The sequence below is a fragment of the Muntiacus reevesi genome, chromosome 18 (genome assembly GCF_963930625.1).
Source record: "Muntiacus reevesi chromosome 18, mMunRee1.1, whole genome shotgun sequence".
In the NCBI taxonomy this organism is placed as follows: domain Eukaryota; kingdom Metazoa; phylum Chordata; class Mammalia; order Artiodactyla; family Cervidae; genus Muntiacus; species Muntiacus reevesi.
The window spans coordinates 30,029,773-30,173,951 of NC_089266.1; the positions used below are offsets into that span (position 1 = coordinate 30,029,773).

General features: G+C 44.8%; 1 protein-coding gene across 1 annotated transcript; it reads right to left on the reverse strand.

Moving 5' to 3' along the window:
• Nucleotides 1–7,410: 7,410 nt before the first annotated feature.
• Nucleotides 7,411–115,937, reverse strand: COX10 (cytochrome c oxidase assembly factor heme A:farnesyltransferase COX10). Its single transcript, XM_065910183.1, has 7 exons — nt 115,784–115,937; nt 110,919–111,052; nt 108,856–109,177; nt 92,722–92,846; nt 34,916–34,986; nt 21,169–21,401; nt 7,411–9,257 (listed from the first exon to the last, which is right to left on the reverse strand). The coding sequence occupies exons 1-7, from the start codon at nt 115,824–115,826 to the stop codon at nt 8,854–8,856; spliced, it is 1,332 nt and encodes a 443-aa protein (XP_065766255.1). The 5' UTR covers nt 115,827–115,937; the 3' UTR covers nt 7,411–8,853.
• Between the last annotated feature and the right edge of the window lie 28,242 nt (nt 115,938–144,179).

The following is a 144,179-nucleotide window of genomic DNA, read 5'->3' on the forward strand; positions in this document are numbered from 1 at the left end:
TCCCCTTTGCCCACCCCCTTCTTAGCAGGTTCCTCAAAACTTCATGATGGGCGGGAACAGTTGTGTCCTGTACATGGGCTGATGGACGTGAACCGGGCTGATCGGATCAGGAATAAGCCCAAACCCTAAGTCAGGCTAATCGGGGCCAGCATCTCAGTGTCAAGACTTCCTTTCTCTCTAGTCTTGAACAAGAAGCTGTCACTAGTCACCCAGCCGCCCACCGCAGAGGGGAGAACAGTTACCAGGGCTTCTGGTTTCTTCTCGAGATGTGGCAGGCAGAAGGCAGGGAGGTTTGCTTTGTCCACCGTGGCGCCCCCAGCACCTGGCCCAAGGTATGCAGTAGACAGATACTTGTGAATAAAGGAATGAATGAGTGTCCAGGGGGTGTCTGCTTCTTAAGGGGAAAGAGCCTGCTATGAGTGGGGCCAACGACAAGTGGAGAGAACATTCTGTCACCTGGATTGAGCCGTGCCTGAAGTCAGCTGTTTCTGGATCTTTCAATTACAGGAGCTAAAGCATTACTTCTCGTAAGCCAGTTTCAGTTGAGTTTCCTGTCACTGGCAATTATGAATCTAAATTGGTACAGAAAGGTAGGTTAAAGGTTAACTAATGAGGACACACTCTGCTATGACATTAGCTGTAAATTCTTCTCCCAGTTCTGTATAGATTATCTACATCTGGATGTGAATAAATGCCAAATTCAGTTTGAGGCCTGAATGAGTCTCTGCCACGATTTAGGTAGGTTTTGGGGCAAACAGTTCCATTATTTGCAAAGTGAGCTCAAGTCCTCTGGGTGGATAGGTCACTGGATCATTCAGAATGCAGGGACTCAGCAGGTGGGGAGAAGGAGGGAAGGGAGGAGCATGGGGAAGTAATTCCTGCTCTGGAAACTTTGGGCAGAGGCTTAGGATCCTAGGCCATCCTATCATGCTTGGGGGATCAGTGAAAAGTGAGTGTTCGTTGCTAAGTCGTGTCCAACTCTTTGCGACTCCATTGACAGTAGCCCACCAGGCTCCTCTGTCCATGGAATTCTCCAGGCAAGAATACTGGAGTGGGTTGCTGTGCCCTCCTCCAGGCGTCTTCCTGACCCAGGGGTCGAACTAGGGTCTCCTGCATTGCAGGCAGATTGTTTACCATCTAAGCCACCAGGGAAGGACTGTTTCAGGGAGGCTGGATTACGTGTGGATCGGGGCTGGAGGACAGGGTGAGGTGGGGGGGGGTGGTGGTTCCCATAGAAGGTAGACCCAGCAGTCTGAGTCAACAGTGACTACAGACAGGAAGAGGACATGAACTGGGGAAGGGGGGCCTCCTCTTGGGGAGTGGCACCTCCCTGCCTCCCTGGCCTGGGAACAGCCCGGATCTTCCCTCTGCAGTCACCCTCCCCCGCCCCAAGGTGTGGACCTCTTTCTGTGCCCCGCACTCTTCTGCCCAGACCCCCCTGGGGTCTCCCCCTCCTCCATCCTCCCAACTACCTGTCACTCCAAGGCCTGAGCCTTTTTTCTAAAGCACAAGGCATCACAGTACTTTGTCCTGAGTTGGTTTCTTATCTTGAAACTGGAGGGGAGAGAGGCTGAGGGTCTTGAAGGTGCGGGGCCGGACCCTGGTTTCCTGTAGGACTTGGAATGTCTGTACAGAGGCCACCTGACCCCGTGACCGAGCAGGAGAGGGGCTCACAGCATGAGACGGAGCTTGGTGCAAACTCGGGTCTGGAAACTGACATGTCTCTTATTGCAAGGAGAAATTTTAGTGAAAACTAAGCAGCATGATGCCAAATGAGATGAATCCACAAACAAGATAAGAAAAAAAAAAGCTAATACTATGAATGAAAGACTTGGAAGATTAGCACTGAGGTCCAGTCCGCAAAGGAAATTAAGTTATTTGCATAGTATTGCCATGAATCTACATATCTTTTACTTTTTTTTAATTTAAAATTTTTTAATTTATTTAAAAAAATTTTAGCCATGCCACACAGCTTTCGGAATCTTCGTTCCCCATCCAGGGGTTGAACCCAGGCCCCTGGGCTGTGAAAATGCCGAAAACTAACCACTGGGCTGCCAGGGAATTCCCTACAGATCTTTTAAATGTATTCAGGTATTTTGATTTTTCAGTAGTCTAATTTTGTTATTCATTTCTCATTGTGTCCTTTTTAAAGTCCCTCTTTTATTTTTCTAGCAGAGTTGCCTTATGGCCAATTAGTTATTTGGCCAAAGAACCTAGAACCTGAGGACTCTAGGGCAGAATCAGGAATGGCCTGTCTGTCTACTTCCTGCTTCTGCCACAATCCCCAAGCCCACTTGGTCCAGAACTCTCCAGGGCATAAGCTCCTGGGGTCGGGGCTGAGGCTGGGTTTGCCCTTTGTCCCACACCAGGCCCAGCTCATGGCACCTGGACGGTTACTTGCTCAGTGGACGAGAAGGGAGGGCAGGCTTCTTCCCTCGAGGATGCTTTGTTTGATTTGTTTGTCTGTTTGTTGAAGCTGGGGTGGGGGGCTTGTTTGTGTTCGCCTGGCTAATGCTCTGGGAATTGTTTGTCTTGTCACCTGGCCCATCTTTAGATGTTTGGGATGGGGTTACTCTGCCAGGCACTCCTCTCTGTCCCCTTCAGAGTTTCCTGTCTCGAGCCCCGCTTCCCCCAACCCCAGCCCCGCCCTGAACAGCCTCAGCGGCTCTGTTCTGGACTTGGCTTTAGAGAGAGGGGCTGTGGGTAGAGCCAGCCATCTGCTGAAGCTTCTACCGAGACCCTGACGCACCATCTTCACCCCCCAGTCTAGCTGACCTGCTGTCTTGCACTTGGGGTCCTCCTTCTTTCGTTTTCCACTTCCTAGGCAGCACCTCCAACTCATGAGCCAGGGTGGAGGTCTCGTTTCCTTAAGCTGACCTGGATGCATGTGTTGGCTCTCACCTGCTGGAAGTGGGTGATGATGAAGGGAAAAGATGGAGCCAGACACTAGATTCTCTGCGAATGTGTCTGAAAAAGCAAAGAGAGAGAGAGAGAGAGAGAAATTGTGGCCAAGAAGCCAACTTGACTAAGAACACCTTGCTGCTAAGTCGCTGGGCCAAGACAGCCCTGAAGATACAGGAAAGAGTGAACATATACTGCACTTTGGAAAACAAAGACTGAGTAACTTAAGGAAGGAATGATAGTGACTCATCTCGGCTGGACTCTGGCCATTTTCTTCCCGAAACAGCGAGGGCTGTATCTGCCCTGGACTCAGTCCCACAGGGCCTGTACCCCACGCCCCCACCCCGTGTTGGTCCCAGTGGAGCAGAGACAAGTGTTCCTCCAGCTCCGGCCCTTCCCTAAAGCCACCCGCTGGCTCCTTTGCTCCCTAAAGAGGCACCACCCTGTGGTCGCTGCAGAGTCCCTTCCATTCCAGGTGCCGGTGGACCCAGCCATGAGAAGCTGACGGGTTTTCCTCACTGAGCTTGGGATCTGATGGTCATGGGGAGGGGAGGTGGGGAAACTGTGAGCGGACAGGTGAGTGACACCTGCCGGCTGCATGCTGACAGATGCTCCAGGAGACACCGCAGGAATGGCGCTGGGTGGGGGGTGGTCTGCAGTTAGAGAAGGCAGATCCCAGAAACAAGAGACGCTGTGGGTGGTGGCCTGGAGGCGGGGGAGGGCGTCTGGTTAGTGCAGCCCCAGACTGTCCTGTGCGGGGTGGGGGTGGGAACAGGGACTGCCCGGCAGTGGGGTGAGGGCGGTTTATAAGCCATCTTCTCTCACCTGTTCTAAATGGCTTCCCAAGTCAGTTCTGTCTTGATCCTGGGCTAACAGACTGACTACAGGGGTCTCTTGTAGCCAAGAAGGGGTTATTCACTCAAAAAGCACTTCCTTGAATAAAGAAGAAGTGTTCATAGACATAATGGAATATTACTCAGCCATTAAAGAGAATGAAATAATGCCGTTTGCAGGAACACAGACGAACCTAGAGATAATCATACTGAGGGAAATAAGTTGGACAGAGAAGGAGAAGTATCATTATGACATCTTTTATATGTGGAATCAAAAAAGAAATTATACAAATGAACTTACAAAACAGAAGGAGACTCACAGACTTAGAGAATGAGCTTACGGTTGCCAGCAGGGGGGAAGGATGGGGGAAAGGATAGTTAGGGGGTTTGGGATGGACATGTAAACTCTGCTATATTTAAAATAAAGAACCAACAGGGACCTATTATATAGCACAGGGAACTCTGCTTAATGTTATGTGGCAGCCTGGATGGGAGAGGAGTTTGGGGGAGAATGGATACATGTATATGTATGGCTGAGTCCTTTTGATATCCACCTGAAACTATCACAACATTGTTAATCAGCTATACCCCAATACAAAATAAAACATTTAAGAGAAAACAAATAATGTGCTTATAACAAGAAAAAAAAGAAAGCACTTCCTGAGCACGTAGTCTGGGCCGAGAATCACTTGAGATACTGGAGAAAGTGCTGCGCAGATGACGGCCCTGCCTCCACAGGGCTTATGCTCTACAGAGACAGATAATGAACTAGTCATGACATAAATACAGAGATGGGCACAGAGGGTCTTACAGCCATTTCAGTGAGGCTAGGGGGTGATCCAGAGGGAGGCGTGGGAGAGGAGCCCAGGAAGAGGGAAGGAGAAGCTTCCGGCATTTGAGAATTGTGGAGAAATGGGCAGGATGGTGTGTGTGGGGGGGTGGGGACGGGGGTGGCTGGGGGGGGAGATGGTTCTAAGATCCGAGCAGGGAGCAGGGCCAGATCATGGAGGGCCTCACAGGCCCTGTAGAGATTCTGCATTTTATTCATGGAGTGAAGAGAAGCCCTCGGGGGATGGAGAAGAGGGGCCGTGTTGTGATCTGCCCGGGACCTTGGCAGGATCACAATGGCTGCTACGTGGACGACTCAGTGGTGGGGACAAGGGAGAGAGAAATTACGAGGCCATGAGGGGGGCAGTGGAGGAAGTGAGGGGAGGTCAGACATGAAGAATGTTTACAGGGGGCTCAAGCTGTGGCTGGACGCTGGGCCTCCTAGATGTCCTGTAATGTGCACCAAGTGGGGACCAGCAACAGAGTGACGGAACCTGAACTAGGAAGCAGGTGTCGGAGGTTCTTTGATCCAGAACCTCTTTACCTCTTACATTTGGTTGGAAATTGTAATCTGTCCAGCATGAGGTCAATTATGCGTGGATTTTCAACAAAAAAGAAGCAAGAAGGGCCTTCCCTCATGGTTCAATGGTTAGGACTCTGCACTTCTACTGCAAAGGGGCGAGTGTTGGATCCCCGGTTGGGTAACTAAGATCCTGCAAGGAGTGAGGCCAAAAAAAAAAAAGAAGCAAAAGTATACTGCTCCCACTTAACTTTTCCTCTAGGCAGTTTATAAACTTATTTAAAATGTTTGACAGTTGATGGGAGAAGACCAAAAGCATGTGTGGCAAAGCTGAAGGCAACCGCTGGACCCTGTTTGTCTTCCACTTGCTTTGCATTTAGCTGCCTGTTGGTTGTCACCATCGATCCTACAAGACAGATGGAGAAAGTGTGCCCTTGACAGATGAGGTGCATTGTGGGGGATCGCTAGCTGGCCAATCATGGCAGAGAAAACACCAAGGCAGCGGCACTCTGACCTACTTCTTAAGTCAAGTGCATTCTCTTGGGCTCTGAGCATGTTGTTAGAAAGGTCAAGTGGGCGTTTCCCCAAACCCTTTCTCCCCTGAGTTCCTCCTGCGGGCAGTTGCAAGGGTCCTACTGAGTGTGTCCAGAAGGGGTGGGTGGGTGTCAGAGGACAGAATCTCCAGCTCTAACTAAACTCAGAGGTGTCAGTCTCCCATCACACTGGAGTCAGCAAGCAGAACAAGCTCTGCTCAGGTCCTGGCATTGCATGGGGCACATGAGTACTGTGTGTGCGTGCATGCTCAGTTATGCCTGACTCTTTGCGACCCCATGGACTGCAGCCCACCTGCTCCTCTGTCTATGGGATTTCCCAGGGAAGAATATTGGAGTGGGCTGACATTTCCTACCTCCGGGGGATTTTCCCAACCCGGGGATGGAACCTGTATCTCTTATCTCTCCTGCATTACAGGCAGATTTCTTACCACTGTGCTACCTGGGAAGCCCTGAGTCCCAAGCTATTTTCTTAGCAAAACAAACAGCAGATGAGGATGGATTGACAGAAAAATAAACTGTCAGAGGGAAATTCAACTCCATAGATCCTCAGAGCAAAGCAGTCTCCAAAAGCCTTGTATTTCTCCTCCAGCATCAGGGCCTGGGGCACTCAAAATGTATTTAAAGTGCAGTGAAGATACTTGTATTGGGCAAGACACATCCCATTTTTCTGTTTGAAAAGACAAACCAACTGTGGGAACAGGCAGCCTCACTGTGGGCCCACGGAGAGGGACCTTGGGTAAAATTAGGTTTCATTCATAATGGATACAGTATTTTCACTAAAAGGAAGCTGGTACAATTTTCCGAGTCAGAAGGAATATTGTGTTGAGTCGTGTTTTTTAAAAAGTTAAATAGGGAATTGGAACGACCCTTTTCCTTGTCATTAGTTTGCTATATTATGAATTTACCCAAGTTCAAGTGCAATCTGGTGTCGAAGCTCAGGATCCTGCTCCTGCCTGCGTGCTCCCTCTACCCTTGCAGCCCGGAGGCCTGATGGCATTACATTACGGCTGAGTGACACTCACGTCCAGACCGTGCGTCCCAGGCTGGGCTCCCGACATGGGCAGGGAAACGCTGGGGTGAGCAAACTCAGACCTTCCTGAGTTTAGCCTTGAGTCTCAGGAGACCCTCTGCATGTGGTCGTGCCGCCCCAGCATGGACGGCAGGCTTACCCAGAGACCTGCCAGGAGGATGCTCGGGTGCCCGGGTTTCATCAGTCTGGCAAGAGCTGGCGGTCAGCGGTCAGGACCAGTACCTTTGGCTCTGCAGGTGAAGCCCCAGGATGTCCAGAGGCCTGGATGAGCGAGCAGTGGTCTGGGCTCTTGGGTGCGTGAATTCCATATTCCCGTGAGGACCAGGGGACAGGGTTTGGGAAGGTGGTCCTCGGAGGGTGGCCCTAGGGAGGTGTGAGAGTGAGGAGGGCGGGGAGGTGAGGGGTTCGCGCGGAAGGTTCTCTTTCGTCCTGGGGTCTGAGCGCCAAGGGGCAGGGGCCCTGTTCGTTGTGCAGACCATGCAGCGGGAACTGTATATTCCGAGCAAGAGAACAACAGGTCAGGAGGTCAGGGAGGCCCCCAGGCCCACTTCCAGGCGATGGAAGGGATACTGGGTGACTCTGAGCAGAGAGTGGGGGGCGGGGGGCTTCCCTCAGTTACGCCGGCTGCCCCTTTCCACCCCCGCGCCTGCCGGTCCCATGGCCGCTCGTGACAGCCAGGCAAGTGTCACCCGTTCTGCCAGGAGCCGCAGACGGAGTGGAATGACGCCACACACACTGCGGCTCGCGGTGCAGGTTTATTGCAGCAGAGAGAACCCACGCGCCTTACAGATCTGCGGGCTGGGGACCGCCAGCCAGACGCGACTTTGTCAGTTCCCGCAGCGCGACCTGAACACAGCCGAGTAAGTGCAGTCGAAAATCAGATGCTAACTCCAATCGCTTTGGGCAGTTTTCAGAGACGGACATGTTGCCAAGGTTGTTTGAATGTGGCTTAAACTCCCAAATAAATTCTTCCCAGTGCAGCAGTGCCCCGGAGACAGAGTAACTAAAACATCCTGTTAAGCTTCAAGGCCTTAGGGCAAATGGGATGTCCGGTAACTGACTAATGAGGCAGACTTGGGGGGCTGGGGGAACCGCTGGTGTCAGAGGCCACCTCTGCCTGCAGAGACCTATGCACCCCCTGGGAGGGGGGGCAGAAGCATCCCCACCAGAGGTCTGGCTCTTGCTTCTGGCTCTCCAAGCCGCTGGCTGTGTGAAGGCTAATTTCTGAGTCCTGAAGATAGCAGGGTGGAAATGTGTTTTTCACCGAAGGAACAAGGAAAGCTGTGAGGGCTGGCTGACCCAGCTCAGCCCCTTCTGACTTCCCTTCTCACTGGGCCCTGGGCCCAGCTGATGCCTGCAGCAGTGGTTGAAGAAGGAGAGGTGGGTCAGAGCTGGAGGGTCTTCTGGCTTTAAGTCTAGTATGCCCCTTCTAGAAAGAACGGCTCTGACACCACCTGTGTGGTACAGTGGATGTCAAAGATGCCCTCTGTTCCCTGGAGTTTCTGAAATGCTGCTACCTAATAGGATGGGGATAAGGGCCAGTCTGAGATTCCCAGGCAACCGTTTGAATCCTCCCTGAGAAGGGCAGCAGCCAGTACTTGGCGTTATTAGCATTTGAGGGGGCATGAGGCTGAGAATGTGTGGGGCAGAGGGAGCTGGGCCCGGCTCATTCACAGAAGGGGGGCTGCGGCTGGCAGCTGCATTTACTCTGACGCAGCCTGTGAGGGACCAGAGGCCACGGAACCACAGATATCAGCGTGCGAGTGAGTACCTTGTCTGGCCTCCCCAGCCGGCAGGTGGGGAGCTCCGAGAAGCAAGGTGAACCTGCATTTCGACCTGAGGGAGAAGACGAACCAAGTGGTGGTCGGAGGAAGGCCTCTGTAACAACCCTCAAAGGAAAACAAGCAAACAAACAAAAAATACATCCTCTCCTTGTGTCAATCTACAGAGCCACCCCGATTCTCATTTGGGGAACATTTTGGATATCACCATGAAAAAAGTTGTCCAGTGGTCACTGAGCACCAAATTATTTTACAGCGTCGTTTCAAACGCAGCTATTTAGCTCCTGGTGCTTTGGAATAACCAAAATATTTCTCGCCTAACAGCAGAGTGGAAGAAAAAAAAAAAAACCCGAAAACCCTGCGCGTCTCCCTGGACGTCTTCTGCTTTTCCCAGAGTGGGCGGCTGTCAGCTCTGCGGCGCCCCCGCGCCCTCCTCCCCGACCCGCCGCTTGCAGGTGAGCATCAGCAGTAGGAGCAGCGGCAGGTGCCAGAGGCTGCAGAAGAACAGCTTCCGGGAGCTCTTCCGGTCCGCGTCCCGGTAGAACCGGAAGCCGAGGTAGGAGATGTACAGGTTGATGGGCAGGGAGATGACTGGGAAGGTCCAGGTGGTGACGTCCAGGGCAGGCGCGGCAGCGCACATGGCGAGCAGTGCCAGGCAGTGGCGCAGGGCGACGCGCCGGCACAGGGCCGGGTGGGTGACGGACATCATGCAGTAGCCGCCCCGGGAGTAGTCCTCGCGGAGACCCCAGCTCAGCGCGTTGAAGTGAGGGAACTGCCAGGAGTAGAGGATTCCTCCCAGAAGACAGGCCCCTGCATGGAGAGGTAGGCGGGGGAGACGGGGAAGAAAGACAGGCTGTCGTCAGAGGTTTACACAGGCATCCCTTCCGCACCCCCGACGGCGGCGGCCCAGCCTGAGCGTTGTGCCCCCTCCCACGGCATCCCCAGCCTCACCCAGGTCCTCTGCTCAGAGGCCGAGATGGAGATGGAGGAGACGGGCTGGGGCGCTGAATCCTCTCCTGCATCCCACGTCCTCACCACTGGGGCGGGAGGCTGGGCACCTGGGTTCCCACGGGGCTGAGCACCTGAGGCTCCTGCCCGCACCCCCCACCCCCCACGTGCCCACACCACGACAAGGAAGGACACGTTCAAGGGTAGCACTGTCCCGGTGAGAACGCTGGGCTGTGCTTTTCTGCTTCCCCCAGCTGGCCTGCGAATGAGGGGCTTGGGTGAGAGCTGGAAGGGCCCTCCTGGCAGCTCCCTACTGGGCACCACCAACAGAACCCGAGTGCCCTGGGCAGCCCGGGAGATGCGGGGGTGGGCACCACAGACGGGGCGCAGGGGTACAGGGTCCTCACCGCCGGGCAGTCACCTGCCTGTCATCTGCGGTTTTTTAGGACAGATGAACACCTGAGCATCTCTTCTCTGGAGCTGGGTCTTCCCTAAAACACCCTGGGGTGAAGGCTACCAGTTACTGAGCACCTCCTACTAACAGTCACTCTGTCACCTGACTTAATGTGACTGCAGGACTTTAGGCAGATTTTATAATACTCATGATGGCTCTCAGGTGGCTCAGAATCTGCCTGCAATGTGGGAGACCCGGGTTCAATACCTGGGTTGGGAAGATCTCCTGGAGAAGGAAATGGCAACCCACTCCAGGATTCTTGACTGGGAAGTCCCATGGACAGAAGTGCCTGGTGGACTACAGCACACAGAGTCACAAAAGTTGGACACTTGCTACTAAAATAACACATAATCCTCATGAAGCAAACAAATCAGACGATGCTAAGTTCTCTAACAAGAGGTGAAGGAGGAACTCGGCAGGAGCCTGTCTGATTTTCACCCTGGTTCCCTCACTGCACTGGGGCTGCGTCTCCCGAGGGGGCTACAGCCACTCCTGGGAAGACAGTTCAGGTTCATTCCTCCTCTCCGAACACAGGACATGTTCCCTGAGTGCCTACTAAGAGGCCAGCATGGTCTGGGCAGGCTGTCAAGTCCCCCAGTCCATTCTGACCCTATCTTAACTAGCACATATACATCTTAGTTCATGCGAACACTCTCCAATGTGAACAGTAAAAGCAGCAGTTTCTATCTGTTGAATCTACTGGCAAAGAAAGGATGGTGCCTGCCACCCACTGGCAATGACCCTGGATGCCAGAGAGGCAGCGGCCAGCAAGGACTCCAGCGAGTGGGGAGCGCACAATGCAGTGACCCTGACAGCTGCTACTCAGAGAATCAAACAGGGCGACAGGATGCATGACCTGGGAGTGGACTGCTCAGGGCAGAGATTCCCAAAGGTGACGGAGAGCCACGACCAGCTCCACTGTCCCGTACAGAGTGGCCCAGTGTGTCTGGGGCGACATGAAGGCTGCAGTCAGGCTGTGTGTGTGTGGACAGGCTGGTGAGGGTGGGGCTGGGTCACAGTGCACCTGCATCCATGGGGGGGGGGGGAATCTCGTCCAGTGCAGGGTGTGTGTGTGTGTGTGTGTGTGTGTGTGTGTGTGTGTGTGTGTGTTGTGTGTGTGTGTGTAGACAGTGTGTGTAGACAGCGTGTGTAGACAGCGTGGGGGGGGGGAATCTCGTCCAGTGCAGGGTGTGTGTGTGTGTGTGTGTGTGTGTGTGTGTGTGTGTGTGTGTGTGTGTGTGTGTTGTGTGTGTGTGTGTAGACAGTGTGTGTAGACAGCGTGTGTAGACAGCGTGTGAGGGCAGAGCCCCCAGTGCAGGGGTCACCAGGGACGGGTGACGGGGGCAGACACTGATGCCTTTCCTGCAGGCGGGGAACACGCACAGTTCTTGGTGGAGACATGGAGGTTCCCTTGGAGGCTGTCTTAAGTTTGCCCATCAGACATCTGCCCCGTGAAGATGTGGTGGCTCGTCCACAGGCCCCGTGGAGAGGAAACATATCCCGGCTCTCATGCTCCTGGCACTTCCTACGGGCAGGGTTGCCCTCACCACAGATGAGAAGGATTAATCAACTTGCCTGAGGCTCTTCTGCACCCCTGGCACCTTCTCCTACAAAGTTGTTGCCAAACAGCGAGCGACTGACACTGGTGGCAGGGTACTCTGCCTGGTGGTCGGGCTTCCCAGGGGGCACTAGTGGTAAAGAACCCGCCTGCCAATGCACGAGACATAAGAGATGTGGGTTCAATCACCGGGTCGGGAAGATCCCCTGGAGGAGGGCAGGGCAACCCACTCCGGTATTCTTGCCTGGAGAATCTCACGGACAGAGGCGCCTGGTGGGTTACAGTCCATGGCGTCGCAAAGAGTCAGACACAACTAAAGAGACTTAGCACCCAAGCGTGCCTGGTGGTCATCAGAATGTTGGCCACACTTGGGAGGAGAGGAAGGCTTGTTGGACAAGGAAGACTTGTCTGTTTATTAAGATAAGAGTGCCGGTGCCTTAAAAAAAAGTTTTGTCCTCCTACAACCACACAGACGATATTCTTCTTGACAGTGAGCACCCTCAGGGAATTAGCCAAGACAGAAGGCAAGGGTGGACCACCCAGGTACAAGTGAAGTGGAAAACAGGGCGACAGAAGGCCCGCTTCTCCCTCGTGGTCTGATGACAAACTAGAGCCGTCTCCGGATGTCGGAGGGACCAGCACGGAGGAGGCAGTGTGACTGGTTCTTGGGGCACTGGCCACTGGGAGGCTCTGAGCACAGCGCCAGCCCAAGGGGACCAGCAGGACCAACTTGTGTCCCCTGGGGACCGGCATCGCGATCATGTAGAGGTGGGGGAGGGGACAGGTCAGCCAGGGCTCAGGAGCTGTGCTGCTCTTGAAATGGCCGAGAAAGAGCCAGCGCAGCTGGGAAACCAGGCTGGAAACGGTGGAAACATTAGGCTCCCACGTGGAGTCTCGCTTGTCTTTTTCGAAACCCCTCTTTTTTCGTGTGCCAGCCGGAGTGTTCTGTTTTGCTCGATACACATTTTCAGTTATGCTTCTCCTTAAAATAACATAATTAAAAAAAAATCATTTTCCTAAGAGTAGCATGCTGCTTCCTCCGGGGGGGGGGGGGGGGAGGAAATTGGGGTAGGGGTGTTTGGCTCCTGTCACAAATGAAAAGAGCTTTAGAAATCACAGCTTAGCCTTAATGGACTGTAATCACACGTCCCCACCCCCGCACAGTTCTCCTCCACCGGCTGCAGCGGCCTCAGCTCTTATGAAAGATGTGAAACAAATGACTGTCTCCATCGAGATAAGGCCAGCGAGCACAGGAAGCCTGGAATTAGTCCGGGGGCCTTGGGGGAACCCACCTTCCTTGTGGGGGAAACATAAAGCCCTCAGTTTCCTGACTCGAAGGCCTCTGCTCACCCTCGCCCCCACAGAGCAGTCAGCTTGTATTGGGCCTGTGTTCTGTGACAACAGATATTGACTGCACACCCACTATAGGGTAGGTTTGGTCTGCCCTCAAGGCCCTCTTTCTGCTAGAGTCTGCCCAAGGACAGAGGCAACACACGAGGCACAGCCCGGGGGATGTCACCTTCAGTGCAGAGCTTGAGGACAGCTCACAGGAGCAAGACCTCAGTCGGCCCTGGGGAGGTCAGGGAGGGCTTCCTGGAAGAGGTGATATGTGACCTGAGATCTGAAGATGGTCTCTTTGAGTTTCAGTCCGTTCACACAAGCCATGTGTGTCCTTCTTTTCGATGTATGTCCTCATTTTCCTGCCTCGCTGCAGAATCTTCATATATACTGGGTTTAATCATATCCAGAAGGCAAGCCTGCTTCCTTTCTTTTAATCAAATATCTGTGGGTCAATGAATATGCAGAACACGGCAGTCTGTGATGGTTGCCGCAACTGTGCCTATGACTCTCCAGAGGATAGGTGAGGATGGACGACTCCACGATCCTGTTTGCAGCCAATTCCGGAGAAGGTCCGGGGGTCGGGGGCCTTCCTTCCTTCCCTCTGCACACACAGAGAACACGGGAGCTCACTGACTTGGTGTGTGCGGATGTGAGGAGAACTCCTAACTCCCGGCCCCTCCCCGATTAGGGGGGCACCTAGGTGAGCAAGGCCAGCCAGAGTCTTCCCAGCCACTCCTGGAAAATACTCTCAATGCCTCTCTCAGCTACCTCCACAGCACCCTGACGAGCGGAGAGCCGCACCCTGCGCTCGGGCCCGTAGCATGAGGCACTCCCGTCGTTTTGTGGGAAACCAAGTCAAGGTGATCCCCGCCGAGTTCCCGACACAGGGGAGATGAGACGCTCCAAGCCAGAGCTCCAGCTCTGTCAGAACTCTTCCAGAAACTAATCCCTTCGGAATGGACTTCAGTGGTTTCAGCTCGCTCGCTCTCTCTGCGGCCCTGTGGGCTCACATTCAGCCCTTCCCATTCCGACCCCAGCCACTCACTGCCAGCCGCTGTCCACGCAGGGCCTTGAAAAGGAGGAAGAGACGCGGCCCCAGCCTGTGCTGGGCTCGGGGTCCTTCCTCCCCGGACAATGGGCTCCCTCTCCACGCGGGCGGCCCCACCCCTTGGGAGCTTCGGGGTGATGAGCTCGTGTAAACTGGGGGCTGGCTGGGGGTGGGCGTGGCCAAGCCCGAAGCTTCATGGCCAGCGATTTCAAAGCCTTGTTTCTGAGGGTGAACACGAAGGCACCAGGGAGACCGATCAGCCTCTCCCACTTGACAAGCCTCCAGGATGCCGCAGAAGGTGCACGGCGACACAGGGAAGGTGAAAAGTCCCCTGAAAATAGGAAACGGGGTCGGGATGGCCGCCTGCCCTTGAAGGTTCTCTGGAAGGGACGGAGAGGGATGGATAGCTGAGGCAAGAAAGGGGAGATGCTCACCCTTTCCCCCCACCCCGTCATGGTCCCCGCCCGCCATCCACGAGCAGCCCCTTGAAGTTTTGTTTGAAGCGAAGTCGAAAGCAGAGGCAGCACAGAGCCCTGAGTCCCAGGAAGTCAGGGCTTCCCTCCTCCCTTCCCGGTCCCTGGGGTTTCCTCACCTGCTCCCCACGCCTCAGCTCACAATCGAAGGTCTGTCCCTTTATCACACAAACATGAATCTGTTTGCTGAACAGAACCGACTCTGTACTCCGGGCCGGGCGGCGTCCACCGAGGCCCAGCTCCTGTGATCCTGACCAGCTATGTGACCCAGGGGTGACAAGGCCGGACGCTGTGTACCCAACGCTCACCAGTTACACTGCTGACCTCTGGCTCACGGTGTGTTTCTCATCCCTTCCTGCTTAGGAGTTTGTTCTTTCGGCTTTGAAGAGAATAGAGCTCTAAGTATTGTTTGGTTTGCTAATATTCCCGTAATGTTCCCTGTTCACCCTGTCTTTAGAAATGTCATCTATCTTAATCAATCTCGTGCTCTAAGGCTAGGTATGGAAAAATCTCACATGAAAGGAGCTTACTCGTTTTCTAGTCTGATTTTGAAGCGAGGCAGCATTTTAAAGAGAATCTTCAAAAGTGTTTGGGTTAAACGGTGCCTGGTACTTATAAGCCCTCAGTAAATATCTGTGGAATGAATGAGTGAATGAATTCTGTCCTACCTTCTCACCGTGGAATGAAGGAGGTAAATAAGGTGAGACAGTATCTAACATTTTGTAGTTTACCAGCAGGGGCTAAAAATCCTCATTCTCTTTTTGTTTCTAGAACCATCCATCTGTCAAGTGTCACTTCCTGATAAGAGCTTGTTCCTGAGTCCTCATTTGTACCTGAAAGTTGGCTGACATAATTAATGTCGACCACACAACAACATCGGAATTACAGACCAAAGGCGAGTCACAAGCGTCTATGAGCCAGTCACCAGACCCATTCCATAAACTCCCAAGACCTGGGACTTACGCAGACTTAGGGAAATGACAAAACAGAATCTGAGCCTTTTTAAGACATGGCGGGGGCAATGGGAAGAGAGGTGGCTTTGGTGTGGAGGAGGAGGAGGGGAGGGAGGGCAGGGACTTTAGCCTGAAGCCCATGAGATAAATAGACAGTCTCCGGAGGTAAACACTGTCGAGAGGCTAATGCGTGTGGCTCCAGAGCCAGAGTGTCTGCTGTCGGGCCCTTACCCACGGTCCCCACCCCCCGACTCTCCCTACAGCCCGCAGGTCACCACTCTCCTCGCTGGCCACTGCTTGCAGAGTCACAGCAAGCACTTCCACACCTCGGACAGCGAGCTGGCTGTGCTAGGGGCCGGTCCTCTTACTCAACCTTCCTGAGTTTTAGGTGGTAAGCATTTTTAATATTTTCTGCTAACAGCAGTGAAGCCAAAAAAAAAAAAAAAAAGCAGCAAAGTCATTGGGCAGGTGGGAGGAAGGGTCTCAGAGGGTAATGGACACAGGAAAAACCCCTTGTCATGGTCACCTTTATTGACACAAAAGAGTGTTTTCAGGCTGAGCCCTGGCCGGGGCTGGCCCCCTAAAACCAAAATTCCCCTGGGAGAGAAGAGCCACCTGTTTACCGTTCTTTGTGCAGCTGCAAAATAGCGGACACCAAGAACACCTACCGTTTGTTTAGCTTTTACAATTTCCACCCGTTAATCTGTTTGTCTTCACCCTCCACCTGGCCCCCCAGTCCTGCTTCACAATCACCGCTCCCTCCCTGGGCTGGATTCCCAAGGGGCAGGTCAGCACGGGCACCCTCACCACTGGGGCATCGAGGCCACCACCGGGAGAAGTTCTCTCTCATGTGTAATAAAACAAACCAGACAGCAACGATGCCATCGAGGGGAAAAGAAGCCAGAGCCCGGGGCTGTCCTCACGCTTATCTTATGTCTTCACTGGAGGCCAGACAGAAGGCCCTTCAGTGCTTGGGGCCCTGAAATCTTGATGGCCCCGTGGCCACCACAAAACCACAGAAAGATTCAGATGCTAAGAAGGGGGAAGGGTAATTCCAAACATGGGATTTCTTTACTCCGTCAGCCATCTGTGAAGCACTCAGTTTTCTGCAGCTACTTAATCTGTTATCTTTCCTCCCAACGGGGTGACCAGTTCCTTCGAGGAAGGACCTTCGAAGTGAGGCTTGGGGATCCCCATCGCGCATGGCCCCCAGCTGCGGCCCCTCACTTGTGATCACTGTCCACCGAGCCCCAGGAAAGGGCTTTAGCATAGGTCTGCCTGGGCAGGGGCAGTGTCTATAGAGTGCCGGGGCTGGAGTGTGAAGTCCTAGCTGACCAGCTTGAGCCGGAGTGGGGAGGGCACGGATGACATTCCCATGTAGGCACTCATGCCTCCCGGCCCCTGTGCATGAGCTCTCTTCTTGGAAAGCACTTCCCCTCTTCAAGTAAACGGGCCATGACTTATCTCAGAAGTCACTTGGCTCCAAAGTCTTCGTGGACAGCCTTGGGGGGCCAATTAAAGAGAACCCAGAGGCCCCGCTAAAGCTCTCTGTTCAGTGATCGCCTGCCTGCCTGTCCCTGAAGATGCTGAGACAGGAGGAGTCCGTGGGAACTGGACTGGGTTTCGGTGACTGCATCTCTCAGGACCCCGCATGGAGTCGGTTGGGGGAACAGTTCAGCAGGGGGTGAGCCCAGCAGAGGGTTCTCTGTCACCACCTAGCCCCTCTCCACAAATGCCGCCCCCTCTCCCCATGCCCCCCGGCAGCAAGTTCAGCAGAGATTTCTAAACACTTCTGTCCTCATGGCTGCTCCACGGTGATCAGTCTTCGGAGGTTTAAAGACAAGAAGGGTTGGAGATACCACAGGAGAATTTTTTTTTCCCCTCAGAAGGGCTCCTTCAAACAAACACGACCCCTAAGATAAGAACCCAGAAGAGATATGACCACCTCGGTGGATAAGAGAAATGACCCTGATACCGCATCAGTGACAGGACCATCTGCCATGCCCTTGGTCCAAATCTCTTAGTGTTTCCAGGGCATTCTAGCAGTGAGAATGCTCTCTGGTTCTGTCTGTTCAGACTGGCTGTTCTCAAATGTGGTCCCTGGATCAGGGGCATGAGCATCACATGGGAATTTGTTAGAAATGCAGGTTCCCAGGCCCCAGCCCAGACCTACTGAAGCAAAGCTCTGGGGGCAGGGCCCAGGAACCTGAGTTTTAACAAGCCCTCCATCCAGGGACACTGATGTGCACTGAAGTTTGAGAACCATCGTTTTGGACTCCAGCTGGTGACTTCCGTGTTAGAAAATGCAGTTCTAGAAGGTGACAAAACTATATAAAATGCTAGCCAACTTCGTCCCTGAAGTCCCAGGAACACAAATCTTTCGATTGTATTCTCTCAGATTCTGCCTTATTGTTTGTGTGTCCTGTCCTCCTGTTCTCACAGCTGATGCTCAGAGATACTTGTCGATCGATATCTGGTGGCTGACTTCAGAATATGTTAATTTTTCCATCTCTAAAATGGAAGGTGCTTATTCACTGATTCATTATTTCATTTATCCAATTCATTCAAAGATTTATGGCTTAGCTTGAGTTGGCTCTGCCTATCAAATCAATATTTTGAAACTTTTGAAGCAATCTGCAGCATCACGTGAAGTAGTATTACTCTTTTTGTATAAACCTGACGAGGCTTTTTGTTGTTTTCGAGGCTTTTTGTTGTTTTAGTCACCAAGTTGTCTGCCTCTTTGTGACCCCATAGAGTGTAGCCCTCCAGACTCCTCTGTCCATGGGTTTCCCAGGCAAGAATACTGGAGTGGGTTGCCATTTCCTTCTCCAGGGGATCATCCTGACCCAGGGGTCAAACCCATGTCTCTTGCATTGGCAGGTGGGTTCTTTACCACTGAGCCATCTGGGAAAGCCCGACAGCGCTTTAGGTGTATGATCTGATCTGTGGTGGATTAGGATTCTGGGGGCAGTAAACCATGCCACGGCTATGTTCCCCTCAGTGCATTTTAGAGATCTACAGTGAGGGGATGTAACAGAAGTCAGTCTCAAAGGCCACAGAAGGATCTTGCATGTGTGGTTACACAGCCTGTCAGGCTGCTCTGCGCTACACCAGGGTCAGTCCAGGCAGCCGAAGGCTTGTTGCTTAGGATTGAACGTGCATTCTTGGGCTGTGGTCTAAACAAAGCACAGCCTGGCCTGAGCTGCCCTGTGTGAATGAGTCTGTACACAAATGATGAGATCTGGATTGCAGAAACAACTATAACTCAAATTCAAGGGAAAAAAAATTATTTTAAATATGACTCTAGCCATTTAGCCAGACTGAGACTGTGGCTGAACAAGGGCTCTGCCTGGACATGCGTCCTAAGTGGGAGGACCTGAAGAGCACTTGCTCTCTGGCCTCCAGGGACACAGCTCAAGCCAGCCTGTCCCGAGGCCCAAGTTCCTCGCAGGAAATTGCTGGGACGATGATGGGGCCTCCAGCCTTCAGCAGGAACCTGGGTCCTTGGACCCTGCACGAAGAGCTGGCCGAGTTCTTCACGGCCCCAGACTGACTGCTGTCGCATCCCTCCAGAGGTGACCTGCCCCTGGGGCTGTCACACTTGGTCCTGACCCTGGCCCTGGCTGGGATTCCCTAGACAAAGGCAGTTTGGGGTGCCTTGCTCCTTGTGCCAGGTTTGAGGAAACTGAATAGGACCTGGGGCTGTGTCCACCAGACGGGTGGTGGGCTGGTGTAGGCGTCCACGTGTTGGGGCAGCAGGACCCGGGTGGGAACAGAGTACGTGGGGGAGGCAGAGCTGGGGAGCCACTTGCTTGCTTTCGAATGTCTGGGCATCACTGGAAAGGCTTGGAGGGGAGGGGCGGGAGAGGCTAGTTCAGTCAAGGTTGGGGCTTTAGGCAGAGCCGAGCAGCAGGAATCTGACCAGGAGGTGCCCAGATGTGCACTTAAAAGTTTACAATTGAAAATGGGGGGAGAAGCTCACATGTCATCCAGTCCAAGGATGCCAGACCTGTGCCCTCCCCTCCCTCTTCCCTCACCCAAGACAGAGGTCACTATCGGACCCTGTTAGTGACCTGGTTTTTCCAGTAGTCATGTACAGATGTGAGAGCTGGACCATAAAGAAGGCTGAGCGCTAAAGAATTGACGCTTTCGAACTGTGGCGCTGGAGAAAACTCTTGAGACAGCAAGGAGATCAAACCAGTCAATCCTAAAGGAAATCAACCCTGAATATCCATTGGAAGGATTGATGCTGAAGCCGAAGCTTCCAATACTTTGGCCACTTGATGTGAAGAGATGACTCACTGGAAGAGACCCTGATGCTGGGAAAGATTGAGGGCAGAAGAAGAAGCGGGCAACAGGATGAGATGGTATGGGGTTGCAAAGAGTCGGACATGACTTAGCGACTGAACAACAACAATGGACCCCAGCGCTCTTCCCTACTAAGCCAGCAGACATCTCCCTATCTGCAAAGCTACAGCCAAGTCACAACTAAGAATTGCTCAGAGTCTGCAGATGAATGAAATCTTATGACCTTCCTTCATCTGCACTAATGCACCAACTCTATGAATGAGGAAGACTTAACAACTCACTGAGTCTTCACAACAGCTCCGGGAGAGACGGGCTGTGACAGCCTCATGTGGGAGGCGAGGAGATGGCCGCCTGAGGAGGTGAGGTTCTGTTCTGAAGGGCAAAAGCTAAGCGGGGAAGGGGGCGCCTGGGTTCCAAACCCAGGCCCCCTCCCCCTGGGCCACTGTTGGCTCCCACTCGCAAGAGACTCTGGTTTCAGGTTCGTCACAGAACAGACCGGCAAGTACACGTTAGGATATTATATTTGCAGATTCGTGAGACTCCGCCATTACAGGATATTAAAGCCTCTCTAAGAGACCATCCAGTGAAGGTGTCCTGGCCTTTGTGAGCTCGCCAGGATGGAGTGTAAGGGCTTTTATGAAAGTCTCAGGGATGTGGCTTCTGGGGCAACCGTTTATGGTCACCGGCCTTCTGATCGCTCATTTGAAAAATATGTACTTACACAGACGGCAAGAAACCTCACCACTTCCTTCCTAAGTGTCGGTCAGGAACACTAATTACTTGACTAATTAGACTGTGAAACTTCCCTTACAGATGGTAAGAAGGACCTATTTTCACCCCACAAATTTAGCCGTGAGTGACATCCCAGCCAAAAACCTGGAGGAGCATTTCAATGGTTTTATTGTAGACAGCATGAACAATTTAAGCAAATCATATAAAAATAAATTAGAAACTAATGAAAATAGTCTGTTCTCTCTGAAGAGGGGGAAATGACCTGGTTCTGGGGGAGGCAGGAACCTGCTGACGGGGCTGCGTCTGCTGAGCCAGGCGGGCGGGGGCCCAGCCCCGACACCTCCTCGGGATGTGGGCCGACCCTCCGCAGACAGGCCTCACTTGGCTCCTGACTTTCAGGCACTTCCTTCTCTTTCTACGTGTCGTCCTGTTCCCTCCCAGCCGTTCCCTATGCAGAGAGCGTCTGCTCACCCAGCGGCCAGGCCGCACGGTCGCCCTGAAGCTCTACATTCAGTGCTTCCCACGGCCACATTTGCGCTCTTGCCAAAGGACCACTGTTGTTGTTCAGCTGCTACGTCCTCTCCGACTCTTTGCGACCCCATGGACTGTAGCCCGCCAGGCTCCTCTGTCCATGGGACTCTCCAGGCAAAAATACTGGAGTGGGCTGCCATTTCCTCCTCCAGATTCAGGGAGCAAACCCATGTCTCCTGCATTGGCAGGTGGATTCTTTACCACTGAGCCACCGGGAAGCCCCTGGCAAAGCACTAGCACAGAATAAAACGTCTACCACCAAGTACCGCAGCCCAGGGAAGGAAGCGGGCTCTGACTCGCGGTGGCCGCCCGTGGAAGCTGGCGCGGGGGGCACCCACACCCTGGGGCTGTGGAGAAAGAGGCTGAAACACTCACCAGCATCCAGGCTGCCCGTGGCCGCGGTCCAGCCCATGACGGGGGGGATGGCCCCCACGACTGCCCCCACCCACGTGTTGGCGATGCTGACCCTCTTGAGCGGGGTGTAGCAGCAGGTGTATAGGAAAATGTTGAAGAGACCCAGGGCGCCCGTGAGCGGGTTCACGCCCCAGGTCAGCAGGGCGACTCCGGGAACCGCACAGCATGTGGCGAAGGACACGGCGAGCAGCGGGCTGGAAGAGAGGGCAGAGAACACAGCGCTGTCAGGGGTCAGCTCCAGGCGGCCAGCGTGCGGGTCAGAGTCGAGCAGGGGCGACCGGGCCCGGGGCGCGGAGCGGGCTGGGGGCAGCGCTGGCCTGGCCTCCGCCTGGGCCCAGGACATCCTCTGGATGTCACTTAACACGAGGAGGGACTTGCCTGCCAGAGTGTGGCTGCTCCTCTTGTATTTGCCAATTGGGGCTCACAAAGCGGAGGTGGAGGCCTCCGAACCCTGGGTTTGAAGGGAGGCCCTGCCCCACCCCTCCCTGGCCGGGTATTGTCCTGACCCCACCACGCTCATCTGGGCAGGAGCGACGACGGCCCCCTCCTCCCCGGGCTGAGCGGAGGACCGCCCGATACGTGCTTGTTCTGCACACGGTTAGGCTGCGCAGCTGGTGGGAAGAAAGTGGCTGCGACGGATGAACCCCTCGGAACCCAGAATTTAAGATCTGGGCACAACCAGCATCTTACTTCTGGCAGAGTTCTCCCCATTTATTTATCCTTTGTTTAAAAACACCGTCCAGTTAGCAATAATGGGTAAGACTAGCGTGTCTGAGTGCACCTATGTGTAATAAATTACAGGCTTGACATGCAGCGAGGAGACTGTCTGCAGTGACAGCACTTCCTGGGCCGGAGCCAGTTTATGGACACGGGACTTTCAAAAGAGGTGGCACAAGGCTGTACGTCAAATGAACGTCTACAGTATAAAGATGACCGCAAGCCTGGTCCTCATCAGAGTCCGCTTTCTGAAGTGGACTTTGTGTGGCACCTTGTGAAAGGCTTTGTGGGAGGCTGGATGAACTGGGTCCACCAGTACCTGCCTGTCCTCATTCTTCCAGAAGCAATCTAAGCAGGTGCTCGAGCCTGCTTCCCCGAGGAGAAGCCACAGTTCACTCCCGGCCCCAGCAGGTGCCCACGGGGACCCGGGAGTCGCCAGTGCGCAGCTCCGAGGGTCTCTGGTTTCGGCGAGGCCATCAGGGCGAGGGGGGCCGTCTGTCCCCTGCAGGCATGGCCTCTGCCTGGGACACTGCCCGCCTGCCTCTCAAGGAACAAGACGAGCTGGGGGTGGGGCAGGAGGGCAGCAGAGCCCACCTGCTGGAGACCAGGGGTGCCGAGGTGCTGACATGTGAAGGGGGTAGGACCCTCGCAGAGTCCTGGCTCCCACGCTGACCTGGGGAGCAGCACTGACCCCTCTCTCCCAGGCTATGACTGCTTGGGCCTGCAGGTGGAACTCAATGAAATGGGAGTCTTGATGGAAAGAGAGAACACCCGAGGGCTATGTTGCTGTCCTGGCAACAGTGATGGAGACCCTCTAACCACACCCGAGACTTGGTGCGTGTTCAACCTGAGGGAATTGCCATCCCCTTCCCCCAACCTCCTTCGCATCTTGCATTTGTGATTCCCCCTAAGGGCCGCTCGAGCTGCCCTGTCCCCCCTCCATCCCTCCCACCAAAGACCCAGAGCTGGGGCTCCTCCAGGGCTCATCCCCCTTCCTGACCCTCAGAGTGATGGTGGCGGCTCCTCTCCTGCCTTCTCAGACTCCGGCCCTTCAAGAGACAGCTTTCGCCCTCCTGTAAGAGTGACAGATGCCCTCATCTCAACTTCTTCCCCCCATTTTCTCTCTCACTTTTCAAGGTACACTCTCCAGTTTTGCTCTTGTGTAATCCCCTCCCTGGTCCGGCTTTTCCCTTCTGCCTCCACGGCTACTGCGCACCTGCATCCTCACCTCAGCTGCCTTGTTTACCTTCCCCCAAGGTTCCAGCCATCCTCTCCGAGCCCCAGCCTGCCCACAGAGCGACTGTGCCCGCGGTTGTACCTGCTGGTCCCTCCCTCTCCTGCTGCACACCTCTGGTCCTGACACCATGGAGCTGGACTCCCGAGTGTTCCTGTCGGGCAGGAAACACAGTCTTCCAGAGGCAAGGGGAGGGGGCTGCCTGGGGTCACTTCTCACACTGCGCTAGAAAGAAGACCCGAGATGGCTGAAAAGCAGGGCAAGCATTATATCTGCTCTTCTTTCAATCAGGTAGTTTATAGCTTATAAGAAAGATATTTTTTTCCCCAATGGCACTCTAAAAAGCTAGTTTTATTTTGGGTGGGAGAAAAATGTGGCTCATAAACATTTTTATTTTTCCTGAGTTGGACCTTGTGTAAAAAAAAAAAAAAAAAGAAAAGACTGTTCACTCCTTCTCCAAAGGCTCTGGAAGCTCATCAATTCAAAGGTATTAGTGTTATGAAAACCCACTCCAGTGTTCTTGCCTGGAGAATCCCAGGGACGGGGGAGCCTGGTGGGCTGCCGTCTATGGGGTCACACAGAGCTGGACACGACTGAAGCGACTCGGCAGCAGCGAGAGACAGCAGCAGTGTTATGAAAAGACCTTTCACAAAAGCACATTTGAATTTAACTGATTGAGATAGGTGATTTTACCCAGAAGTTTAGTTTCTGACCCTTGTCTGAATCACAGAGAATCATGAGGTTCAAGCTTGTGTTTAAATCTGTGCTCAGGGGCACAAATGAAAACTGGGGAGGCTGACAAGACACCTAAACAAGAATGAGGATATTTACCCAGGAAGCCATGACCATTCTCAGCACCTGGATCCTTGGGGGACCCATTTCCTGCTGGCCCAAGGAGCCGGGGTTGGCTCATGTTGTAGGCAAAGGTGCTCCAGTGGCTAACTCTGTGAAGGTTATTTTCCTGTGGTTTACTTTTATAAGCATATATGTTTATCAACAGAGAGGTGGATAAAGAAGATGCTTTATACACACACACACACACACACACACACACACAATGGAATATTACTCAGCCATAAAGGAGAATAAAAGAATACCACCTGCAGCAACATCGATGCACTTAGAGATTATTGTACTAAGTGAGGTAAGTCAGACAGAGAAAGACAAATACCATACGATACAACTTACACGTGGAATCTAAAAAAAAAAATGATACAGACAAACTTATTTACAAAACAGAAATAGAGTACAGAGGTAGAAAACAAACTTAGGGTCACCAGCGGGTGATAAACTGGGAGACCGGGGCTGACATGTTCACACTGCTATATGTAAGCTGGGTAACCAACAAGAACCGACTGAGCAGCACAGGGAATCCTCCTCAGGGCTCTGTAACGGCCTCTATGGGAAGAGAACCTTAAAAAAGAGTGAATATATGTATATGCATAACTGATTCACTTTGCACTGGACACGAACACAACATTACAGACCAACTATACTCCAATTAAAAGTTTTTAAAAAATCAAATAAAAAGTATGTATTCTCACCCTACATTTGAGAAAGGGGGGGAGGGTAAAAACCATGTTATAAAAGTAACATACATTCACTTCAGAACATTTAGAACTAAATTTAGAAAATCACACAAAGTATTCTAAATTAGCTATTCAAAGAAACATGTTGGTTTATATCTTTCTAGCTTTTTTTCCAGTGATATGTCTACTTTAAAAACAACTGAGAATACAATGAACTGTGGCTTTATTATTCTATTTTCAATGTCTTAATAATTTCCCTATGCCATTAAGAACTACTGTACATCATTATTATTAATGGGGCTTCCCTGATAGCTCAGATGGTAAAGAATCCGCCTGCAGTGTAGGAGACCTGCAATGTAGGGTCAGGAAGATCCACTGGAGAAGGGATAGGCTAACCGCTCCAGTATTCTTGGGCTTCTCCTGTGGCTCAGCTGGTAAAGAATCCTCCTGCAATTATCCTTAATAGCTACATGGCCTATTTGGTGGGCAGGCCGTGATAAATTCAATCAGTACGTCCACCTAGTATTTTTCCATTGTTTTAATTAGAAATAATGTTGGGATGAATATGTTACAGACAGGTCAGTGTTTACAGCTCTGATTACGATAAATTCTGAGACTAGGTTCCCAGGTCACTGGGGCAGATGACGTGCTCAATTTTAGGGGTTTTGACTTGTACCCCAGCCTGTACTCGAGAGTTTATACTCTTTACCTCCCTCCCAGCGGTGTATGAGGAAGTCTATTCCCAGGATCTGTATCAACACTGGGCGTGAGATTCAAAACAAAACAAAACAAAACAAAACAACAAACTCAAACAAGTTCGCTGAGACAGTCTTATCCCCATTTTACAGATAAAAACAGATTCAGAACCAGGACCTGTACTCAGATTTCCTCATGGGCTCATTCATGTACCCTGGGGGTTCCCCTCTAACCACTACGTGGGGGACACTGGTCTAATGCCACTTACTGATCACTGCTGGGGTCTGCTGGGGTCTTTAGGCTGGTGGCCTTTGGCTTGGAGCAGCCTCCTGTGGACTCACAGTTCCTTTAGTTTACACCACTGCATACGTAGCCTAACTTCCTACTGCGTCCCCTGAGATGGAAATGACTGGGAGGCACAAATTATTTTCATAAAAAGGGACAGACTTGGGATGTAATACACTGTGCAAGACAGACATGGTCTTCATCCTAGGGGTGATTATCGTGGGGTGACAGACAGTAAGATAGGCAGGACAACCGAGTGGGGAGCAAGCCGCCAGGGAGCAGGAACCCAGTTCTGGGGTAGCAGGGGTTTGTGGTGGACACAGGAGGTTCAGGGACTTTTAAGCCAAGCCTGGATGGACAGATGGGGGGCAGGCAAAGGGTGGGGAAGCGTGTTTCAGGGGTGGGAGGGGTCGGAGAGCATAGGTTGTGGAGGCCATGGGGAGGCCTCTGGGCAGAAGTCCTTTCTGCTGCTTAAATTGAGGAAGAAAAGGGTCTGACCTGCTTCTGAGAAGGAGCCCTCTGCCTGCCAGGGGGGACACCATTCACTTCCTTCTCAGAAGAAGTCCACGTTAGGTGCTTTTTTTGAGGAAAGTGACTTGCCATCACCCCACTATACAATTTTTATCACACGCTCACTTGAGAGAGGGCTTCCTATGGCTCAGATGGTAAAGAATCTGCCTAAAATGCAGGAGACTCGGGTTTGATTCCTGGGTCAGGAAGATCCCCTGGAGGAGGGCATGGCAACCCACTCTGGTATTCTTGCCTGGAGAATCCCATGGACAGAGAGCCTGGCAGGCTATGGGGTTGCAGAGTCGGACACAACAGATTGACTAAACAACAACAAACAATAGCCTGTAATCTACCCCCCAGTTCAGTTCAGTTCAGTTCAGTCGTGTCCAACTCTTTGCGACCCCATGAATTGCAGCACGCCAGGCCTCCCTGTCCATCACCAACTCCCGGAGTTTACTCAGACTCATGCCTATCGAGTTGGTGATGCCATCCAGCCATCTCATCTTGTGTCGTCCCCTTCTCCTCCTGCCCCCAATCCCTCCCAGCATCAGGGTCTTTTCCAATGAATCAACTCTTCACATGAGGTGGCCAAAGTATTGGAGTTCAGCTTCAGCATCAGTCCTTCCAATGAACACGCAGGACTGATCTCCTTTAGGATGGACTGGTTGGACGCCCCCAAATCCATGTGGAGAGAAGGAGGGTGGCAGGGCGTGGGTCCCGCTTCTGCCCAGTGGTCTTGGGTAGACTGACACCAGGGCTGTCTCTTTCAAGGCTTCTTTTTCTTTGACTTTTTTTTTTCCTGGACAATTTTGTTACATTTTACATACCTTACAAGTTAAAGGAAGCCTTGTTTGAAATAAGGCAGAATAAAAGAGTTAAATAAAAGAAAAGTGAGAGTTTTGGTTAGAATCTTCGTTTACAGTGAAAATACATTAGTGAAAGAAGCAAAGGGCTCTTTTTGAGACTGGAAACAGGAAGAGGAGGAGCAAGAATAAAGAGAAAATAAATCAAGTGGGGTGTCTGGGTTATTTTTTAAAAATTCTGATTTACCATGAAATCTTTAAATATCATGGTGATAAGAAAGTTGTTTAAGTTTAGCTGTCTTAATAAAGACATCTGTTTTTGATATAGAGAAAGATTAGAAAAGTATGATCATGTCTCATCTTGGTTACATACAACTGTGGTTTTCTGCCTTACTCTCATAAAATATGCTCAGAGCTAAATCTCAAAGACTTGAACAGAAATTTTGTAAAACACCGATTTCTTGTTATTTTAGGTCAGTTATCATACTCTTTCTCTTAATCATACTGCTCAGTCCTTGACCAAAAGACCCACCTCCTCTCCCCATTCCTATGGGTTCTGGTAAGTACCCTGAACCTGGAGAAGGACACCCTCTGCCCTGTTATTTCTCCTTTTATCACTTATTCTTCATTCAAAATTTTTGTTTACATTTTTATCACTCTTTTTTGCTCCACTCATCATTTAACTTAGATGAACTTAGCAGTTCATCTCCACTTCAAGTGCTACTCTGAGGCCTGATTTCTAGACCTAAGACTGGAAGGAAGGTTAATAAAGAAGCTTCCTTGGGTTTCCCTGGACTGGGGGTGACCCCAGAGAAAGAGGGCCTCCAGAACGTCAATTCCTAATTATAAATTATAAAGGTATGACGGAGTGAAACATGTTTCTAAAGACAACAATTATAATGGAAGAATATTTCTATCTCCGATTATAACTTTAAATCAAGAATTTTATTTTATTATAGCAAATCACAAAAATATAAATCAAAGCCAGGAAAAACTAGGTTGATCACATGCAAAACATTTTTTTAAAATGTGCTCTTACAAATCTACCACAGTAGCTGTAATGGCTTTCATTGAAAACTAAGGAATTAATATGTCTATGAGTGGATACTGCTGAAACGAATTTATGAAGGAGAGATCATAAAAGCAGGTGAATGGGTGTGACGACATTGTGATCATTTCTAATTGCCAATAAAACAGGAAAAACAAAAGTACAAATAAGGAAAACAGCATTATTTGATGGATGGGGAACAGAGGTGGGGAAAGGACCAGCAATTTTCTTGAACTAAAAAAAAAAAATTCTTTCATATCCGTTTACTCATTCATGCAAATAGATTCACGGCTCATGCTGAGGGTGGAATGATGGTTCATTTCCAAACTCACATCCAAAACTGAATTACATTTTAAATGGAGAGACCTTTCTACTGAGCACCAGTGTGAGGTCTTTCTACTCGGGCGTTTCCTGCCCAAGGCTACCACAGAAAAGAAACTAATAGATCCGAGTGGGGGGAAATTTGCTAACACGTTTCTATGAATTATTTATTCTTCCCATAAAATCTAGTACTTCTTTGTTTACTAAACACCAACCTTTAGTAGCTCTAACAAAGTGTAATTTTCTATAGAAATTAGAAACAAATGAGAATATACAAGCTTTAATTTGATACCTACTTATTCCACTTAAACACAATTTAAATTGCCTGACTTTTAAATGAGTTACTGGAGAAATGTGGCCTTTCTGTTTAAGTAATGTGTCAGAGAGGTCTATGAAATGTTATATGAAATCAAGAAGGTGTTATATTCTAAGCAGCTCTGCAGATAATTGGTTTACACAAAAACTAATCTCATACTGCTTGGTCATTTTTCCAGAATAAATGATTTTTAAATTATAAAATAAAATTCCCTTTCTTCAAAAACAAAAGAAAACTCAAAAGTGTAATCAAACCAAGCCAATTTAACTTTAATTTCCTGAATAAATCCCACATTTGAGCTTTGACCTGAGTTTTTTTGGGGAAGTCTGCACAAATAACTGTTTTGAAAAGAGGTGCTCTTACAAATCTACCACATTAGCTGTGATGGGTTTCACTGAGAACTGAGGAATTAATATCTCTGTAAGTGGATATTGCTGAAACGAATTTATGAAGGGAAAGATCACAAAAGCAGGTGAAGGGGTAAGACAGGGATCCCGGATCTTCCAGGGACCTGGGGGTGACAGAGGAATTCAGAAGGTGGTCCCTCCTCTCACGAGTGTGAGATTGGACCACTACACTGGAAACCTGGTTTTCATGGACAGAAATGAACAATAGGAATCTTCTCCTTAAGAATTCCAGAACCTTGGTGCAAACTGCACATTCTTTTTTAATTGGAGTGTACTTGCTTTACAATGATGTGTTAGCTTCTGCTGAACAACAGTGTGAATCAGCTCTATGTACACACATATCCCCTCCCTCTTGCACCTCCTCCCCATCCCTCCGCCTGCCCCACCCCTCCAGGCCATCACAGAGCACTGAGCTCAGCTCCCTGTGCTAGATGGTAGCTTCCAGCTAGCCATCTATTTCACACGTGGTACTGTATATATGTCAATGCTATTACCTCACTCGTACCCTCCTCTCCTTCCCCCACTGTGTCCACAGCCCCTTCTCTATGCCCGTGTCTCTCTTCCTGCCCTGCGGATAGGTTCATCGGTACCATTTCCCTAGATTATGTATAAATACATAGGTTAATGTATGATGCTTGTTTTTCTCTGATTCACTTTATTCTGTATTACAGACTCTAAGTCCACCCACGTCTCTACAAATGGCCCAATTTCCATCTTTTTATGACTGAGTAGAATTCCATCGTACATATGTACCACACCTTTATCCATTCATCCGTTGATGGACATTGTACCATTCATCTTTATATGCTCTGTGCCTAAGGCTGGGGCCCAAAATGTTGGCTGAAACAAACCCTTACAAATCAGGCAAGACAGAGAATGCGATCTTAAGATGACTGCTCCCATAACACCAATCAAGGGGAGTAGAATTTGATGATGGCAAATCATTTCACATCATCTCACTTGAAAGGAAACGGCAACCCACTCCAGTGTTCTTGCCTGGAGAATCCCATAGACAGAGGAGCCCGGCAGCTACAGTGCCTGGGGTTGCAAAGAGTTAGACACAACCGAAGTGACTAACACAGCACATTTGAAAAAAGAGGAAGTGAAGTGGCAGGAGGTTAGACCAAATGACTCCAGGTTATTAATAAAGGTGTTTGCTCCTATGACGTATTTCTCATGTGACTGCAAGGGATTGGTTGTGTAACTGTGATGTGATAGTTAACTCTTTATATTCATGGTTCTTAGAATATTGTAGGTATTTTCTGGTTGTAAACAGGGGCCTGGGGGCCAAAGGGTCTCCCATGCCCAGGACTGCTGTCAACAAATATTCACAACTCACGATGCTTCCAAAAAGTCATGAATGCCTTCTTCCTTCTTATGACAATGAGTGAAAGAGAGAGAGAGAGAGATCAACGTTGAGGAGACACTCGTGTCCCTCTCATTCACCCACTGTGATGACTCTGAATGATGATACGAAAACAGACTTTCTTCTGCCTGTTCTTCCTACTATGGTTCGGCAAGATGGAATGATTTTATTTTAAGGACAAAGTTCTGGACATTAGCACCGCTGTTCTTAAAGTTGAGACCAAATCTGTTCTTTCTGCCACTTTTAATGACTGGTGAACACTAAAGAAAAAGAAATTTCTACACTTATAAAATGTTTATGCTCTTATTACATTTGCAGTATATACACACCGAGAGGCTAATCATAACCACCCGGACCCTGCAGAGCTTCACCCGGGCCGGTACGTGTCTACTAGACCAGCGTGACAGGGGGATGAATAACATTCCCAGGTCCCCTGCAGCCCGCTAAATGTTTACATTTGCTTAAGTGCTTACTGGTAAAACCTTCAGTAAATGTGAAAAATGTCTCCTGTAAATCCCTATAATACTTTGGCTAAACCTCGTTCTTTAAGTTAATAATGCCAACTAAACAATCCATTCATTTCACTTCGAAAACTCAATCTTCATCACTCATTTCACAACCAGGTATGGGCTGCCCCTAATTCCGAGTGTTTTAATTTATCCCCTCGAAGGATAACCTTCCTCTCTGCTCTTATCGCTCCATCTCTCTGCTCACAGCCCATACCTAAAGCTTACAAGTTCTGGATCACTCTCGTTGGATCCATTAAGTTGGGAAAAGTAACTCTGACATGTATTCTTTCCCTGTCAACGTGAGGGAGCTGGAAAATGGATAATTCAAAGGAGACGGAATGAAAATAACCGAGAAGGCCCAGCCCATGTCTGATTTCTTCAGGGAGCTTTCACTGCCCAGCTGGTCTTTGTCTGAGTCTTCCCTTTCTGACCTCCCAGAGAACTTCTCGTTTGTACCAATTCATTCCATTTCCCTCGATCCATGTTTATGGGCTGCCCCATCTCATCTGCTAAGCATTTTATGCATTTGGCAAAATTTCTTCACCCAGATTCGATGCCTTTTGAGCACGATTTAACAATAAAACTGACAGTGCCGGTTCTACTCTAGGTAATCAATACATTCTTAATGAATTGAATTAAACAAGGGAATTATTTAATTCTAAAATAAAGAGGAACATTTGGTCTTGACATCCTTAAGATTAATTTTAGTTAGAAGAGACCAGGAAAAAAAGGTTATTACTTAGAAAAAAAATACACAAGCTATATATTTATCTTAGAAATATGAGTCTGCAGGACTTTTAAGTTAGAGAAAGATGTATATCTCTGTTCTGTCTGAAAACTAACAGGAGAGTGAATAGAAGACAGAAAACCCCAACTAGAACCAGGAGACGCACCTACAGAAGAGCGGCCGGGTCCAGGAGGCATGCACCTAACATCACCCCTCAGAACGTCTCCCCGAGGCTCTGACTATGAATCAGAGAAGGACTGGGACGTGCAGAGCATTTTCTGAGTTGGGGAGTGAACCCCAGTTGGAAGGCAATCAAGCAGAATCAGGGCCAAGGGCCCTGCTGGAAAAAGCAGCCATGTAGGAGTGGCCTGGGGGCTATCCCCCCGTGACCCCCCACCCATGCTTAACTGTCCCCCACACCTTGCCCTCAGCCCTGGGCACTGGACCAGGGCTTGGCCAGCAGACCTTCTCTCACTGGGCCTTGGACCTGACACCGAGGACTTGGCCGGCAGGCCTGGGGGTCAAGGCCAAGGTTCCCAGTTCGATGATGAGTCAGTTTAAGTGGAAACAGGGTTTGAAGGGGCTTTCCAGGTGGCACTAGTGGCAAGGAACCTGCCTGCCAATGCTGGAGACACAGAAGATGAGGGTTTGACCCCTGGGTCAGAAGATCCCCTGGAGGAGGGCATGGCAACCCACTCCAGGATTCCTGCCAGGAGAATCCCATGGACAGAGGAGCCTGGTGGGTACAGTCCATAGGGTCGCACAGAGTCGGACACAACTAAAGCGACTTAGCACGCACGGTTGGGGTTTGAAGACCCAACACGCAGAGAGGAACGAGGTGGAAGTAAACAGTAGCCTGGACACGGGGGTGGAAGGGATGAGGGGACCACGCCTTCTAGAAGGCCAGCAGTAAAAAGAGGAGAAGAGAAGAAAAACCAGATGGATCAGCTGATTGAACAGGCTCTTCTCTGTGACAGAAGGACTGCTCATCCAGATATGAAGTCAGAGGGGAAGGAACCAGCGGGGCAGTGGGGCTGGCAGAGGCGCTTGGAGGCCCAGGGAGGCTGAGCCGAGGACCCTCACTCTGCAAGCTGCTCTCCAGACCCTGAGCTTTGGGATCAGAAGGCAGAAAAGGGGCCGCCAGCTGCCAAAAACAGGTGTCAGATTCTGGCAGTGATAACCTGCGGTGGACAACACCTGGTCCCATTCTCCAGGAAGAAACAAGGGCTGTCTGAGGAGGAGCGTCTGAGGACATTTACTCTGGACCACGCCTCATCCTCCGACCCCTCCCCTCTGCCACTCAAAAACCACCGAGTCCACTTTATCCAGTTAGGACTAGTGATGCAAGCAAAACACAGAGCTTCATCACACTGAAGGCATTCAAGGACACTGGACACCTGTGTGACAGGTAAGCAGCAGGAAGGAAGGATGATACTCATGAGGATGTAAAACAACAGAAGGACAGGCGGCTCAGAGCGTCAAACTCTGTCCTGATTTTGCCCTGGACAAGTTCCGCTCCCCTCACATTACCCTCCTTCCCCCGGCGTCATCCAGGCTCCAGAGCCCTGGTCCCCCGGGCACAGACTCGGCCATGCTGACGCTCAGCCTCAGGGGCACAGATGCAGGGGTGTGGCCCCCAGTTAAGAGGTCAAGTCTGCGGGGAGGAGCTGATCCTGGGGGGATGAACGCCATTCTGACCCCGGAGCTCCTCTCTCCAGATGTCCTCAGACACAGACGCCAAGCTCTCTACCAAATGCACCGAGACTCCAGTTCAGCCTCGGGCCTCAGGAATGCTTCCTCAGTGATATGGAGGACACTGTACTCAAGTTCATCAGGTGGCCCCCGAGCCATTAAAGACTCTGATAGATAATTCTGCCACAGAGGCCTGGAGCCAGAGTAAAAAGCAGAGGGCCTCGGGGTCAAGTGTTTCCACAGGAAACTGAACCAGTCACCTGCAATTACTGCTCTCCAGACGAGACCACCAGAGGAACTCAAACCAGTCCTGCGAGAGTGAGGAGGGATTCGCACATGTCATCTTAATATAAAAATGCCTCTTCCCTCTGCTAAAGACAGAAGAAGCAGTCTTTTCCCAAATAGTTAACGCTTTTTTTTTAACCTTAAAAATTTTCGACACGCAGAATTGGCATTTTATGTAGGTAACTGACAGATAGTTAAAAGACTTGTCCTCTGTATTCTCCTTGGGAAAACGAAGCAAAGAATAATGCAATGTCATGGATGTTTATGGCCATGAAATGGCATTTTAGCTGTAAAGATTTTTTTTCCCTTTCATTCTCAAAAATGTTAGAGAAATTTTTTGTGGCCTAAGATGTAAAGGGTGTGCTTTTATTGTAACTACTTCAAAACTAGCCAGTTATCTCAATATGCCTTGTTTATCAAGTATGTATTCAGTGTCAGCTTTTCCAATATCTGAAGTGTCAGAGACAAACAGTAGCTCAGTAAAAAGCAAGGCGTGAGCACGAAGTCTGGCGAACAAAGCCCCAGGATGACTTTCTCAAGACACTGCGAGCTGCAGAACACTCAGCCCATGCAGGTCAGCCCTAACGTGGAAGTGGATTCCGCTCAGAGTCATCCTTCATGATCCTCTGAAGTCATCATAAAGGACACGCAGGCTTATGTAAGTACAGTTCTGGGAAACGATGACTGGGTCCAATGAAGTTTGAGGATGGCTGAGTTAAATTAAGAAAGAACAAAAGAAAAGTCTGTATTTACAGGGCTGGGCCCTCAGAGCATCTGCCTTCAAGACAACTCTGCAGAGGCGAGAGGTGGAGAACTGAGAGGGTTCTATGTTGGGGGTGGGGGGTGGACGCCCTTCAGTCTTCACGCTGATGATACAGGCGTGGACTCTGGCTGTGCTCATGAGGCCAGGGGCGGGGATGGGGGTGGGGCGCAGCAGTGCTCTTCTCTCTTTATTACTCAAGGCAAAATACAGCGCAAAGGGGGCTTCCCTGGTGGTCCAGTGGTGAAGAATCTGCCTTGCAATGCAGGGGACCAGGGCTCCATCCCTGGTTGGGGACCTAAGGTCCCACATGCTGTGCACTCACTAAGCCCACGTGCCACTGTTAGAGTCAGACCACCACAACGAAAGATCCCATAGGACATAACCAAGACCTGATGCAGCCACGTAAATACATACTTTTAAAAAATACAGGGAAATGATCTGGGACGGACGCGCAATGGAACGATTTGTAACATGGAAGAGACACACATTCAAGATTTTACCTGATCTGTCCACGAACCAGAGGTCTGTTCTTTGTCCTGTTCATGTTTGAATCAAACGGAACCTCAAAAAACTGCAAAAAGATTGAAAAAAAAAAATTAAATACAGCATGAAATAGTTATTTTCTTTCTGCCTTAGTTCTACAGTTTTTTCCCACAGCAAATTTTAATTTTGATACTGCGAATACTCTTGGTACTCTTGAGAGAAAAATTCTGTGTCGGGAACATGCAATACTTTGAAAACCACAGGTTAAGTACATGGTTGCGTTCTTCAAAGCCACTGTTTCAGGTTTAGAGCATTAGTGCCATACACGATTTCAGAATCTTTCACGCATCCTGAAGACTGAATCAACCAAGAATCAGCTGACCTTGGAAAACGGGCTGCCGGAGTCAAAGGCCAGGAAATATTAGTAAGAAGTCAGATGGGGCTGTATACAAGCATTTAATCATCTCCCATTGTCCTACCACTGAATAAATGTCAATAGCATTTACTCTGACATTTCAGTATTGAAGTTACAAAGGATAGGGAGACCACGACTCAGCTGTACATCCATTCATGTGCCGAATACTGGGGTTGTTTCCAGGTTTTGCCTATTAATACTAGAGTCGGTTGCCACTCCCTTCTCCAGGGGATCTTCCCGACCCAGGGATCGAACCTGTGTCTCCTGCTTGGCAGGCGGATTCTTTACCACTGGGCCACCAGGGAAGCCCCCCATTTCCTACCACTGAATATATGTTAATAGTATTTACTCTTGTGCTATAGGATGACAGTGACAGAGAACCAAGGGATATTGTGACTCAGCTGGAAGAGAAATGAACATGCCCTGGAGATGAATAAAAGGGCTTTGCCTCCTCTTTCAAGGAGTCTGTCAGTGACTTGTTGGTTGTAAGGGGGAGAATTTCATCCTGTTCACTAACGTAATTTTTTGCCACCACCTTATCTGGAAACACGACTGAAGGGTGTGCCGAGCGCCAGGCCGACCAGCGCGAGCCCTGAGGGTCAGTGCCGTGTCTGTTCAGCTCCCCGGGAGCGAGGCCACCCAGACGCCCCCTCCTCCCAGCTCTGGCTCTGGGGCACCTGCAGAAGCACCTGGAAGTTGGGGATGCAGGAGCAGCCATGTTTACACCTGCAAAATTGGCGTGAGGTCAGACATGACTGTGGCTACACACAGTAGCTGGGACCTGTGGCTTGCACTGCTGGCCCTGAGGGACACTGGGCCCGCAGCTGGCCCGGCTCCTGCTGCACCTCCCCGGGCTGCAGCCCACGCCCGAGCTCGTCCATGTCTCGTGACCTCGGGCCACGTCTGTGTGCTGCTCCATGGCCAAGTGCGCCGCTCTCCTGGAGGCCATCTGCATCATCAAAGGTGCAGGTGTGAAAGCAGCGGGTAACGGACACCGTGGTCCAGTTTGCTCTCCTACATTTAGGATCCTCCTGAGGATTCTGGGTCACTCCTGCCTGCTCTTTTCTGCCTTCCTCGGGCCCAGCACCAGACACAAGGCCTGTATCACACCCAGCCCACGGCATCCTTACCAGGGATCTGCACCAGGCCTAACCCCTATGGTAGACCCTCGTATCGCTCACAGTGGTTCCTGCATCCTGATCAAACCTTAACTGATAGACCTCTTCTCTACAACTTTCAACAGGGCCACTGTTTAAAAAAGTAGTTAATGGTGGGTCAGTGGCAAAGAATCTACCTGCCATGCAGGAGTTGTGGGTTTGATCCCTGGGTTGGGAGGATCCCCTTGGAGAAGGGAATGGCTACCCATTCCAGTATTCATGCCGGGGGAATCCCATGGACAGAGGAGCCTGGCGGACTACAGCCCATGGGGTCGCAAAGAGTCGGACACAACTGAGCGACTAAACAGCAACACAACAAAACTGTTCAATATGTCCACCTTATCTACAATCTCAATGACAGGCTTCCTAAGACGTGTGAATTTATCATCCTTAATGTCAAAGAGAGCTATACAAATAGGCACTCAATAAATGACATAGTAAATAAACCATCCCTGAAAATAAATCTATTTGTAGAGTGAGTTACACTTTGAAATGATTTATAAGTGTTAAAAAATTCTTTGCCTGTGAGAGTCTATATTCCCTACTGAAGGAGTTCAAGTTACACACGTCCCGTCTGCTCACCTTCCCTCCCTCCCTCAGTATTCAAACACATTCTGTAAGTATTTCTAATAATCTTTCCTTCATGACCTATTAATTTGATTTCACAGGACTAATGAGGATTCCAATTACAAATCATGTTATTTAAAAGTGGGTAAGGTGTTATCCAATATAACACAGAAACTCTTGTGTAAATAACTTTCTTGGCAGTTCTCGAGTGTCTGTGCGCACGCACCCACACACACACTCAGTTCAGGAATTCTACTGAATTATTTCATCTGGATGAAAAAGAGACGTTATTGTTTCTATGTTCCTGGCAAGTCAGCCATTCAGAGACGGGAACTGAGGTCTAGAATGCAGCAACTGAACCCCAGGATGCCACAACTTGGCACCAGCTTCTGACTCTCACGGATACTGAAATGTATCAGGACAAGCAACATCTGGGTAGCGACAGCAGCTAAACAAGACCTTCTGGTCCTTTCAGGGAGGGATCGACAAGTCCCCCCAGCACCACGGGATCAGAGCTCATTATGCTGCTTTTCATGCGTTTTCTGTAATGCCTTTCAGTTAGCTTCACGGCTTTGGTCTAGCTTCAAAGCCATGTTCCCAGAACATAAAGCAGTCTTCAGGTGAGACATTTAAGCATTTTAGAACATAGAGCTGGTTTTATCTACTCACATTTTTTCCCCCTGTGCTTTATCATCTTTTCATAATGTAATTATCATTTCAGTTGGCTCCAACTACTTGGAGCCAAAGAAGTAAAACTCCTACAACTAATGTTGAAAATAAAATATCAATGCAGTCTTACCAGCCCTTAGAACATACTATTCACTGGCTTTTTTATGCATCCTCCCTGCTTTGAATAATGCCGGCAGTGGTTCGCTGCTTCGGGGAATGCACGTGGACAACTGCTCAGCCCAGGCCCACCATCTCAGGCCCCTCCTGTGAAGGCTCCAGTCATTAGGTCTCAAATGGCCATGTCACCCCGTGCTTTACCCCATACCTGGACACAGTAGCTGGTTTAATGAGCGGGTATCTCATTCAAACAGTCTCTGCTTGGGGATTTAACAAACCAAAAGCCCAGGAAAGTATGTCCTTCCTCCTCCTGGGTTTCCTGTGGCCATGGAGCAGGATAAATGGAAACGGAGGAGAGGTCCCACATTGACACCTTGGATCTATTACCTCCAAGGCTCCATCTCCATCTTTTCTAGCCTTGTGTGCATGCATGCTAAGTCGCTCATTCCTGTCCGACTCTTTGTGACTTTATGGACTATAGCCCGCCAGGCTCCTCTGCCCGTGGGCTTTCCCAGGCAAGAATACTGGAGTGGGTTGCCAAGCTCTCCTCCAGGGGATCTCTAGCTTAAGCCAACCCAATATGGGTCTATCCCTTTAATTCCAACATCCCAACAGAGGACTGTAAGGACGTCAAACATGACAGCAGTTGCATTGTCCAGGAGGGAATGATATGTGCTTTTTCCTCAGCAAACAACATCTTTTCCACTTATGTTCATTTCCAAAATAAGTTTTTGTCCCAGTCTCTTTCCCTTATAAAAACCCATCAGCCTTTTGGAACTCCTTTCATCAAAAATCTCCCCTCTTACCCAGGGTCCCAACTCCACCATCCACTTTCCCATCTCTCAGATGCTCCTTCCCCGTTTCCTGCCCTCCACTATCCCAGGAGCTGCTCGACGAGGCAGACTCTTGGGGTTGCAAATGGCAGAAACACAACCGAAACCAGCTCAGAGAAAATCGGGCATTTATGTCCTGCAACGGGGCTGTGCCTGCTTTAGGAATTTCTGAGTCTGGTGCCACATGTACTGCCGTGATTCTGGCTCTTTCTATCTCTCGAGTCTCCTCCGGGTGCTCCGGCGTGCAGAGGTCTTCCAGGAAGCAAAATGGCCCTGGCAGCCCTAGAAGCTCAAGCTCCTAGTGACCCCAGCAGAAAAGTTCATTTCCTGACAGCTCCAAAACAGAAGTCCAGAACCACCATGGCCATGAATTCCAGGGACGAGGGGGTGATGTGACCACAGGGAGGGAGCAGGTGGAGAGACACAAAGACACAGTACCCCGCTCAAACGACGCGGATTGCCTTCTCCAAGGCAAATTCTATCCCCAGAAGAAAACAGGAAGACGGCAGACAGAGAGACGCAGTGAAATTATCTCTAACTCACTGCGAAGCTAACGGCCCCAAATCATTTCATTTCACACATCATACCTATAAAATAACTTGCCCACATTTGTCCTAGTTTAAGACTGAGAAGCATTAATCAATAGAAGTATAATAAATAAATTATATTAATCTTGTCTCAGAATCAGTTTGGGAATCAATAGTTCTATCTGTTTAGTAGAGTGGTAAATGGATCATTTTTTCCTCCTCATAGCCACATGTAGATACAAGTCACTATTATACCAATAGATAAATATTTATTAGATCCCTAACATGAGCTTCTCTGGTTAGCTCAGTGGTAAAGAATCTACCTGCAGTGCAGGAGATGAGGTTTTGATCTCTGGGTCGGGAAGATCCCCTGGAGAAGGAGATGGCAACCAGCTCCAGTAATCTTGTTTGGGAAATCCCATGGACAGAGGAGCCTGGCTGGCAGGCTATCGTCTATGTGGTCGCAAAGAGTCGGACACGACTGAGTGATTACACAACAACAAACATGAGATCCTCACTTTTCTATTACAACCATGTTTTTTTCATTAGTTCTGTTCAGTCGCTCAGTCATGTCTGACTCTTTGTGACCCCATGAATCGCAGCACGCCAGGTCTCCCTGTCCATCACCAACTCCTGGAGTTTACTCAAACTCATGTCCATCGAGTGGGTGATGCCATCCAGCCATCTCATCCTCTGTCATCCCCTTCTCCTCCTGTCCCCAATCCCTACCAGCATCAGGGTCTTTTCCAATGAGTCAACTCTTCACATGAGGTGACCAAAATATTGGAGTTTCAGCTTCAGCATCAGTCCTTCCAATGAACACCCAGGACTGATCTCCTTTAGGATGGACTGGTTGGATCTCCTTGCATTAGTAGATAATTATTATTACTCCAAAGAGATGATGCTCTGATACAAAACACACCTATTAACCCTTCTAACAGATAATTATATACTTAAGATACTACTGAATTTTTGTGAGCTAAAATGAAACAGGCACCAAAAGTGGGGAGAAATAGAACTCAGCCCATGTGATGAATTTCCTATTCCCACTCTGATTAATTATACATTATGCAAAAAAGTAGACATATTCTAGAGCTGTCCTTAAGTCAGGCTAGGGAAATATTGACTTTGATAACGAGGTGCAACTTTTTTCTTTCTCTATGCGAAATAACGGGGGCAACATTCTTCTAAAGACCCAAAAGAAAAACAAACGCATGAACCTTGTCAGGGTTTGTTTTTCCATCCATCTTCTCAAAGCAGTCAACAAGTGTCAATGGCCCAAAGCCTCCCAGGTCCAAGATAATGTCTCAGACCAAGTTAAAAGGGATGTTAACTAAATAAGTTAAAGTCCTGGGAGGGGCACCTTATCCAGCAGGGTCTCACATACTACTGCTTGCAGCTCACAAGTCAGTTAAGATATGCACGCAGCCTGGCTCGCTGATTGGTACCAGTGTCCCACTGCCACACCAAGAACCAACAGACTAAGTGGGACTCACTGTTGCCATGGATTCTTCCCCATGAGGTATCTGAAATTAGGTGCGTGCGTTCACACATGGTGACTGGGGCAAAGTTCTCCTCCAAATCTGCTACTCAAGTCATCACTCATTAAGCTGTGTTTTAAGGCTTCACCCCAAAAGGTCACATAACACCTATTAGAACCCTAAATGACCACATCCTGTGAGTAAAAGAAAACTCAAAAAATCACACCGGTGTTGAGGAGCTTCAGAAATGATGTTCTAGGTCAACCCTTTCCTCTACCAGAGGGCTCTCAATTTATAACACTGCTTTCTGAAAAAAAAAAAAAAAAAAAAAAAGATGGAAGGAAAGTACACTGAAATATTTACAGCTGGTTGGAGAGGATGGAGGGGTGACTGCTCTTTTAGTATCTTACAGCTGTCTATAAAGACCATATATTTTCTTCCTAGGGGGAAAAAGTAATAAAAGTTTTTACTTACATGAGACAAATACAAAACTTGAACAGACTCTCTTTAGATTAACCAATAAAGAATTACCAAATGTATCCAGTATAAAGCTCATATTAGTGGAGCCTTAGCCAATTAGAACCTTGTTCCCCCCAGAAAGAACCACATGGTAAAAAGTGGATCCTAAATATTTCCCAGGGATCCCCATTTCCCCATCCTCTGTGTCACTTCTTTCATTCAGGCAACTATTTTATCATTTGGCCAAGATTACATCGCCTCCCAACACTTCCTGTCTGCAGTACTGACCACCACCCTCCCCCCCACCTCCCATCAACTTCTCACACAATAGTCAACACCATCTTTTCAGGTACAGACCTGATCGTTCTAGTTCCCAGCACAGAACTCTCCATGGCTCCCTGCTGCCCAGGGAGTCAAGTCCAGCACTTGCACGTGACACGGAAAGCCCTTCACGATGCTCCGGCCCCTTTACCTCCCCCACCCTTCTCTTCTCTTCCCCTGACATGCTCTGCTCTCAGGGCCTGAACCTCTTGTTGGGTCCTCGGTTTGCTGTCAGTTCTTTCAGTCTCCCACGCTTCTCTGCAGGGGCCCATCGTTGTCGCCATCCGTCATCAGCTCAGGACTTGGGGCAGGGGTCTGCCCTTCGTTCTAGTGTTCTGTGTGGACCTCAGCGGGGGAGCTCTGCCCAACAACCACCCACAGGGCCATAAGGATCACTACAAGTTCACAGTCACCAGCATCAAAGGGGCCTGTAACACTCACTCCCGGGCCATCCCCTTTGACCTCTCTAGCCCACTGGCTCTGCTCCTCTCCACAGAGTTGGTTTTCAGTCTGGTTCGCTCTTAACCCTCCCCATGGACAGAGGAGATGCGCTGGCTGCAGTCCAGAGGGTTGAAAAGAGTCGGACACGAGTGAAGCGACTTGGCAGGATGCATTCTCAACCCACATGCAACCTCCGCCTTCCCTCCACCTGGGTGGGCGACCCCATTCCCTCCCACCTTCCAGAACACCTATCCACGTGTCAGCCCTTTCCCTACAGCACATCAGGTCTGCGTCTTTTAGCTGCATTGTTCCTATCCACACCTCAACGTGCTTCATTTCCTCCAACCCTGCATATCTCCTGACATCATCAGCTGATGTGAGCACAAGGTGAGCGTTTGGAAACAAAAGGAAATGGTCTCTAACACGACGTGAAGTCTGGGGCCCTCATCTTAGCCCCAGCATGATTAGTAGCAGGAGGTGTCCGTGGCAAGGTTAAGAACCCTCCAGAAATCTCCCAACAAGCTCCAAGGAATTTCTACTCTAATAGCTGTCAAAGACTATACTCCTATCTTTGCAGAAACCATTTTTAAAACAGTTAATTCTGATGCCCAGCTTTGAAGAACAATAAATAAATAAATGCATGAATGTCCACTAAAGGAGATTAATGTGAACAGACTAAATCGCAAATATTTTCTTGAAGCCCACCTTTGAACTCGGACTTCACAGACTAAAAAAACCTTTCCTCAACTAGTGATACTTCATCCTAATCTTCATCCTAATCTAATGAGGACACAAGACTAGCAAGTTAATAAATTCTTACGGATTCCTCCACAACTATTAAAAAAAACAGGCATGTTCACTGAAACCATTAATGGTGATAATATGACAACAGTCTGACCCTGAAATAGCCCCCTAAAATACTATACAGAGTTTAAATGCCACTCAGAGCATAGAAGATGAACATTTTAAAAGGCAAGAAATAAGTAAAATCACCTTTGTCTATAGAGGAATCCACAGCAGAAGAATGATGATACTCAACAATAAAAGGTGGTATTACAAGTTGAGCAATAAAACTGGCCAATCTGCAAAGGCTCAGATGCTGCCGTAATAACATCTGGTCCCAGCGGGGTCGAGGGGTGGGAGCCAGAGAAATCATTAAGCCATCTGGGACGCTCCAAACAAAGAAACTGTAAAATTCTGAACTATAAAGCGAAGGAAATACACTTAATCCCTGAGGGGTTGCAGTATGTATTTCAACTGGGTGATCCCTTCTCCAGTGAGGACACAGCGATACGCCGAAACCTGGAGTGACATAGAATCTCAACTGACTGGATGTGGCCCGGAGCCAGCCCGCGCCAGCACCCAGGCACCTGTTGGTTTAATCATCGCATTACTCCAGACACCCAAGGGGGGTGGGGGTACGGAGAGGAGGCGGCCAGGGGAATGGGGAAAAATAGGTCTCATTCATTTTGCCTATCAGAGAATGTAGACCTTAAAAAAAAAAGTTTCATGTGCTTTCTGTAAATGTTCAATAACATGTTAGAAGATTAACACATTTCTTCTAAGATTACGGTTTATTTTTCTGAACTTCAGATCCTAGAGGGTGCAAAGGGAGATGCTTATGAGTAAGCAACTGCCTTACTTACTATATTATCTTAAGCAAAGTGACTTGAAACTCTCTTGAATGACCCTGTTTCCTTCTGTCACTGAGATTCTACAATGGGGGTACAATCACAGTTGCATTTCAACTTTAATAAAATTTCTCTGCTGCCCATTTTCCCGGATAATTCTCAAATAGTGTCCTGCCAATTAGCTAAAATTATTTTTAAATGAGCTTTTGAAAGTCTTTGTTGAAAGCAGGTGTATTACAAAATGTGCTCCTTTAGGAAATTATGTGAAAGAGAAAAAAAACTGGAATGGTGAATAAAAACAATGACTATTACATCAAAATAGTAATAGAGATAAAATACCTGTATCAAAAAATAAAATTGCACATAAAATATACTGGGGCATTTTCAAAGCCTTAAGAAGTGAACACAGGTGTTATATGTATAAGTCGTCACTAAGTGGAACACTTTAGACAGCTTTTCACAATCTTTTCTCTTCTCTATTCCCACTGCTTTTCTTTCAGTTTGATGACTGGACATGCCTTAATTCTGTGTCTGATATATTCAGAATATATATCTCAGCATAGACTTGGGCCTATGGTTCCTTTGCTGAAAGACAGGAAACGGCTGAAAATCCTTTTGGTAGGGCAAGACACCTGTCATGCACAAGGATGGGATATTGGGCAACTTCCCAGGACCCTCAAAAGTTGAAATATATATAACTTCTTTCCTGAGAAGCTGAACAAATGCTAGTGACGCAACATGGTTTCCATTTTCTGAGAGCAGAACACTTGCACCGACCACCTTACAGAATGACCCCGAAAAAACACAGTGGTCGATCCACAGGAGAAAAGCTTTCCATCTGTACACAGAATACCTTCAGTTCTCCTGATAAAAGCAGACTAGGAATACATGTTTCCTTTTCTAAGATATGTGAATAAAAATTCCAGATTACTCAAGAGTTTCTAGGAATAAAATGTAGAATAGAGTTCTGAGGTTCATTTTGAGTTTTTCAATGAAAACTTTTAAAAAGTTTTAACTTAATTAAACACAGCATATAGAGAACTTAAATATGCCTAACTTTTCTGTTAAATACTAATGTAATCCCAGAAAGCAGGCAAACATTTAAAAATGCCCATGAATTACAGTAGTTGACCAGTGTCTGTGAATTTATTAGTATGATTATGCATCTTAGATGAATGGAGAAGCCACTTATTGGCCATCAAATTCCAATACTTAAAGAACGTAACTGATGACATGTCTATGTATTTTCTGTTTGTATTACTGCCTCAGAGGCAATTCTTACAAGATCGGGAATATACATGCTTCTCTATGTTTGCACAACTATCTGTGTGACATGGCAATCTAGTTTTCTAAGAGCATTAATGTCTTAATGAAACACTTATTAAGAACCTGCCTAGTGGTAAAGAACCTGCCTCCCATTGCAGGAGATGTAACAGACACGGGTTCGATCCCTGGGTCTGGAAGATCCCCTGGAGGAGGGCATGGCAACCCACTCCAGTATTCTTGCCTGGGAAACCCCATGGACAGAGAAGCCTGCTGGGCTACCATCCACAGAGCTGCAAAGAGTCAGACATGACTGAAGGGACTTGGCACAGCACGTGGGAGGGCAGGTTTTCTAAGAGATGTGTGTCCTTCCCTCTTTAACGCTGGGATGCGGGACAGTAGCAGAAGGAAGCCTCCATGTGGCGATGCGTACAATAGCAAATGACGAGGTGTTGGCACCAGGCAAATGCTAACCAGTACCCGGGGTCACACTGTACACAGAAAACACGTAAGAACTTCTTTGAATGCACAGTCAATCAGAGATTTTACTTTAGAAATACCAAATGGACCACAATTCTATATTTTAAAAAATCTTCCATATCAGGTACTGCTTCTCGCCTGTGAAGTACTGAAGTCCTACATTTATGAGCCAGGATAAAATATTAATAGTAAGTAACAACAACGACGACCAGCCCCTCAAAATCCACAACAAATGGAAAAGTAAACAAACCCTTTATAATTAAATTTGTAATGATAAAAAATCAATGTTAGATAATAAGTGTCTTTATAAAAAACAGTCTGCCAAATTACCTAACCATTAAGACATTTATTTTTAGTTTATCAGTTGACAGTGACTTTTATTCCTCAATGAGACGTGACTAACATACTTCTCATTCTTTAAAAGGAAGTCTTTACAGGGATAATACAAATTAACAAGACAAGGCATTCTTGGAAGAAAGGGTTGGGATTTTGTCAATTGATCTTTAACAGATAAATCAGCACTATGACTTATAATTAGGCTTAAAGCTCCTAGACACTATCTGCATATGAATTCTTGAAAGAATGTATGAGGAACAGATACAAAGCAGAATCTAGTTTATACTAACATATTTTTCAAAATGATAGCTCTTATAATTAAATATATTTGAGACATCATTTTATTTATCATACTGACAAACATTTTTAATTCTTAAAGTTTAAAATAAATTCTATTAGAAGTTTATTTTTTTTAAGAAAATTACCATCACAAATCAAGATTTTGAAAGCTATGCAACCAAGAGATCAGATGTAATATTGCAATTAAATGAACAGGCTGGCTGAAGGTTAATGGCCACACATATTACATAATACTGAATAATCTAAATCTTGTATTGCTTCATAACATGTCAATGAAATTACTATTAAGAATATAAAATGCTTGAAATTAAAACAAAAACAAACAAGAACATGAAAATAAGAATATATTATTTCAATATCACTTACAAAAGAAAAAGAAAACATTCTTATGAAGGGAAGTAAAGGAACTCGAAACTGAATGAGTTTAGCTCATTTTTAAATAAATTCCACTTCTGAAACAACATATTAAGGAAATGATCTAGAAGTAGAGGAGAAAACTACATGGTGAAAACTTAAATGGTTCCTAGTGGTCCAATGGCTAAGAATCCACCTCCCAATGCTGGGGGGACACTGGTTCAATCCCTGTCCAGAGAACTAAGGTCCCAGATGCCACAGGGTAACTAAGCCCAAGAGCTGCAACATAAGATGCCACAACTAGGACCCGATGCAGCCCAAATAAGTAAATAATAAATAAATATTTTTAAAAAGTTAAGTGTCTGCTGCAGTTGCTTCTAACAGATAAATACTGGAAGAGAACTAAAGAAATGGTTAAAATGTGGTAAGACAACTTTATGGACTATCAGGCAGTCATTAAAAATGATAATTAAGACTCTAATAGTCCAGAAAAATGCTTCAAACACTAACAATGCAGTTTATAATTTGTCCAGAAGTGCTGGGTCTATGGGTTTTTGCTCCGTTTTCCAAATTTTGTTTTTATTATAATAATGAGAAAAATAATAACCACAGAGAATAAACTATACAGATATACGTGGCTACATTTAAAAAGATTTGCAGATGGTCTGGGAATATTTTTTAAAAATTAAATGTCATGTTATATTTTCCCAACCACATTGAATCTTTTAGGTTTTCCAAAACATATTAGAGACATAGAAGTTTCATCATAAATGCTTCTGAAGGTTAGTTTGAGGGAGAAAGTCTTTATAAACATGCAGGTCAAACAAACTTCGAGAAGAAGCTCCTTTTAGAAAAGGTTTCTTCACTTTTAAGAACTCTCCTTTAAATTATATTTTCCATAGCTTTATTTGTTTATTCATGGCTGTAGCTTGCTAAGGTCATATTTCTCAGAATTTTTAATTTTTACTTTTACAGCATACTCTAATTTGCTCAAGAATTTACAGACACTAAGACCAGCAAGTGAGGACTACAAGCTGAAACCCTTTCCAATACTAAATATTAGAGGCGACAGAGGGATTCTTGTAGGTGTCAACAGAAAGCCTCGTGTGTGCACACCTGCAGTTTCCCATTTGAGCTGTGATGCTGAGGAACAAAGTATCTAAGCCTGTAATCACTATGTAATTTATTTTACTTTAAAAAAAACCCACTGTGTTGTTTAGGTACTACAAAAATAGATAGGTAATTCCATTTGAAACATTCTTAAAATTTGTTATGAAAGAAATAATTGACAGGTCCTGGCTAATCTTGTGAGGGTTCATTCAAATGTTAACTTCTCATAATAACCAGTCACAACCCCAGGCAGGTGAAAACCTAGAGTAGGTTTCATAACCAAATGAATGTAACGGACAAGCAAACACACAACAGCAATGGGAGAGTGCCTTAATACTGATAAGGCTAAAGCAATGCACTGACTTACTCTGAAAGAATCAGGAATAACGTCCCATTAGTGGCTGTCACTCACAGCGGGTTTACTATTTTCATGCCTGGGCTCAGCGGTTTGTGCATTGACTTATTCCATCCCCCATCCTCCCCATCTTCTTTTTCAAATATTTTTTTTTTTAAATCATGGATTGTTTTTGAAGTCTTGATTAATTGAACACATACCCCCTGCACTGGAAGGTGAAGTCTTAACCACTGAACTGCCAGGGAAATCCCAAGCCTTACCTCTGTTAGGTAAGTATTACCATTGTGTTCCTTTGAAAGATGAGGTAACTGAGGCCCAGACAAGGCATTAACCAAGGCTGTAAGGCTTGGATTTGAGACCGGGCAAGCTGAGTCCCTGTGCTCAGTCATGGCCCTACATGCCGTCCGGCACCAGAGGCTTGAGCATGAGACACCCGGGGAGGAGGAGGGTCTACGGTGCTGTGAGACAGAGACCCTGACTCCAGATCAAACGCTAAGTTGGGTCTGACTCTTTGCGACTCCAAGAACTGAAGCATGCCAGGCTTCCCTGTCCTTCACCATCTCCCGGAGTTTGCTCAAACTCATGTCCATTGAGTTGGTGATACCATCCAACCCTAAGATCCTTAATTTATAATTCAATAAGAGGCAGCATGGTAAGATTCACAGAAATGCAGATGATAACTGCCAAAAGTCAGGTTCAAGGGGAGGAGAGACTCTGAGTCTCAAGACCGGTATGTCCAAAGTTTGGCCCACCAGGACTGGGGTACAAGATTCCTGAGAACTTTTAGCAAAAGTTTACGTTGAAAATATTGTATAATATCACTTATAAGTGCAATCAAGAAAAACAGAACAAATGAATTTATTTGCAAAGCAGAAACAGAGATCCAGACATAGGGAACAAATGCAGGGATACCAAGGGGGAAGGGGGGAGTTGGGATGGATTGAGAGACTGGGATTGATAGTATCGATATCTATGCATTAAATATTTACACTCTCGATACTACGCATTAAATAGGTAACTAGTGAGAACATACTGTATAGCCCAGGGAACTCTACCGAATATTCTGCAGTGATCTAAGTGGGAAGGAAATCCAAAGAGAGGAGATACATTTATGCATATAGCTGAATCACTCAGCTATATACCAAAAACTAACGCAACACTGTAAAGCAATTATGCTCCAAAAAATTCTTCCTAAAAGTCTATGTTTACTTGTCCAGCTACTGCTGAAGAATGGTCAGGCTAACTCTTCACAAGTAAGAAATGAGAACCTAAAGAAACATTTCTTGTCACCAATATGGCAGTTATCGTTAGGGGTATAACACAATAATCTGGAGAATACGTTTCAAATGATCTTATTCTTTTCAAAAGGAACCAAAGATATGCTCACTTGCAGTGGAATCAGTTACAAATTATTGGACACAATTCCAATATCCAAATTGTGGGCTTAGTTCATGCAAATTTTGCTTTATTTATAAAACAGCCAACATATAAAATTGATAAAACAGTAACATACAAAATTGATAAAAACCTTTTAAAAGCGAATAATATTTAGTAACATGGGAAGTTTATGATTTGGTATTAAGAGAAAAAATAAAATTATGACATGCCACATATAGTATAAAGCCTGTGTATACGTGTTCAAAAAGATTAGACATGAGCTATAAGCTGATATATACTCCTTTCTAAAGTAATGCTCAAAATTCTCCAAGCCAGGCTTCAAGAGTATGTGAACGGTGAACTTCCAGTTGTTCAAACTGGTTTTAGAAAAGGCAGAGGAACCAGAGATCAAATTGTCAACATCCATTGGATCCTCAAAAAAGCAAGAGAGTTCCAGAAAAACATCTATTTCTGCTTTATTGACTATGCCAAAGCCTTTGACTGTGTGGATCATCACAAACTATGAAAAATTCTTAGAGATGGGAATACCAGACCACCTGACCTGCCTCTTGAGAAATCTGTATGCAGGTCAGGAAGCAACAGTTAGAACTGGACATGGAACAACAGACTGGTTCCAAATAGGGAAAGGAGTACATCAAGGCTGTATATTGTCACCCTGCTTATTTAACTTAAATGTAGAGTACATCACGAGAAACCCTGGGCTGGAGGAAGCACAAGCTGGAATCAAGATTGCCGGGAGAAATATCAATAACCTCAGATATGCAGATGACACCACCCTTATGGCAGAAAGTGAAGAGGAACTAAAGAGCCTCTTGATGAAAGTGAAAGAGGAGAGTGAAAAAGTTGGCTTAAAGCTCAACATTCAGAAAACTAAGATCATGGCATCTGGTCCTATCACTTCATGGTAAATAGACAGGAAAACAGTGATAGATTTTATTTTGGGGGGCTCCAAAATCACTGCAGATGGTGACTGCAGCCATGAAATTAAAAGACACTTACTCCTTGAAAGGAAAGTTATGACCAACCTAGACAGCATATTAAAAAGCAGAGGCATTACTTTGCCAACAAAGGTCTGTCTAGTCAAAACTATGGTTTTTCTAGTAGTCATGTATGGATGTGAGAGTTGGACTATAAAGAAAGCTGAGCACCAATGAATTGATGCCTTTGAACTGAGGTATTGGAGAAGACTCTTGAGAGTACCTTGGACTTCAAGGAGATGCAACCAGTCCATCCTGAAGGAGATCAGTCCTGGGTGTTCATTGGAAGGACTGATGCTGAAGCTGAAACTCCAACACTTTGGCCACCTTATGTGAAGAACTGACTCATTTGAAAAGACCCTAATACTGGGAAAGATTGAAGTCAGGAGGAGGAGGGGATGACAGAGGATGAGACGGTTGGATGGTATCACCGACTCAATGGACATGAGTTTGAGCAAATTCCCGGAGTTGGTGATGGACAGGGAGGCCTGGCATGCTGCAGCCTATGGGGTTGCAGAGTTAGACAGATGGAACTGAAAGGAAATTTTATTCATGTGTGTCCCTTTAATGGTCATCACTGTATGAAATACTTGAAAGAACTGAAATTAGAGATTTGTGATTTAGTTTATTTTAATGTAGTAAAGGGCTTCCCTGGTGGCTCAGGAGTAAAGAAACCGTCTGTGATGCAGGAGATTTGGCAGGAGCCGTGGGTTCGATTCTTGGGTCAGGAAGATCCCCTGGAGAAGAAAACGGCAACTCACTCCAGTATTCTTGCCTGGAAAATCCCATGGACAGCTCATGGAGTCACAAAAGAGTGGGACATGACTTAGCGGCTAAACAATAAAGTAGTACAATTGCTAGGTTGCAGAAATATGTTAAAAAAATGTTTCGAATGTCTCGGAATTAAAGAGCCCTGATAAAAATCACAAAACTGTAGGTCTGCATGGAGTGAAAACAAACAAACAAACAAACAAAAAAACCAGAAATATAAGCAATTTATTTAAGAACATGCTGATGAATCTAGACATAAACTGCACTCCTCAGATGAAAATAGTGGTGATTTCCCAATATCCGACTGAAAAATCCCCACTCCACCCCACTGCCCAGAATGTCAGGACTTAAATCCCCCTGTCCTCAGACACCCAGAGCATGGCCTTTCCAGTCTACGCTAATGCTATTTAGTTTTTCCTGCATTCACTCATTTATTTTAAAGTGATTTGCTTTAGAAAGCTCTCATAGTCTATAGATAAGCATGCATCAGACTCCTAATCACACTCTTAACACTATCCTTAAGATTGTCTGTATTAAAACATTAAATATATGGTAACTCTTGCTGGGAGAATTATTTTTATTCTCCTTATCTTTGCTCAACATTTTAAAAGAAGTGTTAATTGTTTACTTTTGCTTTGTATATATTCATCTCCAGAAGGAAAATTACTAGGTTAGAAGCTATAAATACTTTCGGATCTGCCACTCAGACATATATGTATTGTGTTCACTCTAAGAATCCAATATTTGTTTTATAATACTCATAAACTTCCCATGTCATTAAGTCTTATTTTGGATATGTTGACATCTATGATATTCATAGTACGCCATTATATGGATAAAACATAATTTAACCAAGTCTATTTTGTATGTTGAAATCATGTCCAACAGATTTTAATACATATCATATTTGCAGGTATCTTGATAATTTACTTTAAAGCATTTCTAGAAATGGACTTTCTTGGTTGAAGAGAATATACATTTTTAACAATTTTAAACTACCAAAATTTCCCTCCAGAATGACTGTCCCAATTTACATTCTCCACAGCACTGAGAGGGCCTGTCTTCCAGTGTTCTCACTAACATTATGTCAAACAATTCTTAAAAAAAGAGAAAAACAAAACAAAACAAAAGCATATTTACCTATTTAGTTGTTTATCACCACATGTGGCTTCTCACTGATTTTAAAAAAATTGCAACACAGGATATAAACTAAACTTTACAACTTTATAAAAAGGCTTAAGTTAATAAAGCACTGATTGTGAAAATGAAGCCATCAGCACCTGCAAACATCTGCATGAACAGGCTACAGTCATGCATGTTTTTCTCTGTCTTCTTTCACTATAATTAATTCCTAGATTAATTCCTAACATTGTGAGTCAAGGTAGACATCCTGTTCTGCTAACCTCATAAATAAGATGATTACAAAAAAAAGAACACCCTGGCAAAGTCTGTGTTTTGAAGGAGGAGATTCACTCTAAGTTTTAACATGCACATATCAGGAAAACAAGTAAGTACAGTAGTCGAACAACCAAAGATTCAGCTGGGCTTTAGGGTGAGACATGTTCTGAAAATATCAGTATACAGCTGCAGCCAAGACAACTGCAAAAAAGAGGGTGAAGCAGATTGGTAATGCATGAAAGCAAATCTAGACATTTGGGTTAACAGCGAGAGAAACGTCTAGAAAGATGTCTACGTAATTACCCAGTCTTTCCTTGAAAGGACGCTTATTACTCAAAGGTCAAGTGAGTAAGTCACACCTCATTTTTCTGTCATATCTGAAAAAGAAACTGCTGCACACAAATTAATTTTCTAGATTAACAGAGTAATTTTCTATTTCGAATAGCCAAATGTTTGTAAAATTAAAGTCAAATTTTGATGGAAATGTTTCTAAAATTTCTATTTCTGAGCTTTCAAAACTATTTCTGAGCCTTGTCTGACATTGTTTGCAGTAACTGAGGGTGCCTGCCTTTATAGATTGCTCTAATTCCTCAGCTTTTGAAAATATATATCCTTTGTTTTCCTTTTTTGTTTAACACCAGTATTTTCTTCTTCTTTATCCTCATCTCTAACCCTTAACTTATTACTTTTAATTTTCTGTCCTTACTTAACAAAACACAAAAAAGACTAGAAGGGAAAGAAAAAAAAACCCAACCAACCAAACTACTTGATTAAGTATTATATTTTATATACTTGATTAAATGCAATTATCAAAGGCAGAGCTTTTAGGGTAGTTCTCAATCTCTATTCCAACCTCTTTTGTTTACTGTGCAAATGCCAAACATTTCTAAGTTTAAAAAAGATTTCAATCAGAGGTGTGACTGACTTGCAGTCCTGAAATCTAAAAGTTTCAATGTGGCTGAAATGGGTGAAGGTGGTCAAAAGGTACAAATGTCCAGTGAAGAAATAAATCCTGGGGATCTGATGTACAATAAAGTGACTATAATAAGACTGTGTTGTATATTTAATAGTTGCTAAGAGAATAGATCTTAAAAATTCTCTTCACAAGGAAAACAAATCTAAAACTGTAGGGTGATCATTCTGTAATATATATAAATATCAAATCCTTATATTGTACACATGAAACTAATATAATGTTACATGTCAATTATATCTCAGCTTTATAAGAAATCTAAAAATTCCAATAGGTTAAGTAGTAAGATGATGAGAAACAGTAATTTCAAATTTGGACAGAACTCTGAAAAATGAAAATGATGTTCTTTATATACATTTAGAGAAAACTATAAATATTCTATTGCTTCTACAATATAACGCTAGAGAGCCTTCATGTCTAATACAGCGTTTTTTCAAAGTGCAGTTCAGGGGCCATGTCCATGGGAATCCTCTGCGATGCTTAATTACAAACGCAGAGCCCTAGGCCCCACCCTGACCTTCTAAAACAGAAGAACACCTAGGAGTGGGGACAGGAGTCTGCCTTCTCCGTCAGCTCTGCAGGTGATTCTTTATATCCATAAAACCTGAAAATTACTAATCCAGCGTCTAAAACCAGTGGTGTGCTTGCCACATGCCAATACGTTTTTGTTCCCAACGAAATAGCTGCATAAGCTCCAAAGAAACTTTTATCATTATGGTAATAGTTAGTTGCCAAAATTATTCAAAGATTTCAACTTAATATAATCTGCATGTTCCTCTAATTTAAAAAAAAATAAAAAATAAAATAAAATGTGTCAACAGAACCAATGAACTAAACTGCAGGAAAAAAAGGAGCATTTCACGTAAACTTATCTATAAGAGTCACCTCTTAACAAATGAACGGCTTTACAGTATGGATCTTTGTGCCCACAACGTAGGAACAGACATCTCATCATATATATATATTTTAAAGATAATTTGTATATGCATAGTTATGCACAGCTGCTCTTTATTCAGAATGAAAGGAAAAAATAGTGCTATAATTTGGCTGTGTGGACCAAAAAGCATTCTGAAAACAAAGGCGAGTGGGTATCCTGACTCTGATGTTGTGATGGTTTTACAAGACACCACTATGGAGGGGAACCCGGTGGAGTGCATATGAGATCTCTCTGTATCATTTCTCACAACTGCATGTGAGTCTATGATGACTTCAAGGTAAACAGTTTAATTTAAAAACAAACAAACCAACCAACCTCCAAGGGCATTTAATTTAGCCAAGAACTATCACTTTGAAAGCTGCACCTTCTGCCTCTGAAGTTAAGTGGCATTGCTGGGTTTTTCAGCCCTTATTAAGCCAGTTGATTTCAAAATTCTCTCCCAAACTGTGCTACATCACACATATCCTTGGGAGCAGGTTTAATTTCTTTTTTATATGCTTGCAATCCCTTTTTAAAGGTGAAAACATCTGTGTCCCACATACAAAGCAAAATTAGGCTTCCTACAGAGTCATTCTGTGCTCTGAAACCCTATCTGACAAATGCGATGCTTTTCATCTCCCAATATGAGCAACCACTAAGGTAATTCTAAGACCCAGTTAATTTTTTCCAGAAAACAGACAGTTTCTAACACACAAGTTGTTTACTAAAGCAAACAGAGACTGTAACTTTGTATTTTTATCTCGGTTTTCTTTAAGAATTCGTTAACAAGCATGTAAGCATATCATCAATAATATTCCAGAAGGTTAAAAGTGTCAGCGACGACTGGATGAAATGTGAAAAACTATACTCTTTAAAGATCTAGATGGAATGGATTGTGAAGAATCATTGCTTTTCCCTTCGGACATTAACATCTGTTGAATTTGAAGACATTATGTAGTCTGTATGACGAAGTCTTTTAATTACAAGTAAATGAAAAATTATTGTTAATATTTACAATTTAACACTGACTCAGAGAACCGTGGTGAACACCAAGGTTCCTCTCTGTAAAAGTTAGTCATGTTTTACAAAAAGAAAATATTTTTATGTGGTAACACAGAGCCTCACTTATGCCCCCCAAACACAACGTAGACCAAAACTTCATGAATTAAGATTTTACTAGAATTAATGGAAAATCTGAATTACAGACAATTTTTTTTAAAAAGGATGTTTCCTTCCTTGATTTAAACTATGATAAAAGTTTCATGAATTCAAACTTTACTTAATTAGTCATTCCCATCATCCATCCTGGAATCAGGGTGAAACACATTCATGTAGAAAAATCTTTCATTCTATAGAATACCATTTTAAATAATATTTGGTGTTGGTAGTGACAACAGGCATTTAAAATACTTGATACCAACTGTTTAAGTGTCTTCAAATATATTAATATTTTGTCAAGTACTCTGTATTACACATCGAGTAAAATTACAGACCATTTTTATTAATTCAATGAAATACACCATTAGCTGTGATAAGGGCATACAAACAAAGATACAGTACCCATACTCAAAGATGACTCCTAATTAAAAGAAGCTCTTCAAGCACTTTACTATTCTGATTTAATTTGAAAAATAATATTGGATTTCTTCAGAAATATTCCATAATTGAAGCTTTCACAAATCTAGTTAGTACAAATTAGTACAATTTTAACTGTAGCTGCAATAATACAGATTAATGGATAACCAGAGGTTCCCTCAAAACTTCCTTTAATGTATGTCACAGAAGTAATTTATTAACAATTCACTTATTTAGTTCTAAATAGGCATTTCTAAAATACTTCCAGTTATTTTAAAAAATACATTCAACAAACTACAGTTAAGACATCTTTGATTTTTTATTTTCATAAGTACAAAAGTAATCTGTAGCCTGATCCAACTAGATGGATACAAAGTCTAGTTACTAAAATACAAAGTTTTAAAGCTTTATTCTATCATTTCTAATTAAGAAACCTAGTGAATAAATGGTTTATATTTAATAAGTTCCTGGGAAATTCTAGGATAGTTTTTCAAATTCACATTAGCCCAAGCTTCACCTGGTTCCTCTGGAAAGAATTTCACAAGCACCACACATCCCCTTAACAGAGGGGGAAGCTACAGGAGTTACCACACTACACATTTTTAACTTAAAAAGTACATAATATTGTAAAGTAATTATCCCCCAATTAAAAATGAATAAATTAAAAAAAAGAAAACTGGCTTTTCCCATGGTTGGCACTGCAGTCTAATCAACTACCCTGCAAGAGGCTGGGAGGAAATTACATAAAAGGAAAAAGAAAACATGAGAATTTATTAGTCTTTCTGTTTGTCCTTTGTATTTGTGTCACTGCTATTCTTTTTTTTTTTCACTTTGCCTGATTATCTTCACTACACAAAAAAATTTTAAGTTACATTTTTTTAATTATCAAAATCAAAAATAAGATGGAATTTCTTGACTTCTCTTTATCTAAAACAAGGGATTTGCTAGGTTAGACTCCACAGTCCTCTCTCTTTCCATTTTTTAGTCTCTGTGTAACATAAGATGGTAGCTAAAAGTACAAATAAAACTATATTTGAGGATTATTTTTAACATATCTTTTCTTCCCATAATAATTTATTCACTGTAATCATATTTACAAAATTTAGATAATCTTTTTTAGTTTTTCAATTAAGAATATTATGAAGATACATAAAAAATAATATTATGAAGAATTAAGTAATTTATATTTATTTCCAGCTTAAAAAAAAGTTCAACAAAATCTCCAAGGACTGAATTGTACTGCTTTGTTTAGGAACTAAATCTAAAATGAACTAAGCTCAAAATAAGAATGATTAAAAAGTTCTAATGACACAATTCTTTCAACATTAGATTATTAAATGTCTATAGTAACAGTGCATAATTTTTACCTATTATCTAAAGATTTCTTATGCTATGATTTAGCATCAACATAAGCAGAGAATAAGTAAAAATAACCAGGATTATTCTTTGATATAGTTTCTTAAGGCAACAAACAATTTTTTTTCCTTCTCAAATGACTTAATAGGTTAGAGGTTAAATTAAGTGAAAAGGCCAACACTTTATCAAAAAACTATCCTACAATAGGCCAAAATAATTGTAAGATGGAAAACAATACATAAAATTTATTTTTTAAGATCAGGAGAACATTATGGATGGAAAATAAAAAAGAAAAACAAAACTATTATGCTCATATACCATGACGACCATTCATTAAATTGCTTATAAACCCAAAGTAAGAGAAAGCAGGGAATCAAGTATAAAGGATCATACCTCCACGTTGTTTAAAACTGATACATCAGTTGCTTTAACTTCAGATAAAACTTTCTCAGGTGAATAGTCTGACCATCTACACTTATCCTCCCTCGGAATTTAAAATAACAAAAGCACAGAACCTGGTTTCATACAAGTATCTTAGGAACAAGTGATCGCGCAGCTGTGGAAATCTACGTCTCAAATATCAAAAATTCCTGATATAATAAAATGGTGTAAACTTAAACCACCCATTTCTAATCCAATTACTTTATCTCCTCATCTCATCTGCAATGATTTCATTATGTTTGGATAAAGAATGATGTGGCATTTTGTTCGTGTTTAAATTCTACCGCAGGATGGAGGAATATTATGGAAAAGGAAACCCAGACAAAAGCAGGCTTAAGCATTTTAAACATATATACAATAGATGAAGATGTACAGATCCTTAAGGAAATGTCTAGTTAGAAGGAAGTCGTAAACAACTCATTGGTTATTCATTTTATCATTTAATCCCCCAAAATTTTTTGGGCTAGAAAACCCTCTGAATGAAAGGGACTCTGTCAACAAGCTACTGACTTTGGTTTCAGAATCTCCTTTGTAATCACTCTCCCCGCTGATGAACGTCAGCACTGCAACTTACAAAGCAGCGTTCTCCACCGCACCGAGTCTGTCTAAACACCTCTGTGCATTTACTGCTGTCAATGACAATGCTGTATAATCATTTTCAGGGAAAAACCTGTTTCATAATTTTTTTAAATACCACTGCTTTCTGAATTACTGCCATTCGAGTATTTGAAATGGAATGCCATCTGTGCCCCTGGCTCCATCCAGCATATCTGATGGTACAATGTGATCACCTGGTCACATTCAGCGACCTTAACTCCCTGGGAAAAGCTGGGCCCAGAAGACAGCCCCTTCCCAGGGGTAGAGACTTACGTTTCCCTGAGGAAAACGAGCTGTGAATTGGAGCTTCCCTCTCCTACTCCCTTGACTTTTTGCTAAGGGGTCCCGCCAGACATGGAGGCAGTTTTAACGCCTCCCTAGGTTCTCAAGGAGGCTTTCCAGGTGGCTCAGCGGTAAAGAACCCGCCTGCTAATGCGGGAGACTCGGGTTCGACTCCTGTGTTGGGAAGATCCCCTGGAGAAGGAAATGGCAACCCATTCTTGCCTGGAGAATCCCATGGACAGAGGAGCCTGGTGGGCTACAGCCCATTGGGTCACAAAGAGTCAGACTCGACTGAACGACTAAACCACAACAAAGGGGCCCAAGAAAGGAGGAAAGTCAGAGGCAGAGAAGTTCCTCTGGGTTTAAGAAATCAGCCGGGGAACAGAGAGGAAACAAGCTAAGACAGGGCTTTCTGTGTCTCCTCAAATTGTCTCCTGGGCTCTGTAACAGGCCCATACCTGGCACTGCAAGCTGTGCAGGGTTAGCTAAGGAAGTGTGTAGTTAGTTACAGCATCTTCGCCTGGCATATGCCATTGCTTATTTATCCTCACCCTAAACTCGGCATTCAACAGGGTTTTTAGTTTGAATCAACCTATTCTCACGGAATGTGTGAAATTTTTCAGCCTCAAAGATATATTAATAAATTACCTTTAAGTGGCGTTTCACGGCTTACATAATGTTTTCACGTACATTATTTCATTTGGAAGTGTTTTTGCATATACACACGTTTTTACAAACCTTAGGCAAAATGAAGACGGTAGGTCTGTGCCGTTTTTCGTGTCTGTGTGTCATGTCCTGCTTGGTTGCTTCTAGATTTTCTCTTGAGCTAAGATTTAACTGCATAAAACACAGGTCCTTTTTGCTATAAAGACTTGTGGATGCCAAGTTTTCAACCACAACATGTCAGTGATACATGGTGGGGGGAATTCAAAATATCTAGCCACCAATACAGGATGGACCTGGGGCCATTTCATGAGCCTGGGGCCAATCCAAAGGGATGCTGCCCCCCCCACCCCCACTCTCAGGTTTCAGGTCCAGGGAGTCCTGGGTTGGTGGGGATGGGTTGGGGAGAGGCTGCCTTACTCACCACCCCATAGGTTAACAGCCAGTGTCTGCCAACTAGCGGCCTTGCATACAAGGTTTTTATTCCTACGTTTAAAGTGGACCGTTTGGCTCTATGGGAACCAATGGGTCCTGAGAACTCATTCTTCTAATTTCACACACGGCCTTCGACACCTTGATGTCCCTTCTTGTACATTATACAAGTTTTTCTATTGGCTGCACCAAGAGGCATGCGGGATCAGAGTTCCCTGACCAGGGGTCGAACCCGTGCCCCCTGCATTGGGAGCTCAGAGTCGTAACCACTGGACCACCAAGGAAGTCTGTGCACGTTATACATGTCTGATGCCCTCAAAATGGTCTTCTGTGATATAAACCCTAACTTTTGTACATCAGCTGACAAATAAAATATCTGAGCTGTTACCAAGTGTGGTTTTCTACCTTCTTGCATTTGACTTTGGTTATACTGCTGTTTTGTCTCAACAGTAGTATTAGGTTTTTACTACTAAAGGTACTTAAATATTTTATTGAGTCTTCTCGCATATTTACCAAGTGAGTGAGTGTGTGTGCATGTGTATGGAAAGCGTAGGTACTTTCCTAGTGATCAGAGAAACTTTTTATTTTTTTGACCGCAGCGTGTGGTATGCGATTTTAGTTCCCCAAGCACAGGGTCCACCAGCCCACCCAGGGAAATCCCCAGAGAAACTTTAAAGGAAAATCTGTGCCTAAAACTTGCACCCTTTGGCTTCTATTTATTGGATTAAGCTGAGAGAAGGTGTATTTAACTGTGAGGAAGATGTTTAAAATTTTAAGATGGGAGATGGCTGAGACAGTGAGGACCACAGAGACGATGGCCAAGAAAACAAGTGCGATGATGAGGACGACAACCAAGGAGGAAGTTCTAAAACCAACAGACCTCACATAATTCTTAGAGAAAAATTCTACAGCGTAGACGTTAAAGGCCTCAGTTTCTATGTGAGAAAACTGGGGTTTCATGGGTAGAGACATATCAACACCCTTATTAAGTGGAGCTGGCCTTTGTTTCTAGGCCTGTTCTGCTCCCAAACTTGTGACCTTCACCAGTATATGATTACATGGGCTTTTGTCTATTAAAAACAAGGTGCTCATTACAGAGGCAGTGATTGGGCTTCAAATCTTCCAATCACTGACGAGCATTACTGAGATTTTATCTTAAAAGAGGTAAAATTACTCAATAACAAGAATATAACAGTGCCTTGACTTACAATAACATTTTACAATTACGGGAGCCATGTTTTCCCAGAAAAGTAAAAGTGAAAGTGTTAGTCGCTCAGTTGTGTCCCACTCTCTGTGACCCCACGGACTGCATCCCACCAGGCTCCTCTGTCCATGGGATTCTCCAGGCAAGAATACCTGGGTTGCCATTTCCTCCTCCAGGGGCTCTTCCCGACCCAGGGATTGAACCTGAGTCGCCTGCATTGGCAGGTGGATTCTTTACCACTGAGCCACCTGGGGAGCCTGTTATCCCAGGAGGGAGGAATTATTCTCAGGGAGGTACAACACATTCATTCACAGGATACTTATTTCTTCAGTGCAATTTAACAGAGGAGTAAAAACTCTCCACCTACGTCCAGAGGATTTTACTTCCTTGACTTCTGTTGGAACACCTGAGTGGCAGGGGCTGACCTCAGCATGTCCGCTCCACTCCCCCAGGAGAAGAGGAGAGGCGAGAAGATGCCGGCCTCACAGGTGTGTACACCTGGGACTAAGGAGTATCACAAGTTAATTTATGTGAGCTTCTCAATATGCGACTACAGGATTTCCTATACAAGTTGATCCTCAGGCTGAAAAAGGAGAAGGAGGCATCTTTATTTTTTAATAAATAAAAACAAAGCCACTGATCCTATTTGGCTCTATTTCACCCAGAGTCATCCTGACCTCTGGCTAAAACAGTTCTGCAAAAGTGGACTTTCCTGCAGACGTGCTTTTCACGTAAGGAAGTTTGTTTTTGTTGAGCACCAACAGCCTGCATCTTCACCTCTTTTGCTAAAGGGGCACGTGGCTTACAGCACAATGAAGAAAATGACTGAGGTGATTACGAGTGCTTTTCTCAAAGGGCCTGGAAGAAACAGGGTAAAGGCAAACAAAAATATAGCAGGCTGAAAGAAGCTGGTTTACCCAGATAAGCCTAAAATAAAAATAGCTCTCCTACATAACCACAGAGAGTAAGATCCTGGCCAAGATTATAAAGGATGCAAATACCACAGGAAGTTTTAAGCTGATTCAGACAGTATGTGTATAACTAGAAATCAAACAACAGGATTCAGGTAGGAGAAACTGGGAACTTGAATAAATAGTTCTTCCTGGCAAGGGGTTCATCGGCTGAGGAAAGGTTACATTATTTATACAATGATGCAGAAAAACAAAGTACTATTTCATCAAAGGGAAGAAATTTCATTTGTGCAAACTAAAACTGAAGCCTGATGTGCCTGGCTGTATCTTAAATCTACAGAAAAAGATTTATTTTTACTAATGCAAAACGGGTGCTTAAAAGAAAATAAATGTAGAAATAGAGATTTAGAAATGCACCTTGGGATACACTCTTCTTAAAGCTGAACACTTTTGTTTGGGTTCTGCACTCCGGCCGTAACTCAGTCCAGCTGTACAATCATAAATCCATCCATAATGTACTGAACTGACCCCTCTTAAAGCACCCTGCCCACCTCCTCCAAGAACCTTTTTATTTAATTATCTAAATATTTGAGGTGAAAGCATTTTTACAAGAATTCACGCATGCAAAAAAAAAAAAAAAGAAAAGAAAAATTAGAGAATCCCCAAATAGGCACACCCTATTTGGAGAATTCATAATTTGTATCATAAGTCACTCAATTTTGATGGTTTATTCTCACCAAAAGAATATTTGTGAAGTTATTTCTGTCCAGAAATATAAAACAGTATAAGAAGTATAATAAGCGTGAATAATAATCAAGTCACAGCTGAAACAAAGATAGCTGACACTTCGTGTTTTTTATTAATGACTGCAGGAAAAGCTTTTTGTCAAATGAGCATTTTATCTTGTAAGTATATGACAAACTAAAGGAAAAAAAGATTGCAGCTGAAAATGCCAATGCTCAAAACTACAGCATTAAAATGTAGATGAAACAACACTAATTTATAACTCTTTTGTGTTTTAAAACCTACTCATAAGCATATGGTAATTTTTCATATCTTTTTTTAATTAAAAATTCAGTTAAGTGAAATTGCTTATTAAACTATGAGAGGTATCAAAAAGAGTAAAATTAAACAGAAAATGTTTACACTGTTTAAAAAAAAAAGATAAATCAGATTTATATACGGCATCTGCAACAAATTTGAGGTACTGGCTAGGGCTTTAAGGTTCCATGCTATAATTTAAAAACCACACACTCACACAAAGATTTGAATTACTATTAAAAATGCAACTTTTGAACAAATTAAAAATACTTCTGAGGGTGGTGCTAACTTTGATGTGGCCCTGTTACCAGACTGTTTTGGTACCTGAGGGCAAAAGAGTAACTTCTCAGTAGCATCTAATTAATAGAACAATACCTAAGTGTGCAAGACAAAAAAAAAAATACTCTTTATTTTTAAGTACAGAATATTAATAATTTAAACATAGGGCAAAATGCATAAATTCTCAGTGAAGCACACTCACACACATAACATTTTTATTTAATAGAACTCACTAGCTCAAATAACTAGTTCTTAGTCTGGACCTATCTGAATATAAGAAGTACAACGTATTTACTGAATTTGAACTTTTCTTCAATAATCTTAAAACTTCCTCTAGGGAGAGATTATTTAAAGTGAGTCTGGCTTATTTTCATTTATAAATGTTAAAGCTTTACATTAGAATATATCTTATCTATCCCTCTTCACCATCAGTATGTAAAAACATCAGAAAACTGAGGGAAGAATAATAAATAGCTGAAATATGCTTATTATGGCAGAGTTGTAGCCGATCCCATTCGAATGTCTCAATGGTATAACTTTACTACCAGGAAAGTAGATACAGGAAGAACAGTCTTCAGAAAATAAGTTACTCAAAACATTAAACTCACAAAAACATATACCTACAGTAGAGAAGTTGATTTAATAGTACACAGCAAATAGCTTAAATTCATACATTGCTCCATAATCTACTTTAAAATGAACTCTCTTTAAAAGAACTGAAGTTAATTCAAAACTTATACCATAGTCTTGGTCAAATTAAACTATTTTCTTTCAAGATTATATTTCAAAGATTTAAATACAAAGCCTGGGACTTTCAGTCCTCTGCACCAGACATAGGATTCTATCATTTAAGGAAAGATGAATTACAGTTATTAACAATCTAGTTCTTCTAAAGTTAAAAAGAAGTTAGAAACCAAACCAATATGATTTAGCATATTTCAGTTAACGCCCATACTGAATAATACTTAAATATTTCCTTGCAAGTTTAAAGTTTAAACATTAACTAATCAAACATCACAGGGAGCAAAAAACATATAGATTTTAATACTGCAAGAGCGTGAGAGAATTAAACACTAAGTTACCAAAGGAATATTATCAAGTTCACCTCACTGACTTATACCCTACTGCACGTCCCAGCCAACAACCCCCAGCCCCCTACAAACACTCTCATAATAGTGAGCTCAATAAAGATGATTTTCATAAAAAAAAAAAAAAGCAAAAACAGAACTGTAACCACTGTCACCATTAAACACACTTGGCTTGGTTAAATGGCTTAAAAAATGTATACCAATAAAAGTATAGAATGCCCTATTAACATTTAAACACATCTGTATAAAGTCTGAAAGTTGCAAAGAGAAAAAGATTTACTTTCAGTTAATTAGTTGTGGTAACAGGATGTTTATTAAAGCTGGATTTATTTTTTTAAAAATATACACTACACATCTTCAAAACGGGGAAGAGGATTATAGAAATCAAAAACTTCTAAAAGTGTGTTTGAATGCCTAATTCAAGAGTTTATACACTGAACCTTTTATTCAATGGGCCCACTAAAGGAATTTAAATTAGTGAGACCCAAATGGCTTAAGTTTAAATGGATATTGATGGAGAAGTAAACATTTGGCTACGTTTTAAAAGAAAGATAAAATGGTAAAGTGCCTTCAAGCTAAACATATTTAAAATAATAAATAGAAAGTAATGAAAGATGCATCCTTATAAGGAATGAGGGGCGGGAAGAAAAAAAAAACCCAGTGATGAATCAACACAAGTACCCCCGTATTAATCTTGGTGTTTTGTTGGGAGCATTTTTCTAATTGACACTGAATTAGCATTTACTATCCCAGAGAGGGCTCTCCGTGGTGAACACTTTAATGGAGGTTGTCTGACGGCTGTGGCTCGTATTAGAGGTGTAACAAAATAGATTTAGCGCCCGGCGTTGGCCGTGGTGGTAGGGCCGGCCCGGAACGGCCCCCTCCTCACCCGCAGGACTGTGAGTGGAGGCCTGCCCTTGACTCACACATCGGGTCTCCTAAAACAATGTGTTAATTATGCATTCGCTGTGAGTTCAGACACTGTGCTTAATATGATTAGTGCTGCTGTCTACCCGACTTAAGGGCTGACGTGTATTTGCAAGGCTGAGAGTGAATTGGATGCCTTCCGCTACCCAGAACATTCGCTGTGAAGTCTTCTCAGGCGCTGGACAATGGACGTGGAGACGCACAGCCCTCGGCTCCCGAGGCCCGGTTCAGCTCTTCAAAGTCTAGGCATTTCCCTTTGTAATCCCCGCTCCAGTTTGTTTTCCTCCCCAAAGAGCTGCGTTTCATCGTCTGGCTCTGGACGCTGGCCTCTGAACACGTTTTAAATTTTACAATGTGGTTTTTGGTATGGAAGTAAAACTTGATTTTTCAATAGCCCAAATGTTTTTCTTTCAATGAACCTCCTTGGTCCAAGGCTAATTTGGCAAAGAATGGCTTGAATGCTGTGAGAATCACCAATAAGCACCGAAAAGCCCACTCTTGATGGTTTCAGGAACCTTATTACATTTTTATTAATAAGATGACAACGTGGTACCAGAAGGGCACGCTGTCACCTTCCATCAGCTGCAGGAGCAGAACCTGCTATTTTCAGTGTGTGTTGAAAACTATGGCCCCCGTGAAACGTTTCAACTGGAGGTGACAGGATAAAAACATTCCTGGAGCTATTTTACCAACGTGCATTCATCAGTGACAACCTGTGTAAATACATTTAAAGATGAAGTTCACGTTTCATTGTTCACATTTCAGGGGGGGAAGAAACCCAACCAGCGTCTCATAAATCAATTTGTCACCTGCTTTTACTGGCCATTTTCTATTGGGTTTCAAACCAAAGTGAAAACTGATAACGCAGTAGGAGAAAGAATGAGACTGAAACAATTCTACACGAAAAAGAACATTTCTAAAATTGGGGAACACTTGTTTCACGTATAACTTATACACTGGTTCTGATTCAACATTAAACAACAACAAAAAATCCCTGGTGTTTGTCACATGCACAGAATGAAAACCCAACCCTCAGAGGGCTGCTAAGAGAGAGAGTGGAGATTCCACTTTGGATAGTGCAGAGAGAGGCGGGCAGGGGAGCCGAGGGGCACCCGCAGCAGGCAGGGTGCTGGGCCCCGGGCCCCGACAGACACATCCCCTCTGCATGTAATGCCCACAAGTAATCATCTAACAACGGGTGCCACGAGATGGATCACCATCCTAAGTGTCAAGAGGCCCATTAACAAATTACACGTGTGACATGGACCACAGGGACCAACGGCCACCAACAAAGGCCAGCGGGCCAGGCGGCAACACCTCCAAGCTCATGTTCTGAGCGAAGTGAGAAAAAAATAACCAACTCTAGATCAATTCATGGTAATCCTCCGTTCATGGAAATTAGGGGGGAAAAACTACTGCTGGATTCTTAGAAGAAGGCGCACTTCACTGAAACTTTCCCCCACTGCTCCATCCTTGATGGAATGGGACTGATGTGTAATAAACACTAAATACCAGCCTCTCTAAAGGGGCTGCCCCCAATTCACAAAGTTGATGCCAAGTTCAAAAGATGAAGCAGCTCTTTCTACAGCTAGCATGGAGCTGTCCAAGTCTAACAGAGTGGTCACTCTGCAGTATTTGATGCAACAACTGACCTATTTATAGCAGAAAACCGGATTTATTCTTTAGAGACCCACTGTGGTAGCAGCATGAGAGAGAGAGAGAGATGTGAAACCAGCCCCATGCAGTCAACTGTAACCGCTGTAAACACTGGATCTGCTTTTCAGTAACACAGGGCAAGTCGGGTTTCACAGCTGGGTACCACTGACGTGGGCACCGAGAAAAGAGAAGAGGGAAAAACACTTGACAATGAAGGGCCAGTGGTCCACGTCTGCACATGGTATGATTTGACTTAAAACAGACTGATGAGAGATCCTTAAAGGGCTCTGCACACACACTGCAGGCACCTGCTGTTCGCAGGCTGGTGCCCCTCCTCACCCCCATGAGCATGAGAATGCTGCTCTCTACATAGCACGCCCTGCTCCCACTGTCTCACGTTGCCTAACTTGGGAGGAGAGCGGATTTCTTCCTCAACTTCACAGTTTCTTTGGGATACACGATTTGCATTAGCATGTCATACCAAATAGACCACAGAAATAACATTCACATTCTCTATTGAATGCCTTTCCTTATAAACTGCCTTCCTAGTTTTATGATTGGTATAAAATTTTTCTTTTTAATCAGACAAATTAGTTTCGTATGTCTCCATCCTTTTCCGGGCTACTTTATCCGCTCCGGGAAAAAAGGCCTGAGTTCTGAGAAAAGCTTTCATTTTCACAGCTTGTGCATCAATAATATGACCTCTGTGAGTCCATTTCTAGACTCCAACGGTCTTAAGAAAATTATTGCATTGAGGCTGCTGAGAAGAGAGTTACGATTGGGGAAATTCAGATTCATGATGAAGGATTTTGAGTCTGCAGCTTAGAGAAAAGCTCTGAAACCGTCACCTCCCCAGACCAAATGTTCACTGCATGCACTGTGAACAGGTGGACAGGTGCTGTGATGGGAGAAACTAGGAAGGCCGAGTTTGGGCTCTGGTGCCCCCGGCACGATGAGTTCAACTCTGAGTCTCAGGATCCCAAGCTGTGCTCCTGCTCAGCCTCCTTCCCTGCACCTGGTGGTGTGTGGGGGAGACCAAAGATGGGCTCAGGAGACAGCTCTGTGCACAGTGAGGGGCCCCCGAAGAGCCAGCAGTGCTCGCCCATAGCCCTCTCTCCATCCACATCCTCTCCAGAAGCGGGATGGGCGTGGCTTCTGCGCTCAAGACCTTGCAGCAGGCACGCTGCCTAGGGGCAGCTCCCCCAAAGGCGAGTGCTGGAAACATTAGCTCAACTTCTTAGGGTTCAGGGAGGATTTAGCTGGTTTCTGGCAGATGCATACTTAATTCAACATGGTTTACTGAATTAATGGTATGCTGGTCAGTAGACCATCCAGCACCTGGCTTTCGTGATGATTGAGAGGCTAGTCTCAGCCACCCCGGTCACTTGGCAGGACTTCCTTCAGTCAGCCAAGGGCATCTTTCTTCCTCAGAGCATCCTGATAGTCACTGACGCCAACCAAGATTGCAGTCAGCCCTGAGCCTAGACAACCTCCGACTACAGGAAGAGAGTGGAAAGCAGACAGATGGGGCAAGGCTTCTGGTCCTCACACAGAACTCCCAGAGGAGCAGGGCAGATCCAGAGACCACAGCTGGTGAAGGGGCGGCAAGACTCTGGGGCCAGGTGTCCCAGGTGTTGAGGTTTGGTCAAAGCCAAGTCTGGAAATCTGGTGGGTGAGTCAGGGTCGAGAGAGGGCTCTGAACTCCGTCAAAACTGGAAGGACTTCCAGTTCTGTCACTTGGCCAAGTGATCCGGGGCAAATCACTTAACTTCTCCAAGCATCTGCTCTTTTTTTAAATTTTCTACTTTAACTTGGAATTGAACCCGAGTCCTCTGCAATGAAGGGCAGATTCTTAACTACCAGACCACCAGGGAAGTTCCTGAGTATCCATTTTCTCATCTGCCTAGTGGTGAAAACAAGACTTGGCTTACAGGGTTGCTATGAAGATAAAATCAGATGATGGACATAAAGTGCTTGGCGACCTAAAGTGATGCTATTATTAGCATCATTATGATCATGGTTATTTGTGGAGCAACAAGCTGAAGTCGGAGGAAGCAGTGAGTCACCTGTGGCAGGCCACAAGCAGAGCAAAAAAATATACATATTTAAATTATATATCTGAATATATATTTATTTAAAGCATAACTCCTTCCTTGACAAGGAAGAGGGAGTCACAAGAACTTAGGGTTGGAGGTACACCTGGGCGGGCACAGGGGCAGAATCAGGGTGACCCCTGGCCTGAGGCATATGGCATTCAAACTTCTCCAGTGGGGACAGGAACCAACCCTCAAAATCAATCTAGTAACAGATTAGATAGGGGCTTCCCAGGTGGCTCAGTGGTAAAGAATCCTCCTGCGATGCAGGAGACACAGGTTCGATCCATGAAGTCAGGAAGACCTCCTGGAGAAGGAAATGGCAACCCCCTCCAGAATTCAGGCCTGTGAAATCCCATGGACAGAGGAGTCTGGTGGCCACAGTCTGTGGGATCACGAAGAGTTGGACAGGACTGAGCGACTAAACAACATCAGAAGCAGCTCAGATGGAAGATGAAAGCAGATTACTGGGAACACACCCGAACAGACAGAATTGTGTGGAATGCGAAAAGGGGCAGCATCCAGCAGTTAAATGTTAGCCCCGTATTTACAGCTCTGATAATGGCAAGGTTCTTAGAGGGAGGTGAGCTTTCATAACAGTTCATGGATACCCACAGGCACAATCCCCCTTAGAGAAGCAGGCCTCCTACCATCTCCCTCACTGCTCCCTCGTCAAATTGGACACATGCCAATAAAAAACATCTACAGAAAGAAAAATCATCCAAAACGAAGGATGCCAGCCAACCAGGTTCATTTCCCACTAATGTGACCCACTCTCATCAAATCAGCAACTAACAAGTTCGTGGTCCCCCAACCACCACACTGGAGCATCAAATGAGAGTAAGAATGCATAAGAAATGATCTTCAGGCAACCAAATGTGCCTAAAATTAGCACAGCCTAATTTTAACATTTTCAAAATTTCCATGAAAGCAGAAGTTAGGGGATTAGCTACTTAAAAGAGATTCAAAGAGAAAGTTTGGCGTCTCTTAGAAGAAAAAACTTTTTTCCCCAATTTTATGAAAAGGCATTGCTGATCGTTTCCTCACCATAAAAAAGTCCAGGAAAAATGTTTCCTCTCATCACAACCTTAAAGACTGTATTAAACATCATTTTTAAAATGTTAAGCAAAGAAACTATGATAAAACTATGACAAACTATGAAAAGCGGGGGAGCAAGGACTCGGAGACATCACAGATGGCAGCTACTGATGGGCTCCGTGGGATGACGGCGACTTCACGGTGGAGGCTGCCAGAGCTCGCTGAAGGTTCTCAGCCCCACGTGTCCCTGGAGGAAGGGGACTCTGGTCACAGCGCGGTGGCTGCCACCCAGGCCAGCAGATGCACTTGCATGCTAGCACAAAGCTTGGCGTGAGCTAATTTCTCAGAATGAAGGCCCCGTTTTCCCTCAAATCCATTTCCTCGTCCGCATTATCACCATCACCTCGGAGGTTCCTATTTCCTAAGTCACTGGGGCCATGGTGACAATACCCTAACTGGCTACTCGCCTCAAGGCTCTTCCCAGTCTGTGACTCTGCTACTGAAGCAGACCCAGCTGAAGACTGTGACACTTGATGGCCTGGCTCCGGTCTGCAACCAGCGACTCCCCTTCTGTCTCCTGCCATCAGAGGCCCCCACGCTTCGTATGGCCCAGTCACATCTGTGTGATGCCTGGGCTCAGGTTACTTCTTCCAACTGGATCCATCCTCTCCTCAGCCTCAAATCCTGCACACTCTACCAAGCTAAACCTCTAGAAGCCTGAGACCATCTTTCTTCTGAGACATCCTATGCAACTTTATTTCTCTTATTTATTTTCTACCTTCAACCCAAGTTACCTGTGTGTATCTACTTCCTGGGCTTCCGAGGTGGCGCTAGTGGTAAAGAATCCACCTGCCAGAGCAGGAGACGCAGGTCCGATCCCTGGGTCAGGAAAACCCCTTGGATAAGGGCATGGCAACTCACTCCAGTATTCATGCCTGGATAGAGGAGAATCCCTGGATAGAGGAGCCTGGGGGGCTACAGTCCGTGGGGTCACAAAGAGTCAGACATGACTGAAGCGACTTAGAACGCACGCACAGGCATATCGATGTCCCACTAGGCTGCAAGAGCAGACATAATGTTCCATTTGCCCGTCTCCAGTGCCAGCACGTGATACAGGCAGATGCCATTACCACCATCTGCATTTTACCAGCGACCGACATCAATATATACAAGACAAAAGAGCTGAAAACAAGTTGAACACGTAAACCAGTTGCTTCCATAAAGGTATGAACTACAAACTTACATAAAATATGGGAAGTGGGACCCGGAGATACCACCTGGGGGCAGATGAAGAGCCCCAAACAGCAGAGTTGGTGAGAAGGGGAGACAACCCACGGTGGCAAATCACTACACCTGCAGTTTCAAGTGAGACCCTGCACGGCCCACAGCAGGGCAGATCTGGGCTGCAGAGACCTCGTTAGCTGGGTGGGGGATAAACAGGGGAAATCCCAGTGGGGCCGCTGGAACCTGCCCACACGAACAGTGGAAACAGCACCGAGAGGTGGTAGAATGTATGTTCGAAAAAAAATCCTACCAGTAATAACAAAAGTAATCTTTGGACACCGTTTGCTTTTTCCTCTCAATACATAAAAGAAGACACGACAACATACTTGAGTGGGGGAGAAAAGCTGCTTGAGTACAGGTAGATGTAGAGAGAAAAATGGAAAAAATGGGACTTGATTTTTTATTTATTTGACTGTATTGGGTCTTAGTTGTGGCATGTGGGATCTAGTTCCCTAACCAGGGACTGAACCTGGTCTCCCTGCATTGGGAGCACACAGTCTTAGCCACTGGACCACCAGGGAAGTTCTGGGACTTGATTTTAAAGAAACTGAAAATCTAAGAACTGACTGAGAAAACTTAGGAATGAACGTTAAAAAACAGGAAAAGTTCTAAAGTTTAGAAATTACATTTACTAAGAATATAAAGTGTAAGCAAACAGGAAAAGAAAAAAAAAACAACCTTGTGTGTGTATTCTTTTGATTCTTCTATGTGCTTTTCTCCCCTATATCTTAAACTTTCTGGAGCTGGGATCCATCTGCATGTTGGCTGGTCTAGCTAATGCTGTTTCATGTTATATCCATACCTCCTGCCCTTAGTTGCTAAGCTGTGTCCGACTCTTTGTGACCCCATGGACTGTAGCCCACCAGGCTCCTCTGTCCATGGAATTCTCCAGACAAGAACATTGGAGTGGGTTGCCATGCCCTCCTGCAGGGAATCTTCCCGACACCAAGATCAAACCTGGGTTCCCTGCACTGTAGGCAGATTAGCAAACAGTCTTAGGAGCTGGGATATGCTTTTGGATATGAAGACTGAATAGTGCAAAGATGCCTTTTCCACAAATAAATTCGCACATACAATGCAGTTCTAATGAAAACCCCATTTCTTAAAAATACTTCAAAGCAATGATTCTCAACTTCATCTGAAATAATAAACTGATGAGAAGCACCCAAAGAAAGTCTTGAAAAAAGAATTGCACTGCAAGAGAGTTGCCCCTGACCCCGCAGATATCAAAATACATTACAAAGATAAGCTTCTTGAAAGGGTGTGGTTTTGGAAACAACAGAAGGAACAGATTAGTGAAACAGAAATAAATCCAAATAAAATAGAATGGTAGCTATTTTAAGACTGGCAGTTCAAAGTGATCCCTGGAAGGACAAGCTAACAATTTAAAACCATATTAAGTTAAATCACCACCTCATAACCTATTTTTTTTTTTTTTAAGAAAGAAGGCCCTTCTAGTTAGCCTTCCCAAGGGAGACACCATCACAAAATGACAGATTTGAATATTTAAAAATGTAAGGCTTCCCTAAACTCCAAAATAACAAATAAATGTAAATAAAGGGCAATGTCAAGGACAGTTCTGGAAAAATATCTGCAACAAATCATTACACATACCAAAGGCCTTTACATGTCATTTGAGAAGAAAATGTCTTCATGCTAAAATAGACAAAAGACATGACAGGACAACCTTGACCATTGACAAATGAGAAAGTACAATGACTAATAAATACTTGTAATTAACACATTACAAACGTAAGACTGGTTTCCTTTTCTCAAGCCCTAAGATGCTTCCCTGATCGCTCAGTTGGTAAAGAATCTGCCTGCAATGCAGGAGACCCCGGTTCGATCCTTGGGTTGGGAAGATCGCCTGGAGAAGGAAAAGGCTACCCACTCCAGTATCCTGGCCTGGAGAATTCCATGGACTGTAGTCCATGGGGTCGCGAAGAGTCAGACACAACTGAGCGACTTTCACTTTCATTTTGTTCAAGATAAGTAAGATGAGAAAAGTGTGTTGGTTGATGTGAAGAAACTGAACTTGGGGGCAGGAGGTGGGAAGTTCAGCAGAGTCTGGGGAGGTTGCAGGGCGGGGGAGGGGGGGAGGCGGTCCTTGGCAAGCTTGAAGCAGGGGATGGCTGATCTCACTCGGGTTTTAGGTCACCCTGGGACGTCAGGGGCTTCAGAGGTGGCTCAGCAGTAAAGAATCTGACTGTAAGCAGGAACCGCAGGAGCCTCGGGTTCGATCCCTGGGTTGGGAAGATACCCTGGAGTAGGAAATGGCAACCCATTCCAGTATTCTGGCCTGGAGAATCCCATGGACAGAGGAGCCTGGGGGGCTACAGTCCATGGGGTCACAAAGAGTCAGACATTACTGAGCACCGGAATGTTGTGCTGACAACAGACTGGACAAGCAGCAAATCCCAGTGAGAGGTTATGCATAACCCAGGCAAGTCATACCTCCAGCCACTCCTCAACCTCTACAGCTGTGTGTGTGTGTGTGTGTGTGTGTGTCCTCAACCTCTACAGCTGTGTGTGTGTGTGTGTGTGTGTGTGTGTGTGTGTCCTCAACCTCTACAGCTGTGTGTGTGTGTGTGTGTGCGCGCGCGCGCGCGCGCATAATCAGCATAATGTCCTGATGGACAGAATCTGGGGTCTGAGAGAAAACCAGGGACCATGGATGACTTCCGTCTCCAGCCTGAGCAACCATCAATTGGACTGACAGCAGCTGAGATGGGAAGTCAGAGCAGGTTTCTGGGGAAAAACCAGAAGCTGGGTTTTAGAAGTTGCCTTTCTGTTGGCATCTCACAGAAATCTAAGCGGAACTGCTGAGCGGGCAGCAGGATATGTGAAGTGTCTGGGCTTCTATATTTTTTAATCTAATTTTTCCCTCTAGTAATGAAGTTTTTTTCTTTCTTTTTTAGCTGCACTGGGTCTTTGTTGCAATGCATGGATTTCTCTAGTTGTGGCATGTGTGCTGAGCTGCCCCACGGCATGTGGGGACTTAGTCCCCCAGACCAGGATAGAACCCCCGTGTGTATTAAAGGCTGAGAGTGAACTGGATGCCTTCAACTACCCAGAACATTTGCTGTGAAGTCTTCTGCACTGTAAGGCAGATTCTTCACCACTGGACAGCCAGGGAAGTCCCCACGAAGTTTCTATGAGGAAATGCATCAGTGGACTAGGTTTTCACTAATAGCTACTTGCTGTAAGCACAGAGAACATGTAATTCATGATCTCCAAATCATTTTGTAATACCAACTGTTGAAGAATAATTTTAAAAGCCTTCGAATGACAAAGATGAAAGGAATAAACACTCTCTTTAGTGTTGTGTGAGAAAACCTACTGTGCTATTAGAAATAACTTTTACATCATCATTAACTTAAGCTTGATTCTATCTGCCTCTGCAGTATTACTCAATTTTAATACAACTTGTTTTATCACAATCTTAATGCTAACCCTTTCAAAGATGACTAATAAGTTCTGAGACAATCTGTACAAACAATAGGATTATACTCTTCTCTACCTTGTAAAATGTGATTTTTTAACTAACAGCTGCCATGAGGTTAGAATAACAAATGCCCAGGGCAACAATGTTGACTTAGGCCCCTTTGACCACTGAGCTACCTGATCAATTGCCAGCTCATTTTCTCATTCAACAGCCTTCAGTGACTGCCGGGCGCCAGGGATTAAGATGAATAAAAAATGCCCTTACAGCCAAAAGGGGGCTTAAAGGCTAGGGAACATTTGGATGTGTAGAACATAATATGTAACCTAAAAAATGGTGTCACAGAAAGCAAGGAGGAATTATAAGATGAGAGTAGAAGGCATCAAAACCCAGAAGAGGTTAAATGAAGTCCTAACACAAAAGTTTATGGAAAACATGGGCTAAGTGAATACTGATTAAAATGATCTTACCGGTGGAAATCTGCTCTGTGACTCAGGAAACACACACTGGGGCTCTGTGACAATCCAGAGGCGTGGGAAGGGGTGAGAGGTGGGAGGGAGGCTCAAGAGGGAGGGGTCATATGTACACCTATGGCTGATTCATGTTGATGTGCAGCGGAAACCAACACAAAATTATAAAGCAATTATCTTCCATTAAAAGTAAAATGACTGAAAAGAAAACAAGAGATTGGGAAAAAATAAAAAATGATGAAACAAGAGATTGGAAAAAATGATCTTAGTGTAAAAGGTTAATTATATTGATAATATGGGAATATTTTTGTGCTACCACATACTAATCTCTAATGGCTTAAGAAAAACCATTTAAGGTGTTTTCTATCAAGTCACTAAGAATTATATATGTTTATGACTGTGATTCTTCCATCAAACTACTTAACTCTTGACGTACTCCTCAAACATCTAGAGTGGATCTCTTTTGAATTCAATAAACAAGGAGCCCATTAGACTGAGATATCTCTAAGATCTCAGCAGCATGCATGCCCAAAACAGAACCTAAGCCTGTAAATGTCTCAAGGTGAAGGATTCAATACCTAAGAACAGCCAATCACAGCCAGCCAGGTTCCCAAATTAGGTGATCCCTGCAGCCACAGCCAATCAGACCATTTCCTGGTTTTCCTGGCTTCTGTCTGTGCAAACTCTCTCCTCCGTTCTTGCTTAGTGGTTAGCATTACTAGCCACTTCTGGTTTGATGTCGCCCAACTTGCATGAATTTTTGCTCAAATAAACTTAAAATATTGAAGACACACCATTTTACCTTTTAACACCTCTTTCACAGAGAATGACAGCGTCAATGTCATTTGCTGGCAGCCTCAGACACTTTGTAGTAAAAACATCAATGGCACATCCAGAGACAAGTCTTTGATCAATGAACTATTAATGAATGCCGAGCTCTTTACTCTTACACTCTCCTATGCAGACATTCAGAAAGCAAATCCAGAATTCTACATTCGAGGACTGTTTAGATTTCAATTTGACAGGAGTGATAAAAGTAAGGAGGCAAACAGGCATGACAAAGAAAGTAAGAATGACAAGTTTATATTGATTTGATTTTCTCTTCTTGTGAAAGGAACAGAGTAATTAACTGGCTAATTCAAGTGATTTTGTTAAAAGTTCATGCAAATTGTTTAAAACTATGCTTAGAAAAGAATAAAGATACTTAGAGTATCATACTTCATCTGCAGGTGGACATTTGTGGGGAAAAAAATGGGTTAATCATGCAAAGGTTGATTAAGACCTGTGGATCACTATTTAAATATTTAAGCCAAGAAATGTACTAATATGGAACGGCATGAAATGTAAATTAACACAGTATCTGGTCTTTTAATTTGACAGCTGTTTGACAACTGCAAAATGGAAAATTGACCTCAGACAACTGCAAATAAATGAGACACGATTAAGGTAAAGAATTTCACATGGAATGATACAATATCCATTGTAGTAACTTCTCACAGGGGGATAGATAAATGTAGGCTGGAATTTTTATTGTCTTTGAAGGTGCTGGTGCTCAATGGACTTAAATTTCATAGAATGCTGTGTGGTACTCGCTTACAATTAATGGCACTTTCTGAAACATAATGCCATCACCACCATTGGTGGAGAAATAATTGTAAACACATTTGAAATTTCCAATTTGAAAAATTTCAAACTGTTTCTTGAAGTAATTTTCAGCTGACCTTCCTCCACTCTACCTTTGTGGATGCTAAAGCAGTACCACACTCTCTTTTTTTAAATTAAAAATAATGAGCTCTTCTATGGTACAGTTTGAGAAGACACAGGTGTTCAAGAAAGCCAGGCACTTCATCTCCAAGCTAAGATTCAGTGGTGGCTCAGTGGTAAAGAATCTGCCTGCCAATGGCTTTGATCCCTGGGTCAAGAAGACCCCCTGGAGAAGGAAATGGCAACCCACTGCAGTATTCCTGCTTGGGATATCCCATGGGCAGAGGAGCCTGGCAGGCTACAGTCCATTGGGTCTCAAAAGAGTCGAACATGATTTAGTGACTAAACAACAACAACAAAAGAGTCAGTGGTTTCATTCTATCTAACCTACTGAGATATTCTGTCCTTCGCTTTTCTTGGCGTGATGAAAATAAGGTGAGAAAAGTACACGCCACCATTCAGCTGTGAAGAATTCTATTTTCAGAAGGCAGATTTTTTTTTCTTCTTCTTAAAAAAAAAAAGTGTTGATAAATGATAATATATAAATTGTTATGTCCTATTTCAAAGGCCAGACTTGGGGGTGACCAAAGGATTTCCTTGAATGTTCAGGGAAAATTCAATCCACTGGCAGGTTTTGTCTGGTCTACATGGAATTTAAAAAAAAAAAAAAAAATTGAGCCAACATTTCACATTGAAAACTCAGGAAATTTCCCAGGAAACCCAAGTGTCTACTGAAAAAAAGACGGAGGTTCTAGCTGCACGGGTTCTGCTCTGATTCGGGCCAAACGTAGCAGCTGCTCCCTCATCCAGGCACTTGCTTTCCAGCTCATCAAGGCCACCAGGCAGCCTGACGGGGAGTAAAATGTGGGAGGAGAAAAGTCCAAAGCATCTGACTCTGAAAATGGAAAAAATTGCTGAGGGTAATTGAGATGGGTTCCCTGCAATCACAGAACAGCTTTAAGAAAAAATCCCTCACCTCTGAGGCATGTCTCTACTCACTTTCCAGTAAGACTGCTTCCTACAAACACCGTTAAGAGTCCTAGGAACTAGGCAGCCTATAGGGAAGGAGGCTGCCGCCAGATCTGTGCCCAGGGAAGTCCCTCCTCAGGCCCAGATGCCATCCACAAGAAGACACAGGTGAGTGCTGAGGGCAAGCACAGGCTTCCAGCCTCACCCCTGATCGCCTTCCTCTGTGTGTCCTGAACGCCTTAACCGCTCACCACAGTTGTAAGTTTACGTTTATCTGTGTCATTTAAAATGTGGTTTGTTTTTTTTTTTTAATTTGGCTGCTCTGGGTCTTAGTTGCGGCACATAGGGTCTTCGATCTTGTTGCAGTATGCAGGATCTTAGTTCCCTGACCAGCGAGCGATGGAACCTGGGACCCTGCATTGGGAGTGTGGAGTCTTAGCCACTGGACCACCAGGAAAGTCTCTGTGTCATTTTTTGACATCAGTTCTCTCGCCAAACAGCAAACAACATTCATCACCGACTTATTCACATGCTGAGCTCCTACGATGTGTCAGCCAATTTTTAAGGATAAAAAACCAAGGCTCTGTTCCCGTGGTGCCGACATTACAAGTGGGGGAAACAGACAAGGAGCCAAAGGACTCATCACAGGAGGGAGAGGAGTGCGGAGGGCGGGCGGGCGCGCCCTTTACCGAAGCGGAAGCTGGAATGACGCCTGGACACCTGGAGGAGGTGGTGGGTGCGGGAACCCGCGGGACTCCTGGGCAGGAGACGTCCTGAGGGGCAGGGGGTGGTGGCAAAAAGCTGCGTGGCTGGAGCAGGGTGAGCAACGCTGCCAGGGAGAGAGGGTACCTGGGGTTTTACTCTGAGTTGATCCATCACCCGTCTCTGACAGAACTTCCTTCTGTTTGCCCAAGACGCTTATCTTTCCTTCACAGAAAACACTCTGGATGTTCACGCCACTCCCAGCCCACAGACTGCAGCCCCTCCACTGTCCTCAAGTCCAGGCTGCTCTCCCCTGCCCCGACTCCTTCACGCTCGTCTGATGCCAACCGCCAGCTTCCAGTAACAACTCCATGTTCTCCTTCTGTCTCCTGCGGCCTCTACCCATCTCTACCCAGAATATGCAACCCTCCCCCCCCAAAAAAGCCCAAACTGAACGATCATTTCTTTGGCAAGACCTGCTCCTTCTTCTGTGTTCCCCACCTCACTAGATGGCACTCTATCCACCATTCCACCTCTGCTGCTGCTGCTAAGTCGCTTCAGTCGTGTCCGACTCTGTGCGACCCAACAGACGGCAGACCACCAGGCTCCCCGATCCCTGGGATTCTCCAGGCAAGAACACTGCAGTGGGTTGCCATTTCCTTCTCCACCTCTACCCAGTATTTATTTTTTCCAGTGGTCATGTACAGATGTGAGAGTTGGCCCATAAAGAAGGCTGAGCGCTGAAGAATTGATGCTTTCGAACTGTGATGCTAGAGAAGATGCTTGAGAGACCCTTGGACAGCAAGATCAAACCAGTCAATCCTAAAGGACATCAGCCCTGAATATCCAATGGAAGGAAAGGACTGATGCTGAAACTCCAATATTTTGGCCACCTGATGAAAAACATGACTGAGCAACTACATTTTTACTTTTTTCTTTTCGGCACTAGGACATTGAATTAAGGATCAACTCCTCTAACTTGATATCTCTCCTAATGGCCCCCTTTCAGGCTCTCATGGTCTCTGCTTCCTGTCTGAATGGGTTTGTCCTCAAGTTTTGCTTCACAGAATGGCTAAATCAATTTTTTATAGAAAGAAAATCTGCCTACCTCCTTTCCTCATTCAATAAATTCCTATTAATAAGAATAGTAGAATGGGTAACCATTCCCTTCTCCAGGGGATCTTCCCAACCCAGGGATCGAACCCAGGTCTCCCGCACTGTAGGTGGCTTCTTTACCATCTAAACCACCATCAAGGCCCAATAAAAAGTAATAATAATTAACATCAATTGCCTACTTTCTAAGTAGCAGGCCCTTCTCTAAGAGCCAAATATGTCGTCCAACTTTCTCAGCAACCTCCTCTGTTGAGAAGGTTAGGTGCACAAGTCACAGGCACACAGAGCTGGCACACCAGCCTGGGCAGCGAGCCTGGGCTCTGCCCTCAGCCTACTGGCCTCTCTGAGCACCTCTCTTGCGCCAGATAAACAGACAAGGGCCCTGCCCTCACTGAGCTTACAATCAATCAGTCAGACGCATCCTTACAAACCGTGAAGAGCACCATGAAGGGGCGCTGCGGGCGTGAGGCAGGTCAGGGGTCAGGGAACGGGTGGGGCCCCCTGCCACTGCACCGCCTGGCCCTCTGTTCACCGCGGTCCTCCCCGCTGCCTGGTGGTGTTTCCTTGTTAAAATATCTATTGCCATCTTTTGCTTTTCCACGTAGACTCCGAGAGAGAGTTGGCCTTCCTGTCAGCCCAGCACAGGACACAGGCGTCTGCTGTGTGGCTGGCACTTGAGCTGCGATCCCTGCAGTGGAAGGAGGTGGGGGCTGGAGAGCGACCGGACCACACAGTGTCCGGGGGTCAAAGCTAGTACTTTCTTCTCTACTCTCTCAAGAGCTTGAGAGCCAGCACGGGTGTGATGGCTTTATGACCACCCACCAGTGGTTGCCCAGCACCTACAGGGGAGTCTGGGTGCTTGACGACCCCCCTCCAAAGACCTGCAGTGAAACCTCACAGCATCCTCCCCACCCCACGTCTCAGGCTTCTGCTGTGCTGTGATGGACACACATCCTCTGGCTGACACTTCACGTCTCTGGGTCTTGACTCGTGACCTTCTCGCTGCCTAGAAAGGTCTCCCCTCATAGCATCTACCGAGTAAGTGCCCACCTGACCTTCAGAGGCTCTGGCCCCTTCTCCAGGAGGCTCTCGCCCCTTCTCCAGGAGGCTCTCTTGCCCTCCAGAGGCTGAAATGACCGTTCTCGACCCCTCCCTTGAACACCTACAGCACGGCCCGAATTCTAGCCCTGTGTAGAGCTAGTGTGCTGTATTGTTTCACTGCACTTATTTATACAACTGCCTTCCTCTGCCACACTGGGGGCTGCTCTTTTTGATCACTCGTGAAGGGAGTCGATACACACGTGAGGATCCTTCCTGAAAATAACTTTTAAGAAGAGATGGCCACACTGAATGAGCGTTTCCTACTACCTAAAGAACTTCTTTCCACCAGGCAGGGGAACATCAAGGGGATTTCAACAGCCTACCCTCCCCCCCCCCCCTTGATAATTCTGACTTGAACTAAGCAGAATAAACAAAATTCTGTGCAAGTGAAAACTAGTTCAGTCGCATATTCCTGACTTTCAAAGGCATTAAAGCAAAGTCTTGAAGCCTAAATGTTCACCGAGCACTTAGGGAAAGGGTCATTTTTTAATACAAGCTGACTGTACTTAAGCCAGGATGGCTAAACATCTCTCTGCTAAAAAACTTAGGAACTGTTTTTCTTCTTCTGTGAAAACATGTCAGACTTTGAATTGAAGGCCTGTCTAATTGTTCCAGGTTAACCACATGCTTATTTAAATAAGCTATTTTGCCATTCAGTCATTTATTCAAGAGTAAGTGAAAAGCAAGGGGGTAGGGGTAGAACCCATGCTCAGTGCCTTACTAACACAAGTGTCCCTTACTAATACCCTAATTTACCAAACCCCTGAATATTTTTTATAAGAATTGATAATCTGGATTTAAGATAGTTTTATATTCTTAACACCCGATGTTTTGGTTAATCCCCATTATTTTAAATTAGGAGTTGACAGCATTAACTTTGGAAGAGAAATCTTTATTCACACATCTTCAGAAAGCTGTTTAAGGCAATTATACACAGCACTGTTTAATCCTTCTTATTAGTTCACCTAATAACAGTAATATGAACAACTGCAATTTTCTAGATCATCAGCCATAGTTTTGCTAAAAGTAACACCAGACTAACATAAATTTTACTCAGATACATTAATGAAGATATTAGGATGTTACACTAGACTTTCATTTCAGCATTAATTTCCTTTTTTATGAGCTAATGTGTAAACATCCTCCAGGATTAAAGGAATCTCATTGGAATAAAAGCATATTACCTTAGCACTGTAAGGTTACACAGTATATTTTAAGGTACAAAGATACTCTGTGTTACAAGTATACATAAATCTTATTAACTACTAAATTTTCTCTTTTGTTTCATCCTATCTTTACGTTCCATCACTCAGATCCTTCAAAATGTCTTTGTTCCCCCTTGTGATTGCTGCTTCCGGGAGAAATCTGGCATAGCATCTAAAGGAAACGCCAGCGCGAGGTTTTCCTTAAGATTAATCACACAGGTAAGCAATTTCCCCTTCTTGCCAAACAGTATTTTCTAAAACTTCTTAGAAAATCGATAAGACAGGGCTGGGTGGTCGTGGCAATGTGAATTTTAGGATTTACTTTAATCACTTACACACACATTTAAAAGGTCTGATAGCTTGCCTAAAGCAGTATGGAGCTCCTTTACTGGTTAGAAATACCAGGAGACAAAGGATTATCAGAAGTCGGTCTGTTTTCAAGAGCACCAGTCTCACAGACCTGTTCCACTGTCCACTGCCAACACCCTGATTCCTCTTCAAGAGTCTGGGAGTTTGGTATAGAGTTCAGAACCAGCAAAAGACTCCAATTCTAAAGTATAAATACTAAAACATTCACTTTTTTTCATGTGTTAAACTTTAAAAGCAGTGACTAAGGCAAAGAGTATGAGATGGTCTCCCAGGGTCAGTCTACATGGTCAGGTTCGACATCAGTGTCATCAATAAAGAGTCCATCTAACCTAGAAAACAGCAGGGTCAGGGGGAGGGGCGTCTGTGGTTCAGAGCAGAGAACAGAAAAGGTGACGGGGTTCAGAACAAGCTACTAGGAAAGGCAAAACATAACTGAAGATTTGGGAGAAAGAAAGATAATTTGGGAAGGAACTCAACTTGACCCCTGCCGGCTGGTGAGATGGAGCCAGCCAGGGAGGAAGCAGGTTTCTATCTCCCAAATCACAGTCAAGCACGACCCACTACTCAGAGATGCAGCCACGAAGCCCAGCTCCAGAAACCCAGATTAGCCTCACTTCTGCAATCTCCATGACAGTCTTAAATATCTGCTTTTTTGATTTATCAACCTTTTTTCACCAATAGTACAAGTGTTAGTCACTCAGTCATGTCTGGCTCTTTGTAACCTTATGGACTGTAGCCTGCCAGATTGTTCTGTCCATGGAATTTTCCAGGTAAGAATACTGGAATGGGTTGCCATTCCATTCTCCAGGGGATCTTCCTGACCCAGGGATGGAAGGCGGGTCTCCTGAATTGCAGGCAGATTCTTCACCATCTGAGCCACCAGGGAAACCCAATATTTTTCACCAATATTTTTTAGATTTACTGGAACTATTGACACAACTCCACAGGCCTCTGAAACGGCAGAGCACGGATGACACCTGCTGAACCTAAGTCACCACATGTTCAAACACTGTGGACAGGTATTACACACTAGGAATAAATAAATACACATATTCACACATACACACACACACACACACACACACATTATAGTTTGCAAGGCTAACCCAGGGCTCTCAGGGCACTGAGGAAAACAAACACGTCTCCTTGCCATTCTCTATATTACGACCCTAACTGGAGACAAATGGATGGTAACCAGATTCTCAAAGTGGGCCCAAAACAGGCCAAACTTTTATATTAACAACAATCACAACAGCTAACATTAACGGAGCACTTGGCTTTCACAGAGATAAATACCTCAAATCCTCCCATCCCACTAGAGGCGGAGATGTCACCAGCCCATGAAGGTCCCCTCGCCTCGGGGCTCCACAGTGAGAACGCCAGCAGTCACCTGAGCAAAGGTGACTTGTTCAGTGGTAATGGCCCCCATCTGAGTGGTGCTGAGACTAAAACATTCCAAGTGAGAGGAGGAAGCAGCGAGCTGGGGGTCACATCCACAAATTCTGCTCTCAACCCCACCAGGTTCAGGTGTGCGATCAATGACACAGCTAAGCGTCACTTCATTCTTCTACAACACAATGGGATGGTGCCACCGCACGGCCAGTTAACACGGCACGTAAATCACACACACCACTGATGCACGTGTGTTCAGACTAATGTCGTCTCTACATCTGCAGGCAGAGCTTCACCCGGAGGTATTTAGGTTATGAATTCCAGTGCCAAACTCACTCAACTCGGCTGGATCATTCTGGAGCAGAGAATCAAATGTAATTTAGGAACCATTTGGGGTTACATATATATAAATGCAGGAAAAGAGACTCGGCATTGAACATGCGTTTTCTTTCTGATGTTGCTCAGTAATGCTCATCATTTGCCTTCTATGAAAAACACATTTAGCTGGAGATTCCCATGTGCTACTCAGAGACCCTGCAGACCCAACCTAGTGCAGTAGCTAATCCAGGTTGTCTGAATGAGCCCCAAGTTGTGGATTTCAGAGGTCTTGGAGGGAATGCGAGTCGCCCACCAGTTAAAACATCAAAGTCCAATGAGTCACAACATTTGGGAGAAAAATACATTTCTCGTATATTGATTTTTCTTATACACATGATGTTCTATAAATCACATCGCCGGCACTCGCTGACATGAGTCAGACTCGCCCAGGATACAACACCAGGTTCCCTAACCACTTCTGTCCACCATGGAAGATGAAAGTCAGTTCCTATTGCTTAAGGCGGGCTGCAGAGTCAAAACAAAAGAAACATCAGAGAAAGCGAAAATGGAGAGAGACGCTTTAGATATTAATCTCGTATTCGCTGGGAAAACAGGAAAATCTTTATCTGTCTCCCCTCTTGCAGTTTAAAAGCCTGTGGATTTTCTTCTGCCCTGCCCACCCTATAATTCAGAGCTCTTTATCCAAAGCTCTTCCTTTTTACCTTATTTCAGCCGTGAGAAGTCTCTCAAGTATTGTCAGTATCAAACAAAAAACACGTCTCTTCTTGACCCCATTTCATTCACACCTCTTGATCTCTTTCATTTCCTTTTATAAAAATTCTTCAACATCCACAGATACACCAGACCCCAAAGATAACAAAGCCTTATCGCCTTTACCTTTCTAATTATAACCTACCCCTCAGATCTGAAACTTGACTTACATTTTGGGCCTTTCTTGTAATTTTCTCCAAAATAATGTCTCAGAGAACATCAATAGTTCTTCTTAGAGCTAAGTCTAGGCTATGCATTCATTTGTCATCCATTTGATCTTTCAAAAGAGTCAGTTTCTGAAATCCTATAAACCTAGATTTAAACAAACACTAGCTAATACAAGTGAAATGCTTAGAACATGACTTGGCATCTGACAAGTGTGAAATAAGTATCAGCTGTGACTATTGTTATGATGGAAACTTCCTGCTACTTCCCTTCACTTCCCCCGTAAATATTCCTTTTTCCCAATATGACTTCCTGGGCAATTTCACCGTTGGCCCACTCTCTGCTGTGGGAAGAGGGGATGGTTGCTCAAAATCAGGGACTCCTACTTACTGGAGTTAAGCGTTCCCCCACAACAACACAAGTGTCTGTAACCACAGCTGGAAAGTGACTGGGAGCACGGTCACGTGGACGAAGGGACACTGCGCTTTCACAGACAGGAGAAGATGACCCGCAGGTTGAAGGCAGGAGGAGGCCGACCTCCGCTCAGTAGGAGGAAGACATTTCTAATCACCAGGTTGCCCATTGATAGAGCCAGGTACTCTGGGTTCCATCCCTGGGTCGGGAAGATCCCCTGGAGAAGGGAATGGCTACCCACTCCAGTATTCTTGCCTGGGAAATCTCATGGACAGAAGAGCAGGGTGGGCTACAGTCCATGGGGTCGCAAAGAGTCAGACACAACTGAGAACTAATGCACCCCGCAAGCAAGTGACAACTGTAGTAATCGATCTCTGCCAGGGATACTGTAAGAACTAAAGAATTCATCAAACTTCTTGAACAGTTAACTGATAGCAGAGTAGTAACGGAGGGAAATACTCTTTGTCTGATTTGTAGGTGCTCACACCCAGCACCACAACTGGCATGACAGTAGGTCCAACAGGTGCCTACAGAGAGGGTGAACGTGAGGCAAGCCAGGCGGTCTGGGTCCAGTCGGTGCACTTGAGAGGAGAAAAGCCAGCTCCTGAGCCCCGATCTTTTGAGATGAAGATGCTTTTAGCACAGCTCATTTGTAGTGAAGGGCTTCCCTTGTGGCTCAGCTGGTAAAAAATCTGCCTGAAATGCAGGAGACCCGGGTTTGATTCCTGGGTCAGGAAGATCCGCTGGAGAAGGGATAGGCTACCCACTCCAGTATTCATGGGCTTCCCTTGTGGCTCAGCTGGTAAAGAATCTGCCTGCAATGTGGGAGACCTGGGTTCGATCCCTGGGTTGGGAAGATTCCCTGAAGAAGGGAAAGGCTACCCACTCCAGTATTCTGGCCTGGAGAATTCCATGGACATGGGGTCGCAAAGAGTCAGACATGACTGAGCGACTTTCACTTTCACTTATTTAGTGAAAGAGGTGAAGTGTGGGTGGGCTATGAATAGACAGACTGGTGATTTCCTGTCTGAATTGGAACACTTGAGACTCAAAAGGGGCATGAAGAGTTACTACACGAGGAACAGCAGCATGAACCAGGCCGTGTGGTCAACCTGGCCATCAGCGGGCAGTGACTCCAGAGGACATGTGAGCCAGACTGCCCGAGGCCGAAACCATAGCCGGCATCTCAAGTAAAATCAGAAGGAAAAAATAATCAAAGTGGCGGTTCTCATCAGAGGGACTGTGGTTCCCAAGAAACACTTGGCAAAGTCTGAAGACATTTTCTTTGTCACACTGCGGGGGGGGGGGGGGGGGGGGGTCAGTGCCAACAGCACCCTGTTGAAAAAGATGGGGAAACTGGGAAACACCCCCCGGTGCCAAGGACCGTTTTCCAGCTCAACCGTCAGGAGTGCCGAGACTCAGAATTAATTCCTCTATTAAAAATTATAAGATCTGACTGAGTTAACATATGAAACATCTGCACTTCAAAAAAAACCCCCAAAACTGCAGAACATATTCAAACCCTACAGGACAAAAGTTAATCCACTCTACAGAGAGCAAGACCTCTTGAACAAAGGCACATGTCCAACAGCAAAATGGGCGAACACTGACAAACAGAAACAGCAAATAAGCATTTAAAAAGTCTCCTGACAAAAAAACCCAACTCTACCTCCTGAGTAATCAGAACACCTTGAATTTACAGGGCAACATCTAAAGACACCTGTAAACCAGCATAGATTTAGTGTCAGTGATGAGCAGTCCCATGGCACCAAATGGAAGTATAAGCAGATTAAAGCAAACAAAACAAGACCTTCAGGAAGAAATTTAGCTGCACTTAAAACACACATCATTTTAATTTTTAACTTTCTTTTAGTTAAATCACACAGTTTCAGCAATCTATCTAAAGAAATAGTGAAGGACGGGGTTCAAAGATTCAGCTACAAGAATTTCAGTTCAGGATTATTTATCTGGGCAAAAACTGAAAATCCCTAAAATGTCAGACAAGGAGAAACTGGTTAAACAAATCATGGTACATCTACAGAAGACTCATAAAATCATGCTATGAGGCAAATACTGACATGGAAAGATGTTCGTGACATACTACTTAAAGGAAAAAATATATAGAAACTATGCATATTACATAAACCATTTCTGTGAGATACTAATATATGTCTGAGGTATGTGTGTGAAAAAGGCCTATACAGCAATAACATAAATCAAAATGTTAAGCAGTGGATCTCTTTGGTGCTGGGCTACAGGCCACGAGGGCAGGGCTTGTTGCCTTTTCTCTACTGTGACTCTAACACAGAACAGTGCCAGGCACAAGTGAAACACAAAATTTAAAATGTCATTTTTTGCTTACTTATAGTTTCTTACAGATTCTGCAATAAATGCTTAATTTGCATAACAGCTCCCTCCTTCCTGTGACTTATTTTTCACATTCATAAAGCAATGGTATTTATTTAACATTTTTACTTACAATGATTCAACTTTTTTACTGGGATATAATGGCACAATAATTTTTTCAATGTTGCTTTTAAAAAATATTAATTTGATGGTAAAACAAAATGTTTAACAATAGAAATGGAAATAATGCCACCTATTCCACAGGGTTGTAAAGTTTAAATAATAATTCGTGTAAATACACTCTGCAAATGCTAAAGCACTGCATGAATGTTAGAAATTAATTATTCTGCTAAAATCATACATTTCAGAGTTAAACCATTTTCACACATGCTTTGGCTGGTAGCCTTCCTCCCAGCAATTTTACTTCCAGTATTTTGTCCTCTAACAACAAAGGTGTGTGTGGCATTACTTGTAGGAGCAAAAGTTAAAACGGTAGAGAATTGGCTCAGAGGGCTGTGGCAGAGCCGTGAAATGAAACAGGACGTCATTATTAAAATTCAACCTGTATATATGGGCTTATTGACATACACTCTTGGTCTTTATTAAAAAATTCATGCATGTGTAACATAAGTAAAATAATCCCACTTCAGTTCAGTTCAGTCGCTTAGTCGTGGCTGACTCTTTGCGACCCCATGGACCGCAGCACGCCAGGCCTCCCTGTCTATCACCAACACCCGGAGCTTACCCAAACTCATGTCCATTGAGTCCGTGATGCCATCCAGCTGTCTCATCCTCTGTCGTCCCCTTCTCCTCCTGCCTTCAATCTTTCCCAGCATCAGGGTCTTTTCAGATGAGTCAGCTCTTTGCATCAGGTGGCCAAAGTACTGAAGTTTCAGCTTCAACATCAGTCCTTCCAATGAACACCCAGGACTGATTTCCTTTAGGATGGACTGGTTGGATCTCCCTGCAGTCCAAGGAACTCTCAAACGTCTCTCCAACACCACAGTTCAAAAGCATCAATTCTTTGGTGCTCAGCTTTCTTTATAGTCCAACTCTCACCTCCACACCTGATTACTGGAAAAACCATAGCCTTGACTAGATGGACATTTGTTGGCAAAGTAATGTCTCTGCTTTTTAATATGCTGTCTAGGTTGGTCATAACTTTCCTTCCGAGAAGTAAGTGTCTTTTAATTTCATGGCTGCAGTCACCATCTGCAGTGATTTTGGAGCCCAGAAAAATAAAGTCAGCCACTGTTTCCACTGTTTCCCCATCTATTTGCCATGAAGTGGTGGGAGCAGATGCCATGATCTTAGTTTTCTGAATGTTGAGCTTTAAGCCAACTTTTTCACTCTCCTCTTTCACTTTCATCAAGAGGCTCTTTAGTTCTTCTTCACTTTCTGCCATAAGGGTGGTGTCATCTGCATATATGAGGTTATTGATATTTCTCCCAGCAATCTTGATTCCAGCTTGTGCTTCCTCCAGCCCAGTGTTTCTCATGATGTATTCTGCATATAAGTTAAATAAGCTGGGTGACAATATACAGCCTTGACGTACTCCTTTCCCTATTTGGAACCAGTCTGTTGTTCCATGTCCAGCTGTAACTGTTGCTTCCTGACCTGCATACACATTTCTCAAGAGGCAGGTCAGGTGGTCTGATATTCCCACCTCTTTAAGAATTTTCCAGTTTATTGTGATCCACACAGTCAAAGGCTTTGGCACAGTCAATAAAGCAGAAATAGATGTTTTTCTGGAACTCTCTTGCTTTTTCGACGATCTGGCAGATGTTGGCAATTTGATCTCTGGTTCCTCTGCCTTTTCTAAAACCAGCTTGAACATCTGGAAGTTCACGGTTCACGTATTGCTGAAGCCTGGCTTGGAGAATTTTGAGCATTTCTTTACTAGCGTGTGAGGTGAGTGCAATTATAATCCCACTGACAGCTTATTAAAACAGTATCTGTCATGTCAAGTAATCAAAATGGTTGTGATGGTTTCTGATAATTTTTATCTTTCAATTTGTTAATCCATTCTACTTGAGCTCACTCAGTTTTTTCCTTTTGGCCTCTCTTTTTTCAAGATTAGATCAGTCAAGGCCATCTATAACATTTTATTTTCCAGTCGCTGAATTTTATGGATTGTTTTCATCCCTGGAAGGCACTCCCACTCTCAAGCTGCCCTATGACTTTAAATAAAGCATGTGTATGGTTTACAAAACATGGGTGTAATTGCTTTTTACATTTTCATGTTAGTGGTTTCTTACATATACATGTATCTCTTTATGCATTAGTCAGGACTTCATAAATCAGAAGCTAAATTTCATTTTCCCTCCTTAAAAGAAAGGTTAAGAACTGCTTTCCAAAGCTTTATGTTTCCTACTTTTACATAGAGAGATCACAGAAGTAGGGTATAAAGAAGAAACCCTCAGAACTAAATGAATAACAGCAATGAGAAGTATTTAAAGAAACATGAAATGTTACTTGAATCCCTCTATAAATGTGACAGGGGACATTTTCTCCCCACAGAACTCTATTAGAAGCTGGAGACTGGTCCTGCACACCAACCACACTTCTGCATTTTTTTAGTGGGATGCCAGCTCCTTTAAAAAAGCAGGAAGTTCTTCCTTTTCAGCTGTTTCTTTCTCTGTCTGCTTTCAAAAGCTCATGCAAATCCTTGTGGCATTATGCTTTTGATGCTAAAGAAAAGCATTGATGAAAATGTCTTCGCATTCCTTTATTTTAATTTTATGAGACTGCTTAACAACACTAGAATTAAAATATTCCCAACGTTATCTAGAAAATACCGTCATCTGAGAAGCTAACTGACACTGTAATAAGGATGAAATCTGACGATGGAAATCAGTGTGATTTTTTTAAGTATTACAAGGCTTCTGAATGAAATCAGAGCCCAAGGCAAGTGGAGGGAAGCAATAAGCATCAACACGAGAGGATGAGGAAAGTATTTGTGGGCCCAACAGCCCTGACTGAGGGTGGATGCCATGCCCAACACTGTTGAGGCCTGTGGGGGATATGAGAAAGTTCTAAAAGAAAAGCGGGACAGTTGTATGTGTGAGAGGCAGGCAGGGCTAGGACACTAGCCTGAGGAGGAGGCAGGACAAGACTCTTGGCATTTGTCATCACAGAAAGAATCCCCCCATGAAGGTTGTGGCTTCCCCAGCAGTTTAAAACCTACAGATCCCAACTCAGCCCCTGGAGCAAACACACTTCCTACCAACTGTGAAATAACATGGCCATCTAAACGCATTTTAACTTAAAACATTTCTACAACCTTGGTTTATGTTCAGCTTCCATAATAAACTTTTGCCTAATATAAATCATTCTACTTTATTTCCTCCAGGTATTTCTTTGCTACAACTGGATGGTTTTACTCCATCATGAATCTTTGACCACCTTTTTATTCCTTTTTGTGGTGGGGGGGTAGGGGGGACAGGCAGCTCCAACTCAAGGCCAGTCTGTATTTTTTTTAAAAGACTTTTTGATGTAGATTTTTTTTTTTTTTGGGATGATGTAGATCATTTTTAAAGTGTTTATTGACTCTATTACATCTGTTTTATGTTTTGGTTTTTGGGCCCCAAGGCACGTGGGATGTTAGCTCCCTGACCAGGGATTGAACTCGTACCCCCTGTCTTGGAAGGCAAAGTCCTAACCACTGAACTGCCAGGGAAGTCCCCCACTGCATCATCTTTTATACTATCTAGGAACCAGTTGATGTTTATGAGCTTGTGTGGCTATTTTCTGAGTCTCCACAGTTTTGTCCGAAGCCTCTATTTAAAATCTATATAAGTGGAACAGGACACAGCAATTGATATTACAAGGATAAACACAGCTCTTCAATTTTTCAAAAGGAGCCTGAAAACCAGAATGCTTCCCTGGCTTAATCTTATGACCCGGATTTATAACTACTGAATACATACAAGTGATAATTTTAAAAATATTTTGAAAAATAGACCCACAAATAGTCACATAAACCCAATTTGCTTATACTGCTTTTTATTCAAATCGTCATTAAAAACGTGTTCATTGTGAAACCATCATCAATCTCTTGGCTGGGGAACATGGGAGGGTGCAACAGGAAGAGAAGGCTTGTGGTTTACAGGAGGGGCGTGGGGTAGGGTTGCTTGAACCTCCTGTAGGTAAAATCGGAACAGAAAATTAACTTTATTTGAAATGGAATGACCCTTCTCCAAGCAGCTGATAACACATGGTGAAAGCACACTGATTCTAGGTATTCCCGAATGAAAAGGCTTCTGCTTTGTAGACTACCAGTGCATGCGTCCACTTGGCCAAGCTGTTTTCCTGCTGGTAACTTCAATTCCTGTTTTAAAACCGTGCCAATTCCTCTTGGGTGTTCTGGTGAGGAGAATGACTTTCCTTACGTTTTAGCCAAGACTTTTCCACCACAATATCTTATGAGAAAGCCACAAGGCTGGGGCACACACTGCAGGGACCAGGCTGGGGAGGGGGCGGGGTGGGGGGGGAAGGCATTTTAGAGAATTATTTTAACATTTAAAATAATAGGGAGGGGAAGAAGCATTAAAAATAATGTGCTAATTAATTTTTTGATATATTATATTCTATCCACAGGCCAAGTTTATGGAGGACTGAATTAAAGAATTTTTTTTTAAAGGTGGATGTGCTTGTTTAAAATACACAGTTTTGCACAGTGGAGGTTTTAAAATGCAAACGAGTCAAACCAAAGGAAGAACAAGACATCATAATGTAAGCTTGGGGGAATGTGCCTGACGTGGAAAAGAGGAGAGTCTGACAGCTCTGAAGCGCTTTTTAAAAAATAAAGTATTTTAATTGAATTGAATTAATTAGTTTATTCTTTTGGCTGTGACACGTGGCAAGCGGGATCTTAGTTCCCCAACCAGGGATCGAACCTGCACCCTGTGAATTGGAAGAGTCCTAACCCCTGGACTGTCAGGGAAGTCCCTCTAAAACACGTTCCAACCCCAAACCCTGGTCATTTGAGAAAGATACTCTATTGCTCTCGCTTCTGAAAATACCTGAAAAACTTTCACCCGAAAAGGAAAAGACAGACTGGTTCTGGGCCCCAGACCTTGCAGGATACACAGAGTTCCAGGCTCACAGGACCTTCCCAGCTAAGGGTGTGATTTGGGAGGGTTCTTTTTCTTTTTAAATGCCACAATATGACAATCTCAGGAGAAGCGACAATAGCCTGAGCCGGCTGAAAGGTGCTGCACTGACCTGATTGATGGAGTTGGCAGCGCAGGAAGCCAGGCCTGTTCCAACAAACGTAAGCAGGAAGCAGGACCAGTCGAAAGGCGCTGGAGCCAGGGCGAAGCCGGCCGAGGTGGTGCTGACGACCAGGGCTGCAAGACAGAAACAGAGGAGGGGCTGTCACCAGGCAGGGCCGGGGGTCCCGGCCTCGCAGGCCCGCCTCCAGGCAGACCAATCCCCACGGCAACAGCACGGCCTGCAGGCCGGCCTTTCATCAGAAAATTAAGCTCTACAGAACACCGCTCTGATTATAAAACCTCTATTACAGAAAAATGCCATTACACTCAAGAGTAAAAACTAGGACGGGTGTTTCAGATCCAGTCAGTCACTTATTCATTCAACACTCACTCACTGCGGACCTAGTCCACAATCAGTACCGTGCTGGACGTGAGGCCTCGTGCTGCGCAGGTTAGGCTCTATTCTGCCTCGAGGTCCTTGTACTTTTTATTCCCTCTGCCTCTTCCCATGGCCGGATCCTCCTCATCTTCCAGGTCCTGTCCTAGAGATCACGTCTTAGGGAGAACTGCCCCATCGTCTCACGAGCAGGAAGCCCTCGAGGCTGACAGCGCCCTTGCGCTTCCTTTCTGGCGCTTGTCACTCTCTGGCTTCCGCCTGGAATATAAGCTCCATGGAGGCAGGCGCCCTGACTGTCTAGCTTGCTGCCTCTTTCGGGGATCCCACTGCGCCAGGCAAGGAGGAGTATTTACTGGGGGCCGAGGAGGCAGGGTGGTGGCTGTCAGACTGCAGAATGGCAAGTTGAGGAGCCTGCACTCATCTGGTGAGAAGCCATCTATCACTGCCTGTTTAACCGGGAGCAGCGGGCACCCTGACTTACAACACACAAAGGGATCATCTGAGAGGCTCGACTATCAATCCACGGGGAACGAGGGCAGCGCCATGGGGAACCAGACACACAGAAGGGATGACTTTCTCAGTATACCGTCAGCAAAATTTAGAGTTACCAACATAAAAAATAACCTTAGATCTTTCCAAAAATCCAGGTTGACATTCTGCATTCTGCTTTGTAAATAGGTTTAAAAAATCAATTACCATCATGGTGGAAAAGACAGTACTATAATCAGTGAAATGTCAAACTAAAAATACTTTAAGAAGAAAATTCACTTTTTTTGAAATCAAAAAGGGTATGTAGTTGCACAAAACCAAAGGTTTTTCTTTTTATTTGCCCCCAGAGCTTGACTGGGTGATAAGCAATAAACACAGAACATTGAATTTTTGACTAATGGGTCAACTCTTGAGCTGAGAAGAGATAGTAAGTAGTTTGCAAAAAAACTGACAGAGAGAAAAAGACAATGCTTTAGTAAGACTTAACAATGATTAAATCTACAAAATGGAAATACTGCCTCATTTAAAAATATACAAATTGTAAATAGCAACATAGATTAAAAAATGACAGGGGCCATTATCACTAGAGAGGAAGAAATCTGAATTTTGTAACACATTTCCAAAAAAAGATCAAAAGCTAACAAAGAATGTATTTTCACTTCATCAAAGCAATTAAAGAAAGAGAAAGGGAAAGAAAATTGATAAATTGTAAAATGGACCGAAGCAATATTCTCGCACAGCACTGCCATGACGGTAATTAAACTTTTCATTGATTTCCAGGGGATTCATTATATGGAATCATTTTGCAACACCAGGATCTCATTAAAAGTGAATGTAATATAGTCTTTCATTAATAACACTGGAAATTATATTTTATTTGGTAATCTCGTATTCTGTCCCTTCACAAATAAACAGAAAATCAATGTGGCCGATGAAGCTTGACCCGTCCAGTAGAGGCCCAGGAGTGCTGTCCTGTAGTCCCGGGGCGGGGGGGGGCGGCTCCGGAGACCCAAGGAAGAGGGATACCCCCACTCCGATGAACTCGCCCACTGCAACCCCGCTCGTGGATGGGTGTCTACCCCACACAGACTCCGCAGGCACCTGGGGAGATGCGGGGTAAGAAGGCAGCCCGGACACCCAGCACAGCCGCAGCCCTGCCCTCTACTCTGTTTGGAACCGACACCGGCTCTGACATTAAGACTGGCCGCACCGCCTCCTCCCACTGGCCAGCATCACTGACGAGGAGCCGCCAGATATGGTCTCTGTTCTGCCTGCCTCCTCTGGGAGAAGCTCTTATGTTCTTTATAATTAAAAAAAATATTTTTTTAATTTCACACAGTCACAAGCAGACACGCCCTGGCTGGCCCAGAAGAAAGCAAACCTCCGTGAAGTGGGCAGCCTGGGGGCCATGTGGTAGAGAAGCCCAGGCGGCCCCCAGAAGCAGAGCAGTCCAGGGACCTCAGTCCCAGAGACGCACAGAGATGGACTCTGCCAACAACCGTGGGCCCAGAGTGGCCCTGCGCCCCACGTGAGAAGCAAGGCCCCGACCCACACAGTGACTTCAGCCTGGAGGCGCCCTGAGCAGGAACCGACCAGGTCGTGCCTGGACTTCTGACCTTCAGAAACTATGAAATACTAGCTTTGTGCTGTATTAACCTGCAAAGCTTGGGCTCATCTGTTCTGCAGTAAGAGAAAACTAATAATACTGTAAGGAGGGTGGCATTTGAGGAAGACGAGACTTGAGGACACAGAGGACGGGCTGGAGTGGAGAGACGATCTCTCAGGGACCAGGGAGAGGCCTGCAGGGCCCCAGGGAAGGGACAAGGGCCTAATGGTGCAGATGGAGGTAGAGCAAATCAGCTGGAGGCACAGGCCTTCAACAGGGAATAAACCTAAGTGATTATAGCTAGACAAAAGGGGCCAAACAATTCAGGAACTCAGAGAACAAAAGGACCGCAAAAGGTCAAAGGGAACTTGGGGTCAGCTAGCCTAATCTCTGTCCTGATGGAGGGATGGGGAAGCCTCCTGTGGGACGGGTCTCAGTCTCTCTGTCCCTCTGTTCCAGACCAAGTCAAGACACACCCAGCTCTGGGTGTAACTCCTATCTCTGGAGCAACACTGCACAACCTTCAGGCATGCAAAGGCCACCACCCCCAGCCCCTGTCTCTCCAGGCACAGCATCCACAGGGACCAGCCGCATGGGACCTCCACGCTCCTGTCCACACCGAGTGACACCTTTCAGAGACGCACTAGTTTCTACCATAACAAGAGCACTCAGGCCAGTGCCTGGCAAATCCTCGGGGCCTAAAAAGTGGTGCTCTTGGTAACTGGTAAAATGTGGTTCGAGATGATCTATTTTTCCAGCCACCATGCTTAGACTTAGTGTTTCAAAGCAGTGCCTTAAGGAACTTCAACAAGCAATAAAACACTTTACACAAGCTCCACGTGCCCCAGTTTTATAACATCCAGGGGAGGGACCACAGCTCAGTCCTTAATAACTGTGGACTAACTATGACAAAAACAAAACATACATTTGGGAAGCACTCTGCAATGCCAAAGTGCTTTTACATTTATTTAAACCCCGGAAACACTGCACTTCAAAGCAGGGTGTGGATACTTCAGGGTTATGGGAAGAAAACATGAGAACTTTCATTTATAGTTCACTTTTTAACTCTTTCTTCTAAAACACATATTTTGCACATCATAAAATGAATATAATACATTGGGGTGAGAGCACATGAATTTTATTTACAAGTAACTATACATTTTTGTTACATATGGCATTTATATACAATAGCATAAATACTTTATAAATCTATGCACATGCACTTAAAATTTTTTTACTGATAAAATACTCGACTAACAAACTTTGGAGAGGCCTGCTCTAAAATAAGCAGCAAGGCAAGCACTGGTGGGTAGCATGTCCGATTTTACATGTGGAGATCCAGGAGCCAGCCAAGGGTGGTGAACTCAACCCTCGGCTTGACCAAGGGTCACGTGAGTTACACATGATATATGGCTCTCTGCTATACTGGTTATGCTGTAACAAGTCCTGCAAAGAAAGACATGTTCAGAATAAAATTCCACTGAAGGAAGGGAAGACCAGCTGTGCTCAGCTGGTCAGTCGTGTCCAACACTTTGTGACCCTATGGACTGTAGCCCGCCAGGCTCCTCTGTCCATGGGATTCTCCAGGCAATACTGGAGTGGGTTGCTATTCTCTTCTCCAGGAGATCTTCCCGAGCCAGGGATCGAACCTGCTTCTCCTGCACTGGCAGGCGGGTTCTTTACCACCGAGCCACCTGAGCAAACACACATACACACCACCCGGCTGACCACATCACCACCAGCAGGCCAGCTGTGCTTTGAGGACATCCTTGCACATGAGTCATGATGCTCCTGCAGCAGAGATCCTAAGGGGAATGGCCACAAGTCCCCAAGCAGGGAGCCCACACTGAGGGGAGAAGTTCCCCTCGCCCCACCCACTGGGCACATGGCCCTGCTTCTGCACCTAGGGGGCTCTGTCCCTGCAGCCGGCGGCTCTGCGGGTCCTGGCGCCCCAGCCCTAGCTCACGGTCTGCTTCCAGAGCAGCAAGCAACCGCTGAAAGGTTTTCCCTTTTCCAGTACGCAAGAGGGTTTCTTGAAGCAGTGGCTTAATCAAGAATGATTTTTCTTTTTTTTTTTTTGATAAAGGCTCATCAATACTTTGAGAACTGCTGGTCTCTGAGCACAAGCATAATGAAGGTGCTCATGCACCTTCTGAGATCATCCATTAAAAAGAACTTTATCTCTTTTCTGATATCATCCATTAAAAATAACTATAAAGATGATATTAAAAAACTGGTCATCTACATTCTGCTTCATCTCTCTCTTTCACTGCCTCGCTATTTTTCAGCTCTGGCCCCAAAAAGAATTAGAGTGAAAAACAAAACTCCAATAAATCAATTCAGATAATTATCAACTCTGATAAAAGATTTGCTTGAAAGATGGAAACCGCTGACTAAATGAGAGCTTGAGATTCTCTATAGATTTCAAATTATCCTTGTGATCTATTATATCTCATTATCCTTGAGAGCAGGGACTATGCAATATTATAACCCAAATCCTACAGACCTGAGGTGTATTCTCTTCAAATCTCTTTTATGTACAAAGCAGCCAGAGAACAGACAGTTAATGAATTTGTGTGTGGCTTTGTTCACCGATGGCTCCAAGCAATGGAATGTTTTCGTTAACGGATCTCAAAGTTCAAAACTATACAACTTAATTAAAAGGCGGGAGTTAGGTCTTTTCTGATTTTCAAACGAACATGTATTTTTTACTTGATAGCTGTACTTATGACTTCTTCCTCTCTTTTCATTTCTGTTAACACCATAAGCTTCAAATGACTCAATTTCTAATTCAAGTGAGTCTCGTAGGCTTCACGGCTTGGCTGAGTTCCGTGAACCTTCTGACAATTCTGTTACCCACAGACGTATGGAGGAAGGTGGTAATTCTTATGCTTATTGTTCCGTTCAGATGAAAAGTCAATTGATGAGAGACAGGGTATTTTTTCCTCAGCTACATTAAACACAATCAATCAGAGAGTAACTGACTACAAACCGTGACCACGTCGGGTTAAAAGATAAAGACTTCTAATGGAGATTTTTAATAACACAGCTGCAAAACTAGGAACTTGCAGGGCCTTCCAGTTTTCCTCTTTATTTTTTTCATACTCAGTGACCAGAGGTGGTCTTAAAACTCCAGGACCACACTGAAACCCCTAACTTCAAATTTACCAAGCATCACTATTAGCAAAATGAAGCACTAAGTTCAGTCCCCAGGAAATTTGCCAGGGAGCACTTGGTTCGCATCCACGGCATTCAGAAGAAGGAAATGAAATAGCTATCGGGTCTATATAAAAAAACACAACCAGAAAAGCTGTTTGCATCCAAGTTAATTAGGCAACACTGAGTGAGAACCTAAGATTGTTCTTTCAATCACAGTTTTTCCTTGAACCATCGAAGCTTTTCTACTTTGTCATCCTATTTTTAGTTTCCCTTTTCAACAAAAAACATTTCTTCTCAGTGTATTCAATAACCAACACTTCATGATCTTTGTAATTAACTAAAAAAAGTTTCCATAAAACTGATGCTTATTAAACTTTTAAAAAGTAAAAACAGTCCTTTTGAAAAATCAGTTTGGCAAGAAGAAAGAGGTAGTGGAGCAGTTTTTACTAAAATAATGAAGATTTTTCTCAGTTTCATATCAATGACAACAGGTGAAGGTGACGTGAAAAGCAGACAGAAATATGAAACACAGTGGCCCAAGGTCACCTGTCACAGGTACAATACTTTACAGCTGCCACTAAATATTCATTGGAAGGACTGATGCTGAAGCCGAAGCTCCAATACGTTGGCCACCTGAAGCGAAGAGCTGACTCACTGGAAAAGACCCTGATGCTGGGAAAGATTGAGGGCAGGAGGAGAAGGGGGAGACAAGAGGATGAGATGGTTGGATGGCATCACCAACTCAGTGGACATGAATTTGCGCTAACTCTGGGAGATGGTGGAGGACAGAGGACCCCGGCATGCCATGGTCCACGGGGTTGCAGAGAGTTGGATATAACTTAGCAACTGAACAACAACAAAGTATTCAATTATTACATCACAGGAAAATGATTATATGTACTTAAAAAGCTAAGTTGTTTTAAATTCTACAAATTTTCGCAAGAGAGTTCATTACAGCTTTTTCCCCCATAAGCTTCTATTTTTTGAGCATCTGTTATGTGCAGGGCAGGAGTGAGGCCCTGGGAATGAAACAAGCCAAGGAGATGGACGTGGTCCCTGCCTCGTGGTACCCACAGGCTGGTGGAGATTCAGACAAGCCAACAGGCACAACAACACGGTGCAAAAACACGTCAGAGGGTGAACTCACAGACGCTGGGACAGATAAGGCTCCCGACATAGACACCTGCTCAGACCGAGGTCAAAGGTGAAGATGAAGGATGCGGAGGAGCTGGCCTGGGAGTGGGGAGGAGGGTTAGGTGTGAGTACTAGAGGCAGAAGAAACAGTGACACAGGGCCACGGGGTGAGGGAGCACCAGATGGCCTGCCCACCTCCTCTGAAGAGAGCACCACCCATGTGAACACAGATTAAAAAAACATGCCTTGTGTTTTAACAAAACACTGCTATGTTAGCACTCCTCTTTTCATTCTTAACCTCCAAATTTACCACCCCCTGCTTAAGATATAAAAAAAAATAATGCTACTGTGCGAAAACTTCTTAGCACTTAAAGAGATAACCTGGCAGCATTCTTTTAAATTCACTTCTGTAAGTTTCTTACTCCTTAACCTTAATAAGTGAGAATCTGCTACCATATTTCACTTTGAACTAGAAACTAAGCCCTAGAGGACACCCCAGAATGATAATCAGGCACCTGCAGGGCTGGGAAGCCATCGTCCGGTCCCCTCCAGAGATGCAGCTAACACAGCTGCCAGGGAGAGGGGAGGCCTGCACGCGTGCAGAACCTAAGAGAACTCCCCGTCCACAGTGATGCGGCTGGCCGCTGACAGGAGCTGGGGCAGGGAGAAGAGACAGGCAGAGACGAGAAAAGGCATGACCTGTGAGAACCCAGATAAACCAAGAGTTCCCACGTGATGAAAACCAAATCTCTATTTTTCTTTGAAATGGGGAGCAAGGTGGTTTGCCGAAAATGAAGCCGAGGTGGTGGAGAGGGTGTTGAGTGAGTTCTCTGGATAACTGTTTCTCAGAGTAGATTCTGGGGACCATGTCAACCAGGGCCCTTCGCTAAAATACAGATTCCTAGGCCCCCGTCCCAGACCTAGTGTGAAACAGTTTATGGAGACGAGGCACAGGAATCTGCATTTTAACAAGCACTCCAAGAAGCTCGGATCACACATGGCGATTCAGAACCACTAAAAGGAGTGGAGTTCTCCAGGCTGATAATGGAATCTGGGGCAAAGAAGACGCCTTAAGAGGATGCCAGGCCCTCAGTGACTTCTAAGTGTAACAAAGGAGGGAAAGAGGGGCCGCCTGGCTCGCATCTCTGTTCTGGTGAAGTTTCGCCATCAACCTGAACTACTCAGTGTAGTCTTGGGCCAGTTGGTCTTCCTCCATGGCACAGTCCAGTGCGGACAATTCCCCAGCACACAGGAGGAGTCTCAAACATGTACCTGGTGATCAAGACGGCAGGGGAAGACTGCCGACAGACAGGCGCACACCCACAACCACCCCTGGGAAAGTATATGTCGAGACGGCAAAGCAGCTTTATTTAAACACGCGGCACGGGAAGCGCAGTGTGTGGTGTGGTCCCACAGCAGATCTAGAGGTGCGGTTCTCCTGTCTTTGGAAAACTGGGGGTGGAAAGCCGGGCAGCCCACATCCTCTTCCTGGGAGGGGATGTGCTGCATAAAAAGACGGCCTGGTGGGCGCTGTGAGGACATAGGGAAGCTGGCTACAGACAGCTTTGACCAGGCTGAACTTAGATGCTCTGGTTTTTTATAAATGACAGAGGTATTTTTTACCCCATCCCTTTTAGCTGGAAAGGCCAGGCTTGCTGTACAGTCCTGGGCAGTGAAATGTAAGGAGATACTCCTATCAGAACCTTCCCCTCCCAAGTAAAAAGCCTGCCCTGTCTTGCTCGATCTTAATTCCTGGCACAGGGATTGAACTCTCACCCTTGGCAGTGAAAGCACAGAATCCTAGCCATTGGACCACCAGCGAATTCCCTAAAAAGGCCAAGTCTTGTTAAGGAGGTTTCTGCCTTTCCACATCATCCCCTTTCTTCATTCTTTCTGCCTGGAATACATGATTACAGGGGAGTAGCAGCCACCTTGTGGTCCCGAGGACAAAAAATAATGATAACAGAGCAAAGAGCAGGGGCCAACCATGTTAACAAAATCCCTGGGCACTAGCTCTCAACTCCTAATCTCAGACTCCTTGATACAAGAGAGTTTATACAAGATAAACCCTTCATCAACTTAAGTCACTGTTCTTCAAGTTTTCAATTAGATGCAGCTGAGCCCATTCTCAACTCATAGCTTTTTCTCCTTCTCTTCATAAAAGTTGTCAATGCATTTTTGAGAATGATTATCATCCTCATGAAATTTAGCTCTACATTCCTCTAGCATCCACCACCCATCTTATACTTAAAATCAATCCAATTAATCTTGGCCTCTTTCTCTGGTAGCTCAGCTGGGAAAGAATCAATCTCAAACTGCATTTAAAGCAATGACATCATCAGAAAACAGAATAGCCCAGATAAAAATAGTTTTCATCTAACTTGGAACACTGGCTGAAGCATCTACATGGCCCACTCCCACCAGAAACCAACTGAAATGATGGAATAAAAATGAAAATTAGAGAAAAACCCTACATCAGCAATAAATTAGGTAAAGAGTGGATACTAAAACCCTCAAGAAATGTTTGTTAAATACAGTGCAGATGAGATGAAACTGAAGACAGATGCTGAGGGATGACTTGTGCCTTTCACTATTTGAATAGCAGAAAATGACCAAGTGGTGAGAAAATGGATGTGTGTGTGTGTGCTGAGTTGCTTCAGCTGTGTCCGACTCTTTGCGACCCTATGGACTGTAGGCCAGCGGGCTTCTCTGTCCATGGGATTCTCCAGGCAAGGACACTGGAGTGGGGTGCCGTGTCTTTTGCCAGGGGATCTTCCCGACCCAGGGATTGAACCTGAGTCTCTTATGCCTCCTGCATTGATAGGTGGGTCCTTTACCACTAACGCTGCCTGGGAGGGGAATAAAGGCTATCTGAGGGGATGCTGTCTTTCTGGCTGCTGTGGACGGTGAGGAGTGAGGAGCAGAGGCCAGGATGAACCGTGGTGACCGGGACCCACTTTATCCAACAGCAGGACTGTGCTGGGGCCAGAACAGAGAGGATGCAGAGCCTTCCTTGATGTCGTTCTCACCGAGACGACGTGGAGATGACCTGGAGGACCTGAACCCGATGGGCAGGCCCCCACCCACACGGCCCCACACAGCGGGTATGCCTGGCAGGGGCACTGGAGAAAACGCTGAGCACAGACACCCTGTGTGCTGAGAGTGGAGGCAGGCCATGAGAGAAACCAGACTTGGGAAGCAGGGCGCTGGCACAGTGGTTTCAAAACCACACTGGAAAAACCGCTTTAGAGCAGAAGTTCCCTTGCTGGAGGCTCCCCCTGCATCTCCTTCAGGCCACAGGAATGTTTTACCAGTAACAGACTGACAGTCTCCGTCCTCAAGCTGAAAACACAAAAGAGGCACCCAGGGATACCACGTCACACAGGGAGGGGTGTTCCCGTGTGCTTTTGTATCTTCACAAAACACCATTGATTAAAAGGAAAGGCCACCAAAAACAGTGGCACAAAAAGATATTCACAGAATTAGGATTTTTTTTTTAACTGTAGAAAACATTTACATTATGATCTTATTTTCGTTTAAAAAGCAAAAGTATTTGAATGGCATATATAGAAAAACATTCTGTGTGTGCGTGTTAGTCATTCAGTTGTATCCGACTCTTTGCGAAACCCATGGACTGTAGCCCGCCAGGTTCCTCTGTCCATGGGATTGATTCTCCATGTAAGAATACTGGAGTGGGTAGCCATTCCCTTCTCCAGGAGACCTTTCCAACCCAGGGGTCGAACCCAGGTCTCCTGAGCCACCAGGGAAGCCCCAGAAAAACATTCTAGAATACATCAAAATCATCAAAACAGGTATCACTTGCATGATTATATTTAGAATTATAAGGAGAGTCCCATCCTTCCCATTTTGGCTTCTCTGTATTTTCTATTTGTTCTAAAAGTAAAGCTCAGTAATGAAAATACTGCCTTAATATTTATCAAGCATACAAATATTAAGGTAATTATTTAAAAATATGTATTAAAATTTAAGAAACTATAATACAATAATTTTAGGAAAATATGAAAAATCCTTTATGCGGTATCTGAGAGCTGATAATTACAGTACATTGACCTTTAAAAACTATAAGCAACCTAAAATAAAACTGCATCCTCTATTCTTGGGGTTTTTATTTTTTTTCCTTTTAATAAAAAGCAGCATTCTAGGTTCTGGAGAAAGAAGTCCAAAAACTGACAGGCTACAGTTCACATCAGTTCTGTCAACAGCCTAATCTATTGGCTTCAATAAACAAACTATTTTAATGTTCTGGTTTCAGAAAAAAACGTGCTGCAGCTTTTCAGCACAGACATTATTCAGGAAAAAATTTCTGCTTTTTATTGACCCATATTAAGTGTTAACTTGGTTGAGTCACCAAAGTGTCTTATGATCCTAATCCAAATAAAATTTCTTCACCCCAGTGTGGTCCTTGCAACAAACTCCAAAAACATATTGTAAATAGCTCAGCTGGCAAGAGAAACTCAAGGGAGACACACTATAACTTCTTTATAAACTCAGTCTTACTTCCTTTCATAGGAAAAAAACAAATCTTTAAACGGCATTAGCTCCTGCAGACTTTGGCCCAGATCCTGGTATAAATGCAAAAGCCCCATCCTGCTGCTACTCTGCTGTCCTACAAATGAATGGGACACACGGTCACCACGTGGCTCTTCCTTAGTCTACAGCTTATTATCCTCGGTGCGTTACAGCGAGGCAAAGGAAGAAAGACAGGTTCTAGCAAAGTGATCGCTGCCTCCCAGGTATTTCTGCCTTGGCTATCATGAGCTATAAATGAACTGCCCAAGATGTAAAGAGTCCAAAAGAAACCAATTGATAAACATCAGGGATTTTCTTTAAAAAAAAAAAATCCTGCTGACTCCAAGACATGTATGAATTCAAGTCATAAAATAAACAGGGCGGTAAGAGGTCAAATAAGAGAGTTGGGGTCACTCGAAGGGTGTTGCCTCTTTAAATGGAATAAGCAGAAGGAAATGACTTGAATTCAATTAGCTCATCCAGAAACTGGGGCAGGGAATATATAAAATGATACGAGAGACGTTTACTGCCGGGACTTTTCCATCTGTGGCTGCAGGAGAGGCTGCTCCCCGACCCACGTGTGTGTCTCACCCCTGCACACCTCTCCTGTGTGGTCCAGACCCCACCCCCGCTCACCCCCCGACCCCCCGCAGCTGCCCCATGCCAATCCTGGCCAGGGTTGCTCAGGCTCTCACGGGAAGGAGGCGGCGAGCCCCCCACGCCCGCCAGACCACGGGGGTCTGGGCCGGCCCTCTGCCAGCACGGCGCCTCCTTCGCTTTCCCGAAGGGTGGCCCAGGACCACCTGCATGCGATCATCTGCACCTGTGCCAAGGTGCAGAGCTCTGGGTCCCGTCCCCGGGCTCCGGGATCTGATCCCTGGGGATGGTGTCCAGGAAGCACCATGGGAACACACCCATGTGCCATGCGTGCTTCTCAGCAGACTGATGAGTCAACACACACCCTACATGCAGCACAACTACCGCTAAAAGAGCAATTTAGTCATGGCTGGAGATTTCAGACCATGTTCGAAGGATGAAGCCCTGGTTGGATTCACAACACTCTAAAGGTACAGAACAGAAAAAGCAATATAACAGCTGACAAGAAAGGAAGGAAGATGCTCCCCGCTAGCCCCCCAAATTGATCCTAAACCAACTGGCACCCTTTCCCATACACCCTTAAAGAACTAAGCATTATGAAAACAAACTTTAAGATGTCATTTTAAATTAAATATTTAAAAATACCTCATTTGAGACTCTAAGAAGAAGAAACACAGATAATTAGTTCCTGATTTAGCAGCCTGTCAATGCTGACTTCCTAACTGCCAGATAAAGCAACTCCACAGTCAGGCTTCTTAGGAGACCTCTAGCATCTAAGTGTTGATCACTTCCTTTATGGGCCCTTTGCGTGATGAAGCCCTCTCCTGTTTCCCTTCCTCTGACCACATATTCCCTTGCAGGCCCCATTACACACTCTGCCCAGTCCTTAAAAGCAGACTGGCCCCAAAGTCTTGTCCTTGGCTTTCTGCTCTGGCCACTTGACACCTGACCTGCCCACCGCCATGGCTTCAGGTCAACCCTGTGCTGAAGACCCCAGGCTCTTCCCGCCTGGGGGTCCCATCCTTCACAGTTAGCACTCCCTGGGCAACTCCAATTCCGTGTGTCCAGTGCTGCGCTCCCCTCACACCTGGTTCTTCTCCCTTCAGTATTGCCATTCTTAAGTCTCAACACAACCATCCATCCAGTCTTCCAAGCAGAGGGCTGGAAGTTCTCCAAGGGCAGAGCAGCAAACTCAAGGGCCTGCAAGTTACATTACCCGGGTGATGAATTTATTTTTTATTTAAGAAATGAGTGTATAGGTTTTAACATGGTCGATTCTATGCAGTTTTCAGATGTTGTTCCATTTAACACTCAGTACAGCCCTAGGAAGTAAGTTATCATTACTAATCCCACTTTACAGATGGGTAAACTGAGGCACAGATGTATGGAACTTGCTCAAGGTCACTGAACTAGTAAGAGCAATGACTTGAGAGCAGGGACTCTGGCCCAGAGGTCACTACACTCACTTTCCAGGCCATGACTTTTCTGAGGCAATGACTCAAGTCTGCCGAGGTAGTGTGCCATGAGCACAGAACCAACAGCTATGGCTGTGTTCCAATAAAACTTTTTTTACAAAAAGAGGCAAGCCTCGATCAACAGTGCTATCACCAGTTTCTCAATCACCCCTACACCTTAGAGTGAAATACCTTTGACATGGTCCCCAAACCTTAAAAGAATATAGTAAAAATGCAGAAGTGCCTGAAAAAAACACAAGTGAAGGCTTCTATAACCTCAGGGTGGTGAAAATATTTCTAAGCATTAAAAAAACTAGTAAGGCTTAATATATGAAAGTTAAAAATTCCAATGGGGCAAAATAAAACAGAACAAAGCATCACCAAGTAAACATCATAAACAGGAAACGCAAAATGTAATAGAAATATTTTCATGCATGTGATGGATGAAATGCTGATGTTCTTTATTGACTGCCAAGAGCAGGCCAGAGCAGGACTAAGGAAAACCCTTGAAAGGATATGACTGGATATGGGGGCAGACTGGTCCCCAAGGAGGCAGGCACAGTGGGGAGGAGGGACATGCCCAGCTGCTAGGACAGGGGTGGGAATAGGGGACAGGGGAAAGGGAAAAAGCCTTTTTCTGGGGAGGAGCTTAATCATTCCAGGTTACCACGTTCCTTTAAATTCTCGCAGAGTCCAGGCAGGAGGCACCGTGAAGGGAAGGTACTCTTGAGCAGGTTATGAGTAGATGAGAAAAGGAAAGTCAGTACGGCAGGAAGACGGGACAGAGAGGGTAGTCAGGACCAAATGCCTCAGGGGTTCTGGACCTCAGCCTGCGGAGAGGGGGTGCGGAACTTCGCAGGGCTAACAGAGGAGGTGAGACTGGAGATGATGCTCTCAATGGAGAGCAAAGAATTAAGCCTGACTCCAAGGTTTCCCGTCTGTGGGAAGTGAAGAATGCTGGTATTACTGACAGAAGTGGGGTGATAAGAGAAGTAATGTGCCGGGCGGGAGGGAGATACTGCAGTGCACACAGAGAAAGATGGTCCTGCTGCTGGGGGAACTCGCTTCCAACACCTGCAGACAGAGCAGTCTCATCTTGGGGGTGACATCCTTACGATCCTATCTGGGGTCATTCTTAACATGTCAACACATGATTTGCACACTGCTTGTGTAAGTGACACAAGATAACTTCTGCAGGAATGTGATGACTGCTCAGCCATCCTGAGACACAGAGACAGCACCTGCGATCAGGCTCACTGTTAGTTACATTGTGCAAGTCTGTGATTCCTCAGCTCCTTTGTCAAATTCCTGTGTCTATGTGTCATCCCCCCAAAAAGACTTAAAGTGAGCTTGGTAGCTGAGGAAAAAAGTCATCTCTTTACCTCCTTCTACCCTGAATTTCAGGCTCAACTCTCTTGAAAAACAAACAAGCACTACTTTCCCCTGATTTTCTCTACTCCGAAAATGTTCTGTCTCATCTGTTCCTTTCCCAGTTCTGCCTCAGTAACACTACTGACCACTTTCTGTCCTCGAAGAATACGTAGTGTAACTATGTTATCCACCCATTCCCCGCCTGTATTCTTCACCTTATTCTCATCCAAGGGCTTCTCTGGTGGCTCTGGTGATGAAGAATCACCTGCAATGCAGGAGACGCAGGTTTGATCCCTGGATCAGGAAGATACCCTGGAGAAGGGAAATGGCAACCCACTCCAGTCTTCCTGCCTGGGAACTCCCATGGACAGAGGAGCGTGGTGGGCTGTAGTCCATGGGGTCGCAGAGTCAGAGACCACTGAGCGACTGAACCACCACCATTCTTACCCAAGAAGGAAAGGAGAGACCAGGCGTTCAGTCTGCAGGTGGGCCAGAACACGCCTTCTAACAGGATTAGCACAGAATAAGCCGTTTTGAGGCTGAGCTATGAGATGAGGTGACAATAAAGCTCGGTCAGACTCCCAGGGTGGCTGTAACAACCAAACGATATGACTCATGGGTTAATACCCAAGCAGATACAATAAAATTTGGTGCAGTCTGCCAGGCTTCAGCAAAAATATCCGGTACCAAACCTCTTTGCAGAGAAGCAATCTACATCCCTGGGTACGTGGGACAATCCCAGAGGCCCTTCGAGAAGCAACCACAGCAGTGAGCTGGGGGTCCCAGCGCCTGTGAGTTCACGGCCCATCAAGCCCAGCAATGCGGCCCTTCTTGGTTTCAGAACTGAATCGGGATGCATTCTCTTACTGCGTCTTTACAGGACAGCAGGTGTAAACACACAAAACACAAGGAAACAAACAGGACAGATATTCCGTTTAACTGCAAGTAAAAGAGAGACACTTTTTAGGACAATGTTTTGTTGTTCTTTAGTCTCTCAGTTGTGTCTGACTTTTTTGCGACCCCATGAACTGTAGCCCACCAGGCTCCTCTGTTCACAGGAATTCTCCAGGCAAGAATGCTGGGGCGGGTTGCCATTCCCTTCTCCAGGGGATCCACTGCATCCAGGGATCGAACCCAGGTTTCCTGCACCGGCAGGCATATTCTCTACCACTGAGCCACCAAGGAAGCCCACAATATATTCAGGGTAATACTATTTACAATTCTGCATAAACAAAATTCCAAAAATTTGATTTCAAATCCCAATTAAGTTGAAGAGAGGAAAAAATACTAAAAGAGGACCCGCAGTTTAAAATATTCCTTTGGGGGCAGTGATAAAATTAATAGTCTGTTTAACTAAAAGAAGAATTTCAAGTAAGACTGACGAGACCAAAAGATATCCCCAAGTACCTGTGAGTTTGATTTTGGACAGTCGGGCCAGGATTCCTGGCAGATCATCCGCACGCAGTTTCATCTCTTTCCACTGCTTCTCCTCTTTCGTCTCTCTCCCCAGAGCTACAGAGCCCTCAGTTACTGAGGCGGGTTCTAGTCCTATCAACGCTTTTTCACTTGGCTTTCTGGACAGAGGCAGGCTGGGGGGTACAAGAGGTCTCATCTCGCATATTTCGGCTTTGGCCTCATCCAAGGAAGTTTTTTCAAGGAAAGGAGATTCTGCTGGTTCTGGCTTCGGTTTTATTTGCTGCTTGAGGCTTCTGTTTAGTTGTGTGACATACTGAATTAAAAAAAAAAAGTACACATAACTTATGAAACTGCGACCCAAAACGCTCTTAAGTGGTTGTTCAGTAACACTTTACATCAGTTCGACTTCTACAGTATTTAGAAAGATTTTCCTGCACCTTTATAAATACTTGCTGAAATAACTCCTATTAGAGTATGTTACGTGGGGGTCACTCTACTAAGATATGGAGAGGACAATTAACTGGTTTTCAGATTCTATGACTTAGAAAAAATCCTAGGGGTTTAAGTTCCCTGAAAGAAAGATAAATTGATTTCTTATTCATCTCCCCCAGGATTTGCCCCAACATAGACTCAGAAGTTGCAGGTTTAAAATTCCAAATACAGAGCAAACGTTTTCTAGACTCAAAAGCCCAAGTCAACCTGCTGACTTTCCTTGTTGTCCAGCGAGCAGTGCAGAGAGAGGCTCCAAGGGGGCCACAACTCAGGGCTCAGGACCACCAGGGCAGTGGGTGTGTGGAGAGAATTGGGCTGAAGACTCAGACAACCTCTGTTACTTACTAGCAAAAAGGAGTAACTGTGGCTAACATCCATGAGGCACTTTACAGTTTTAAACAACATATACCGTTAGAGTTTATAGGAGACATATCTCATTTAGTCTTCTCAAAAATTGTGAAAGAAGACAGATCGTTACTAGTATCTTGTGCCTTAATTTTCAAATGAGGAAACCAAGGCTTGGAAACAATCTGACAGAGCCAAGAATAGAAAACTAGTTAGTTACAGATGCTCCTAGGACTAAAGCCCTTTCCTGATAACTAGCTAAGTGACTTTTTCCAATTACATTGCGAAGGCTTGAAATTACATACACTTGTCTGAGGAAGGAGTTACAAACTCAGGAATGAATTTAGAGTTCTGTTTACATTAAAAATAAAGCATCCTATGTATTTGAGTTTGTCTTCTAAATATCCATTATCCTCCATCCCCAACTTTACAAGTCTGATTATTATTGGAAACGAAAATCTCTCATCAAAATGAGTTTTATTAAGTTAAAAGATTTTAAAAGCTAAAATGGACATTGTAAGGTTAAAAAAAAAGATAAAAGAAATGTCAAATAGGGCTTCAGATTATGAATTTGCTATTCTTCTGTGCACTGAAATTATGAGTTTTTAGCTGTGGTTTCTTCATTCTACAATACTTTATGATCTGAGAAAGTGGCAAATGTAAGTTACCATGCTGACGACAACATAGAGTCAACCTGGTCCAAGGTCTACAAACAGATTGAGCTACATTATGAATGCCCACTGTAAAATGCCCAGAAAATCACAAGAACTCAATTTGTTTGAATCTGTTCAGAAGTGCATGTTTGACTCTCACTGCTGATGTAAGATAACAGGGAGGTCCTACTCTTGAAGCAATTATTTCTGTATCACTGATATAGTCACAGAACTTTAAAGAATATAAAAATATGAATTATAACAGTTCAGCTTTTCCTAACTGTGGCCTACTCAAAACATGCCAGCAGCTTTCCATCTTTCTCCAGACTTAATCAATAAGATCGAGATCATACTTTAAAACTCAAGACACCAGAGTTATTCTGGTTTCAGTTAAGCATAATCAAAACAAGGGATTAACGTTGTGGAAAAACTTAAGAGGGCAGGAAATAAGTCTTTTTCATAGAGTACTTGTTGCAGCTCTTCTGACAACAGGAATTTCTGAAATCTCCTCGTACAGGGAAAGTGAAGGCAGAGAGCCCAGTGAACATGGTCTTCCAAACCTACCATGCGCCGGAGGAAGTTAAAGTGTTGAAATGTGACCCACTGCTGATTGACGTTCCTGAGAAGATGCAGGAACCTCCGAGGGGACTGCCGCGTGGCTCTTCTTTCTAGATACCAGATGCATCCTCCTCCCCAGCCTATCAAAGAAAGAGGAAAAAAATTAAAACAGCCATTACGCCTCACCAAGCGATGTGTGGACCTACCCAGAAGCAGAGCCAGCAACACGGTGGGCAGTGCATGTGCGATGGGTCAGAACTCGGAAATGATCTGATCCAGATTCATGAATGAACTGTTATCAATTGGCCCTGCTCACTGTCCGAGTATAATTCTCCAGCAGGGTTAGGGAACTTGTTCATTTCAGGATCATTAAAAGTGAAAGTGTTAGTCACTCAGTCCTGTCCAACTCTTTGCGACCCCATGAACTGTAGCTTGCCAAGCTCCTCTGTCCAAGGGATTCTCCAGGCAAGAATACTGGAATGGGCAGCCATTCTCTTCTCTAGGGAATCTTTCTGACCCAGGGATTAAACCTAGCTCTCCTGCATTGCAGGCAGATTCTTCACTGTCTGAGCCAGCAGGGAAGCTCTCAGGATAATTATGCTTTTATTTCATCAAACGTTGAAATGACCAAATCATCAATCTCTTAGAGAATAAAATGTAAAACAATCAGCTTGGTCACTTTCTAAAAAGGATAAAATGAGAAGCCCAATTTTTCTCAATAAGTAGAGTGAGTGAGTAAAGTGAGTGAAGTCGCTCAGCCATGTCCGACTCTTTGCGACCCCATGGACGACTCTTTGCGACCCCATGGACTGTAACCCACCAGGCTTCTCCGTCCATGGGATTCTTCAGGCAAGAATACTGGAGCGGGTTGCCATTTCCTCCCCCAGGTAATAAGAGTAAACCAGAAGATAAATTTCAGATTAATATTTTGGCTATATTGGGTAAGTCAACTAAAAGACAGAGGAAACTGCTCTCACTAAAGTATGACTCTATCAAGCTAGTTAGGAAGAAGCTATTTTCAGTGTATCCAAATGTGGCTTTTAGTTATTCATCTCTAAACCTTCTCTCAAATATCAACAAACCCAATGCTTCTGTGTAAAGCCCCATCCTGGGATACACAGGATGGCCCCTCAGGAACACAGCACAGACAGCTTCCCCCCCACCCCCGCCCACCATTTCTTCTTTTAAGTCTTTTCTCCTGTGACTTCCATGACCCTAAGGAGTCCTGGTTCTCAGCCACCCATCACTTCTCCATGCCTGAAACCCTAGGGTAAGTTTTAATCTTCAAGCCATTTCTAGAGTTGCTATGCCTGTTTCCATCTGCTGAGGATCTCCACGTGGATGGCTTGTAATATGTCTCTCAGAACACTTTAGTCTCACTCTTATCTCTACTCTGTCCTCTACTGCAGATAAAACCATTGCCTACTTGAGATTCCAAGACCACCTTGAACTCTTCCTTCATCACCTAATAACCAACAGCTCCAGTCAATTCAGAAACACTGGTCAAATCTGTCCACTTCTTTCCCTGCCGCTGAGAGATACAGACCCTTATCATCTCACACTTGGATACTGTAGAGTTCTGGGATACAAACCACTCGTCCTGACTTTGGTTAACTTCTTTCCTCTCCAATCCCAGTCCCACAGATCCAGAGGGTTTCTTTCTGAAACCCAGAATACACATCATTTGCCCAAACACGTACATGTGACTCACTGCCCTGCCCCCACGATTTCAGTTTGTTCATTTTTGTCTATGTATCTCCTTGCTTGCACCGTCCTGTTTCCACTCTGCCTGTCAAATGTCAAAGTTTCTTTCAAGCACTCTATCATTTTATACTCTTTTTTGTAGCACTTCTTAATGCAGACTGTTTCTACATCATTTTTTTTTTTTTTTTTAGTTCATTGAAAGTGGGGACTCTGTCCTGACCTCTGCTACAACAGCTAGCAGACTGTCTTCCATATAAGAATGAGATGAGGGCTGATGACTGGGTCGCTCACATCGCTCACCTGGACAGGGGGAAGGAGAGGTATCACCACCCTATGGTAACCACGGCAATTATCTTAGACTAGAGATAAGTCCCCTCTTCACTGAAATCATATCCTCAGCACTCAGGTAAATACGTCATGCTTATTTTCCAAATCCATGAATACGTGGTGTCTGTATACACGTAGAGGAAAGAACAGTAGTGTTGAAATCAGTCCACTGACTGAAATTTCCTTTGAATTTAGTCCTCTGATAGTCTATCTTTTTTTTGATGGTATGTATTTTTCCTTTCTTGCCTTGACATTGTTCTTTGGGATAACAGGATTTCAATATTAAAAGATTATGTCAAGAAGACACCAAGTTTTATCGTTCTATGCCTTAATTTCAAAACCAGTTGCGAGTTCCACTGGTCCAATGCGAAATGTATGTTCCTGGGAGGAAAAGAACCATCATGGAAAATATCTCTCGAGATTATGTGTATTAAAAATTAGACTTTATGGAAACAAAACCAGCTTGGAAACAGCACTTTTATATGATGAAAATACTTCATTTAGTCAAAACAATCAGTTTCCAGAAATTTAAAGACATTTTGGCCGTGTGTCAAGAAATATAGGTTTGAAGATACATGGCTTATAACAAATGCATTAAAAATCTGGACACAAACGATCACATCCACTATTCACCATCAACACTGAGTCAAGATTGTAGGGCTTTAAAAATGAAGTGCGCAAATATGAGACGGAAAGGTTCTGAAAGTTTTCAATGGCTATAAAACACTGCTAAGCTTTGGAAGAACAGTCAGGCATGACCAAACCCAGGAGGGCATGTAGACACCTGAGACAGTCCCAGTGTACCTTTCTGCCCACTTCCCACCGTGCAGATTCCATACCAAGCGCTTAGAGTAATCTTCCAAGTATATCATAGCAGGCTGCACAGACCATTTAATAGCAGATCTTTTGGTGATCTTTTGGTTCATAGCTTCAAGGAAGCCAAGCTGTCTATTAATTCCTCCCACACCAGCATCAAAAAGACAGATCCAGCAACAAGCCATTTGAACCATAAGCAGCTCACTTCCTGAACTGGGGAATTCTGAGTAGTGAGGTAGATCTATCCTATAGGAAGCTGAAAATACAGAAATGAAAGCAGAAAAGCACCCCATCTTGAGCAATGCATGCTGGGAAAAAACCTCCCTACAGAGGAGATAATTCCAGCACTGAGAATGGATGAGCTCTCTGAGAATGAGTATCTAAGGTCAGAATCGAACACTCACAGTCAGGGATAGGAGAAGGTCTGAGACTGACTGTCTAGGGTCAGAAACGAATATTGACAGTGAGGGATGGGAGAAGGTAACAAATTCAAAAAGAACCACAGACTTTTCAGATAAAATGTTTCATCGTAGAAAATTCCAATCATATGCAACAGCAGAAGAATTCAATGAGCCCCCATTACTGATCCCCCAGGTTCAACAATGCTCAAATATTGGCCAATCTTGTTTTCATCATCTATACACACTCCCACTTCTAATCCTCCTCGCGACCTTTGAACCAGAAGAGACTTTGAGAGCATCTAGCTGAACAGCCTCAGTTTACAGACGAGTAAACTCAATTCCAGATAATACAGTTGCTATGCCCTGAGATCACACAGCCAAAATAGACACACGGAATAACAATATTAGGAGAAAAGAAGAGAAAGGAATTTCAGAGTAATTGTGATCAACATTGCCAGATGGGAATCCCTGAAGGTCCAGTGTTTAGGACTCCGTTCTTTTACTGCCATGGGCCTCAGTTTGATCCCTGGTTGGGCAACTAAGACCCTATAAGTCCCGTGGCTCAGCCAATAAAAAAAGTTTCTGGGATTTCCAAAGGGAGTCCATCTCGAATATGGACAACCAGTGACACATTTCTCACACATCAGTTATCACCCTAAACTACTGGGGACAAAAGAATGCCCAACCTCCACTTTAATGTCTCCATCAAGACAAATTTCATTCATTCATAAATAATTACTCAGCACCAACAATGCACACAGGGTATTGTTTCAGGCACTGGGGACACAGATGAACCAGAGAGAAGCCGTCCCAGCCTTTACAAGATTCAATCTTGCAGTTGGGAGAAACACATAGTAAATTGGTTATAAGTAAGCAATCAAAGGCTATTCTAACCATGATGAAGGAAACGGAGTGATGTGATAAGAGAGGGGCGGGGGTTCTACCTAGATAGTGTGCTCAGGACTCTCTTAACAGGAAACATTTGAGCTGAGACCCAGCCAAAAGGCAAGAAAGCACATCTACATTAAACATGTAATTGTGACAGGTCCTTGGCCTGGTAGGATTATATCAGGGACCACGCTAATGGCAGAAAAACAAAAGCCTGGGGGGCGGGGGATGGTTATGGCCCGCAGTCCGAGGTGATCACCGTTTTTATTATTGTCATCATGACCCTTTATATTGGAACAAGGCTTCCGGGTTGGGGGGGGGGGCGGGGAAGCAAAGCACTTGCCAGGTCCCCACAAGTGCAACGTACGAGTAACTTACACATCGCTAGAACCTAAGGCCTTGAGAAGCCGAGAGGCTCGGGGAGACCCCAGGTTCCTCTGTCCTGAGCCTCCAGCCTCTGAAAACTGAAAGAAGCACCAGACATCGCGTTCCCTACCCACCTCCGGGGGCTAGGAGATGGACGCGGTGTGCTGACCGCCGGAACCCCAATGCAAAACTAGGCCCTAGCTCCGAGGCCCCTTCACTTCAGGCCGCCCCGAAGGTCACTTCCCTCACCGATGCCCCAGCCGACCTCGCCAAGGGCTCCCAAGGTTGCAGACAGGCGGAACCACGGTGTAGCACGTGGCAACGAGAAGAGAATTCCCCCAAATCCGTGCCCGAGGTGGGGTGCAGTACCTGTCAGGAGGCGTGAGGAGAGAGTATGCGGGGATGCGGCCATCACGCAAGAATCCAGCCGCCCCCCGGGAGCCCCGTGTCCTCTCTCCTCACCGGCTGCTGGGCGCCGCCATCTTCCTTCCCCGCCCCTCCGTGGGAAGAGTGACGCGTCCGGTTCGTCACTTCCGGCGGGCAGGAGGCGGAAGCGGAGCGCTGCGGCTGGGGTTAGGGAGACCGCGGAGCAGAGGGGAGCGCCTTGGGCAGCCGGGCCGGGATCTGAGGTGCTTTCGCGGGGACGCGAGGCACCCGGGGGTGACAGGCTTCCGAAGAAAGGCTGCGCGCGACGGCGAGCCCCCGCCTCCTGCTCCGAGGCCGGCATCCCTGGCGGGACCCGAGGGGCCGAATGCTGGGCTGGGCTGGGCTGGGCTGGGCCGGCCGGGGGCTGCTCGCGGGTCGCTTGCAGTTACCTCCTGGTCCTTCTGGACTGCCAGGAGGAAATGGTTCTGGGGACGGTGCCTCCACCTTCCCGCGCCGTCAGTTACAGCGTTACCATAGTCGCCGTTAAGGCGGGAAACGATGAACTCGGGCTCGTGGGCCCCGAGCCACCCCGAGGAATCGTCTGAGCGTCTCGGGATAAAGAAGGTGCGTGCAGAGTTTAAGATTTCGGACTCTGGAGTGACCTCTTTATCCCTGGCTGCACCTTCTGGCCTTCTGACTGTTAAGCAAATGGCCCAAGTCCCCTGAACCTCGGCTTTGTCGCGGCACGACGCAGATCCTAATAATGTATATTATTTAAGATGGTTGAGAGAATTAAATGTTGTCTCTGCAGTAGGTAGCCAGCCGGAAGCCTGCCACGGCTAAGAACTAAGTTAGAATCTGTGCCCTGGTTAGGAGGGCAGTGGTCAGCAGCTCTCGCTTCGTCTGGTTTTGGTGTTGGATTTCTGCAGGTAACAGTGCGCTGAAGGAAAGAGATTCAGTTTCTGAAAGAGGAGCAAGAAATAGGTAACTTGGTTCTAGGAGGGTAGTTTCTCTGTCTTCATTGATAAGGTTGTAAGTGGCCGGTTGGGTCATCTGAGTAGATGCTAATTCTTCAAAGCCTTGATGAACTTACTACAATAGATAAAGACTTAGCTTTCTGTAGACAAAATCCTAACCTAAAATACAGGATACACTCAGTTGACACAGAGCTATCTTTCTAGAAGCAAAAGAGATATCAAAGCCTAAGGATGTGAATAGAGTTTTTCCAAAGAAAATATACAAGTGGCCAGTCAGTACAGGAGAAGATGGTGTACATCATTAGCAGTAAGAGAAATATGATGTAAAATCTCCTTTAGATATCACTTCATGCTCCCTGAGGTGGCTCCAGTCAAAACTACAGATAAGAGATAACACCGAAGTGAGAGCGTGGGGAAACTGGAAGCCCAGTATGCCACGGATGGGAGTGGAAAATGGTGGAGCTGTCTTTGAAAACAGTCTGGCAGGTTTTCAGAAAGTTAAGGGACTGTCACATGACTCAGCCATTCCACTCCTAAATGGAGAAATGAAGACATACTAACTCACCAGTAGAATAGGTGGTGACTAGACAGGCCTTGTTTGCTTCTTGTTTGAGGGAGGCCTCCTGCTTAGAAAGGGGCCCGGGGAAAAGGTGGATGCTCAGGTCCTTCTGGAGCTGGGCTCCCTGTAGGAGGCCGGGGGAGGCTCTGCTCATGGCCTCAGGGCCCCTGGGGGTGGGTGGGGGTGTGGGTGTGGGGGTGTGGGTTTGTGTGTATGTTCAGGGCCTCAATGTGATGATAAGCAGTGGCTTCACCTGCCCTCTCTGGAGGCTTAGTAAAGTTGACTGTTGCCACAGTAGGCAGCTCTAGTGTTGGGGACCGAGGATATTTCAGGACCTTTTCTTTGCCCGTGGCTTCACGGCAATGCCCCTGAGTCAGGTCAGATCAGAGATGGAAATCGTACCAGTATAATTTAACGTAGAGTTGAACACATACAGAGTTGTTACCCAGGTCATAGAAAGGGTGAAAAAAGAACTCTTAAAGTGTCACCCAGGTAGTAGCTTCCGGAAGCGCTCCTGCCTCTGCCTGGGGGACGGGAACGAGTTCGGGATTATCACAGTATAGAAACCAAGAGGAACTGCTGTTCTACCAGCGCTCTGGTCTCAATGTCCACCCGACCAAGCGGGAACTTCAGGTGTTAGGAAAGCTGCATGCGGCTTCTGCCACTGCTAATGGGGTGAAGGAGCAGCAGAGGGAGGCTCCCTGAAGCCAGGTGGGAGGAAGGAAGGAGCCCGGGAGCCCCTCCCCTCCATCCTCAGGCATCACTCCCTTCTTGGCAGAGCAGAGCAGTGGGCATGGCGAGCCTGCTACTTGGTTTGCCGACTCCCAATGATAGCACCACAGGTCCAGGATCAGTGTAAGTTTGGAGCCAGAACAGAGAAGCTCTGAGTTCTGAGGTGAAAAACTGTTCCTGATGTACAGGTTGTTACTACTTAGTCGCTAAGTTGTGTCGGACTTGTGACCCCATGCAGGCTCCTGTGTTCATGAGATTTCCCAGGCGAGGATTCTAGAGTAGGTTGCCATTTCCTTCTCCAGGGCATCTTCCCTTCCTAGGGATAACCCATGTCTCCTGCATTGGCAGGCGGGTTCTTTACTGCTGAGCCACCTGGGAAGTCTATACAAATCCACCTCCTCCAAGTTCGAATAACCTAGATCGGCCCCTCGTTTCACTTAATTCCTCCAAGGTGACCAGTGGGGATCCTGGTGCAAGGTCACTCCAGTCAGACATTACCCCTCAGCTGTGACCTTTGCCAGCTCTCCACCCCAGGGCTCATTCTATCCAGGAGCTTGGGGATATCGGAAGTGGAAAAGAGAAGTTCAGGAATGCAGGAAAAGGAAACAGCAGCAGGGGAATGCACTAGAGGTAACTCCGTTCCCTGTTCCCTGCTGTGGCCTTCCACCTCTTTAGTCAGCAGACTCTGAGTTTCAGGGAAGCAGTACAGGCAGCCCAGGAGATTAGTCACGAGTGCCTCCCTCCAGTCCGCCAGAAAATCTCAGTCATACTTGCCTTGAGTTTCTGACAGCCAGAGAGGCCCTGTGACCCAGTTCTGGTCCCAGAGAGAGAAAGAGAAAGCTCTCGCTCGGGCAGGGTGGCTGGGAATAATCTCTTTTACCGCTGAAGCTGGGCGTGCATGGGGCGGGGCTCTGGGCCTTCCCCCTGCCTTTCCTCCCCAGGAAGCAGGGCTGAAAGTGGGATTCCCTGCGCTGAGGCAGCCTCTAAGTTGTGAAGTGAGGAAACAAACTGCTGAGGGAGGCGGGGTGGGAAAAGAGAGAGCCCAGGTTCTGGATGAAATTGCTCGGGCACCACTGGAGCTTGTGTCTGCAGACTTGGCTGCAAGTGGACTGTTCTGCTCAAGCCGCTTCCTGGGTTTCCCGTTCGTTGCATCCCAGATGATACAGTCACGAGTGGGACCCGGGAGCCAAGGGTCCTGCCCCAGAGCTTAGTGAGGAAGATGATGTGGAGAAACAGCCCAGATTGTTCCAGATGACTGAGACACATATCACGTCTCAGAAAAGTAGCACAGACTCAGTAGGGTGGGTGTTTCCCCTAGGATGTCAGTCCACAGTGGTTTAAGTGACACACAAATAAAAGAGGCAATTTTGTGCACACTGGCTTTCCGTCTTGTTTCTTGGCTGTTGAATGTGTGCCCAGTTCCTTTGCTGATGTCAGAATGTCCACATCAGGAAAGCATTCCTTTCCGCGTTTCCTCCTGCTCAGAATCTTGAAGCCTGGTGAAGAATATGGTAAGATGTTCCAAGTGTTGCAGGAAACAAATCCTGTTAGGCACTACTAGTTGGGAAAATCCTAACGCATAAAGAGCATCCATAAACACGTAGGTTTTTGTTAGCTACCAGGAACTCTTAAAAATCGTTCTCACATGTTCTGGTAAGTGACCTGTTGACATTAAACTGGAGAATAACAAGGTACAAGGACTTTCGCTAAAATATAAATAAGAAGGATCCCAGAAAGGTTATTCTCAGGAAAAAAAAAAGTTAGCAAGCTACTAGGAAAACATAAACAATTACATCTTTTCTAAAGTTAGTTACTAGTTCTCATCTATGGACCTTCTTTCCCCCTACATTTGTACCTTTAAAACAATAACAGAAGATGAAGATGTTGATTTTTTTGAAGTATTGATGCATGTTTGCAAAAGTACGCCGTTTCTTTAGCTCTTACTGTGTATTACCTTCCTCAGCATGACATTTACCTTTCACAGGAACCCAGATCTGTGTCATCTCATTTTCAGAAGATGAGCTTGAGATCTTAAAAGATTTTAAAAGAAATAATTTTTCCAAGTTCACATAGCTAGAAAGTATGTACCACAACTAGAACTTAAACCTGCCTGATTTCCAAGGCATGTGTTCTTAATCCTAATTCTGGGCCGTCTCCCATATTTTATGTATTATAGAGTCCTCATTATCTGGCCTTTTCCCTACTAGTCGAGTTTCACATTTCATCAAGCAAGTGAAGTTATTGAAGTCTAGCCCCCCAAAATTATTCGATTTTGCGTTTTCTGACTCGGGTTCAATTTCCTCTGACCTCAGTTTCTGTGTTTATAGAACAGGAATACCAATACCGGGTCCACCACATCAATTCTGTTGCACTTTCCAAACTTAATGACAGTTCATGTCTGGACACCTTCAAATAAAGCTCATTCCAGAGACCTGCTGAATCAAAAACCTTTGAGGGTGGGCCTGGACATCCACAGTTAAGCAAAATGACTTTATTGTTATTTTAAAAATCACATAAGCTTTGTATAAAAATGTCAAGAGTACAGAGAGAGAAAGCAAGACTTCTCAGGAGAAAGGGCCCTCAAGGAGGGTGGTGGTGATGCTGGTCAGGGTGGTGGTTGTAGTGATGATGATGATAACACCACAGACAACCCCTCTTAGGTTCTTCCCGTGTCCCAGAATTTACATACCTGTCTCATAACATTTTACCTTTTTTGCAACAGTCTTGCAGCTAACACAGGATTATGCACGTTTATAGATCAAGTTATTGGAGCTCACAGTCTTTGAGAAATCTGTTGGTACTAGGACTACTCCAACAAAGTACCACAAACTGGGTGGCTTAATACAGCAGTTGTGTACCATCCCCCAGTTATGAAGGCTGAAAGTCTGAAATCAAGGTGTCAGCAGGGCCATGCTCCATCTGAAGCCTCTCTGGAGCATCCTTCCTGCCTCTTGTCTTCACCTGGTGATCTTCCTTCTGTGTGTCTGTCTTCACAAGGCATTCTTGGCTCTGTGTGGGTCTCTGTCCACATTTCCCTCTTATAAGGACATGAGTCTAATTGGATGAGGGCCCACCCTAATGACCTCAACCTAATTTGATTATATTTGCAAAGATCCTATTTCCAAAGAAGGTGACACTTCCTAGGTCGTGGGGTACAGGACTTCAGCATATCTTTCTGGGGGATACAGTTCAACCCATAACACTTAAGGATACAATGGGTGCAGGGCTAGATTTGAACTTGGGTGATGGCAGAATCTAGCCCTGTGGCCACCAGCCACCACATATCCCGTCTCGAGAAGGCACTTGGAACATTTTGCCTCAAGCAGGAGGAGAAGTGATAAGTGGGGAGAAAATTCTTGCAACCATTCAATAACAATTTATTTACAAGAGCACAAAGCTTCAGGCAAGTCTCAGACACTTCCTCTGTAACAGTTAGATGCCAAGTGACTCCACACAGCATTTTGAGGGGGGAAATGTTATGAGCTAAGACCCTTATACCCAGCAATTTGTCTTCCAGTGGGCCAAGCAGGCATTTTCAAGAAATTCTAGGGCTCAGAAAATATTCCACGTGTTGAAAAACTATTTGAAGATACATTCCAGTGGTTCAGAGGGTTTGGGATTATATAGACTAGGAAAAAAATCTCAAAAATAATTTAGAAACCAACATAGGGATTGCCAACTTTTAACTTCATAAAGGCATTTATAACAAATCAAACTACCATCTCGTGTCCACATAATGGCTTCATAAAAGATTGACCATTTTAATGCCAAAAATATTAAAAAGGGTATAATCTGATAGCTATTTCAATGGAATAGTTTAGCTTTATGAAAAAATATTTGTATTTAATATATTTTACCCTGGAGGAGTGAAGAACTTATTTCTGAAGATAAGATCTCACCCACGAATGGGTGTTTGAGAACCAGGACGTCACAGGAGCGAACATAAAGAAGGACAAGTGAAAGTGGGTTCTGGCTAGTGCTCAGGATTCTTGCCACTGGGGGGAAAATATGGTTTGAAACTGACCATAATCATTTCCATCTCCTAAGGAAAATTGCAGTGGGAAAGTAAATCTTTGCAGTGCTACTCCCTTCCACATACAGAGAGCAGAGAGGAGGAGATAGCTGGTTCCCTCAGCTGACATCTGGATTTCCACTCAATCTTTTTCAAGCTCTTGTGAAAACAGCCATGAAAGGATCACTGGTTTAAAATAATGATCTGCATTCGCCCATTTAATGACTTCTCCCTCCCCAATCCTCTGTAAAAGAACACATCTGCCTTTCAAATTGAGGGTCTGCCCATTTGGCTATCATTTCTGCAAATTTCGAGTCCAGGTGAGAAAAGAGCCCATCAATCTGCGATTCATAGCACGTAAAGGGCGAAACTCACGAATGGAGAAAGGAGGAGCCGCCAAGGAAAATTCTACCAGGACCTCCCTCCCCAAGCCAAGAGCCAGAGCGGCCGGGAGCCAGGACAAACAGAACCTGGAAGCCAGCATATCAGGTACAGACAGAGAGGCTGCTTCAAGGGTTCAGTCGCATTTACACTTGGAATGAGTTCCTGCTCTAAGGAAAGAAGGCCAGCCGTGAAGCTGGCTTCAAACTGAGGAAATGGGTCTGAGTCGGGAAATACTGCCCTGGAGTGTTGCCCAAGACCCTCGCTGAGTATGAGCTGGAATGACAGTCAGATATGGAGGCTTCCAGGCACCGCGGTGACGTTCCCACCCCGTCTGTATTCCCTTCCTCACCTTCAGGCAAATGGACCTCCTAGCTGGTACAAAGTAATCTGGTGATAAATCAAAGCGAGATTTCCCGGAACTTCCCTGGTGGTCCAGTGGCTAAGACTCCACACTTGCCATGCGGGGTGGGGGGTGGGGGGTGGGGGGGGCCTGGGTTAGATCCCGGGTCAGGGAACTAGATCCCATACGCAGGCTGCAACTAAAGGCCCTGCAAGCCGCGATGAAGACAGGAGATCCTGTGTGCCACAGCTGAGACCCGGGGGCAGCCGAGTAAATAAGTGTTGGTCGCTCAGTCATGTCTGACTCTTTGTGACCCTATGGACTGTAGCCCTCCAGGCTCCTCTGTCCATGGGATTTCCCAGGCAAGAATACTGGAGTGGGTTGCCATGCCCTTCTCCAGGGGGTCTTCCTAACCCAGACATTGAACCTGGGTCTCTTATGTCTCATGCATCGGCAGGAGGGCTCTTTACCCACGGAGCCATCTGAAAAGCCCTTACCTTGTATTATGCATTTTAGGTAATCTAGAAATGATTTAAAGTGTACGGGAAGATGTGCATAGGTCCTTTGGAAATACTACACCATTTTGTATAAGAGACTTGAGCATCCATTGACTTTAGAAAAGAGAGGTTCTGGAATCAATCTCCAGCAATACTGACAACTGCACTCTCTCTGGAGAATAGTTTGTTAAATGTCTCAATAAGTTCCTACTGGGTAGTCTACGTCTAGGAATTTATCCTGAGGAAGTAATAATACATTTGTAGAAATAATTATTTATTAAAATCATCATCCAATCTCAGTTTCAGGAGCAAAAGTTTGAAAAGTTCCAGTAATAATTCTTGGTAAATAACCAACATGTCTTGACTGAATAAGTTGTTTTAAGTCCATATGCACAGAGATTGTAAATACGGTTGTAAAGGTTGTTTATAGGCATTAAAATATTCATAGGCTATATCTGAATGAATAAAGCAAGCTACCTACAGTATGTTCCTGCTTTAATTTCAGGGAGTTTATATATGCCCTAAAATTTCTAGAAACATTTGTTCAAAATGAGCAGTGGTCATCTCTGGCTCATAGAATTAAGGCAATCTAAAATCTTCTTTTTAATTCTCTGTATTTAAAAATTACATATATTCTACAACAAGTGTTTGTTTTGCTGTTCAGTTGCCCGGTCATGTGTCTGACTCTTAGAGGCCCCATGGACTGCAGCACGACAGCTCCCCTGTCCCTCACTATCTCCCAGAGTTTGCTCAAATTCGTGTCCATTAAATATGTATCACTGAAAAAATGGAGAAGGTGGAGGGGGAAAAAAAAATAGTGAGACTCCCGGAGTGGCCACTGCTAGACTCTGACGTGTGGATCAAAAATGAATGCCTGTTCTGCCCTCATGACTGCCTGAAAACACACACATATTTCAGAGCTGGCCGCATACCTTGTGGTAGCTTTTTATTCCAAGGGCTGAAGTCTGCAGACAAGCTCAGCCAAGTACAGCGTGTGCCCCCTCAGGTGGTTTTTGGAGCTCGGCAGGACTGAGGAACACTCTCTCTTTTACCTCTGGAGGAGTCCGTCCAGGGTGCTGAGGTGTTGACAGAATCTGTGCTGGGAACAATGTTTATTTATATCTGCATGCCATCATTCACAGCTAAATCGAGGGCTTTCTCCTAATTTGCTCACAGTTTGCAAACATTTGCAGTTCTCCCCGCTGGTGATCCCTGTTTGGGTTTGGCTGGGCTTGAGCAAACGGAGAGGAGCTGAGACGCTGAGTAGGGCTGAGTGTTGGGCTTACATGATCCGTGTTGGAGACACGGAGGTCTCCAGACTCCTGGTTTGTACCTTGAGGACTTACTCACTTCTGTCCTGCTTTTGCTTTTGTTGTTGTTGTTTAGTTGTTCAGTCGTGTCTGACTCTTGCGAACCCATGGGCTGAAGCCCACCAAGGTCCTCTGTGCATGGAATTTTCCAGGCAAGAATACTGGAGTGGGTTGCCATTTCCTCCTCCAGGGGATCTTCCTGACCCAGGAGTCGAACCCACATCACCTGTGTTGACAGGAGGATTCTTTACCACTGAGCAATGAGGGGAAGCACTGCTCTTGCTAGAAGAAGTTTCTAACTGTGTGACTTTATGTGTGTATGTGTGTGTGTGGCCAGTTGGGGTGAGGGGACCCTTTGTAATGTCCCAGGTAGGGATGAGCCATTTATATCCATTGAATGTCTTTATAGAACATGAACATTCCTATACACCTCAGTTTATTATGAGAATTTTCAAATATATGGAAAGCAGAGCGATCTGACCCTACCCAAACAGGGGCAGGTGTAACTGCTTCAGCAACCATCAGCGCACAGCCAATCTCATTCTCTTTCTAATCCCACCACTCTCCCATCCCAACTACTAGACACCACAATGACGGCAGCTATGGAGTTCAAGTCAGAAGCTACATAACTGTGAATTGCGGGGTGAGAGAGAATAAAGCGAAAGATGAGGGAGGAGACAGACCTGACCTGAAGCAGGCTTGACCATGACAGTTTCCTGCCTGGCCGGTCTTAGTCCACTTAACCTTTCTGATCTTCATCTGTGAAATGGGAACAGTACACAACTTACAGAGCAACTAAATACACTAAACACGTGGTCCAGTTAAAGTACCAAGCACCATTCTCTGTGTCTAGGAGGTCCTCAGTTGTCATTTTATTACTGTTTCTCTTCTTCTATCTAGAGCAAAGAAAGAGAAAACCTAAACCAGAGAAAGTCCTCCGTAACATCAGAATTGTCAAACAGGCTGATAAATAACTGTTGCCCATTTGCTGAGGTTGTTACTCATATTCCTGAGTGCAGGGTGGGAGAACTAAGAAAGCAAAAACAAAACATTTCTGATTTAAAGTAGATTATGCTATTATCTGAGTTGGATACTTTAGATTCCAGGGTATATGTTTGAATCTGTGCATCTATAAGATGTACATCTTTGTGAAAGAGAAATTTTAATGATGTGTATTTTTTCTTGTTTTTTACTTGTAAATCAGAAAGGTTCTTTTGCATACCAGGGCTTTTTGAGAAGTATTTACTTTTATTTATTTATGTATTTATTTGGCTGCACTGGGTCTTAGTTGTGGCATGCAGTATCTTTTAGTTGGCACATGTGGGCTCTGATTCCCTGACCAGGAATTGAACCCGGGCCCCCTGCACTGGGAGAACAGAGTCTTAGCCACTGGACCACCAGAGATGTCCCCAGAGGTTGTTAAGCACAGAAAACAGAAGGAGAAAATTCATACTAGAAAAAAAAATGTGTCTCAGTTAGGAAATAACTTCTCAGGACTTTTCCATGACTGTCCCCTTCAAATTATAACTAGGGCAAATTTGGTGCAAATGATGGAGCTGAAGAGAGTTTAGAAAAAGAACCAAATAGGAAAACTACTGTATTAAACAAATTTTTTGATTCATTGCTTCCAACCATTGCTTTATAGAGAAGGTAGCTGGACACCTTTATTTACCACGCCTGCATTTATTTACTGGGCTGTTGCTTGTAAAATGGGTCAAATGTCCTGTTTTGTTTTAATTTTGTCCTATTCCATTTGAACTGAAACTAATTTGATCCTTAAAAACAAGAAGATGAACACCCTGAACTTAGGTACCTTCAGGTGTTTTAAAAATTCACAGGAAAATAGTATTTAATACTGATTATTATTTTATCAAGAAATTATGAAATATTTATATTGTTAGAAAACTTTGTCCAAAATATACGACTTTGGTACATATCCATTATTGAGTGTCAGGAAAGTTTGAATTTGCTTAAGAACTCCATCAAGGTTGTTGTTGAGAATTCTGCCATTAAAAAACAAGACAAACCAAAACCTCCACCTTTCTTTTTTAATAAAACACTTCATTTGCCAAGTTAAGAAATACAGAAATATGCACTTACTGCTGACTTAAAGGACTTCGCAGGTGGTCCAGTGGTAAAGAATCCACCGACCAGTGCAGGAGATGCGGATTGGATCCCTGAGTCAGGAAGATCCTCTGAAGAAGGAAGTGGCAACCCACTCCTGTATCCTTGCCTAAGAATTCCCATGGACAGAGGAACCTGGTGGGCTACAGTCCACAGGGCCACAAAAGAGTCAGACATGACTGAGCGACTAAAGAACAATAACAAGCTGATTTAAAACATGATGTTTCATGGTGTTAGAAATCTGTCTCAAAAGTAAGTAACGGTACACAGCTGGGCAGAAAGTATAGCAGGTGTGAGTCTCAAGCCACAGAGACAGGCAAGCAAGAAATGTTATCTTTCTTTGGTGTATTTTACTCCTTTTTTTTTCATAACCACTTATCTCCTAATCCAAGCTTCTATTCTACCGAGATTGGGGTAGCTTAGCCAATTGTGAGTTCACTGCCCTTTTTTCATGGTGACTTAAAGAAAAAGTTCAACAAGTTCTAGAGCTTCCAGAACAAGAACTCACAGTGAGCACAGAGGCCTCTGCCCTCACTGGATGGGCTTCCTTGGAACCTCCACGTCCTGCCCCTTGCTGCTGTTGTTCAGTCGCTGCTCGTGTCCGACTCTTTGCAACTCCATGGACTGTAGCCAGACTCCTCTGTCCATGGGATTTCCCAGGCAAGAATGCTGGAGTGAGTTGCCATTTCCTCCTCCAGGGGATCTTCCCGACCCAGGGATGGAACCTGCGTCTCTTTTCTCTCCTGGCGGGTTCTTTACCACGAGGGCCACATGGGAAGCCCACCCTGCCGCTTGACTTCCCCAGAACTCTAGTTCTGGCTCAAAACACTGCGGGTAAATAAACTGCCATGCAGAAAGTGGGTTATGAGTAACAGTGTCTCCAGGGACATACTTGAATTTTCTCCTCACTCCCTGAAGAGACAAGGAGCAGATAGCCCAGCACTGGACATCATATTTATCTTCAACTAGCCCAGTGAATTCCCTGAATTTCTTCAGCATAGCTGGTATCAGATCCCACAGGCAATAAACATTCTGCAACCATCATTTTTGAGCTTCCCTGGTGGCTCTGACGGTAAAGAATCTGCCTGCAGTGCAGGAGATCTCGGTTTGATCCCTGGATTGGGAAGATCACCTGGAGAAGGGAATGGCTACCCGCTCCAGCAGTCTTGCCTGGATAATTTCATGGATAAAGGAGCCTGGTGGGCTACAGTCCATGGGGTCGCAAAGAGTCAGACACAACTGAGCAACTAACACTAACTAACCATTTTTATTGGAGAAAAACGCACTGCATGTCTGTCACACAGCAACCAATTTCTTGAATGTTTTACTTTTAATTTTAGTCTTATTTAGTGTATTCTAATGTATAGAAAAAAATAAAAATATTGTAAAGCGACAAAGATTGCTTTTTTATAGCTCACACACTACCAATTGCATCTTAAATAACTGTGATACTTTCATCAAAACTAAGAACGTAGCAGTGTACAAAATCCCTTACTGAACTCAGGCTTCACCTGGACTTCTTGTTTGTTTGTTGTTTGTTTTTTTTTTACTGTTGTCCTTTCTCTGCCATATGATTTGATCCAGGATCCCACACTGCCTCTAGATATCACATCTTCTCTGTCTCCTCCAGAATGTGATGGTTCTCCATTGTGCCTGTCTTTCATGACCATGACAGTCAACAAGCTCATTTAGAAAATTAACGCACTCATTCCCTCCTCTAGGACTTCAGGATGCCATGAAAAGTGGGGAGGAGGAGCAGATAGCCTTACAGACAGTAACTGGTAATAGGGATGGTGAAGAAGTGTTAGAAACAGAAACACGCTCTTTCTCCTTAAAGCTTCTTTCATCCTCCACCTGCCTTCCCCCTTTTTCCCAATCTAATGAAACTCTTCCACTTGGGATTCAGCTGAAATGACCATCCTCCAAGAAGGAAGAGATTCTATTTACAGGTCAAGTTGGTCCTTGCTGGTTTCTGAAGAGGGGCGTGCAATACAGCCATAATGAGAAGCTTGCAAATGGTTTTATGGAGAAGGCAACAGCTTGGCTGCTCTGCTACTAGTCATGGCGTGGGTCCTTGAGAGGCTCCTTTTAAAGCGAGGGCTGCTCAACCATTCACCAAGCCCAAAACAAACCTAACTTAACTTGGCGGGAGCTGCTGCTTCACTGATGCGTGTGCCTTATGGTCTAAAATAGGATTTTAATAAATTTCTGCTCTGGTGGACACATTCAGAGCTGAAGTATTTTATGTCTGGGTTGCTGCTTTCCTGCCAAGGCCTACCACTCTTCCTCTCCCTCTGGGTCCTCAGGAAGGCAAAATGCACACTCACCAGGACTTAGAATCCTACTTGCCTTGGGCACTCTGTCCACAAATCCCAAAATGTGTTACATCAAGTGTGAACAGGTCAGCTTGCTCTCCATCATCTCCAAGGTAACTCTATTTTCATCAATAAATTTAAAGATAAACCATCAAATCAGAAATCACCATGCTCAAAGGCAAATGCAGTGAAGAGTCACTGAACTAGACTCCACTAACTCCAAGTCTATCGTCATTAGTCATAATCACAATAAAATACTTCAAGTAAAAAAAAAAATGGATGTTCTGTCTTTCTCTGCGTATTGTCAGTTTGCTCAGAGGTAAAGTAGATCTATTCAGATGTGAGCAGCTATTTCAAAAGAAGGATTGCTCCTATGAAATTAAAGATTTTTTTCTAACATACTTTAGGATCTAGAGATTTTTCTGTGGTAAGGGATTCTGGTGTGTTTATGTGCTAAGTCGCTCAGTCATGTCTGAAATGTCATGTCAGTCCAAAAATACGATCCTACAATACCTTCCTCTCACAGACCCAAGGCAATTTAAACATATTTCTGCATAATATTCCATGGGTCATTTGTCTTTCTACTTAAAAAAAAAACTTTTAATATTTGAACTATTTGAAACACACAGCGAAGTCTAGAAAGTTCTGTGACAAGTAATCATGTACTCGGTACCCTCGGCCACAAACTCACATTAAACTCAGGGTGAATGTGTGTTCATGTGTAGCCAGACTTTCTTGTGGATAAAGCTATAGGTTTGTCCACGTCCCTGCCCACGCTCCCCAGAAACAACCACTGCCTTGATGAGGAGAATAATGACAATTATGATAATGACAGCCATAGAAGCTGCAAATCTACTATATGCTGGCCGTTATCTGAGCATTTTGCATACATTAGCCCCTTTCAAGCGTTCTACAGACATGGGACGATGTACATACTATTTTTATCCCCCATTTTCTAGCCGAGGGGCTCAGGAAAGATTGGTTAAGTCACTGGCCCAGGTCACACAGGTGGTGACCAGAGGAGCCAGGATTCTGGCCCAGGCAATCTGGGTGCCCCATGTACCACCACGATCCCCACGTTGCTGGGGATCAGTATATACGTCCTCTCAGTATACATGTGTCTACGATAAATATACATGAGATTTGTTTGTATACTCTTTATAGTATATTATTTGACAACATTTGTGGCTTTCTCCTAGATTTTTCTGACTGTGAACCATGTTGCAATGAACAGTCTCACACGTTTTTCCTTGTGCATGTGTTGCTCTGGCAAATATGTACATGCGTGCTCATCATGTCCGACTCTTTGCAACCTCATGGACTGTAGCCCACCAGGCACCTCTGTCCATGGGATTCTCCAGGCAAGAACACTGGAGTGGGTTGCCATTTCCTTCCTCAGGGCATCATCCCAACCCAGGGAATGAATCCACATCTCTGAGTCTCCTGCATTGGCAGGTGGGTTCTTTGACCTCTGGAATGCCCCAAAGTAGTAGAATCAATTTGTAACCATGTCAACACTGTATAAGCTATTCCCAGTAGCCCCACCTGTTCTTATTAGTATTGGAATTATTGACTGATTTTTGGTTATTGATTATTGAGTTTTGTCAGTTGATAGGTATGGCAAGGTATTTTATTATTCTAGTGTGGATTTTGCTTTGTTTCCAAGAGAGATTGAAACCTCTTTCCATTTGTTTATTTGTGCTTCTTTGCTAGTATTGTTTGCTTGGCTGTTTGGAATTCTATTATATTTCAGTTATGTCAAACTACTTACATGGCTTGTATACACCTTATAGGGACTACTGACTTTCTTTTCTTTCTTGATTTTCTTTTCATTGTTGTCCTGATAACACAGCAGTTCTTAGTATGATACAGTGGTATTCTCAATATTTTCTTTTCTCAATATGATATATACTTTTGGCACCTTAGATAGAAATGACAGTATAGAGATGTCATAAAGATAACCTCCTATATTTTCTTTCTAAATTTCGCTTTAATGTTTAGATGATTTGGGGGGTATAACAAAGAGGTAGATAGTCATTTTTACCCTATTTCAAGTGAAAGTTAGACCTGTCTTTTCCTGTATGCTGATGTCCCAGCATAATTTATTGAAATCACTCATCCTTTGCCTAGAAACATGAAATACTATCTCAGCCATATTTCAGACTTCCATATCTAAGTGATTTTGTCTCTAAGGTCCTTGTTCTCTGTGGCAGCAGCACATTGTTCAAACTACTACTGTGGCTTTTTAATGATGCATGTAGCTTTTTAATATGCAAAAAGATCCCCCCCTCCCTTCTCCTCCTCTTTTTTCTTTGCAGTTCTTTAGCATATTCTTGTCAAGTTCTTTGCAAAACTCTACAGAAATTTTTACTGAAATCATATTGAATTCATAGGTAAATTTGGGGAAAATTGTATTCCTTGTAACATTGACCCCTCCCATCCACATTTATAGTAAATCCTTTATTTCTTTCCCCCTTCCATAAGGTTTTGTTGCTTTCTCCATAAAAATCTGACACATCATTTGCCAGGTTTATTTCTGGGGACCTTAAAAGCTTTTATTGTTATGGTTAATAATGTCCTTTAACAATAACCATTGATTTTTGTATATTGATTTCTAGCAAACTTACTGAACTTTCCTATTAGTACTAATATTTATTTGCAGATTCTCCTGGATATTCTATGTAAATATATATTCTTTGTACTATTTAACTTATACCTTCTCCGCAGACTTTAGCTTTTGTATCTAATGTGTTTTTTAAATTTGAAATTAATTATCAACTGATTAATTAATCATTAATTAATTACTTGATCAACCAAAATCACTGCAAATGGTTACTGCAGCCATGCAGTTGAAAGACACTTGTTCCTTGGAAGAAAAGCTATGACCAACCTAGATAGCATATTAAAAAGCAGAGACATTACTTTGCCTGCAAAGGTCCGTCTAGTCAAAGCTATGGCTTTTCCAGTAGTCATGTATGGATATGAGAGTTAGACTATAAAGAAAGCTGAGCGCCAAAGAATTGATGCTTCTGAATTTTATTGTTGGAGAAGACTCTTGAGAGTCTGCCTGGACTGCAAGGAGATCAAACCAGTCAATCCTAAAGGAAATCAGTCCTGAATATTCATTGGAAGGACTGATGCTGAAACTGAAACTCCAATACTTTGGCCACCTGATGAGAAGAGCTGACTCGTTGAAAGAGACCCTGATGCTAGGAAAGATTGAAGGCAGGAGGAGAAGGGGATGACAGAGGATGAGATGGTTGGATAGCATCACCGACTCGATGGACATGAGTTTGAGTAAGCTCTGGGAGTTGGTGATGGACGGTGAAGCCTGGCATGCTGCAGTCCACGGGGTTGCAAAGAGTCAAGCACGACTGAGTGACTGAACTGAACTGATCAACTGATAAAAATGCATTGGTCCTACCTATTTGGTTCAATTATTGCCAGCAACTATACACACTTGTCCAATGAACACCCCAATCAAGATACAGAGCATTTTCATCACTCCTAGAAGTTACGTTGCAATTATCTCCTCCTAACCTTAGGGAACCAACAGTCTGCTTTTTTGTGATTATCAATCAGTTTCCCCAGTTTCTAAATATTGTATTGAAGGAATCACACAGGATGTTTTCTTTGGGGATTGGCTGTTTTTGCACAGCACAATGTTGTCCTCAGTTTCATTTATGTTGTTGCCTGCATCAGGAATCCATCCTTGTATGACTGAATAATCTTCCATCGTTTGGATCACCCGCAACTTGTTATCCCATCTCCTCGTCGATAGAATTGGGTTGATTTGAATTTGGGGCCATTAGGAATAAGACTGCGATAAATGCTTCAGCTTTTAGCTTTTCTTTTATTTTCTCATTATGCTAGCTAGGACCTATAGCCTGACATTTAAAGTGGGATAAGGGGGTATCATGTTGTTTTTAACACTTTTGTTGTTCAGTCACTCAGTTGTGCCTGACTCTTTGCGACCCCACGGACTGCAGCATGCCAGACTTGTCTCTCCTCCACTGTCTCCCGGAATTTGCTCAAACTCATGTCCACTGAGTCAGTGATGCCATCCAACCATCTCATCTTCCGCTGGCCCCTTCTCCTTTTGCCCTCAGTCTTCCCCAGCATCAGGGTCTTTCCCAGTGAGTTGGCTCTTTGCATCAGGTGGCCAAAATGTTGGAGCTTCAGCTTTAGCATCAGTCCTTCCAATGAATATTCAGGGTTGATTTCCTTTTGGACTGATGGGTTTGATCTTCTTGTAGTCCAAGGGAATCTCAAGAGTCTTCTCTAGCACCACAATTCAAAAGCATTGATTCAGTTCTCAACCTTTTTTATGGTCCAACGCTCACATCTATATATGACTCCTGGAAAAACCACTGTTAACGTCAATATTTGCAGTGAGCTTTTGAAGACATACTTCATCAAATTGAGAGAGTTCCCACCTATTCCTAGTTTCCTTGAGAAGATTTATTTATTTATCTGGAGCAGGTATCTTTGTTTAATCAAGAATGATTGTTGGATTGTATTAAATGTCTTTTCTGCGTCTTTTGAAATGATCTGTATCCTTTCACCTATTAATGTAATGATAATACTAATCTACCTTCTAAGGCATCTTTACATTCTTGGGTAAATCTTAATTAGGAGGGAGTTAAGAAATTACTTTGCAGATTTTAAAAATAATATGCGATGTCTTACATTTGTCTCTTGGTGCATGCATGAAAGGAGACTAAACTTTTTAGTTTTGTCTCAAGGCTTAATAGCCCCATATAATGAGCCAGATGGATTTTTTCCTATTTTTCTGAAGCAATTTTATGATATTATGATAACAGTAAAATTATCCCTCTCTTAAAGGCAGAAGTTACCTGTAAAACCAACCAGGCTCAGTGACCTTGTCTGCATGTGTCTTAAGAGAGAGCAGCAGCAAGAGGCATGTGGCTGATTCCGTTTCTGTGATAGCAACATGTATACTCACATTTTGCATCTCCTCTTGAGTCAATTTCATCAGTGTGTTTTTCCAGAAAGTTGCCCTTTCAATCTGCATTTTCAAGTTTATTGGCATTGTTCGTAACATTTTTTATCTTTTATTTTCCTACTGCATCTCTATTATGTTCTCTCAAATCAGACTGTTGTTTATTTTTACTTTAATTTCTTTTGATCCTGTTAGCCAGATGTTTGCCTATTTAATTTGTCTTCCAAAAAAGCCATTTTCCCCCTCTCGTTACTCCTTTTGACTGTGTCTTTGTTTGTAATGTTATTAATTTCTGCTCTTATCTTTATTATTTCCTTCCTTCTAATTCCTTTGGGTTTACTCTGCTGCCCTGTTCTTTTTCGAAGAACGGTCTAATCTTTTCAAATCCTTCTTCTTTGTTACATCTGTACATTTAAAGCTACATTTCAGTTGCTTACAATAGTGTCCGGGAACTAACAGTAGCCAGCTCATTTTGGGTTGTGAGTGTTCATTTTGTGTATTTCTTCCCAATGCCACGCTTGATGTTGACAATTTGAAATAGACCTGGTGGGACACTCATACTACGGATGGGCAAATGCTACAAGTGTACTCCCCCGCCCCCTCCATCCCTGCCCCCCCCCCCCCCCCCCCCCCGCCCACACACGCATACACTAGCACACACCACCACTGGGAACCTCCTGGAAAACATTTAGCCACACAACGCTTCTTGTTTTCCAGATTTGGTATTTAACGTTTGTATTATGGTTTGGTTCTAAAATTCCGTTATTTCTTCTCTACTCATTGGTTGTCTAAAGACACATTTTTTAAAATTTCCAATCATATTGAATCATTCTTATTGTTGCTGTTGATTTTTAATGTTATTGTGACACTGGTGGTAAAGAACCTACCTGTCAATGCCAGAGAAGTAAGAGACACAACTTTGATCCCTGGGTCAGAAAGATCCCCTGGAGAAGGAAATGGCAACCCACTCCAGTATTCTTGCCTGGAGAATCCCATGAACAGAGAAGCCTGGAGAACTATGGTCCATGGGGTTGCAAAGATTCGGACACGACTGAAGTGACTTCGCAATGATGTAACCTGTCGGATATCAATTCTTGCACATTTGTCTGACTTCACTGGTAGCATACTATATGGTCAATTTATTTAAAATATTCTTTGTATACTTGAAAACATTCTTTAATTCTCAGGGTTTCACATACATCTCTTTAATCAGCTTGCTAATTGTGTTTGTGCAAACAGTCTCTATCATTACTAACTTTTTGTCTGCTATTTTGTCAGTTCTGGGAAAGGAATATTAACATCTTATACTATACTGGTTTGTAATTTCCTTTACTTTCCATAAATTTTCACTTTATATTTTTTGAAGCTAAATTCTTAGGTGCATATGTGATTAATACAGCATTCTGATAAATTCTCCCTTTTATTAATATGTAGTGTCCTTTTTATCTTTAATGGCATATTTTGCCTTAATTATTCTTTTATCTGTTACTTAAGTCAACACAGTGGTTTTTTTTCAGTTAATAGTTGTCTGGTATATAGCTTTCAGAACTTTGTCACTCACCTTTTCATTATATTTCATAAAAAGCATATAGCTAATTTCCCCCCCCCATCACCTTTACTCTTCTGGTAACAGAATTCTAAGTTGCAGTTATTCTCTGTCAGTTTTTTGACACTGTTGCTCTGAATCTTCCAGCCTCCGATATTACTGTAGGAAATTCTGTTGTCCTTTAAGTTGCTATGTTATTAATAATTTATCTTTTCTTCCTGGGTATTCTGGCTTCCTCATTTCACTGTGAAGAGCCTACCTATGAATGTATTTCTATCTATTATGCTTAGACTTCCCCTGCTTCTTTAATTTGAAGAATTTATTTGTTTTTATCAAGTCTGGAAAACTATCAACTATTCTCATTATGAACACTGTTTCTTTTCCATTGTCTTTATTCCCTCTTTTTGGAATTCTTATTAGAGATACAGTTGACCCTTACACAAGTGGGGGTTGTGGGTGCTGACTCTCCATGCTGTTGAAAATTCATGTCTGACTTTACTCAAGACCCCTGGTTCTGCAGCCAAGGATTCAAGGAGCTTTAGACTGTGTAGTACTATAGTATGTATTTATGGGAAAAAATCCACATATAAACTGACTGCTCAGTTCAAGTCTTTGTCGTTCAAGGGCTGAACGAACATTGAATTTTTTCAATCTCTGTTCCATGTCTTCTACCTTGTCTTTTTAAAATTTCCTGTCTTCTAATATAGTCCCATCTGTGTTCTGGGCAGTTCACCTAGATTTGGCTTCCAGTTCATCAATTCTCCTTCCACTTTATTATTTCTGTACTGTTTAAAAACTTTCTCTCTTCCTGTCACACTGTGTTCTCCTTCAGATTATTTTTCACTTACATGTTTGGACTCTAGTTTTCATGTTTCCTTTCTCTGTTGACTTTCATTCACAATGAATCATTTTCCTGTGCATTTTGTAATTTGGGATTACAAGAGGGACTTTATTTTCCTTTGGGACTCCTGGCAACCTGAGCTGTATGCTCTGTTTGCTTCTTCTGAACGCCCCAGAGCCAGCCCAGCCCAAGAGCAATTTCACATCACCTTTCAGCTGAGGGATTTCCCACACCATGAATTCAGGGCACAGCAAATGCTAAACACACTGGCCCGAGATGCTGAGTTTTCATGGGAGAATTATTTATTGATTCAGTTTCCTGATTTTCCAGTGAGAGTCATGGCTGAGACAACTTCCATATTGTGCCTCTGCACCAGCGGGCAGGGTTTGAGTCCCAGTTTTCACTGAGTTAGCAATCCATCAAAGGGTCGAATTCCTAACTAGCCAGATAAGATAAGCCCCTACCCACGCCCACCCGCACCACCGTGGCTAGGGTGTGGGGTCATGCCCCTACCTCTGGGGCCTGCACCACTGTCCCATCATCTGACCTGTATGCTTTCCCTTCTTGTTCTTGAGCACAGCCATAGATTTTTTTTATTATGATAATTTTCCATAACATATAATTTGCCACTTAAATCACTTTAAGTGTACAGGTCATTGGCACCTTAGTACTTTCATGCTGCTGTGCAACCGTTACTACTTTCTACCTCCAGAACGTTTTTCTTCTTCCCAAACTCAGAGCCCACAGCTGCCTAGCACTAACCCCCTCGTCACTCCCCTCCCCACCCCCTAACCGCCGTCCTGCTTCCCGTCTCTGTGAATTTGATGACTCTAGGGACCGCACATGCTAAGTCGCTTCAGTCATCTGCTATCTCATGCGATCCTATGGACTGTAGCCTGCCAGGCTCCTCTGTCCGTGGGATTCTCCAGGCAAGAATACTGGAGTGGGGTGCCATTTCCTTCTTCAAGATACCTTACATAAGGGGATCATATAGTTCTTTTTTTTTTTTAAGATTTTTTTTTTTAACCTGGATTGTTTAAAAAGTCTTTATTGAACTTGTTACAATATTGCTTCTGTTTTATGTTTAGGGGGAGGTTTGACCCCAAGGCATGTGGGATCTTAGTTCCCTGGCCAGGGATTGAATCCACAACCCCTGCTTTGGAAGGTGAATTCTCAACCGCTGGACCACCAGGGAAGTCCTTATACAGTCCTTTATGAGCCTCAGTTATTTCACTTAGCATACCATCCTCAAGCTCCATCCATGTTGGAGCAGTTGTCAGAATCTCCTTTCTTTCTAAGGTTGAATAATTATTCCATTGTATGTATAAACCATGGTTTGCCTTTCCATTCATCCACAGACGGACCCTTGGACTTTTGTTACTTTTGGGCTATTGTGAATATACTTTTTGAACACAGATGTGCAAATATCTCTTCAAGTCCCTGTTTTTAATTCTTCTGGGCACAGATATATTCTAGAAGTCGAGCTCCTGGATCAGATGATAATTTTTATATTTAATTTTTGGGGGAACTATCATGCCATTTTCTACCGTGAAAGTCATAGATATTTAAATATCTGTATTATTTTATCCTGTATGTTATTAGTGGGAGGCTATGCATGGGATCCAAGGTTGCTACTTCCCAGAACCAAAAATCCTGCCTCCTTTAGTTGGTATAATTCTTTCCCCTGACATTTCTCCTCCCTTTTCTTACCCAAGTTCTGGGTCTTTCTGTGACTATTCCTGGTCCTAGATACTCATTCCAGAATGGCTAAACTAAAACAGGTCTGTGCAGGGGTGGGTGTGTGTGTGTGTGTGTGTGTGTGTGTGTGTGTGTGTGTGTGTGCGTGCGTGTGTGTGTGTATTCCCTGATGGCTCAGTTAGTAAAGAACCTGCCTGCCAATACAGGAGACCCAGAAGACTCAGGTTCAATCCCTGGGTAGAGAAGATCCCCTGGAGAAGGAAATGGCCATCCACTCCAGTATTCTTGCCTGGAGAATCCCACGGACCGAGGAGCCCACTGGTTGCAAAGAGTCAGAAACGACTGAGCACCACCACCACCACCACGTGCCATGTGATTGATTTATTTGTGGCACTTGCAGCTGAATAAGCAGAGAAAACGTCTCTTCCAAGTTTGGAAACACAGTGTTCATCTGAGGGAATTTCTGCTTGGACTGGATCTGTGTTCACGTAAAGATTTGGGGGTTCTTCCTACATAAGAAAATATTTGATCACAAAACTCTGGGGTGTTTTGTCCACTTAAAGTGTGTGTCCATTGCAAGTGTATTTTATAACCAAGAGTTTGCTAAGCCTCTTTTATTAAAAAAAAAATAGCCGGGGTTTAACATAAGGTGCTATCTAATGACTGAGGTAGAATGAAATTCTAGTTCTTTTTTTTCTGGAGGTTTATAAGTCATGACATTTCTCTGAGCATGTTAAATTCTTTCCTCCAGATTTTGCCTTGAGTGTACTGTCACCCTTCCTTAAGTTATTTTTTTCTCTTCCTGAAAGTAGAGTGAGTAAGTTGCAGCAAGTCATTTTTTGCTAAAGAAAAAACTTTGAGAATGTGACTCATTCAATTTTCAGTTATCAAAGAAAATAAAAGTATATTCCTTTGATTTTGTTGTTGTTATTGTTTAGTTGCTCAGTTGTGTCCTACTCTTCGAGACCCCACGGACTGTAGCCCACCAGGCTCCTCTGTCCATGGGATTTCCCAGGCAAGAATACTAGAATGGGTTGCCATTTCCTCCTCCAGGGGATCTTCCCAATTCAGGGATCAAACTCGCGTCTCTGGCATTGGCAGGCAGATTCTTTACCACTGAGCCATCTGGGAAGCCTGTACCCCTTTGAAGCAGTGCGTTAATCAAAATTGTATTTACTCCTAAATTTAATCAGCAAACCCTTACTGAGCTCCTCATACAGAGATGGTGATGCATAAACAGGTCATGGTCCCTTATTTACACATAGTTCAATATCAGGAGAGGCCATTAGGGAAACAAATATTTCAGACAGTTGTTTTCAACAGGGTGGTAGACTTGCAGCTCTGACCCATTGTCCCTCTAAAAACAAAAAATGTCTGGCGAAAATGCAATCAAAATTTTAAAATCCTGTACTGCTAAGCTGTTATACAAATAAGGATTTTTTAGAGGGCAAAATTAAGTTAAAGTATAAATGTGCGGGGATGAGCAGAGAACTAAAGAATATTTGCTGGATCTTGGTGACCTAAAGCTTTTGTTTTTTAAGCTTCAAGGGGCAGAAGTCATGGCCTGGGGGCTGCCCAAGGTGTGGTGTTTAATAACAGGCTCCATCACTAAAGCCGGTATTACTCCTTGGTCCAAAGGCTACCCGTGTAAAATTGAATTCGAAATTCTTTTGACACCCAGTATACATCAAAGAAAATTTCCTGATTGAAACTGTATGCCAAGTAAAGGAAAAAATAAATAAATAAAAGGCCCCTTTTGAAATTGTGGTTATGCCCATCTATTCCTCACATGATTTTACAGGCAAATTTTAGACTAACTGAAATCTCTGAAAAATTCTCAAGCCTTGAATTTGATTTAAAGTGATCTTGGGCTGGGACTTCCCTGGGGGTCCAGTGGTTAAGACTTCGCCTTCCACTGCAGGAAGTGCAGGTTCGATCCCTGGTTGGGGCCTAAGGTCCCACATGCCTCATGGCCAAAAAACCAAAACATAAAACAAAAGCAATGTTGTAATAAATTCAATAAAAAACTTTAAAAAAAAAGTGATCTTGGGTTAGCCATGCCAGCTGGCATCTGGCAGACACAAACATGAACCTTCTTTGAGGGTTTCTCTGAAGAAACCCATCTTTAAGCCTCAAAACACTCCTTTGGAAAAACTTCCATAAGATACTAGTTTGTACAAGAAATGCCAAAATAATAATGAGGCGAGGGACCATGATGGAGAGACTGCAGAAGCTAAGAACATCAATATGAAACACAAGAAGATTTCAGATGTTGGGATTGTCAAAGACAGGTTGTAAAAGGGTCATATCCAAAGAAATGAAGAAGAGATTAAACTTATGAGCAGGGGACAAGGAACCATAAAAATGATCAAGTAGACTAGGAAAAGTCAAATAAAACTTCCTCCGGAAATAAAAAATAACATAAATGAAATTTTAAAACTCACTTTCTGAACTTAACAATAGATAAGACCCAGGAGAAGAGAGAATTAACGAGCTAGAAAATGCATACAAATAAGTATTAAAGGCTTAAAAGAGATGAACAGAGTTTAATCAGAAACGCAAAAGGAGGAGAGGCAATGAAGGGGGAGAGGGCGAAGTCAATGTTTGAAGGAATAGATGGTGAATAGAAAATGACCAGAATGGATGAGAGACACCAGTGCTGAGATTCAGGAAGTGAAAGTTCTAAAAAGGATGTGTAAGAGGATAGTCTACCAGGACGTATCATGGTGAAACTGTGAAACACTGGACATTAAAGGCAAGATCTTAAATGAAGCTGAAGAGAAAAGAGATCATCTAGAAAGGAGCCTAACTTCTCACAAGCAGAAACCAGAAGTCAGGGTGAAATCATATCTCCAGTATGTTAAAAAATACTTGTTAATTTGGTTGATGAAGTGGGTCTTGGAGGAGGAGTAAGAAGCTTGCATTCTAAGTCACTTCAGTCATGTCCGACTCTGTGACCCTATGGAGTGCAGTCTGCCAGGCTTCTCTGTCCTTGGGATTCTCCAGGCAAAAATACTGGAGTGGATTGTCATGCCCTCTTCCAGGGAATCCTGACCCAGGGATCAAGCCTGCACCTCTGATGCCTCCTGCATTGGGAGGCAGGTTCTTTACCACTGTGCTACCTAGGAAGCCCAAAGAGCGCACTACCTGGTATATAAGTGTTAAAAAAAGGCCTTTGACCAAAACTTACTTGGTTTTCCTTTCCTCAGTATTCCCTCATTTTGGTTTATCTACTGCCTAGTTTGTTGCTATGTTCCCTTTCCAAATATTGTTTACAGTTGCGTTCACCTTTCAATTCTTAATGACTCCCAGTGTCTTCAAACCAAACTGTAAATCTCTAATGTGGGCGTTCAAGACACCTCGTCAATTTACTTCTAACCACCTTTCCAGCCTTATTTCTCTTCCCACCCCTGCATTATGGGTCAGAGACTACAGATAATGCCTTCGAATGAGCTGACAGCCTTTTAGATGGTGTCTGGTTGTGCTGTAATCTATCATCTTACCACTTCCTGCTTCGTGCAGTTCTGATGTGCGTGTGTGCTCAGGTGTGTCCTACCCTTTGTGACCCCAAGGTCTGTAGCCCGCCAGGCTCCTCTGTTCACGGGGTTTCCTGGGCAAGAATACTGGAGTGGGTTGCCATTTGCATCTCCAGGGGATCTTCCCGACCCAAGATCAAAACCTCATTTCCTGCATTGGCAGGTGGATTCTTTGCCATTGAGCTCCTGGCAAGCCTGCAGTCCTGATACATGAACTATTAAAGATTATAAACCTTCCCTTTCCAAATAATTGGACAATGTGCTCTGATGGAGCTTGTCTTTTTTTTCTGTCCCCATGAGAGGGAGCAGAATGTCTTGTACACATGACATTATTAATACATAATAACTCACTTTATTCATTTGCTCCTTGGCTGCACTCGGTGTTGCTTGCTCTGCTTAGAACAATCTTCACGTTTTCTCTGCTTCCCAAAACAGTAACTGTCCTCCAGCACTAACTCAGATGTCAACATCTTCAAAAGCTTCCTGTCCAGCTCATCACAGGGCAGATGGATCTTAAAGTGTGACTTTATCCAGACCCGTTTCACACCGTACTTCTCCAAAGTTGCCACAGTTAATACTAGTTGTGTGGGTGTCTTATGGACCTGCATGCAGTCCTGAAAGACAATGAATGTTCTCTCAAGCTCTATGTCTTGGCTATGTTCACCTAGCACCTTGCACATAGAACACACTCAATAGATTAAAAGAAGTGTTTTGACTAGATGGAAAGGCTGGTAAAGTCGTGGGCAGAAATGGGCCGTGGGGGGTTTGTTTAAGGTCTGAGTGGCTGGGGATGGTCTGTGTATGGCCCCTTAGAGGCTTTTCTCTAAGCAACCCCCTACCATCCTCCGCCTCTCAGCCTGCACAAAGCTAAGTCTGTGTTTAGAGCAATGCGATTTAAAGGTCACATTTATGAGCAAATAGCTGTGTTTATAAACTTAGTCTGACAAATAAGGGGGCCTTTGAAATGAATACTGTTTGCTGAAACGAGAACCAAGTTCCACCAACAGCGCACACCGAGTCTGGTTAAGGAAAGGTGCAGCCAACGCGGCCCTCACAGCCCTAAATCCCCACCCATTCCTTTATTTTTCTGAAATGTAGTTATTTAAAAGTTCACTGGAATTTTTAGCCTGGGATTTGTCTATTTTGTGCCAGCCTGCCATCGGCATGATATTCAGCTCTGAATGGGGGAGACGGAGCCTTGGGACTTGGCTTGATGTTGCTCTTTTCAGGTCAGCGACACTCCCAGACACTGGGTTACTTTTTCATCAAGAGAGTCCAGACACAGGACAAATATCATATGATAGTGCTTATGTGTGGAATCTAAAAAAAAAAAGTACAAATGAACTTATTTACAAAACAGAAGCAGGGTCACAGATGTAGAAAATAAACTTATGGCTATCAGGGGATACGTGGCGGAGGGATAAATGGGCAGATTGGGTTGGACACATATACACTACTGTACATAAAATAGATGACTAATAAGGACCTACTGTATAGCACAGCAAACTCTACTCAATACGCTGTAATGACCTATATGGGGAAAGAGTCTAAAACAGAGTGGATACATGTGTACAGGTCACTGACTCACTGTTGTACAACAGAAACTAACACAGCATAGTAAATCAACCATACTCCAATAAAAGCCAAGAAAAGAGAGATCCAGAAGATTGTGGGACCAGGGCTATCGGTCCCCCTGCAGCCTCAGGGTGTCCTGTTGGAAAGGTTACCCTGAGATGGGGGTGGCCTGGGTTTGTGATACAGAAGAACCTGTGCGTGCTCAGTCGCTTCAGTCATGTCCAACTCTTTGCAACCCTATGAACTGTAGCCGGTCAGACTTGTCTGTCCATGGGATTCTCCAGGCAAGAATACTGGAGTGGGTTGCCATGCCCTCCTCCCAGGGGATCTTGCTGACCCAGGGGTCGAACCTGGGTCTCTTATGTCTCCTGCATTGACAGGCAGGTTCTTTACCACTAACCCCACTTGGGAAGTCCACAGAAGAAACTACTCAGCATCTAAAACTGGAAAGAGGCACGGTCTGACGTGAACTGTGCTGGTTCCTCTGGTTTCCAGTCTCCAGCTGCACAGATAGAAGACTCCAGGTGGCAAATGACCCCAGGAGCAAACAGCCATCCTAAGGCAGAGAGGAACCCAACCCAGAGTCTGCGACAAGGCCTTCCCTGTGTTTTAGTGAACCAGAGACAATTGTTCCTTACTTGCCAAGACAGAGTTTCAGAGGACGGAAGGTGGAATGATCAGCTAGAGATTCTGTCCAGAAACATTAGGATGCCTACCCTCAAATTTTAAATTTAACAAAGTGTGGAAAACTATGGATGATTGCACTCAGTTCTGTGAGGCAAGAAAAGAATTTCAAACTACTTTCTAGAATGGGAGAGGGCTCACTGTTACAGCAACTGAGGGGTCCTGCTGGGGGAGTTTAGTGATGGGCCCAGGGAATCTGGGGGCTGAAACTGTTACATCCTCATTTGGTGAAAATAATGGATAAAAGATGATGATGACAAATGACTATTCTTTCATAATACTTGCTTGAGGAGGCTCTACATTTTT

Excerpts from the sequence above, each read along its gene's own strand:
- COX10 (XM_065910183.1), bottom strand. The coding sequence starts at position 115,826 with ATGGCCGCATCCCCGCATACTCTCTCCTCACGCCTCCTGACAG. Across the intron at positions 109,178-110,918 it reads TTAACTTCCTCCGGCGCATG|TATGTCACACAACTAAACAG; the intron begins GTAGGTTTGGAA and ends TTTTTAATTCAG. Across the intron at positions 92,847-108,855 it reads GTCCAAAATCAAACTCACAG|CCCTGGTCGTCAGCACCACC; the intron begins GTACTTGGGGAT and ends TCTGTCTTGCAG.